This window comes from Schistocerca piceifrons, chromosome X (assembly GCF_021461385.2).
Source record: "Schistocerca piceifrons isolate TAMUIC-IGC-003096 chromosome X, iqSchPice1.1, whole genome shotgun sequence".
In the NCBI taxonomy this organism is placed as follows: Eukaryota; Metazoa; Arthropoda; class Insecta; order Orthoptera; family Acrididae; genus Schistocerca; species Schistocerca piceifrons.
Genome location: NC_060149.1, coordinates 680013154 through 680157332, shown reverse-complemented (window position 1 = coordinate 680157332; position 144179 = coordinate 680013154). Strand labels below are relative to the sequence as shown.

Here is a 144179-nt window from a genome sequence, read left to right as displayed (position 1 = left end):
GCCTGCACTCAGGTTGACCCCTCACCCATCGTCGATTGGGATATCATTCCAAAGTCTGGCAGGCAGCGAAAAACGTTCCGTGGGGCAGATCGTAGGGCCTCCCCGGTTCGTTTGACGAACAGGTTTCGGGCGTTATCTGTGGCTGACGATGTCTGAGCCGGATGCAGTCGTCCACCCCGTTCCAGAGGAAGCTTCTCGGTCTGCAAGGTCTGGGCATTCACAGAGGGTGGGTTTGTTGGTAGCTGGGAGCTCCAACAGTAGGTGCGTAATGGGGCCCCTTAGGAACATGGCTGCCAAGGAGGGGAAGGAAGAAAGTGTGCACTCTGTGTGCATTCCTGGGGAGTCATTCTGGATGTGGAAAGGGTACTTCCGGATGCCATGAAAAGTACAGGGTGCAGCCAACTGCAGGTGGTGGCTCATGTCGGTACTAATGGCGTGTGTCACTTTAAAACAGAGCAGATTCTGTCTGGTTTCGGGTGGCTAGCGGAAATGGCAAAGACTACCAGTCTTGCTTCCGAGATTAATTTTTTTTTTGGTGGGGTTTAAGGGCGCTCAACTACTGAGGTCATTAGCGCCCAGTCACTGTTGTTAGAGCACATGGAAACTAGTAAAACTCAAGGGGAGGGGGGGACACCAGAAAGACATGACAAAGATGCAGATAAAATAAGTTAAAAGGTTAGATGTCTTTGGACAAGCCAGACAAAGTTATAAAACGCACAACACGAGCAGCTGCTCGAGCGTCATCGGTTAAAATATCCGGTAAAGTAGATGGCAGGGACAGGACAACACGAGATTGACTAAAGCGAGGACACGACAATAAAACATGGTGCACTGTTAATGCCTGACCACAAGGGCACTGTGGGGCTGGGTCACCGGAGAGCAGGTAGCGGTGGCTAAATCGGCAATGCCCAATCTGCAACCTGGTCAGAAGGACCGCCTCTCGCCGAGATGGTCGGGAGGAGGTTGTCCAAGCAGTTGGGAGCAGTTTTACTGCCCGGAGCTTGTTTCCTTGGAGGGATGACCAAGCATCCCACCACAACGACAAGCCTCTTACAAACATCCCCACGAACGTCAGATGATGGGACACAATGGGAGGCTGGCCAAGGCAGGAGGACTGCAGCCTTGGCTGCAGCATCCGCAGCCTCATTCCCAGGCACTCCTACATGTCCGGGAACCCACAGAAAGCTGACAGAACCACCATTATCAGCGAAAGTTGGTTGGTTGGTTGTTTGAGGTTAAAGGGACCAAACAGCAAGGTCATCAGTCCCTTGTTTCAAATAGACTCCATTCTGCTAACGGGACATCTCAGTATAGTCAGAAAAATAAAACGGATAAAGGGGAAACGTAAAAGGGCAGTCACGTTGTCATTAGTAAAAACAAATGAGGGAAGTTGGCAAGAGAACGAACCCAACACTATGCTGAAACAGCATAGGCAAGACCACCTGTGACTTAAAAGGTACAACTGCTATAATGCAGAAAGTACGTATGGGAATAGAAAAACTAACCAAGCCTTAAAAAGAAGGGGTAAAAACAGAGTAAAAGGGAAAGAAAAGAGGATTCCGGTCAGGGAGGTGAATCGGGAATCTCTGAACACTGCCTACAGTGGGAGACACCCAAACACTCACCGCCCTGCCCCAACACCAGAGGGAGATTAAAAACTTTAAAACTGAGAATAAAAACCACTCTCCCGGAGGAAAGCTAGAACCAGAGAGACCATCCGGGAATCGTCAGCCAACATCAAAGGTAAAGTGTGGGGGAGTCTGTACTTAGCACGCAGAGCCAAAAGAAGGTGGCATTCAACCAAAATGTGGGCCACTGACTGGAAGGCTCCACAACCACATAGCGGGGGTGGCTCATCACGCAAAAGGAAACCATGGGTCAGCCTGGTATGGCCAATGCGGAGACGACACAGCGTGGTCGAGTCCTTGTGGGAGAGGCTAAAGGAAGAACGCCATGGGCCTGTATTCACCTTAATGGCACGAAGTTTATTAGACAGTGGAGTAGCCTCCCAAGAATTGGCCCATGACTGTGCAAAGTGGGATTTAATGTGAAGCCGTAAATCCGCTGCAGGAGGGGTTACAGAAAACGGGGGGTAAGTAACTGCTCCCCCAGCCAAACGATCAGCGAGCTCATTACCCGGGATACCCACATGGCCCGGGACCCATAGGAAGTCAATGGAACAAGCAGCACGGTGAAGATCAGCGAGATGGTCATGGATGGCAGAGACCAAGGGATGGCGCGAAAAACACCGGTCAATAGCAAGAAGGCCACTCATCGAGTCCGTACATAACAAAACGCGGTTGTGTTGGGATTGTTTAATAAAGGTAAGGGCCCGGGAAATTGCCATCAATTCCGCAGTAAACACCCCACATGAGGGTGGCAGTAGATGATTTTCCGTTCCAACAAAGGACGTGAAGGCATACCCAACATGATCAGCAGATTTAGAGCCATCAGTGTAAAAAACAACAGCATCCCGGAACTCCCATAAAATTTGGCGGAAAAAGGAACGGAACACCACCGGGGGGATGGAATATTTCGGACCGCGGCGGAGATCCATCCGAATTCGAGGCCGAGGAACTAACCAAGGAGGGGTGGAGGGGAGGGAGCGAGGAAGACAGGACAAAGAAGGAAGCCGAAAATCACGGGTAAGAGACGCAAGGCGCAGCCCAACCGGTAAACCCGCCCGAGGGCGGGAGTCTGGCGGGCGACGTCCATGGTCTGGGAATAGGATAGAATAGGAAGGATGAGCGGGAGAAGAACGGATAGTAAGGGCATAAGACACCAGAAGCTGGGACCGCCGAACAGAAAGGGGGGGGATCCCAGCTTCAACCAGGAGACTATCAACAGGGCTAGTAGGGAAGGCACCGGTGGCCAAACGGATACCACGATGGTGGACTGGATCCAGCACGTGCAGCGTGGAAGGAGCAGCTGAACCATAAACTTGACAACCATAGTCCAAACGTGACAGAACTAGAGCACGATAAAGACGGAGGAGGAGGGAACGGTCCGCACCCCAGGAGGAGTGGGCAAGGAAGCGAAGGACATTGAGTTTACGGAAACATCCTACCTTCAGGAGTCTGATATGGGGCAGCCAAGTGAGCTTGTTGTCGAAAAGAAGACCTAGGAAACGAAACTGTGGAACCAAAGGCAATCTTTGTGCAGCGAGATAGAGCTCTGGATCAGGGTGGACCGTAGTACGGCGACAGAAGTGGACCACCCGCGATTTTAAAGGAGAGAATTGAAACCCGTGGGAGAGGGTCCATGCAGAGGCACGCCGTATAGCCACCTGGAGCTGCCGTTCTGCAGATGGCATCGAGGAGGAACTAACCCAAATGCAGAAATCATCCACATACAGGGCAGGGGCGACCAAGGGACCGACAGAGGCCACAAGTCCATCGATAGCAATGAGGAAAAGAAGGACACTCAAGACAGAACCCTGTGGGATGCCCGTCTCCTGGGTCCGTGGAGAACTAAAAGCAGTACCAACTCGAACTCTGAATGACCGATGGATCAGGAACTGGCGGATAAAAATCGGGAGGGGGCCCCGAAGACCCCACTGATGAAGGGTTAGTAAGATGTGATAGCGCCAGGCCGTGTCATAGGCCTTGCGAAGGTCAAAAAACACTGCAACCAAATGGCGGCGCTGGGAAAAAGCCTGCCGAACTGCGGATTCCAATCGAAGCAAATGATCGATTGGAGATCGTCCCTCTCGAAAGCCACACTGGTAAGGGGACAATAGATCCCGAGATTCGAGGACCCAAGTGAGCCGACGGGCTACCAGCCGTTCAAGTAACTTACAACCAACATTGGTCAAACTAATTGGCCGATAGCTGTCAACAGATAGGGGGTTCTGACCAGGCTTAAGGACAGGAACCACAATGCTATCCCTCCACTGAGAAGGGAAGTCACCCTGGAGCCAGATACGGTTAAACACCCGAAGAAGATGGTGCCGTTGTGGAGCACTGAGATGTTGAAGCAGCTGGTTATGAACAGAATCTGGGCCAGGAGCCGTATCATGAGAAGCAGATAGAGCAGAAAGAAATTCCCATTCAGTAAAGGTTCGTTGTAAGATTCTGACTCACAAGTGGTGAAACATAAGGTGACAGCTTCAGCCTGCTGTTTTTGATGAAGGAAAGCAGCTGGATAGGAGGCCGACGCTGATGCCACTGCAAAATGGGTCGCAAGATGTTCTGCGAGAACTAATGGGTCCGTACAAATGCCATCTGGAAGGTGAAGGCCTGGGAGGGGGGACTGCCGATGGCAACCTTGGAGAGAGCGAAGTGTAGCCCATACCCGTGACAGAGGGACAGTGGAACCAAGGGAAGAAACGAATCGTTCCCAACATATCCGCTTGCTCTGTTTGATTAAATAACGGGCTTTAGCGCGAAGGCGCTTAAAGGTAGAAAGGCTGGCTACAGATGGGTGCCTCTTAAAGTGTTGCAAAGCTCGACGGCGATCACGGATGGCAATGGCAATGGCCGTACTCCACCACGGGACTTGCCGACGACGAAATTGTCCAGATGAGCGCGGGACAGCAAGGTTAGCAGCGCGAACAATCGCGTCAGACACGTCACGTAGGACGTCATCAATACAACCCGACAAAGAGGGAGAAAACTCGACCTGTGCAGTATATAGAGGCCAATCGGCACGGTGGAAAGACCAACGAGGTAACCTCTCCATCGGGGAGCGGGAAGGGAGCGTGATAATCAACGGGAAATGGTCACTATCACAAAGGTCGTCGTGTGGCGACCAGTGTAATGAAGGGAGGAGAGAGGGAGAAGAAAGAGAAAGATCAATGGCAGAAAAGGTACCATGACCAGCACTGAAATGAGTAGGGGAGCCATCATTAAGAAGGCACAGGTCGTGGTCTGCAATAAATTGGTCGATAAGAAGACCTCGTCTAGATGGAAAGGCACTGCCCCACAAAGGATGATGAGCATTAAAATCCCCAAGGAGGAGGAAGGGAGGAGGAAGTTGCTGAAGAAGGGTGGTTAAGGCAGCAGGTGTAAGAGTCCTGTCAGGAGGGAGATAAAGATTGCATACTGTGACTGCAGAGTCTAAGTGGACCCTAACAGCAACTGCTTCCAATGTAGTTTGGAGAGGAATCCACGTGTTAGCAATGTCTGTACGGACCAACGTACAAACGCCACCAGAAGCCCGCAAGGGTCCGACCCGATTTCGACAGAAAACACGGAACCCACGGAGGGTCGGTGAGTGAGCATCAGTAAAATGAGATTCCTGGAGAACCACACAAGCTGCTGAGTAGGACGAAAGAAGGGATTTCAATTCCGGAAGGTGACGATAGTAGCCATTACAATTCCATTGGAGAACCACAGAACGATGGTTTAAATGAGGGCTGAACACGCTAAATCCAGTCATACCGCCGGGTCCCCACCCGTCACCGACAAGGAGGGGGCGACATCCATAAACGACAGGTCAGAATCCGGTTGTGAAGCCGGGGAAGGGACCTCCGGTGACACCAGAGGCTCTTTGTCCCGGGACTTATGTTTCTTCTTCTTTTCAGGCTGAGATCGAGGAGGGCTGTGTGGCATAATGGAGCCAGCTGCAGCAAGATCAGGAACAGAAAGAGACCGGGCGACCTGGGGGCCGATAGACCGCGGCTCTCGCGGTCGCCGCGCTGCAGCAGACCTTTGACCTGGAAGGTGCCGGGAAGGGGCATCCCGGGAGAGGCGCCCTTGACCGGCAGACGCCGAAGGAGTGGGACACTTCTCCGGCTGGGGAGGGGGAGCGGCGCCCAGAGGAGAAGGTGTGGGAGCCGCAGGGGAGGGGGGAAGGAGAGGGGTCCGGGACGGGGGTAAGGAAGGGGGAGGAAGGGATGAAGATGTAACCAAGGCGTAACTAGATGTCATGGACACAGGGTGCAATCGTGCATATTTCTTACGGGCCTCTGTGTAGCTTAAACGATCAAGAGACTTATACTCCTGTATCTTTTTTTCTTTCTTATAGACTGGGCAATCTGCTGAACGTGGAGAATGACTACCATGACAATTTACACCTACAGGAGGGGGAACACAGGGACTCCCCTCATGGAGTGGACGTCCACAGTCACCACAGAGAGGGTCCTGGGTACAGCGAGAAGACATGTGGCCAAAACGCAAGCACTTAAAACACCGCATAGGAGGTGGGATGTACGGCTTCACATCACAGCGATAGACCATAATCTTAACTTTCTCAGGAAGGGTATCCCCTTCAAAGGCCAGGATAAAGGCACCAGTATCAATACGATTATCTTTAGGACCCTTCTGAACACGCCGAACAAAGTGAACACCCCGCCGTCCGAGATTGTCCCGAAGTTCCTCATCAGTTTGAAGGATGAGGTCTCTGTGAAAAATCACACCTTGTACCATATTTAGAGACTGGTGAGGGGTAATGGACACGGGAATTGTGCCAAGATGGGTACAGGCACGAAGGGCCACAGATTGGGCAGCCGAAGCAGTTTTTATCAGTAACGAACCCGACCGCATCTTGCTCAGGGAGTCCACTTCGCCGAACTTGTCTTCAATGTGTTCCACAAAGAATAAAGGTTTGACACTGGTGAAAGTATCTCCATCAGTCCTGGTGCAAACTAGATAACGGGGGAAAGGTTTTGCCCCTAGACGACGGGCCTGACCCTCCTCCCAGGGGGTAGCCACGGAAGGGAAGGCCGAAGGGGCAAGAGAAGCAGCACTTGAGGAATCAGTACCACGCAGAGAGACGGCCGCAGAAGAGCGGCCAGAGGTTTGGACCCTTATGCGTTTCATCTGCATAGCGTCCGCCCTGATACCACCCACTCCGATCAGGGGCTCTCCTCACGGGCGCCACCCAGCCACAGCAAGGGCCGTCTGGCACGGCGGCCATTGCCGGGAGTTCCGATGCTCCAGGATGACGAGCAACCACTCCAAGGCATGCATGAGGAGGTCGCAGCTCAGGTATCAGAAGTGTGATCCCTGTGTGTTCAGGGGGCTCAACCAAAAGGGTACATAGCGACCCCACCACACGGGCTGGCTACCGTGCTGGCTATGCACCCTAGCATCAGACAACGACGTAGAAGAAAAGGTGGAATATACTAGGAGGGCACACGTCGGAGACACTAGGTAAGGTGCTCTTCCCCAAATGGCTCACACTACGGAAGAGAAATTTTGGAATGGAGGTCAAACCCCAGAGGGGGACCAAGGAATGCCAAAAGGAGGAGATGATTACGCAACAAAGCCAGAGTGTAAAACCAACAGAACCAGGAGGATAGCGGGGGCCAACATAAGCAAGGACACCAATAGAGGGAGAGGAGAGGGCGAGGGGAAAGGGGTATGGAGGGGAAAGGAGGGGAAGGGAAAGGAAATGCAGCCCGGGAGAGAAAGAAGGCTGCAATGGCTCGGGGCCCCGTGCTCGCCACGCACGTATCCACGAAAGAGTTGTGGACCCCCTGGGGGGATCAGCGAAAGAATGGAGGGACTGCTGTATCCGTTGAACCAAGGGATGGACCAGATAGGGAGCTCCAAGGCTCTGAAGAGCACTGAGCGAGTCAGAGCAGAGTACATACGATGAATGGCGGTGGCGGCTGGCATACTGAACGGCCTGATGGAGAGCAAAAAGCTCGGCCGTAAAGCTGGAACATTGGTCGAGAAGCCAGTATTTAAAGGTGGCGGCCCCGACGACAAAGACACAGCCGACACCATCGTCAGTTTTGGAGCCATCGGTGTAAATAAAGGTGTGACCGGCAAGTCGAGCACGAAGTTCGACAAACCGTGAGCAATACACTGCAGCCGGAGTACCCTCCTTCAGGAGTGAGCTGAGGTCAAGATAAATATGAACTGGAGCCTGGAGCCAAGGTGGTGTCGGGCTCTCACCCTCTCTGAAGGTGGTAGGGAGGGCAAAATCCAATTGTCGAAGCAGGCGACGGAAGCGGACTCCGGGGGGCAGCAGGGCAGACACATACAACCCGTACTGACGGTCGAGAGAATCGGCGAAGAAGGACTGGTAAGAGGGGTGGTCGGGCATAGACAACAGCCGGCAGGCATACCGACACAGCACTACGTCACGCCGGTAGGTCAATGGTAATTCGGCAGCTTCAGCATAAAGACTCTCGTCAGGACTAGTGTAGAAGGCTCCAGTCACAAGACGTAACCCCCCGATTGTGGATGGAGTTGAGACGGCATAAGAGGGATGGCCAAGCAGACGAGTAGACAAAGCTCCCATAATCCAGCTTAGATCGGACTATGGACCGATACAAGCGAAGCAGGACAGTGCGATCCGCTCCCCAAGATGAACCACTAAGAACTCTGAGGACATTAAGGGAACGTGTACAACGGGCCACCAAATAAGAGACATGCGGAGACCAACACAGTTTCCTGTCCAACGTGAACCCTAGAAACTTAGTTGTTTCCACGAATGGGAGAACAACGGGACCGAGATGTAAGGAGGGCGGAAGAAACGCTTTATATCGCCAGAAGTTGATACAAACCGTTTTCTCTTCAGAGAACCGGAAGCCATTCGCCACGCTCCATGAGTATGGGCTGTCGAGACAACGCTGAAGGCAGCGCTCCAGGAGGCATGTTCTCTGGGCACTGCAGTAGATCGCGAAGTCATCGACAAAGAGAGAGCCTGAGACATTAGGTGGAATGCAATCCATAATTGGATTGATCGCGATGGCAAAAAGGGCTACGCTCAAGATGGAGCCCTGAGGCACTCCGTTCTCCTGGAGGAAGACGTCGGACAATACGGAACCCACACATACCCTAAACTTTCGATCCGTTAGAAAGGAATCAATAAAAAGGGGCAGGTGAACGCGTAGGCCCCACCTGTGCATAGTGCGGAGGATACCTCCTCTTCAACAGGTATCATAAGCCTTCTCCAAATCGAAGAACACGGCTACCGTTTGGTGCCATCGCAAAAAGTTGTTCATCATGAATGTCGACAAGGTCACAAGGTGGTCAACAGCGGAGCGGCGGCGATGAAAGCCGCATTGGACATTGGTAAGTAGCCGTCGAGATTCAAAATCCAAACTAACTGAGCATGAACCATGCGCTCCATCACCTTACAGACACAGCTTGTAAGAGAAATGGGGCGGTAACTAGAAGGAAGGTGTCTATCCTTCCCAGGTTTGGGTATAGGAACAACGACGGCGTCACGCCAACGCATGGGGACCTGACCTTCGGTCCAGACGCGATTGTAGGTACGAAGAAGGAAGCTTTTGCCCGCTGGAGAAAGGTGTGCCAGCATCTGAACGTGAATGGTATTTGGCCCCGGAGCAGAGGACCGGGACAGGGCAAGCGCACGTTCGAGTTCCCGCATAGTAAAGGGGGCATTATAAGCTTCCGGATTCAGCGAGTGGAAGGAAGGTCGCCGAGCCTCTTCTGCCTCTTTCCTGGGAAGGAAGGCAGGGTGGTAATGGGCGGAGCTTGAAACCTCCGCGAAAAACCGGCCGAAGGCGTTGGAGACAGCCACAGGATCAACGAGGACCTCATTACCTGAGGGCAGGCCAGGTACCGAGGAGTGTGCCTTAATGCCCGACAGACAGCGCAGGCCACCCCATACGACAGAAGAGGGAGTAAAACTGTTGAAGGAGCTGGTGAAAGAGGCCCAACAAGCTTTTCTGCTGCTTTGATGACTCTACGGCATTGCGCTCGGAGTCGTTTGTATCCAATACAATTCGCCAACGTAGGATGGCGGCGAAAGGTGCGTAAAGCACGTCGTCGAGCACGGATAGCGTCTCTACAAGCCTCGTTCCACCAGGGGACGGAAACGCGACGTGAAGAAGAGGTAGTACGAGGAATGGAACGTTCGGTAGCATTGATGGTAACAGCCGTGAGGTATTCGACCTGACTGTCACAACTGAGAAAATCGTGGTCCGGAAAGGTCGCCAGGGAGGAGTAAAGTCCCCAGTCAGCTTTCGGTATGTTCCAGCTCGAAGGACGTGGGGATGGGGTGTGGTGCAGGACACGAACGACACAGGGGAAGTTGTCGCTCGAATAGGTGTCAGAAAGGACATACCACTCGAACCAATGGGCAAGAGTGGTAGAACAGATCGAGAGGTCCAAGTGGGAGTAGGTACGAGTAGAGTCCGAGAGGAAAGTCGGGGCGCCGGTATTGAGGCAGACAAGATTGAGATGGTTGAAGACATCCGCCAAGAGTGAGCCTCTTTGACAGGATGCAGTAGAGCCCCAAAGGGGATGATGGGCATTGAAGTCGCCAAACAAGAAAAACGGCGGGGGAAGCTGAACAATCAGGTGCATCATGTCAGCCCGACTAACAGCGGATGACAATGGAGTGTAGATGGTACAAACTGAAAATGTAAAAGCAGAAAGAGTAATACGGACAGCTATTGCTTGAAGTGGGGTGGTCAATGGGATGGGATGGTAATAGACATCGTCCCGAACGAGCAACATGACCCCACCATGAGCTGAGATACCGTCCACAGGGGTGAGGTCATACCGCTCCGAGGTATAGTGGGTAAAGGCAATACGGTCAGTCGGGCACAACTCGGTTTCCTGGAGACCAAGGACGAGCGGACAGTGCAGGCGGAGGAGCAGTTGTAATTCCTCCTGATTAGATCTAATACCTCTTATGTTCCAATGTAACAAGGCCATCGCTAATCAAAAAAGAGGGGGAACGAGACGGGGGAAGAGCTGGTCACCTCGGCGGCCGCGGAGGGCCAAGTTTCGAGGGAACAATGCTACAACCGGCGGGAGGCGGATCCTGTTCCATCGAGTCGTCGCCAGCTGCGGCCGCTGTCCCTGCCGACGAGAGGCCAGCTGAGCGTCCCGGCGAAACTGAGGACGGCCGGGAGCAGCGACTCACGGATGGAGCGTCAGACGAAACGCGCCGGGGTGGAGAGGGGGATAGAGACTACTACTTGGAAGCCTTCTTGGAAGTCCGACGAGGCACAGGGATGGTGGGCTGGACCCGAAAAAGGTCCGTTTTCGAACGCCAGACCTCGGAAGCTGGGGTCCGAAACGTTTCCCTGATGGACACCTGAGAAGAGGATTGCTTCTCAGGCGGCGGGGGGGGGGGGGGGGGGGGGAGGAGGAGGAGGAAGGGTGGCCCCTGGGGCAGAGGGGGCGGGGGCCAAGGGGGAGGAGGATTTGGAAGGGAGGGATTTGGAAGGCGGAGGCAGAGACCCCGGAGCTGGGGGAAGAGGCGGAGGGGGGACAGGATAGGGGTGAGGATACCGCAGAAGGAGTGGACACAACTGAGGCAAACGAAGTGGTCAACGACACGGGATGGAGGCGGTCATACTTCTTCCTGGCCTCAGAATAAGAGAGACGATCGAAAGTTTTGAGTTCTTGTATCTTCTTCTCCTTCTGATATGCGGGGCAGTCTGAGGATCTAGGCGAGTGAATGCCATGACAATTAACGCACCGACGTGGTGGGGTGCATGTATGTTCCTCACGAAGAGGACGTCCACAATGGCCACAAAGGGGTTCAGCCTCACACTGTGACGACATGTGCACAAAGCGCAAACACCGAAAACAGCGCATAGGAGGCGGGACGTAAGGTTGCACGTTGCACCGGTAGCACATCATCTTTACCTTCTCTGGGAGAACGTCCCCCTTGAAGGCGAGGATAAAGGCCCCCGTGTCGATGCAACGGTATTTGGGGCCGCGCTGGACTCGCCAGACGAAATGCACGCCTCGGCGCTCCAGGTTGGCCCTGAGCTCCTCATCAGATTGCAGCAGGAGGTCCCGATGAAAAATAACCCCCTGCATCCTATTTAGTGGCAGATGCCGGACAATGGACACTGGGATGTCCCCTAGGCGATCGCACGCCTGGAGCGCCGCAGACTGTGTGGTGGAGGTGGTCTTTATAAGCACGGACCCCGAACGCATCTTACTGAGAGCCTCGATTTCCCCGAAGATGTCCTCAATGTGCTGAACAAAGAACATGGGCTTTGAGGTGGCGAACGTCCCCCCATCGGTTCGAGAACAGACCAAATAGCGGGGTAAGTACTTCGCCCCAAGCCGGCGGGCCTGTCCCTCCTCCCAGGAAGTGGCCAAGGGGGAAAGGGCAGGAGAACCAGAACTAGAGACAGTACCTTTCCTTTCGAAAAACTCGGCTGCAGAGCGACCTGATACATGTTGACGCTTCATCTGCGAAACGTCCGCCCCGATACCACCCACTCCGACCAGGGGCTCTCCCCACGGGCGCCACCCAGCCTCACCAAGGGCCACCTGGCAGGATGAGCGTTGCCGGGAGTCCTGATGCCCCAAGGAGACGGGCATCTACTCCTTGGCCGACGTGGGGAGGGTGCAAGCTCAGGTATCGGCAGTACGATCCCTGTGTTGTCAGGGGGCTACAACCTAGAGGGTACATGACGACCCCACCACAACGGGCTGGCTACCGTGCTGGATTTCTGGTGCCATGTAAAGTCCATCATGATCGTAGGTGCAGATGGGGACGCACTATGGGCGTAACTTTTACAACCCATCAGGCATTCAGGCCCAATTTGAGGAATAGTGGGTATGGTTACAACGCCGGTACAATGCTGAGTGCCAAGGTCCTAGTGCACTGAGGACCAGTGGTACACCACATAAGGCGTCCTTCCCCAAAAGGCTCGTTCTTCTGTAGAATTTTGAAAAATGGAGGTCAAACCCCAAGGGGGACCATCACATGGAAGGCTGATACGGTTGAAACTCCTTTTAGTCGCCTCTTACGACAGGCAGGAATACCTCGGGCCTATTCTTACCCCGGACCCGCAGGGGGGCTTCCGAGATTAAGGCAGGGCTCACCATCTGCAGCATCGTTGATAGAACCGATTGTGGTCCTTTGTGCAGAGCCGAGTGGGGGGTCTGAAGCAGAGGCTCAGGCGGTTCTGTGACCGTGTAGGCTGCAGATTCCTTGACTTGCGCTATCGGGGGTTGGATTTCCGGGTTCCGCTTAATAGGTCAGGAGTCCACTACACACAGGAGGTGGCTACACGGGTAGCGGGGGCTGTGTGGAAGGGACTGGGCGGTTTTTTAGGTTAGAGGGTCTCAGGGAACCACAGAAGGGGCGTCCGTCAAAGTGGGCAGGTAAAACACAGTAAGGTAGTTGTAGAAACGATTGGTACTGTAGTTTTGAATTGTCGTTGCTGTTTTGGGAAAAAAACCAGAGCTCCAAGACCTAATAGAAAGCACTGAAGCTCAAATAGTTGTAGGTACAGAGAGCTGGCTAAAGCCGGAAATAAGTTCAGCAGAAATTTTTTCAGACGATCTAACAGTGTTCAGAAAGGATAGATCAAATACAGTTTGTGGTGGAGTATTTATTGCTGTCAGAGGTAGTTTGCCTTGTAACGAAATTGAAGTAGGTAGTTCATGTGAAATAGTATGGGTAGAGGTTATACCCGACAATCTGACTGAACTATTAATTGGATCGTTTTACCGACCCCCGACTCAGAAGTCATAGTTGCTGAACAGTTCAAAGAAAACTTTAGTCATTTCAATTAAGTACCCCGCTCATACAATTATAGTTGGTGGCGACTTCAATCTACCCTCGATAGGCTGGAAAAATTATACGTTTAAAGCCAGCGGCAGGCATGAAACGTCATCCGAAATTGTACTGAATTCTTTCTCAGAAAATTATTTTGAACAATTAGTTCATGAGCCCTCTCCAAGCGTAAATGGTTGCGAAAGCATACTTTACCTCTTAGCAACAAATAATCCTGGTCAAATAGCGAGTATCGTGACGAATACAGGGATTAGCGACCACAACGCAGTTGCTGCTAGGCTGAATACCGTAACACTTACAACTATCAAAAAGAAACGCAAAGTATATCTATTTAAAAAAAGCTGATAAAATGCTCTTAACGCCTTTTTAAGAGAGTCTTCACTCCTTCCGATCTGATCATGTTAAGTGTAGAAAAGTTGTGGAATGTTTTCAAAGAGAGAGTATCAACAGCAATTGAGAGATATATACCACATAAATTAATAAGTGATGGTACTGATCCCTAGGGTACACAAAACGGGTCAGATCGTTGTTGCAGAAGCAACGAAAAAAGCATGCCAAATTTCAAAGAGCGCAAAATCCCCAAGGCCGGCAAAGTTTTACAGAAGTTCGAAATATGGCGCGTACTTCAATGCGAGATGCTTTTAATAATTTACACAACGAAATTGTCTTGAAATCCGGCAGAAAACCCAAAGAGATTCTGGTCATACATAAAGCACACCAGTGGCAAGACACAATCAATACCTTCACTGCGCGATAACAATGGTGAAGCCACTGATGACAGTGCCACTAAAGCAGAGTTATTAAACAAGGTTTTCCGAAACTCCTTCACCAAAGAAGACGAAGTAAATATTCCTGAATTGCAATCAAGAACTGCCAAGATGAGAAACATAGAAGTAGATATCCTAGGTGTAACAAAGCAGCTTAAATCACTTAATAAAGGCAAGGCCTCCGATCCAGATTGTATACCAGTCAGGTTCCTCTCCGAGTATGCTGATAAAATAGCTCCATATTTAGCAATTACTTACAGCCACTCGCTCACAGTAAGATACGTACCTGAAGACTGGAAAATTGCTCAAGTCACACCAATACCCAAAAAGGGAAGTAAGAGTAATCCGCTGAATTACAGGCCTATATCACTAACGTCCATTTGCACTAGGGTTTTAGAACATATACTGTATTCGAAGATTATGAAGTACCTCGAAGGAAACGATTTAGTGACACACAGTCAGCACGGATTCAGAAAATATCGTTCTTGTGAAACAACTAGCTCTTTATACTCATGAAGTAGTAAGTGCTATCGACAGGGGATGTCAAATTGATTCCATATTTTTAGATTTCCAGAAGGCTTTCGACACCGTTCCTCACAAGCGTCTTCTAATCAAACTGCATGCCTAAGGAGTATCGCCACAGTTGTTCGACTGGATTCGTGATTTCCTGTCACAAAGGTCATAGTTTGTAGTAATGGACGGAAAGTCGTCGAGTAAAACAAGTAATATCCGGCGTTCCCAACGGAAGTGTTATAGGCCCTCTATTGTTCCTGTTCTATATTAACGACATAGGAGACAATCTGAGTAGCCGTCTTAGATTGTTTGCAGATGATGCTGTCATTTACCGTCTTGTAAAGTCATCAGATGATCAAAACTACTTGCAAAATGATTTAGGTAAGGTATCTGTATGGTGCGAAAAGTGGTAGTTGACCCTGAATAAAGAAAAGTGCGAAGTTATTCACATGAGTACTAAAAGAAATCAGCTAAATTTCGATTATGCGATAAGTCACACAAATCTTAGGGCTGTAAATTCAACTAAATACTTAGGGATTACAATTACAAATAACCTAAATTGTAACGATCACATAGATAATTATGTGCGTAGAGCAAACCAAAGACTGCGATTCATTGGCAGAACACTTAGACGGTGCAACAGGTCTACAAAAGAGACTGCTTATATTACGCTTGTCCGCCCTACTCTGGAGTACTGCTGTGCAGTGTGGGATCCGCATCAGGTGGGACTGACGGATGACATCGATAAAGTACAAAGAAGGGCAGTGTATTATCGCGAAATAGAGGAGATAGTGTCACAGACATCATACGTAAATTGGAATGGCAATCATTAAAACAAAGGCGTTTTTCGTTGCGACGGGATCTTCTCATGAAATTTGAATCACCAGTTTTCTCCTCCGATTGCGAAAAGATATTATTGCCACCCATCTACATAGGGAGAAATGATCATCACGATATAATAAATCAGGGCTCGCACCGAAAAATTTAATTGCTGGTTTTTCCCGCGTGCCGTTCAGGAGTGGAACGGTAGAGAGACAGCATTGAAGGTAGTTCATTGAACCCTCTGCCAGGCACTTTATTGTGCATAGCAGAGTAATCACGTAGATGTAGATGAATGGCGCCTTGGCAAAAACAATACTTGAAGAGATTCTTTCATTAGGTATAGTGTGTGATTAACTTCGGACTTTTTACATATGAGCATGGCGCGCACCATGCCTACAAATAGCCACGTGGACATGAATCTGCTGCCAGTGGAGCTTAGATGGAAGATAAAGCTACAACACTATTGACTAGGGTACTCGCATCAAGAAATCTCTTATAAAAACTCACGTTTAAGTTTTAATCAGAGCAGCATCGCTGTCATCCTCTGAACTCTAACGAAAGTTGGTAAAAATGACTCTTCGAAGGTCCTTCAAGAATACGTGTGTCCTGGACTACGTTCTCATCAAGGCATAGAACTCTAAACCACTACTATGGATGTTACGCTTGCAAGAGCTAATTTAGTCAGTGTTTCAACCTTGATGGGAGTCGAGATATAATTTTCCTAGCGTATTATATCTCTTTTAAACCCTATTTATTTTCAGTCTATGTAAAATAGATGAGGTATGTATGAAAACCAAATTCTATATAGCGTGGGATTTTTTGGCTTGAACATAGCTGCAAATTCCGTAATCCCGTCGTACTGAAGCGAGATCTGATCTTCGTCTCAGACATTTTCCTCTGTTCAGAGCGAAATATCTGCTTCATTTATGTAAGAATGGTTGGTTGGCTTCAAAGAGGGGGGAAGGAACCAAACTGCGAGGTCATCAGTCCCTTGTTCCAAATAAAGTAATTCCATAAGGATGAGAATAAAACAAGCGCAACTGGCAACGCAAAACAGAGAGAAAGGAAAACCACAAGAACGACAGAAGTGCAACAAACACTAAAATGGACAAAAGGGGAGAAGCAAACCACAGAAACACAAGAAAAAAGTAGAAGAGATTAAAACGACGAAACATTACCATTCTTGGCTGACCACGAGAATAAACAGGAGAAGCCAGCCACTCTGCAACACATTAAAACCTCCACCCTAAAAGTACTAGGGTGGACGACACAGAGGGACAAAGGACATGCGCTAAAACTTAGATCAAATGATAAAACCCACCCTCACGAATAAAACTTAAAATTAAATCAGCCGATGAGGCGTTGTCAGATAAAATTAGCGGCAACGAGTCTGGTAACCGAAGATTTCGCCGCAGGGCGTTCACAGTGGGACAGGACGATGGTCACCGGACTCGTCCTAAAACCTCCCATCACTAATCTAACGCCACAGTGGAGCGCTGGGTCGAGTAAACTCAACGCTGAGGGCGCCGTCGAACCATAAACCACACTCCCATAGTCAAGATGGGATTGAACAAGGACTTTAGAGCTGGATCAGCGTAGAGCGATCCGCACCCCAGTTGGTGTTGCTCAGACAGCGGAGGGCACTGAGCCACTACCAGCAATTCCGCTAAAGCTGACGAAGCTGAGGAAGCCAAGTCAATCAGGCGTCGAAAACCAGTCCTAAAAATCGATATGTCTCCACTACAGTGAGGGGATCGTCAGTAAGGTAAAGTTCTGGTTCCGGATAAACGGTACAACGCCGACAGAAGTGCATGACACACGACTTTGCGGCTGAAAACTGGAAGCCGTGTGCTAGAGCCCATGACTGCGTCTTGTGGATGGCTCCCTGGAGGCGCCACTCAGCAACAACAGTACTGGAGCAGCAGCACGAAATGCAGAAGTCGTCTGCATAAAGAGAGGGTAAGGCAAACAGCCCTACAGCTGCTGCTAGACCGTTAATGGCCACTAAAAAGAGAGATACACTCAATACAGAGCCCTGCAGGACCCATTCTCCTGGATATGGGGAAAATATGCGAGGCACTAACTTGTACACGGAAAGTACGAAGCAACCGGGAATTCTGGATAAAAATCGGGATCGCACCTCGGAGACCCCACTCGTATAATGTGGCAAGGACATGATGTCGCCAGGTGGTATCATACACTTTTCGTAAATCAAGAAAGACGGCAACAAGGTGTTTGCGTCTCGAAAAGGGTGTTCGGATGGCAGACTCAAGGGGCAAGATTATCAGTGGTAGATCGACACAGTCGGAAACCACACTGGCACAGAGCCAACCGCCAACACACCATACGTTCTAGCAGCTTACAAAGGGACCCTTTCCTCACGAGAGGAGCCGGAGGAGGCTATTACTTCTCCGGCACGGGGAGGGGAATGACGTCCCCTGCATTTGGGGGAGGGCGGCCTTGCTTCCAAAGTATGTGCTTTCGGAGCAATGGAGGAAGATTTGCCCCCCTAACAATAAGGGAGCAGATGTATTCTGATATCCCAGAAGTCCCACTATTGGTAACACAGAGTGAGAAACCATTGGCACTTGGAACGGCAATGGTGACGTAGCTGCAGCACACGTCGACGTCAACCGAGTGGGGTGTATTTTTTCAAATTTATGTTTAGCCTCTGTGTAAGTGAACTGGTCCAGGGTCTTGTACTGCGTGATTTTCTGCTCCTTTTGTAGTACTGGGCAGTCTGGCGAGCAGGGGGAGTGGTTCTCCCCACAGTTGATGCAAGTGGGAGGTGGCACACATGGAGTATCTGGGTGCAGTGGACATCCTCAGTCGCGACATGTGGTCCTGGAAGTGCAGCAGGAAGACATGTGCCCGAACTTCCAGCACTTAAAGCACCGCATAGGGGGAGGAATGTATGGTATAATGTCACAGCAGTAAACCATAACCTTGACCTTTTCAGGCAATAAATCACTCAAAGGCCAAGATGAAGGCACCAGTAGCATCCCAGTTGCCTTTGTCCCCCCTCTAAACGCGACGGATGAAATTAACACCCCGCCGTTCTAAATTGGCATGAAGCTCGTCATCAAAATGCAAGAGGATATCGTGATGGAAAATGATCCCCTGGATCACGCTGAGGCTTTTATGGGGAGTGACAAACAGGAATATCACCCAACTTGTCACAGATGCGTAACACTCGAGACTGGGCTGGGGATGATGTCTGAATCAAGACTGTGCCGTTTCACATCTTTGACATCGCTGTCACTTCTCCAAACGTATCCTCAAGGTGTTCAACGAAAAACTGAGACTTCGTAGGTAGAAAGGAGTAATCAATTCTGCTACAGACTAAGAACCGAGGTGGATATGGCTCTCTCCATTCTGTAGCCCTTCATTCCTTCCATTGTGTAGCGAGGGAGAGAAACCATTTACAATCATACATGTCGCCATTGTATTCTATATTGCCCTTCTTAGAGACTGCTGGTGCCATACTGTCACCAGCAAGATATAACTTAGTCAGCTTCATTGTGGGTCATCTGCCCTGATGCCACCCACTCCCACCAGGGGCTCTCCTCATGGGCGCCACCCAGCCACAGCAAACGCCAACTGGCATGATGCCCATTGCTGGGAGTCCTGATGCCCCAGGAAGACAGACATCTACTCCTTGGCATATGTAGGGAATTTGCAGCTCAAGCATCAGCAGTGTGATTCCTGTGTTGTAAGGGGGCTACCACCAGATGGGTACATGACAGCCACACCCAACAGACTGGCTACCATGTTGGATACTGGACGCAGACAAAGCCAATATTGTCACGAGGGCGAAAGAGGACAGGAAATTGGTTGTTTGGGGTTTTAGGGAACCATACAGCAAGGTCATCAGTCCCTTGTTTCAAATGTGGTCCATTCCGCTAGTGTGACATCTCAGGAAAGTCAGAAGAATAAAAGGGAAAAGGCGAAAAATGTAAAAGAGCAGTAATGTTGTCATTGGTAAAAACAAAATGAGGGAAGTCAGCAAGAGAACGAACCCAACACTATGCTGAAGCAGCAAAGGCAAGACCACCTGCGACTGAAAAGGTGCAACCGCTAGAATGTAGAAGTACATATGGGAAAAGGATACTAACCAATCCTTAAAAAAAGGGTACAAACAGAGTAAAAGGGGAAGAAAAGAGGATCTTGGTCAGGGAGGTGAGTCGGGAATCTCCAAACACGGCCTACAGTGCGAGATACCCGAACACTCACCGCCCTGCCCCAACACCAGAGAGAGTTTGAAAACCTTAAAACTGAGAATAAAAACCACTTTCCTGGAGGAAACCGAGAACCAGAGAAACCATCTGGGAATCGTCAGCCAATATCAAAGGTAAAGTGCGGGAGAGAGTGTACTTAACACACAGAGCCAAAAGAAGGGGGCATTCACCCAAAATGTGGGCTACTGACTGGAAGGCTCCACAACCACAAAGTGGGGGTGGCTCATCACGCAAAAGAAAACCATGGGTCAGCCGGGTACGGCCAATACAGAGACAGCACAATGTGGTCAAGTCCTTTCAGGAGAGGCGAAAGGAAGAACGCCATGGGCCTGGTGTCATCCTAACTGCACGAAGTTTATTAGACAGGGGAGTAGCCTCCCAAGAGTTGGCCCATGACTGTGCGAAGTGGGATTTGATGTGAAGCCGTAAATTCGCTGCAGGAGGGGCTACAGAAAATGGGGGGGGGGGGAGGGGGGGAGTGACTGCTCCCCCAGCCAAACGATCAGCGAGCTCATTACCCAGGATATCCACATGGCCAGGGACCTAAAGGAAGTCGATGGAACAAGCAGCATGGTGAATATCAGCGAGATGGTCATGGATGGCAGAGACCAAGGGATGGCGCGAAAAACATCGGTCAGTAGCCAGAAGGCCACTCATTGAGTCCGTACATAACAAAACGCGGTTGTGTTGGGACTGTTTTATAAAGGTAAGGGCCTGGGAAATTGCCATCAATTCCACAGTAAACACACCACATGTAGGTGGCAGCAGATCATTTTCTGTTCCAACCAAGGATGTGAAGGCATACCCCACATGATCAGCAGATTTAGAGCCACCAGCGTAAAAAACAACAGCATCCCGAAACTCCCATACAATTTGGCGGAAAAAGGAACGGAACACCATCGGAGGGATGGAATCTTTCGGACCTCGGCGGAGATCCATCCGAATTAGAGGACGAGGAACTAACCAAAGGAAGGGGGGGGGGTAGAGGGGAGGGAGCGAGGAAGACAGGACAAAGAAGGAAGCTGAAAATCATGGCAAAGAGACGCAAGGCGGAGCCCAACCGGTAAACCTGCCCAAGGGCGGGAATCGGGTGGGCGACGTCCATGGCCTGGGAACAGGATAGAATAGGGAGGATGAGTGGGAGAGGAACGGATAGCGGGGGGGGGGGGGGGGGTCCCACCTTCAACCAGGAGACCATCAACAGGGCTAGTAGGGAAGGCATCAGTGGCCAAACTGATACCACGATGGTGCACTGGATCCAGTACGTGCAGTGGGGAAGGAGCAGCTGAATCAAACTTGACGACCATAGTCCAAGCGAGACACAACTAGAGCACGATGAAGACATAGGAGGAGGGAACGGTCTGCACCCCAAGAGGAGTGGGCAAGGAAGTGAAGGACATTGAGTTGACGGAAACATCCTACCTTCAGAAGTCTGATATGGGGCAGCCAAGTGAGCTTGTTGTCGAAAAGAAGACCCAGGAAACGAAACTGTGGGACCACAGGCAATCGTTGTGCATCGAGAGATAGAGCTCTGGATCAGGGTGGATCGTAGTACAGCGACGGAAGTGGACCACCCGCGATTTTGGAGGAGAGAATTGAAACCTGTGTGAGAGGGTCCATGCAGAGGCACGCCGTATAGCTCCCTGGAGCCGTCGCTTTGCAGAGGCCATCGAAGAGGAACTAACCCAAATGCAGAAATCATCCACATACAGGGCAGGGGCGACCAAAGGACCGACAGAGGCCACAAGTCCATCGATAGCAATGAGGAAAAGAAGGACACTCAATACAGAACCCTGTGGGATGCTCGTCTCCTGAGTCCATGGAGAACTAAAAACAGTACCAACCCGAACCCTGAATGAACGATGGAACAGGAACTGGCAGATAAAAATCGGGAGTGGGCCCTGAAGACCCCACTGATGAAGGGTAAGTAAGATGTTATGACGCCAGGCCTTGCGAAAGTCAAAAAATACTGCACCCAAATGGCGGCGCTGGGAAAAAGCCTGCCAAACTGTGAAGTAAATGATTGATTGGAGACCATCCCTCTGGGAAGCCACACTGGTAAGGGGACAATAGATCCCGAGATTCGAGGACCCAACTGAGCCAACGGGCTACCATCCATTCAAGTAACTTACAAACAACATTGGTCAGACTAATTGGCCGATAGCTGTCAACAAATAAGGGGTTCTTACGAGGCTTATGGACAGGAACCACGATGCTATCCCTCCACTGAGAAGGATGTCACCCTGGAGCCAGATACGGTTAAACACCCGAAGAAGATTTTGCCATTGTAGAGCACTGAGATGTTGAAGCAGTTGGTTATGAATGGAGTCTTGGCCAGGGGCCGTATCAGGAGGAGGAGGAGGAGGAGGAGGAGGAGGAGGAGGAGGAGGAGGAGGAGGAGGAGGAGGAGGAGAAAGTGCAGAAAGAAATTCCCATTCAGTAAAAGGTTCGTTGTAAGATTCTGACTCACAAGGCGTAAAATATAAGGTGGAAGCTTCGGCCTGCTGTTTCCAGTGAAGGAAAGCAGCCGGATAGGAGGCTGATGCTGATGGCATTGCAAAATGGGTCACAAGACGTTCCGCAAGAACTAATGGGTCAGTACAAAGGCAATCTGGGAGGTGAAGACCTGGGAGGGTGGACTGCCAATGGCAACCTCGGAGAGAGCGAAATGTAGCCCATCCCTGTGATATGGGGACAGTAGAACCGAGGGAACAAACAAATCGCTCCCAACATATCCGCTTCCTCTGTTTCATTAAATAACGGGCTTTAGCGCGAAGGCGTTTAAAGGTAGTAAGGCTGGTTACAGATGGGTGCCTCTTAAAGTGTTGCAAAGCTCGATGGCGATCATGGATGGCTATGGCAATGGCCGTACTCCACCATGGGACTGGCCGGCGACGAAATGGTCCAGATGAGCGCGGGACAGCAAGTCTAGCAGCGTGAACAATCGCGTCAGACACGTCACATAGGACGTCATCAATACAACCCTACAAAGAGGGGAAAACACGACCTGTGCAGTGTATAGAGCCCAATCGGCGTGTTGGAAAGACCAGCGAGGTAACTTGTCCATCGCGGAGTGGGAGGGGAGAGAGAGAGACAGAATCAACGGGAAATGGTCACTATCACAAAGGTGGCCGCGTGGCGACCAGTGTAATGAAGGGAGGAGAGAGGGAGAAGAAAGAGAAAGATCAATGGCAGAAAAGGTACCATGACCAGCACTGAAATGAGTAGGGGAGCCATCATTAAGAAGGCACAAGTCGTGGTCTGCAATAAACTGGTCTATGAAAAGACCTCGTCTAGATGGAAATGCACTGCCCCACAAGGAATGATGAGCATTAAAATCCCCAAGGAGGAGGAAGGCAGGAGAAAGTTTCTGAAGAAGGGCAGTTAAGGCAGCAGGTGTAAGTGTCCTGTCAGGAGGGAGATAAAGATTGCAAACCGTGACCTCAGAGTCCTGGTGGACCCTAACAGCAACCCCTTCCAATGTAGTTTGAAGGGGAATACACATGCTAGCAATGTCTGTACAGACCAACTTACAAACGCCACCAGAAGCCCACAGCGGTCCGACCTGAATTCGACAGAAAACATGGAACACACAGAGGGTCGGTGAGTGAGCATCAGTAGAATGAGCTAACTGTAGAACCACACAAGCTGCAGAGTAAGACGAAATAAAGGATTTCAATTCCGAAAGGTGACGATAGTATCCATTAGAATTCCATTGTATAACCACAGAACGATGATTTAAACGGCGTCTGAACGGGCTAAAGCCGGTCATACCACTGGGTCACCACCCATCACCGACAAGGAGGGGGCGACATCCATGAACGACAGGTCAGAATCTGGTTGTGAAGCCGGGGAAGGGACCTCTGGCGACACCAGAGGCTCTTTGTCCCGGGACTTATGTTTCTTCTTCTTTTCAGGCTGAGATCGAGGAGGGCTGTGTGGCATAAAGGAGCCAGCTGCAGCAAGGTCGGGAACAGAAAGAGACTGGGCGACCTGGGGGCCGACAGACCGCGGCTCTCGCAGTCGTTTTGTGTCAGCGGACCTTTGACCTGGAAGGTGCCGGGAAGGGGCATCCCTGGAGGGGCGCCCTTGACCGGCAGACGCAGAAGGAGTGGGAGTGGGACACTTCTCTGGCTGGGGAGGGGGAGCTGTGCCCAGAGGAGAAGGTGTGGGAGCCGCAGGGGAGGGGGGGGGGAGGAGAGGGGTCCGGGATTGGGGTAAGGAAGGGGGAGGAAGGGGTGAAGATGTAACTAAAGCGTAACAAGATATCATTGACACAGGGTGAAGAGCCTCTGTGTAGGTCAAGGGACTTATACTCCTGTATCTTCTTTTCCTTCTTATATACTGGGCAATCTGGTGAATGTGGAGAATAATTGCCATGACAATTAACACACACAGGAGGGGAACACAGGTACTCCCCTCATGGAGTGGATGTCCACGGTCACCACAGAGAGGGACCTGCGAACAGTGGGAAGACGTGTCCAAAATGCAAGCACTTAAAACACCTCATAGGAGGTGGGATGTACGGCTTCACATCACATCGATAAACCATTATCTTAACTTTCTCAGGAAGGGTATCCCCTTCAAAGGACAGGATAAAGGCACCAGTATCAAGGCGATTGACCTTAGGACCCTTCTGAACGCGCTGAACAAAGTGAACACCCCGCCGTCCGAGATTGTCCCAAAGGTCCTCATCAATTTGAAAGATGAGGTCCCTGTGAAAAATCACACCTTGAACCATATCTAGAGACTGGTGGGGGGTAATGGATACAGGAATTGTGCCAAGATGGGTACAGGCACAAAGGGCCGCAGATTGGGCAGCTGAAGCAGTTTTGATCAGCAACAAACCCGACCGCATGGGGGTTGAGCTGGGCAACCGAAACATGGCGACGTTTATGCCAAAATGCCGCCGTTCCTGAAGAGCTGGCAGCAGGGGGGGGGGCATTGATATTTTTCTGAACGTAGCGTGTCGCACGTGCCGCCCTGGGGGTATTGTTTTCCTGCTGTGGACAGGAGGAAGGCGCCGATCTGGATTCCAAGCCTGTACTCAGAAACACCAGCAGTTGGTGGTCAATGGGTACCTCTGTAAGCGGGAGTGGTTGTTTTTAATAGCATGTCCGATCGAATGGGAGGTTTTGCTTTTGCGCGTCGGGTATCTGACGCTTCAGTATATTGCTCTCCTGGAAGTCGGGATAAATAGGGACTAACATTTTCGGCGACGCGAAAAGTGAGGCACGGTTAGCTCATGGCGTTTTTATTTCCACCTGTCACTTCCTTCCTCTTTCAGTTGTTCACGAAGCTCGCCTCCGGCTAAGGGTTAGATATGGTACATGGGATAAGCCAAGCTTTTTTTTAAATAGATGCTGACAGAGTTCCATTGAGCCAAAGCAGATGTATTATCAGATGTATTATGTTAGTATCTGTCAGTTTTAGCCATATAAGGAATGGTCTTACCAACCACATACTGTACTTGTTAATTACATATAAGTTCATGTGTAATTTTCGATATCCGTGTTGATATTGCGTTCATCACTTTAGTGATGACCTTTTAATCCTTGTCAGTGAATGTCCTATTAATAAATTGGTAATGTCTGCTGGGCCTTTAATGATTTTGTATTTGGAGAACCCTTTCCATAGCTTACGGGGAGGTTTCATATGCTTATCCCAACACCGTAACCAGTTACTTGGGTCCCTCTTTGGTATCATTTTAATATCAGATTCATTCAGAGTTTAACAGCAATCCGATGCGTCGAAGTTTGATAGGTAACTGTTCACGGGAGCCGTCCGTCACACACAGGTCCAGCCAGGCTGGACACTTTCCAAACTCAGGTTCAAGAATGATTCGGTTGGCACCTTGCCATCTTAACATGATAAACGTTAGCCACGACACTAAAACTCTTCACAGTTTAATTTTAGCTCAATTTACGTAGTAAAAAACTGCGGTTTATACTATAAACATTTTAATGCCAGTCTATGTCATGTGCTGCTTCCTACCGAGAAAATTATTAACACGCTAAGGTGGTTATGTAGTAACTTATCGTGAGTTATCAGATAGTGGACTGTCTATTATATTCTGAGGCCAAGATCGTGCGGAGAAGGTTACACTGGTCACCCTAATTGTAGTTTAGTATTGAGGCACAACACTATACCACAGTGGTAACGCGCCGAATATTTATATGGATGTGAATGCTTAACAATGAATTATGTAAGCTGGACAGAATCGAGGTAAAACCGACTATCAGAAAAATAAGGGGTGCAGTACAGATAGTTGAAAAACGAGAAGTTATGAGGAGATCTACAAAAATAGGGAAAATATCAGAAGTAATGGCTAAGACAAGATTAATTTTTTTTAGACAGTCCGCCAAATGAATGAGAATTGGCTAACGAAGCAAATATTCCTGTATTTCTGTACGAAGAAATCTATCATAGCATTACAAAAGTAAGGAAAGAATAAGAAAGCAACAACATCAAATAATCGGAAATAACAGAACCTTTTGAAGAATAAAATACTAAATTTAGAAGGCTTTAAAAGCAGAAGAAATAAAATCGGGAGCAACAGACAGAAAAAGGTAAAACAATATGGAGAGAAAGTTGAGGGAGTATTGGTAAAATAAGAAATTAAGAGGAACTGAGGTGGTTACATAATCCTAGTTGAGCAATACGACAATAAAATAAGTAAGTGTTCACTTCAGTTTTATAATAATGACGACGGTGCCCACTTAGAGTGTTGGTATTATACCGTTGGTTCTTAAATCAGTAGCATGGACATGTGGAAATTTCAATTTTACATACGAATTGTTTTCTAACCATGTATTTCTCTAACTTGCGATTTTTTTATAAGTCACGTTGAACCGATGTAATAAGCAGTGATCCAAACACTGCCAACAATAATCAAATGCGGTCACGCAAGTAGTACATGGAGAGGGAAAGGGTAATCAGGAGCAGCATCTAGTTTACATAAACAAAAAGAATAGGAAACAACACGTCTCCATTACAGCACACACAAGAAGGCATTTGGCGCTCATGCATCCACCTGTGGATTTAAGCATTAGTATCCTGTGAGCAGGAACGTTTATCCACAAGTTTTACAGGAACCATACTGCAGTTCTATGACTAAGGACATGAAATGAAAGCAGTAAATGAGACACACGGGTGTTAATAGAAAAATAGTTCATTGTGCCTTGACGAAGGCAGAGTTTAAAAACCCCAAATATTTTACACACTGTCTTGAAATTGGTAATAAATTACTACAGGTCATGTTAAAAAGTACACTGAAATATTATAAACAACGTTTCAACCTTCAGACACAGCGAAATTTCACTTAACACCAAAGAATTATTGCATAGTAAAACATCGCGACATATCGATTGGGAAAGTGATCTACATTAGGCTTAGCGGTGGAAGTTAGAAACTATCTGAATGTCATGTGTGCATGAAACTGAACGTAAATGCGTTGAAACATGGTGAATAATGTAAAGGCACACTAGGGGTGAAAAGTTAGTGGAAGTAACGTAAAATACGAGAGCAGAAACAGTACTGAGTTAATATTTCTAACCACATCTCAGATGAATGCGTTAGTCGCTGGGAGTATTCTAGTTAAACTGTTTCTCTTAGCGGGCTGCGTCGTTTACTGTAACAACAATCGAATTTTAGGAAAACTTTGTTAACAATTTGAAACAAACGTTAAGTAGACAAACACGTAATAACGCACAGAAGACCATTGTGGATAGAACATGTAAATACTACTCTTGCGCTGTTTGTAATAAATAAAATTTGCTTTAAAGAAGTCTAATTACAGCTAATTTATTCAAACTTTACGAAATACAATATTTCGTGTCAATAAGATGTATCTAGTGCTTTTAAAATCCCGCACAATCCTAAATCGAATCATCAGTACATAAGTATTTTAATGGTTCATCGTCCAGTCCGCCTGACAGCGAAGGGTCGTGCAGCACATGTTGCTATAGAGAAACGTCCTCTGTAGATAGTAGCGGTCAATTAACTACAAATAATGTAGGACTACAAGAATTTGAAAAGGCGTTACCATGCGTGGAATTCTGCTCTACATCGTCTAGTTTTATAGGCGAGTATTAGTATTCAGTTTTCACGTGTTCGCTAGGAAGAGGCCACATCAGAGCGAGCAGCCACTAACTAGCTGTAGATCATTAACGAAGCTATAGACGTGGCGAGGTCAAATTTAAGCCAGTAAATTAGACTTTTTTTCGCGAAAACTAAGTCTGGTGTTGGCTTTGAAATATTGTTTTTATGATTTTCGTTAAAAGTTGTTAGAAGCCAATTGGGGTGGAGAATTACCTGTTAGCGGAGTACTCCTTCCTGTCCAGTGGCCGGACGTGGAATCTTTTCTGCGTGCAATCCGCCACAGGAAATGACCAATTAGTTTTGAGAGCAGTGACAAGTTTAATCTTGCCTCGCTGTTCAAAGAAAGGATAGCGATCTTTATTAAGACACTTTCCTGAGGTTCAGCAGTGATGAGAATCGAGTCTGCTGACAAACGCTTCTTACAAGAAGAGGACGCCTACTCGTCATCGCAGAGTTCGGCCAAATTCATGGTACATGGTGAGACAAGAAAGTGCCCCAAGTGGAAACTCCAGACGGCCAAGCGTTAAAGAAATAAAAGTTTTTTGATAAGCATCTATCACCATGTGCACCTTATCAATTGTCCCTATTACTGTGTTTAGCAAGCGGTGTTTCGCTTAGCCGTAAGAGATCGGATTCTCAATGAACAGGTCGCAGGTTCGACTCCGCCCGGGGGCAAATATTTTGTGCTCCTTGGCAATGCGTTCACTACTGACATCACAATTAACCGCATCATCATGTAGGTTAATTTATATAAGCACAAAAGTATAGGCATAGGATGAAATGCGGGTTTGCAAACATTTAAAACGGGATTGTAGTTAACGCGTACACGGGAACGGTAAATCGACGTTCCCGTGTACGCGTTAACTACAACCCCCTTTTAAATGTTTGCAGAACCGCATTTCATCCTATGCCTATACTTTTTGTGCTTATATAAATTAATAAAATAACCTATATGATGATGCGGTTAATTGTGATGTCTGTAGTGTACGCATTGCCAAGGAGCACAAAAATATTTGCCACCAGGCGTAGTCGAACTTGCCACCTTTTGAATGTGAATCCCATTTCTTACCGCTTTTTTAAATCTCATTTTGTTCGAAATTGATCTTTGTATTTGTTCGGGACGGACGTCCTATGACACTTAGTGAAGTTCATCGTTGGTACAGTAACTCAGTTTTCTCTATTACAGAGGGCAGCTAGCCCTCTGACCGAACACGCTGAGCTACCTTGCCGGAGTTACCGCTGAGCCAAACACCGCTTCCTAAACGCACTGTCAAAGGGGCAACTGATAATGTGCACATGGTGATAGATCCGTATCAAAATTCATTTTATTTCCTAAATGCTTTGTGATCTGGAGTTCCCAGTTAGGGCCGTTTCTTGTCCCATCACACCCTAAATGTGGCATAAATTTGGACGAATTCGGCGATGGCGAGTAGGCGTCCTCTCCTTGTTACTGAATACTACACAGTTAACGATGTTAGAGAACTCAGACTGTGAGTTAACGAAAGTGGACATCACCACCTTGTCGTATTACGGTAACATTTTTACAAAAAATCCTGTGCCGGTAAATATAGTGAATGATACTAATGTTTTGTCATTTCCCTGAGCTCAACGTATCGCTCATCATGGGGATGCTGACAGTTTCCCAGGCGGACTGAAAGGAGGACATTGAGACTTGCATCGGACACAGTAGCATGATTATGAGCCTGGAATGTTATCCAAACAGACTGAAGGGCATAGCAACACATTCGTCGTACTGGAGTCACCATTGTTAAGTCCGCTGAATGAGTGGGGACGGGGGCAAACAGTACACAACTATAAATTCCTCCAATATTTTTCACTTAAGCTCATGCACGTATCTAACAGAACATTTCTGCACACAGGAAACTACCTTTCTACTTTACAAGAACTGACAAGGGTATAGGTAATTTCGGAAAATGCAGGAGCCAAAATTATTAGTGTTCATTGTTTTCCGGGCGGTATAGAATTCGGTCTCTGTGCTTTGTTACCGACAGTGGAAAGTGTTGCCTTGTCGACCGACTTTTAATACAAACTCCGGAAACAATTAGTTAAGTGCTGCATTTTTGCCGTATTTTACGCCAGCTCTACCGAACAACGTCCTGCTCACAACTCCTTAAACGGTTCACTTCTAAAATGGTAACTGGTATACTATCAGTAAATTTCATATTGCGCTAACATCAGAGGAGACTACGGGGAATGGGTAAGGATGGGTGAGAGAAGCGATGCGAAGGGAAATATTTTTTACAGTCCTGGCGACGTACCTTTCGTGCCCCATAGATCAAGTACAATAAATAACACCATAGCTCACAATAATTCGTACCATTCACCGCAGTTATCAAGGATTGGCAGCAGCGAAAGAAGCACGAAGTGTACTGACTTCCACCAACGTCTACCGAGCAGAACTAATGTGCTTGAGTTCACTATCAAAATTAGCGAAATTTCTCGTATTCCGCACTTTCGGCATAACTTATATTAAAAACATCAGTGAAACGGGCTATCATAAAAGTCATTGTAGTATATACACAGAAACCTGAGAAATATTATATGCTTTATAAATGTTTAAATTCATGCTATCATATCGAACAAATCTTGCAAGTGTGGATTTACTCCCCAAATGGCGGCTCTAATTATTAGTTATCTTGCGCAAATTTCGTATAATCAGAAGATGGTTGCACAGCTGGGACTAACCGAATGAGGCAGTGCAATTAGAACTTGCATCATATTCGAAGGGATGGCGTTTACTCCGGTCAGTCATCGTGATTTAGATTTTCCATGGTCTTTCTAAATCATTTTAGGTAAATGCTGCGAGACAAATTCTTCACCAAGGCCGCAGGCGCCCACCTCTCCCATCCTCGCAAAAACATCGGTTTGTGTGGCGGCGGCGAGCTCGCTCGTGCGTGCGTGCGCCATTTTATTACAACGAAATCTGTATCATTGAGAAATGATCCCTGCATTAACTAATAAAAAATGTATTCAACTAAGCGTTCAGTCAAGTAATTCGTCTCTGACGCGCCAAAGTGGTCGTGGATTACAGCCGGGCAGAGGTTTACTTGGTGCTATTCGGCCACATGACGTGACGAAGCAACGTTTCAGTGGCAGGAAAGAAAAGTTTTTGGATAAGATCTTATATGGACAAGAGAATTTCTAACCAAACACCTTTCTGCCGTCTAAATTCCAAAAATTTCATTGGGCTACCAGGGCGGCGATTATTATGCCATCTTCAGCCTCTTTACCGACGTGTAGGAAGATTCCAACTTCGACTCCGGTCGAAATAGTGGCCAGCGTTCAAAGACTGGTATCCGTAGATATCTGCCGGCAGATGTTTGAAGTGATCAAACATAACTAATACAACAGTTTTGAAATTAAACGGCTGAAAGGTGTTTGACATTCTGTACTTAACGGCCGAGTCCCACAACCATCACTGAAAAGCTGGACATACAGATATTTGTGTGATTAAGGCTGTGGGATAGGTATGGTGGAACTAATGGATAGATGCGATGTACGAAAAGGAGAAGATTAGGTGAGCAATTAGGAAAACGGTGTGATAGGTTATTTGGGATGGTTTAAGTTTAGTATGTTCCATTTCATAAGATAGGTATATCTCAGGTAATTTCATAGTCTCACATGAGTACAGTTAAAATTTCCCTATATAAGTATGTGGAAAGTTTTGAGTAGAACAGACTGTGGGATGTTTTTGTATAGCGGCGGTAGGAATCAATTCTGAAGGATGGTGGATACAGAATTCTAGGTATCTAAAGAGGTGTGTGAAGCTTGTGAGCCCATGTAGAGTGCAGATCGGACAAGGTAATCGGATATTGAAAGCGAGGAAGCTTTCTTACCATTAACATGTTAAAGCTGTTGAGACACCAGTCACCGCTATATTTGCAAAAACAATTATTTTATAAAAGTTTCGTATATATTTTTGTTTTACTGGTTACAGCCACATCATGTGGCTATCAAATGTGCAGAACAGCAGTAAGCGCCGTTGAGGATCATACAAAAATCTAAATGTTAATGCATCAGCAATAATAAGAGTGGGTGACGTTCAAGGATTTAGAGTGAGTGGCAGAACTCGGGAGGAGCGAAAGTCCGTGATACATTTGAGTGTGCGAGTATGGGGTGGGGTGATGGCCGTGGAATTTCGACTATTAGCTTTAGTATATTGTAGGTATTTTACGTGATTAGTACGTAGGTTGCAAGATAGTTATTTAATCGCGTTTTGCTCCTAAGCATTTTAAGTGTTTTATGTAAGTGGACAGGACAGTCTTGGATTGCTAGATAGGCGATAGCGTTCTCCGACAGCCTCCCTTGCGGCCAAACGGGTTCCAGACGAGTCTTAAGTTACAAATTCAACAATAAAACATAGCACTAGTTCACAAAAGCTAACGTAGAACGCTCTAGTTTGAGAACACTTTCACAACTGGGACTGCAGTTGCTCAATAATACGTGCTACCGTGTATTCACGCACGCAACGTGGTGTGTTGAATCTGCTCATTTGTTAGTAGAGTGAGACAGCAAGCACCCATGACACTGATGTTACCAGAGCAACGACATCTTGTCTCCTCTTGCGAGTTGGACGTCTAAAGTCGCTAATTATTCCATCCACACTATACACAGACCAAGATTTTTGAACGATTTTAGCCACATTAATTCTTCCGTCATTTCTCGGTAGAGCAATTTTATATTGAAGATTAAAAGCAAACTAACTGCGTTTTGTTACACAAATATAGTAAAACAAAACTTTTGCCGTTCAACCTTAAATTTTAGTAGAACGCGTGCTAAGATTATTCGCTCTACGAAACGAGACCCACAGGGTAAAGATTTCATTGTTCTTCCAGCAAGGGCAAACCAAATGCAGCTCTTTGTCTAACGCGTTACAGGTCACTTATAATCTTTTCAGCACCCAGCTTCTATGTATTATCTCCAAAGACATGCATTTTCGATTTAGTAGAAGAACTGTACCGTCTCTAACGAATTCACTGATTTTGTATCAATTTTATTCGGAACTATAAGGATAATATTCAGGTCAAGAACTATTAATTTGAAAAACCACAGCGGTAACCAAAGGATCGGTTTTAGAAGCAGATAAGTTAGATGAGTATTTCTAATAGGACGAAAACTGCGGAAAAAAGGCCAACCCTCGAGACTGCTCTGCACTACTCTTCCGTCCACTGCTTTAACACTAAAACTTTTAGCAACACACATTTTTGTTTATTTCACTACCTCCACGCTCTTCAGGTAAGTTTAACGGAACGATTTTAAAGCTAATTCAATCCTATCACTTTTTTTTGCTACTGAAGTAAATCTTGTTTCCATTTTCTCCCCTCGGTAGGTTTCATATGTGGTGGACGTAGATTTTTTAAGACTGATGAGGGGGCACATCCGATGGTTATGTATCGGAAACGTGGTACTTCGTATTTGTATGGTACATGACTTAAGTATCCTCTTTCATGTCTACTTTTTTTTCACTCTGGACGCTGGGTCCAGAGCGAAACAAAAACATGTCAATGCAGCGTCACTGAAATACCAAAATCAAGACCACCTTCCTTCACTATTGTACAGACCCTACCCCTACACCCCGCTCTCATCCGCCCTCTTAACAGTTCAAACAATTTCAGATTAAAATCCGAGGGTTAAACTTTTCGCCGCTTATGGAACGCTCCTTGTGGAACTAGAACCATTATCCACAGCGCTGAAATGGAAATCTATCCAGGGTCACTATTAGAGTTTAAAAGGATCTCAAATGTCAGCTGTTATAACACTAGAAGAAAAAACCATCACTAAATCGAGGTACAGTAATCTGATCCTACTTCCAGCATAAAATATCTGCTGACCGGTAGACCATATTTTAAATCTAAACGGAAGTTATTCTGTAAAAAAACTAATAACAATAGTAGTAATGAAAATATTTTTACTTTTGTCGTTAAATTTATTACTCCGGGAGCTTGAGTCGCGTGAAACTCTTTCATCTGTTAACATTAAGGCCTCTGCGTTCTTTAACTATCGCTAAAGGATCAGTATATGGCTACAAGCACAAATAATACATACGAAGGCTAAACTGGGAACATGGAACCGACATTTAATGAAATTTGGCATTTGATGGACATCTTCCTATGACAAACACGTATAGCAGTTAAGCAGGACTTAGTGAAGTATTCAAAACGTTAATACTGACTCCCATAAACTAGGAAATTACCTGCCGGCTGCCAAGACGAACATTATTAAGAACCAGCACTCAATTTTCCAAACAACTACTGACACAAACTAAGGAAGAGTTTTCTGGTTGGGCTACATGGGCTACTTACGTAATGCGTTTCTTACTGTTGCATTGAAATCACGAAATTTTCTGTTTACTATTCCCATCGCATGGATACGTATACCGCATATCAGTAAATTACAGCACTGGTAGAGCATAGCGTTGGTGCATGACCTATCCAGGGGCTTTATGAACACTCAGTTCAGTGGTATGCAAATAGAATTAGACTTAAAGCCTCACACAGATACTTATAATCAAACACTCTTTCCACGCTTCATCTGTGAAAGTGAGAACATATAAACCCTACTCGATGATACAATAAAAATTACCCTCTGCCACTCACTTTTTAACATTTAGAACTATTTAGTAAAAATTGTAGGATAATTTAACATATCAATGCAGCAAGCATATTACCTCAGAATGTTATTTCGGTATCAAAACAAACAAGAAGCCTGGACCTTAAGGGTAAGAGATAATAGCCAGATATTCAAACGCATCTGCACTAACGTATCGAGACTGGTAGTAACTCTTGTCTACGCTCACTCACCAACACCAGCAACAGGGCTACAAATAAACAACCCTTCTTACTCGGACCGTTGGGCCTCTCCAGGAAAGTAAATACGGGGTGAATAATACTTCCACTCCTCATGTTCGACGAGTGTCTTTCTCCAGCCTCGCTAGAAAAAGGTGTGGCCAGAGAGTAGGCTTCTAGTGGTCATAAACTTTGTGTTGTATATAATCTGGTTTCTGAAAAATAATTTAATATTGCGTGAAGTCTTTGGATCGAGATGTGTCGTCCACGGTTAAAAGCCTTTCTTCACGACGAAGTAAAAATTCGGTAATTTGAAAGTTTCGCTTTGAAATATGGCACAGCAAAACGGCATCTGTAGTTTGTTTTGCTCTATCTCACTGTCAAAGTACTGAGGCTCGTATTACTGTGTAGAAAGTCTTTGACAAATCTCTTTTATGAAAGTCATTTTAAGAACGGTGTACTGAGGTACTTTTACCACAATTTTTTTTATAAAAGTTAGAATATGGTCCTAGCTTTTATAAAAGATTTGTCAAAGGACATTGACTGCAAAAGGTCAAGTTGCTTCAACTCGTAATAATATGACTGCCTAATGTAAATCCATTCGAAACGGCAAATTTCATATCATTAACAGCATTTTTTTAAAATTCTGTACGTGATAGACGATCCAGTACTGTGGCGTTAGCTTCAAGTACATATTTAACTTCCAGTGAGTTATAAAACCAACGAGCACGGCACTTGCATCGGCATACAATTGAAAAAACTCGAATTGTTTGTCATATTTACCTCACTACTGTTACATGATGTGTGGACATCCTTTCTTTACCTCTTACACTGTCAAAGCAGTGTACTTAAGGTATTTGTGATCCGCCGCGTGGGATTAGCCGAGCGGTCTTAGGCGCTGCAGTCATGGACTGTGCTGCTGGTCCCGGCGGAGGTTCCAGTCCTCCCTCGGGCATGAGTGTGTGTGTGTTTGTCCTTAGGATAATTTAAGTAGCGTGTAAGCTTAGCGACTGATGACCTTAGCAGTTAAGTCACATAAGATTTCACACATATTTGAACTTTTTTGTGGTCCAGGTGTCAGATACGATGCTCGTAGTAGGAGTGCACAACCTGTTTGTAAATCCTTTGAGACTTCAATATCACGATGGCAAAAAAGGTTTGAGTAGGAACGCAAGTGTTACCAAAACAATCATAGCTTGGGGAAGTATTGTTAAAAAGGCAGAATGCTTCGACTCAAAACGAGATATTGGCTTTATGATCATATCAACTAAATCCACTGAAATGGAGTTAGTGGGGATTTTATCACTGTATCATAACGACATGACATGACATGGTTGGGAACTGATTAGAAATGCTGAATCTGCAACCTAGTGATTACGTTGTGTTAAATGAAAATTTGTGCCAGACTGATATTCGTATCTGGATGACCTGTCATCCTAACAATTGTGGTCTTTTTCCCCTTGAACTCGCCAAAGAATATTGTCTTCGGTATGACCTATTGTTCGTTACGTCGAGTGCCTTGTCAGGTAGAGGGCGCGGAGGTAATGTACAACAAACGCTGATTGTTCCTTTGATGTTACGCTGTCCTACATAAAATTTCACATTTAATTAAAAAGCTTTCTGCTTAACATAAATTCTTTAGTTATTCTACATCTTTCTTAAAAAACTAAAATCTTCGCTCATCGGAAAATTCTTCTTGTCAAGATAAAAACTCTGATATAGATCCTGAGTTTTTGAGTGTTCGCTGTTCTTTCTCTCTCACCTATTGAGTGGATGAGGTCTTTAAATGGATGCTTTAGCTAAATAAATGAATTTGGCTCTGCAGTAATTGATACAAGTAAATTTACACTCATCAAATCGGTCATTAAAGAATGCATCTAACTATTAAATCAAATAATGATCACAATGAATCAGTTTATTATTCTTAAGTAATCAAATGTCACAAGAAATTAAAATCAATAAACTAATGCCTTGGCAAGTTTGTATAAAGGAACTGTGATGGTAATACAAGGATAACGCGTATCTGGGAAAAAAATTATGTCCGCAGAGGTCGTACCACGATTTCCACAGGTTAGTAAATATTATTCGAAAACACTGCAGAAGGATATGGACGTGTGTACATCAATTGCAGGAGTTGAAAGAATGTTGATATTCTAACTACAAATAAGTCTTCTAAATGAGGACTGGAATTACCCAACATCTTTAAGTAAACTTCCAGTCATGAAAACTATCAGCGGCAGAGAGAGTGGTGTGCTGACCACATGACTCTGATTATCTTCATTCAGTGATGCCTACGTCTTGAGGATGACACGGCGGTCGGTCGGTACGCTTCGGCCTTCAAGGCCTGTTCAGACGGAGTTTTATTACACGAACTTCACCTTTCCCTACAGTTTGATTCGCTGTTGCTACTGTGTCTCACCATAATTAGAATCTGAAAGTGGCTACTGCAGTGGCTGCTAAACCAGTCATTGGCTCTATAGCGACATCTCTTCTATGCCTGCCTCGAAGATCAACTCGGACGATTGAGTGCCTCTCTTCCTGGATGTGGAGAAGTTTCGAAGAACCCTAGAGATGGAGGTGAAGTCTGGAAGTGCAGGTCTGGAAAAGAAGCTGTGTTTTTTACGATATTGCAGTGCCTGTGTTATTCTGATTACGATGCAAAGTTCCTTTGGACATGCATGCATGTCCAAAGGGACAGGCACTGTTTTTTGGCATTGCATAATTTTGATTGGCGGAATACTGATTCTTGTGAGTGCCTACCAGCAAGATGTTGGCTTACAAGAGGTTAGCCTCCGTTCCTTCCTGTTTTTTCGGGTGGGGTTAACCAATTAAAAGAGTTGTTAGTCTTTGGGCTCCAAAGGGTGTACGATTTACTACCTCTCTCTGCCTTCCTTCGTGCAATGGCCAGTACCGTTTGATCGCTGTACACACAGCTGTAGTCTCGCCCCTCTCTCCTAGATCATTTATATGAACCAATAGAAGCTGTGTTTAAGTTTCTTTGAACATTCATGCAGTTTAGCGTCACCTGATCGAGTGCCAGCGACTCATTTACTACAAAGAAGCCCCAAACCATTGTTACCATTCCACTTTCTACGATGTTATCTTAACAGCCTGTGTATTTCGGAGAAGTTTGACTTCCCAATGCTTCCTCTTACAAAGGCAGTTCTTCCACGACTTTGGCCGTTAGGTGGTGCTCATCCCATGGACACGACTTGTTAAAAACAAACTCGTCCTGCACATTCTTGAGATGTACTCTGCATTGCCTGACAGCAAGCACTGCGCTACCTGTGCCGGTGTGGCATTTCTTTTTCTCCCGCTCAGCAGAAACACTGCTCTGCTCGATTTCATTTGCCTCGTGTTTCCCTTCACACAAGGAGGCGAGCGGCAGTTCTACGACTATTGTTTTGCGTGGACTCCCTGGATTTTTATGGTCTGCACCATGTCCCTCGCCCTCATCAGCGCTCAACTTGTTTTCACAGTGGCCTCTCATTTATTTATGCACGTAATTTAAAACAGGAATTTGAAATATCTACGTAGTTGCGTGTAGGCAGTCATTAGTACTAATTCATATTTCATTATCCGGTGGGGATTAATTTATTCCATTTTAATTTGACTACCTCTTGCAGGTTTTACACAAGTTACAGGACAGCTTGGTTAGAACAGTCCTGTAACAAGTTCTTCTCTTTTAAGGAAAAAAGCATTCTTCTTTATACATGTGCTTGTTGATCCATCTTGGACTCATCCAAAGCCAACCTCAGTTGTTATTGTCACTGATGTTTCCCTGCTATTGTGTTCAAACAGTTCAGTGAGTGGAATATTTGGGAATCGAATCACGGAGAAAACGAACCTGTTGAAGGGGTCGTCCTTTACATGGGAGAACTTGTGATTGTATGCTTCAGAAGGAATAAGAGAGAAACATCAGTAACAAATAAAAAATTTAGTCAGTCTTAGAGACAGGCTCAAACAACCGCAATAGATAAGATGACTGCCCAAAATAAGCCGGAGAGTTAGGTTTGTATAGTGGTTTGGCAAAAATTTTCCTTTATCATTGTACATGAATTACATTATAGGTTCGGCATTTCTGTGCAGTTTTTACTGATGTCATTCCATGCCATTATGTTTAACTGACTTCATCGCTATTAATTTCATTCATTACTTTTTAGTGAATTTAAGGCAGAGTAAAATAGACCCATACACCAAATCCGTTACTATAGAAGTGGGGAGAGCCGTCACGACAGTTGTACAGCATCTGAGAGAATGAATAGTAGGATATAACAAGGACAAAACCTCGAAACAAACTGACAAATTTATTAAAACGAAGAAAAATATATGCAACTGCATATCTAATATGCCCTTTACTCGGTTTTGAATACAACACCATAAAGATGGTCGCCATCACTGTCCGTGCATTCTCCCATGCGGAGAATGACAATTTCCATAATGTTCGGTGGGATCTCCTCCACAGCTGTAGATATTCTTTCCTTGAGTTCAGCCACGATATGAAGATGCATGGCGTGCACGTGATCCTTCAACAAGCCCACAAGAAGAAATCACGGAGTATTCAGGAGGCAAAAGGCTACGTTTCGTCGGGCAACCTTATCCTGTTCGTTCAGTTTCTGTATGACCTGCGTTTTGTGTGGGTGGAAGCACAGGTTATCACGGATGATGGACCCAGGGAACGATCTATCACTGTTTGTGCCAAGACAAGTATGGAAGCAACATTTGACATTTGGTAAGGACGTCGGTTGAGTGCTTGACACGCCGCCTTCACTCGTTCCGTGGACCGCTGCGTCCATTTTCGCCCTGGACTTTCTTATTCGCACAAGATTCAGTATTCGTGAACTGTCGCACCCATCGTACAATCGTTCTATGATTCGAAACGTTATTATGTCGTTTCAGTTCTAAACGGCGACAAAAAAAAGTCAGTGTGCTGTGATGAGAAACTTGTTATTTTTTAAATCCGCCTCGCCGACGAATGCTCGATGCTCTGAACTCCAAAAGGCCTCATGCAGGACGTGTATAAATATTTCTAGCAGGTGCAACAGCGACACTGTTCTAGATTATTCAAATCCTGCTATTCATTTTGCCGGCCCCTGTACAAGGGGTAGTGCTAAAGCTTTAATTATTACTTCGAAAATATCTAGCTACTACCAAGAAACTAGATGATGAAGTTAGATCATCTCTAGACATTCACCCTTCAGTGCGACACATTTTCCCAGCGATTGATGACCTGAAGGAGGCCTAAGTTGTAGAAGTCTGCATTTCGGTTGTGCAGGAATCGCTCTACCACGAAAATCACCTCGTCGTTATTCTGGAAATGCCTGCCACGCAGTGGTTTCTTCATCTGATGAAAGAGGAAGAAATCAGTTTGTGCCACGTCAGGAGAGTGAAGGGGTGAGGCAGAACTTGATAGCCCAAGGAAGCGGTATGTGTGACTGTGTCCTCAGCAGAAGGAGCTGTGCTTTTCTCATGGAGCACGGCATCTCACTGGAAAGCTTCCAACGACAAATCGTCTTGATATCCTACCATAACCTCGTCAGGTGATTTCGGTAGCACGCTTCTGTGACTGTTTGCCCCTTACGAGAATAATCTGTAAGCTCCACACCATGGCAACCCCAGAAACACTCATCACTTGCCTATCTAAGCCGTTTTCGGCAATGTTGAATTAAAGCGTTTCCACTGCTTGCTTTGGTTAAGAAATCGTCTTGGCTACTTTAACACAGCTGCAACATTCCGCTACTACCTCGGTTGGACAGGCTTTTTGAATGCGTGTGAATAGCTGTGAAAAGCAGCAGGCAACGACCTTTGTCCTTGTCAAAACATAATGCAAAATGTTAAAAACTGATCCATCACTGATTTTCACTTTTTCTACTATCACCTCGATTTTGATAAGATTGTCTTCGAGCACCACGTCCTCCGCTTCTCGTGCGACACCCAGTTCCCCATAGAGAGATGGTCTGCCACTTCGTTCTTCGTTCCGCATACTTCTTTCTAAACCTACATACATACTCCGTAAGCCACCGTACGGTGCGTGGCGGAGGGTACCCTGTACCATTACTAGTCATTTACTTTCCTGTTCCACTGGCAAATGGAGCGAGGGAAAAACGACTATCTACATGCCTCCGTATGAGCCGTAATTTCTCGTATCTTATCTTCGTGGTCCTTACGCGCATTGTATGTTCGTGACAGTAGGATCTCCAGGCAATCAGCCTCAAATGCCGGTTCTTTAAATTTTCTCAACAGTGTGTCTCGAAAAGATCGTCGCCTTCCCTCCAGGGATTCCCATTTGAGTTCCCGAAACATCTCCGCAACACTTACGTGTTGTTCAAACCTACCGGTAACAAATCTAGCAGCCCGCCTCTGATTTGCTTTGATGTCCTCCTTCAATCCGATCTGGTACGGATCCCAAGCACTCGAGCAGAATCAAGGACAAGTCGCACCAGCGTCCTACATGCCGTCTCCTTTAAGGTGAACCACTCTTTACTAAAATTCTCCCAGTAAACCGAAGTCGACCATTCGTCTTCCCTATCATAGTTCTCACATCAGTTCCATCTCATATCACTTTGCAGTGTTACGCCCAGATATTTGAACGACTTGACTATGTCAAGCAGGACACTAATAAAACTGTATCCAAGCATTACAGGTTTGTTCTTCCTACCGACCCTCACTAACTTTCATTTTTCCACATTCAGGGCTAGCTGCTATACATCGCGCCAACTGGAAATTTTGTCTACGTCGTCTTTTATCTTTCTAGAGTCACTCAAGTTCGACGCCTTACCGTACACCGCGGCATCGTCAGCAAACAGCCACAGATTGCTATCTACCCCGCCCACCAAATCATTCATGTATACAGAAAACAAAAGAGGTCGTTTCACCCTTCCCGGGACACTCCTGACGATGTCCTTGTCTCCTATGAACACTCACGGTCGAGGAAAACATACTGGGTTCTATTATTTAAGAAGTCTTCGAGACACTCACATATCTGTGAACTTATTCCACACGCTCGCACCTTCGTTAACAGCTTGCAATGGGGCACTGTGTCAAATGCTTTCCGGAAATCTAGAAATATGGAATCTACTTGTTGCCCTTCGCCCATAGTTCGCAGTACATCATGTGAGAAAAATGCTAGTTGGGTCTCGTACGAGCGATGTCTTCTGAAACCATGCTGATTCGTGGACATAAGCTTCTCTGTCTCAGGAAAGTTTATTGAACTGAGAATATGTCCAAGGATTCTGCAGCAAACAGAAGTTACTGATACTGGTCTGTAATTTTGCGAGTCTGTTCGTTTAACCCATCTTGTATACTGAAGTCACCTGCCGCCTTTTTCCAGATGCTTGGCAGTTTATGCTGGGCGAGAGATTCGCAATAAATGCAAGCTAGGTGAGGAGCCTACTCCGTAGAGTACTCTTTGTAAAATCGAACTGGGATTCGATCTGGACCTGGTGATTTATTTACTTTCAAATCTTTCAGTTGTTTCCCTATACCAGGGATGCTTATTACTATGTCATCCATATGGAAGTCTGTGAGATGGTCAAATGAGGGTATGTTTGTACCATTCTACTGTGTGAACGATTTCTTGAACGTGACATTTAAAACCTCAGCTTTCAGTTTGCTATCTTCAACTGCCAACCCAGACTGGTCAACAAGGGATTGAATGGAAGCCCTACGCCCGCTTAGCGGTTTTACATGAGACCAAAATTTCCTCGTGTTCTCTGCCAGATCTTTTGTTTAAGTGTGACGGTTGTAGTTGTATACTTCGCGCATAGATCTTTTCACAGACACACGAATCCCTACTAACCTTCTTTGCCGTCATTTATGCGTTCTCTTTTGAACCGCGAGTGTGACAGCCTCTGCTTCCTCAGTATCCTGTGAATTTCGTTATTAAGCCATGTTGGGTCTTTTCCAGCCCTTATCCGCTTACTAGGCACCTAACTCTCCAGACCACGATTAAAATCTGCGTAAACTTTGTCCATAATTCCACTACAACCATCTTACTGGAACTAAGTGATGCCTGTTTACTGTCTAAGTGAGATGCTAATAACTGCTTATCTGCTCTTCTGACGGCCGGTGCGGCCGAGCGGTTCTAGGCGCTTCAGTCTGGAACCGCACGACCGATACGATCGCAGGTTCGAATCCTGCCTCGGGCATGGATGTGTGTAATGTCCTTAGGTTAGTTAGGTTAAAGTAGTTCTAAGTTCTAGGGGACTGATGACCTCAGACGTTAAGTTCCATAGTGATCAGTGCCATTTTTTTATCTGCTGTCCTAGCAGAAACACTCTCCTAGCCTTCTTTACGGATTTATTAACTTTCGTAACCATTGCTGCTATAGTGACATCATAATCGATAATCCTCTTTTCTATACTGACATTGTCGATACGGTCCAGCCTATTTGTAACAACAAGGATTAAGATGTTTCCATTGCGCGTAGGTTGCCCAGCTAGCTGCTCAAGACAGTTTTCAGAAAACGTACTCAAAAGCATTTCGCATGAGTGTCTGTCTGTACTCACCGCAATGAAACCATATATATCCCAGTATACTCTCGGTAGGTTAAAACCGCCTTCAACTAGTATTGAATGATGCGGGTTTTTAATCGCTATTGACCGCAGACTTTCTTTGAATGACTCTAGAACTGTCACAGCAGAATCGGGTGGCCGGTAAAAACATCTAACAGTTTCCAAGCCCTAGCTTTGACCAAAGTGCAAGCGTCTTCACCGCCTAACTACTGCCATATGATAGTGCATTCCTTCCACCAACTCAGCATAAACTGTAGCAGTGTTTTTCTCCTTCAACTGCGAGAAACAAATTACCGCACAATATTTTACTTTATCATTCGGTTATGCCGTTTTGTTTTAGGTCCTCTAGCAGCGTGCTACTGTTCATAGCGCAGGGATTCCAGTGTATACCATGACTGCAGACATATACCTGCAAAGAAACAAAAATGTCGTTCAGGATGGCATTGCATTCTGGGGAAGGGTAAGGAAGTGTTTGCGCAGGGGGTCGATTCCTCGAGGTCGATAAGGTCATTATCCATATCACCGGTAACGCATTTAACAAGGTTCAGTAAGATTCCATACTTCACAAAATGGCAGAAGACTTATCAGAGAAGACGTTCGTGCTCTTCCGGTGAAGATGACACCATTACACGTCGTCAATACAGGCAAAACACGATTGACATTAACAATAATCCTTGGGAAACTCGTTACAGCATTGTCCACTCCATGCAACATATAGCGGAATTCAAACACTCCAAATGGTGTTGTAACAGCTGTTTATTGTATATTTTTAGGGACCAGTAGGTTCTGGTTGTAGATCGTGGCGAGATTCAGGACGGAAAAAAATACGAAAATACGTAGAAATCTCCAGTGTGTCACTGTTGGCTGCGGTCGGGGATTGTCCAATTTGCCCCCCCCCCCCCCTCCGAATCCCTCTCCTGTGCCAACCTCATCATCCCAGAGTAGCTCTAGCACCCATCGTCCTCAATTATTTGTTGAACCTATTCCAATCTCTGCCTTCCTCTATAGTTTTTACCCTGAAAGTTATTCTCTGGTGTCTTAACGCATGTCCTATCATCCTGTCCCTTCTTCTTGTCAGTGTTTTCCATGCATTCCTCTCTTCACAGTTTCTGCAGAGAACCTCTTTATGCAGTATCTTATCAGTCTACCTAATTTTCAACATTCTTCTGTAGCACCACATCTCAATCTCTTCTATTCTGCTCCGTTCCGGTTTTGCCCCTATTCACGATTTACTACCATACACTGTTCATCTACATCTACATTGATACTCCGCAAGCCACCCAACGGTGTGTGGCGGAGGGTGCTACAAACGTACATTCTCAGCAATTTCTTCTTCAAACTGAGCTCTATCTTTGATATTAATAGACTTATTTTGAAACGTGTTTAGTCTCTATAATCGCGACACAATCGCTAACCACCTTGCAATGTCAATAACTTTTGTGACGGTAGTGCTGTGCCTGCCTGTACCACGGCATTGATTTCCACCTTGGCAATACGAAGCTTATAGGAAACAAGGGATTGCCGGCAATTCCCTTATGGTGCAATGTTCTACGTCTTTGACAGATACGCTGGACGTGAAATGAGCGAGAATTCAATTAAAATGTGTTTCAGCAATGGTACCTAAAAGGAAGGAAGATTAGAGTTTAACGTCATGTCGACGAAGCAGTCATTACAGATCGCGTACATGCTTTCTCATGGGAAGTGTGAGGAAGGAAGTCGGCACTGTCTTTCCGAAAGGAATCTTTCTGGTATTTACTTGAAACGATTTAAGGAAACAAATGAGAACTTAAATCCGGATAGCATCTTTTCGAATGCAAATCCAGTGTCTTACCAATGTGGCACCTTGCTTAATGGTGGGAGCACTTTGCAAAAAAATTGTAGTCTGGGCAACCACATCTATAATATACCATGTTGAGAAAAAAAATGATTTGACTTTGAATCACAAAACTATTTTAAGTAAATTATCATTTATTGGAATTAATGCTGCAAAATACTCCAAATGAAATCGTTCTAGGATGTTTGGTGTCCATAATGGTTCCATCTCAGTCCAGTTGCTTTTCTAGTGTATATTAATGACCTACCATCACTTGCACTGTGAGATGCTAAATTTGTTTTATTTTAAATTACACAAATAATGCAATAAATAGCAAATACGTTTTCGGAAATGATACTGGTATAATTTCAATGCTTTTTAGCCATTGTCATCATACTTCGGAAGGATAATATATATATATATATATATATATATATATATATATATATATATTTCAATAGATTTCCACCAAGGATATGCATAAATATAAGTACGTGGAGACAGAACAGGTCAACTGCGTCACATTGTTTTTTCTACAGTTTTATAGTCGATTCAGGTGAGAGGAGGCTACAATAGTACACACTGAAACTTCAAAACAATTAATTACATACACTTGCCAGATGTAAGATAAATAAAAATTTAAGAAACTGACAGATCTTTTTATTTCACAAAGTCGCATGTTATCATGATTCGGAGAAGCTCTTCAAATCAAGGCAATACTTTCCGAGCCCAAAAAGTTCTCCAGAAACCAATTCAAACTACTGATTATCAGCTACAGACTACTCTTTCTCTGTATATTTATTTCTCAGTCATAAATGATATATTCTTTTCTCGACTAACAGCTCACTTAAATGGGAACATGAACAGTCTACACAAGTCACATAGTCTAGGCGCTTGCTTTGCCCCAGAAATGTGTGTTTTATTCAGCAACACATATTTTCAATAACTTTTCAACAGCTATAAGAATCATGTTTCTTCTGATTTGTTCAATATCCGTCAATATCTGCTGACTATAGATAACATGAATGAACAAAAACATCTAATCTCATACACTTTTAATTCTATTAGATGGGGTATTGCTTAAACAACTTTCCTTAGAGTATCACGTCTTCCGTGTTTCCTGAAGATAGTGCACGATAAAATTGTTAATTTCTATTGGTCTTGCACGTAAACAAGGCTTTTCTGTGTGCTCTTAACGTAATAACTCCCTGGTACATGCCATTTCTTGCAGTTAGTTGCTAATTTGATTTGTCACTGAAGCTACATCTCTGATGAGTCTTAGTATCTTTGATTTAAAGTTTTTCCTTGTTAGGTTTGTTGCAGTTGTTGTCAAACGTGTTTATTTTTATTGCTCGTATGGAGCTATGTGATAGAATTGTGATATTATATTTATAGGAACTTTTAATAGAAAACAGACTGAAAGTTTGTTTGACTGCCGAGACGTAAGTTCGAAACATTGTGACACTGTAATTATAATGAAAAGCTTTACTGCCGGTTTTATGAGAACGAAATTATTAGACACTCGTGTATTTCGAGAAGATTTCCAAAAGTCAACGCTTTTAACTTGTAGCCCCTGTCTGTGCCAATGACAGCACTGTCTCGTATGGAAATGACGTGCATTTTTACGTCTGAATCATGTGTTGACGTTGCCGGATATTACTTGCAGTTATTGATGGTTCACCTTATTTTTTGGTGCAGGTGATCCAAAATGTATGTTTAAACAAAGAAGTCACCCTGGCATTACTTCATGACGTCTTACGGTTTTAACAATGCCTCATAATGAATTATCTGTTCAATGATATTTCTTGGATGAGGAAGTTCTCTATGAGTCAATTTATTATGTTTACAGTGTTTGGTGTACAAATGGCGTTTGAACGACTGGATGTTTTGCCTTTGGCCGTCTTCATTCTTTTCCCAGCAACTTTTTTAGCGACGTATGTATTTGCTCCTTGCTTCTGATGATACACGTCGACTGATATTAGCAAATAAATATCGGCATGTTTTTCTCAATTCTTTACAGTTATATTATAGCCGTTCTTCTTGGACATGTAGAGCCAGACTTTCCGTACATTAGTGATACAGGGACATATTCTCCAGAGAGCTGCATATTTGGCCAGCTGCTTAACGTTGGGACACTTCTATGTGAGTATGATAAGTTGTCACGGACTACTTCTCTAGATCATTGATAAATGCCAGTAACCGATTTCCTTGCTTTGTCTAAATTACACAACTCTGATTCTAATACTATCTAACTATCCACGTTAAAATCACCGATTAAAAGTTTTTGTGCTTTTCAAAGTAACTGTCATAAAATGGTGTTATCAGGATAAAAAGATATCGTCTTATTTTGAAATTGCCAACTTCTGTTCCATTCGTCAGTTTCATCACACTGCCATCTGTTTGTTAGTAAGCCTCATTTCCATCAGCACCATCTCTGGACATGAACATGTCCTGTGGATGGCATAAATCAGCTGCTGTGGCAACAAGTGAGCATGGTTGAAGGAACAGATTAGCCGAAGGGTAATTCCATGTCAGTTCAAGGCAGTAAAGTAAGGTTTTCAAAATAACCATCACAGATTTCTTTAAAATTTGGTGTAAAGAGCGAGCCAGACCAGACAGACTACTAATTTTCGTTGGTCTATGACAATTGTGAAGAAAGTTACAGGTCTGAACTGTTTGGTAATTGTGCAAAATTTACACGCATCTGTCTCTACTATCTGGTTCTAATCCAGATACTGCAATGAAGCCATATCACTGAAAAGCTAACGAGCAGAGCTTTAGTTTGATATGCAACGTGGAAGGTTTCTGAGATTTTCACATTCAAGGTCAATAATCTTAACCTTTGATGTTGATTATCTCAAACACCCCCCCTTCAGTTTTTTTAAGTTTAATATATTGCTCCAGTATGCGCTATAAATATGGTAAATATCAAGATGACACACCAAAGTTGTCTTGCCTAAAAATTAATTTCTTCGGCATCAGTACACTATCAAAATGGAGAAGGTAGCACATAAATATGAACTACAAATTATTAAAAGATACATTTCATAAAAAATGTAGGACACATATGTTGTTTATATTATTGTAATTGTATTATGAATCATTTACCATGTAGTTTCTACGAAAAGACAATAAAAAATGGTAACATCTTGTTTCACAAGTCTCCTATAATTAAATTGTTAATGTTCACCAGATCTGATGGGGGGGGGGGGGGGGAGAGTATATCCTTCCAGTTTGTACCACTGGATCCAGTCTTGCAAGACGGTCACATCTTTTGATAACACAAGTGTCTGGTATGGTAGGAATTAAAAATGATGGAGATGGTCCATGTGGATGCAAGAGGCTGATCTGTACTTCACTTGTTTCCTCATAAGATTGTAAGAGGTATGCAACCCCCTGTGACTACCACACAGAACAGCAACAAATCCCTGTACGTCTGTTGACAGCATTTCTTTTCGGACAGTGATCACTCACCCTTCGCTGGCCACTAACGTATTCAGTATTTATATATGGGTTCTATATGTTTGAAATATCTATACAATTCCTTAATATTGTGCAACTCTAGCTGCTTCTGCTTATGTACTCTACTTTCATTTTCTTTCACATACACATAGTCTTTCTTTGTGGCATCACACTGCTCCTCACATTATGATTATTCGAAAGTCATGTAGTTCAACAGTTTTTTCACAATACGTCTTAGTGGGATTTGGATGTGGTGTCACTGTTGTACCATGTTCTGCTACTAACTGTTTTGTGTCTCACACCTTGTAACCTGAAGCAGAAGAGTCTTCCATTGTTTTTCTTATACTCCATCTCATTGTAAGTACTGTCAAAATTTGTATTTTGTCACAAATACATACTGTCTTGTGAAACTTATCTTTCAGCTGGGCTATGATTTCTCTTTCTTCAATTTTTTCACACTCTTCTTTTTTCAGTTCTCCCACATATGTATGCTCCAATACTAAGGCAGACTTTCTCAGTTTTTGCTTAGAAGTATTTAAAAGATCCAGTGCCAGATACAATGATATTTCACCTACACTTAACATCTTCTGTGGAAGTACCTAGCACAGCTGATGTAACACCTGCGGGACACCATCTGACAATATATTAAGACACTTGTTTACCACCCACTCCTGAACACATTTCAAATTTTTCTGTAGTCTTGCATGACCTACTTCTTTAAATGGATGGCAACAGTTTTGACTTGAAATACATTTTTTTTACAAAGTATTTCTAAACACTACTTCACAGTTCTGCAGTTTATGTAAATAATCTACACCTATGAAAAAAGCTAATGATGACTGGTTTAAAATAGCGGCTGCTATTGTCTTCTGTTCTGAAATACCAAAGCGAAATAAATTTTTGTTCATGATGGCTTTGGTGCGCTGACTTGATATTTACCATGTTTATAGTAACATACTGGGGCAGCACTTTTTTTTCTTTTTTTTTTTTCAAAAAAAAATTTATAAGACTAGTTGTTTTTCGATATTTGAGGTCAAGGCCAATGACCCTGAATGTGAAAATTCTTAGAAACCCACCAAGTCACATATCAGAGTAAAGCACTGCTCATTAGCTTTTCAGTAGTACGAGCTTTATACCTATAAATATCGTACAATTGCCAAACTTTGCAGAGATGTGACTTCATTCACAATTTGTCACATACCTCTGCAGATTGGTGTTTTCTCACTTATCTGCATCACTGAGTGCAATACATCTGAAATAAATCTGATTGGGTCAGGTTGAATGCTATATTGAATTGGCATGGAAGTACTTTAAGTGTTCAATACTGCTTTGTCAACTCACAACTAAGCTGTCACCTTTCAGCGAAATAGACCTCAAGCTTCTCTAAAGATCAATATGTCACCACTTCTAAGATTTCATATTAACATTCGATGGCTTTGCCAACTTGCAACTTAAAACACCTCATATGGACCCAAAAGAAATGTTGTCAGTGTTGTGTTCTCTCTTTGTTCGTGCATCACGTGCCCATTTCATGTAATCATTACATTAAAAGGTGAAACCAGCATCCTGTGTTGATAGGTTCAGTTTACTCGGGAAACAGCTGAAGAAAATGAGGTTCACTGATGAATGAGCAGTAGTATGATGAGACAGAACAGTAAAATTCACACTGGAAAGGAGTACTTTTTAAACAGATACCTTATCTTATGGTTGCTAGTGTGAAGAATTCAGTTGCGTCTCATTGCTGTCTTAAACATGACAGCCAGATGATGAGTGTGTGTTTGTTTTCACATTGCTTTACTATGTGTTGTAAGCTGAGAAAATATAACTTAAATTTTAATATTTTATGAAAATAACATGTGACTTTTAATACTTGGGTCATAGTATGGGCAACAGCAGTATTGTTCTGGTAGTGCCCATGTTCAGTAAGCTTCCCCTCCAGCACGACCACCAGTTTCATTGGTATGCTACACCCTGATGTGTCACCACCATTAAATATTAGTGTGTGCAATCAAGCCTCTGTTGCTTCTTTGCAGCCCTCCGTGTGTTCTGGCAACAATGCCCATCTCCACATTCTTTGTGCCAAGCTGCCAAAAATTGCAAGTCATTTAAACATACAACAGCAACCAACATGGACTTTCAGACTATATAAAAAAAAAATTATAAACCAGAAAGTAGAAAGTTATGGGAAAGGGAAATGTACCAACACCAGTACTGTAGTCTGTGGGCATTTTCAGGATTTAAAAAATTAAATTTGCCCTATTTCATTTGTCATTTCTACCACAGGTTACAGTGTCTGTCTGATTAATATTATCTGATATTTGCTGATTTCAGAGACAGTAATCATTATTGTAGCCTGAAGTCATTGACTGTATTACTAGAGTCATTAGACAACATTTTAGATCACCACGTCAGTCCTCATAGCTATACAGATTTAGGCATTACAGTGATTTGCGTAAATTAGTGAAGGACACGACTGACTTCCTGCCCCTAATAATCTGATTATCAATAGCACATTATGCCCTGTTCTCTTCCTTCCAAAATCTGTTTACTGCTTCCTAATATCTCACAAATTTCTGGTTATTCATGCAATTCTTGCAGTAATTGGGTTATTCGATATGTTTAGTGTAGTCATGTAAAAAATGCTGTATTATGTTTCAGATTTCTTGTGGATGAACAGTACAAAACAATTCACATGCTGTCTTTCCACTGATGACTCTTCAGTTACATAAAATTTCATTTGTTTGCATTGCAGTGTTCACTGGATCTTGCAAGTTTCTGTCCTCTTGGGTAATGCACTCCTTTGAACAGGATTCTGTGCAGTTCCAGTGGGAAATTTCAAGCAGTTTATGTTTTTAAAAAGAAATGTTTGCGGAACTAGCTAAATGTAGTTCTCCTATTTGTATTTCCTTTATGACAGCAAAACTGTTTTATTTAGCCATTTGCATATCATCTTCCATTGCAATATTACCATTCTGCTTTGATCAGTGATGTCACCGTAAGCACAGATTAGGTTGTAAGGCTGAAGTTTGGTTGTAGCTTTGGGAGGGCAACAAATGTGTCATTACAATAGCACATCCCATGGTTACATTTACAGTCTCAATAAAAACCTCTATTGTCCCACTGTTCTCTAATTTTTCTAGTGGTTAATTTATTTGGAGGTGTTAATAACAAAAGCAGCCTTGCCCAAAACCCTCTATTCCTGTGGAGGTCTCATCAGTCATGTGGCTTCTGTGTAGGTAATTCGTACAGGTTGTTAGTGACGTCATCCATTGGTCACTTCTTGAATCTCATATCTCCATGTTGTTGATCCCAAATTTCTGTTTTGTTTCACAGCAGATTTTGATCTGTAGTCATAGCTGATTGGAAAAGAGCACAGATAGTCCCAGTCTTCATGAAGGGTCGTCGAGCAGATGCGCAAAACTATAGACCTATATCTCTTACGTCGATCTCTTGTAGAATTTTAGAACATGTTTTTTGCTCGCGTATCATGTCATTTCTGGAAACCCAGAATCTACTATGTAGGAATCAACATGGATTCCGGAAACAGCGATCGTGTGAGACCCAACTCGCCTTATTTGTTCATGAGACCCAGAAAATATCAGATACAGGCTCCCAGGTAGATGCTATTTTTCTTGACTTCCAGAAGGCGTTCGATACAGTTCCGCACTGTCGCCTGATAAACAAAGTAAGAGCCTACGGAATATCAGACCAGCTGTGTGGCTGGATTGAAGAGTTTTTAGCAAACAGAACACAGCATGTTGTTATCAATGGAGAGACGTCTACAGACGTTAAAGTAACCTCTGGCGTGCCACAGGGGAGTGTTATGGGACCATTGCTTTTCACAATATATATAAATGACTTAGTAGATAGCGTCGGAAGTTCCATGCGGCTTTTCGCGGATGATGCTGTAGTATACAGAGAAGTTGCAGCATTAGAAAATTGTAGCGAAATGCAGGAAGATCTGCAGCTGATAGGCACTTGGTGCAGGGAGTGGCAACTGACCCTTAACATAGACAAATGTAATGTATTGCGAATACATAGAAAGAAGGATCCTTTATTGTATGATTATATGATAGCGGAACAAACACTGGTAGCAGTTACTTCTGTAAAATATCTGGGAGTATGCATGCGGAACGATTTGAAGTGGAATGATCATATAAAATTAATTGTTGGTAAGGCGGGTACCAGGTTGAGATTCATTGGAAGAGTGCTTAGAAAATGTAGTCCATCAACAAAGGAGGTGGCTTACAAAACACTCGTTCGACCTATACTTGAGTATTGCTCATCAGTGTGGGATCCGTACCAGATCGGTTTGACGGAGGAGATAGAGAAGATCCAAAGAAGAGCGGCGCGTTTCGTCACAGGGTTATTTGGTAACCGTGATAGCGTTACGGAGATGTTTAATAAACTCAAGTGGCAGACTCTGCAAGAGAGGCGCTCTGCATCGCGGTGTAGCTTGCTCGCCAGGTTTCGAGAGGGTGCGTTTCTGGATGAGGTATCGAATATATTGCTTCCCCCTACTTATACTTCCCGAGGAGATCACGAATGTAAAATTAGAGAGATTAGAGCGCGCATGGAGGCTTTCAGACAGTCGTTCTTCCCGCGAACCATACGCGACTGGAACAGGAAAGGGAGGTAATGACAGTGGCACGTAAAGTGCCCTCCGCCACACACCGTTGGGTGGCTTGCGGAGTATCAATGTAGATGTAGATGTAGAAAGTTCCTGTATTGGTGTTTCGTGGTGTTAGCCTGGTGTAATGCTAACTATGAGTGCATTTTTTCTGGAATGTACTGTATGTCTGAAAATATGGAAGTGTCCAATTCCACCCGTCTGCTTTGACCCATGACGTCACAAATATAGCGGAAACGACCATCCACTACGACTCTAATATGGCACCTGTGACGTCATTACGTAAACATGACAAGAAACATGAAAATACATCGAAAAATTGACACGCACACACCTTCCACAAAAAACCTAATCAAACAAACGAGACAAGCATGGGATATTGGGGGGTTTTGGCTGGGGACAAACTAAATATAAACAAATTTAGACACACACCACCATACCAAAAAACACAAAATGACAAAAAAAAAAAAACTGACAACACAAAACTCCCCAAATTCTACTAAACACAATGTCCTCTGGAATCAGACACTTCCCTTGACCTATATAGCTCAACAGCAGCTCCCAGTACCACAACACCCACAGCTACAACCACCCATTGGAATCGAACACTTCCCGTCACCTATATAGGTCAGCAGCAGCTCCCGATACCAAACCACCCACAACAACGACCACACCTTTGAATTGAACAGTTCGCTTCACCTACATACGTCAACAGTGGCTCCCGAAACCAAAACACCCACAGATACGACCACACATTGGAATCGAAAACTTCCCTTCAACTACATACCTACGAACCAACACATGATGCCAAATCAGCAATACCACAAACCACACAACTCGGAACCACCCCACCAGCCACAACAACACACAACAAATACACTAAAAATAAAAACTTACCACAACAAATTTCCAGCGCTGCTACCTAGGTCAGCCACCACACACACACACACACACACACACACACACACACACACACACACAACCCACCCTGAACCTAACCTCAGCCCGAAATAAAATACCCACCCTCAATTACACACAACTACTCAACAAAAACTGCAACAAAATAGATCCTCCACAACTAAACCACAAATCGACATCCCCCCCTCCTCACACACACAAACACTCTCACCTCCCCCCCTGTCCCCCTCCCCCCCTCCTCGCGAGCCGCAGCCACCCATCCACACAAACCACCCTAACCAACCACCTTCGGCCTGTATATCTTACTGATAGGCCTTAAAAAAAAAAAAAAAAAAAAAAAAAAAACAATGGCCCTCAGGAATGCTCTTCCGCCAACAGTACTCATCTAAATGGGGCTGAAGAACTGACTTAACAGCCCTCCACATCCCCCCCCCCTTATGGCATTTGTACAACCCCCTGTCTCATAATTTTTAAACTCTAAAACCATGGTTCACTACTAAATGATTGTATGCCCTCTCACCGAACCCCATACAATAAGAAAAATCATCAGAAACTAAAATAGAAACCGGTTATATAAACTCCTCAATTAACCCCACTAATTCCTTCTTAGTCCGCCCCTCCAAAACCCTAAAAACACATTCCCAACACCCATCCCCCTATACAACGGCCCACCACACCCAGATGCCAACCACAAACTTACCCCTCCCACACTTCCTTTTCCCAAACTGCAACTCGTCCACCTCCACCACAACCCCAGGCCCACCCAACTTACCCCTGTACTTAATAAACTCCAAACACACTTCACGACAAAATGAAAACCATTCAAGCACACTCCTCTCACTCACACCAGTCTCATGTGCACAAAAACTGTGAGAGGATTTATAACAAAAGTAGTACATCAACAACACGATTTCGCGCATGCGCAACAGAGACTTCTGGAACTAGGAACCGCGACGTATGGAGTGCCGTAGGTTATCCCTACGACACCGCTACATATAGCGTCCCTGGTCCAAGATGCCGGAACTTTTGCTAATTTCACGTCATGACCACAAACAGCACACTTCACGACCTCCGCCAACAAGCCAAACAGCTGCAGAAACTTAATCAACTCCATCAGACTCGCCCCCATCTCAGCATGCAAACCCACACTGTTAATTTTGTCAGTCATATCCATACCTAACAACAGCATCAACAAATTAATTTACTTAAATTAACACATGACCTACAGCGAACAGCACTACAATAACTTTTACACAACGAACACTAAATCGTTAACTCACTGAAAACAATTCCTCTCTATACACAGCCAAAACCAGAACCACCCAGAACATGTGGTAACACCAAACTGAACCCAATACACCACACAACACGAAACCCCTATACATACCGCCAGAGGGCACTATGAACAGCAACACAACAACATCTACAAACATGCCACACTCACAAACCAAACTCTGCGCTGTCATGACGTCACACACCTCAACAGCCTTACGCCAATGGGTCAAAGTCGATAGGTGGGATCGGACACTTCTGTTGACCCGTACGTCTTACATTCTGTAATAGTTGAATGTGTGATTCATTGATAACATGCTGTAAAATCCAATCGAAATAAGTATTATATTTCTCTGAGTCTTCTGCTGTGAATGCCAACTGAATACTAATTGAACATACTGTACTATATGTAAATATTGTCTTCTGAGTATGAAGTTTCATTGTATATTAATGTCTTTTAATCAGTTCCATGCTCCTTGTGACTGTTTTGGGATTCAGATTTGCCTGCCCTCTTATCATGTCATCAGTTAGACAGGTGATAATAGTTTTACTATACTGTATGTCATTCCAAGTTTGGGATCTTAGGATAAAATTATTCTAGATATACTAAAGCATTCATAAAATGAAACATAAGTGATATTTTGACTCACTTATACTGAAACAGACATTCAGTGGAAAGTCATGTAAGATGATAGTATGTTTCAATTAAAACTTCCAGCCTGAGAGACTGTGGGTGATACTTAAAACCATTCCCTGATGTTTTGTCAGCGACACTGGGAGACAAAATTTCATGGAATACTTTCAGGTATCAGCCACAGACTCTTAGCCCAGAAGTTTTAACTAAAATAAATACTAATTGTGAAAGTCCACATTGTAAGACAGCAATTTTGTTGTTTGGCTTTGGATTAATTTCATTACACAAATGATATAGTGAAGTAGTAAGTGAATGGTTTACAGTCTTATTACACATGTTAAGAAATCTAGCATTCACAAGAAATGACATAATGTGACCCACACATAGTTCCTCAGATGAAAACCAGACACCAATAAACAGAATACAGTGTGTAAATACCATCTAAAATACAAGAATAATAAAGCTGACAACCAGAAATCATAGATAAGACTTGAAAAATAATTTGAAAAAAAAATTCTTTTATTTTTTAATTACGAAATGTTCTACAAGTTAGTGTGAAAATGTGTTCTGTTGCCAGTGATACCCAGGAAATTTTTTACCTACACATAATAAGAAGCGTGTAATGTAAAAGCTGGTTGCTATTCATCTTTGGTTCCTGCACAGTATTAAAGATATTTAATCTTGAACAGGGCACAGAGACTTGGACATTGCACTCAGTTTCCAAAATTGTGCCCATTGCCAATAACACGAACAGTGGAGTACTAGATGTATTCAGATGTGATTAATCTAATGTGGATTCAGAGAACATAGTTTTGGAGGAACAAATTCTCCACATCTAATAAAAACATTTATATTCATTCAGAGGAAGTTACTTACCAGCCAGTGCATGGTAACTGGGGGAAAACTGGATAAGATGAGGTGACTGTTATATATGTTTCTGTTATCCAGATTGTTCTTGGTACTGACACTGTGTAAATACAGTAATTTGCATGTTAACATGTATTCATTGTATATCCATAGGGGATTTTTTGTCTGTTGTACACAGTGTAATGATCTCCTTGGAGACAGACCACTGCCCTGCCAAACACTGGTTTTGATCAGAAATGGTTTTGACATCTCACCCACTTTGGAGGTTGTGTTGGTGACTGTTTGTTTGATGAGATTTAGAGCTTTGGGCTGGAGTCCCTGTTCTTCAAGGATAATGGAAAGGGATTTCTGATCAACTGAGTCATACACATTCGGGAAGTCTACAAAGGAGCATAAAATCAGGTTTTTCCTGAGTGCTTTGTATTTTAATGTTGTTTTTAAATTGAAGATGTGCTCTGTATGATTTCGATCAGTGTGGAAGCTAGCTAAATATTCACCAGTTTTGTGGTTGAGTTGCTTGTGAACTCTTTGGAGGAGGCATCCTGACAGTGTTTTGTATGTAACTTGTGGAAACGAGGTTTGTTAATACTTATTTAAATCTGTTGTGTTGCCTTTTTGCATAGCAGGTGAATTAGGATGCATTTCCAATCTTTGGAAAGTTTTTCTGTCTGTCTAATCTCTGTCATGATTTGTGCAGATCTTTGAGATTTTTCAATGGTTCTGCACTGTTACCATCTTCTCCGAGAGCTCTGTTATTTTTTTGTTTTAGGATATGCCCATGAATCTTTTCTTGTAAGGAAGAGAGGGATTCAGTGTCGGTGTAAGTGGAGATTTCGTCACAGAATCTTACAGGTTTTTGGGGCAAAAGTCCTACAGAAATCTCGTGTGTTGTATTTGCAAAAATCATCTTTGATGGCATCCAGTTGTTCCATGATTTATTTTCTCTTGGTTTGTTTAATGGTTTTTGTCACATTCATGATTTCATAGATGTGTTCTGTTTTTTCTGGTGTTTTCTTACTCTTATACTTAAGAGAAGCTTGTCTGTGTTCTTCCACTGCTTTTTTTATGTTCTGAACTTCACCAGGGGTATCTGGAGTCCATCTTAAGTGGGATTAATTCTTTTGCCTTTTATGTGATGTTGGTGTGGTACTTTTGCCAGGTGTTTGCGTGTTCTTTTTTCATAATTTATTAATAAAGTTGGTTTATCCAATTTTGCTTGTATTGAATTTTTGTAGCTATGCTTTTCTGTAACACATTTTCTTTGAGGCAAATTCCAATTTGATTCTCGTTAAATAGTGGCCTGAGTCGATGTTCACCGCCCTGCAGACTTTGATCGTTGTCAATTTTGTTGTGTAGAAAATAGGAAAAGTTTTCCTGTAGAAGGTAGGAAATGGTTACATGATTGATCTTACATCTTACATTCACCAATTCCTTGTATGGAGGGTCTCAAATTCTTTGTTTTTGCAGAACTTTTCTCAAAGGTGTTGACATGATATTTAAGCCTTTGTTGGCATAGTTTGACAAATCTTGTGCCATTTTTGTCCATGAATCTGTGAGCTGGATATTGGCCTACAGTTTCCTGTTATTCTGTTTCATTGCCGATTTGGGTATGTAAGTCACCCAGCAGAATCTTCACATCTTTTGTAGTGATTTTTGCTGTGAGTTTCTTAAATTTGGCCCAGAAAATTTTCAATGTCATGTGGGTTTTTTCTGTAGTTTGTTAGTGGATGCAGGGATATTGATTAATATGTAATTTTGTTGGCACATTGTACGCACATGTTCTTGAGGCAATTGTTCATGGGAGGGACTTCTTTAATTCAGTTGATTATAATTTTGTGTATCACAAAGGCAATGCTCAGAAGCAGAGTGCCATTAGTCATTTTTCTGTTTTATTCTTGAAGATCTAGTAGTTACCATAGTCTGTTGTGTCTTCATCGGTGAATAATGTTTCTTCGAGAGTTTGTATCAGGATTTTTTGTCGATCTGGCTCTGAGACTAGGGTGTGTAATTTCCCACGTGGAGTTAATGTGGTGATGTTGAAGGTACCTATGTATGTTTGAATTCTAGGTGACAGATTGTTAGAGAATTCTGACTTTCTCTGTATTTCAATTACCCGGGTCCCCCTGAATCTGAGTGCACAGTTGCCGTCTGTCGATGTGAGGAAGTGATCTAAATGATATCATTAAAAAGAAAAATACTTGGTGTGTAGTTGGTAGAAAACAGGATCTGCTGCCAGTCAGCAACCTCACATGCATTTCCCAACTTCCTCCAAATCACTTTCAGACTAGCTTGAGGTCTCAAAGTTTGTTACTTGTATATTTATGAGAACACCCAAAATCATAAAGAAATTTTGACACAAAGTATGTTGTATAAAAACATTAAAAATTTTGATTACTGAATCATTAGTAACTCCAAAATGTAAATCTATTTCAAGTAACTGGATGTAATTATATTCAGAAGTAATGTGTAAGAAAGACTTCTGCTTGTTCTCATTAGAAAGAGAGTGTTTAGAAAATGAGTGAGTTCCAGTGGGGTACGATTGTAGAGGTCAATAAGCTTGCACATTCAATCATAGAATTTTACTCAGGTCTGTTGTGATTGATGTTTCTGTGAAGTTGATATCATTAAAGCATTTGTAAGTTAAATGTTCCCGTGGTAGGCCAAATGCAGGAACTGCCAAGGACTCTGAACTTGGAAGTATTCTCTACTAACAAAATATCTGGGAACCTCATCATCTGTTGCAAAGGAAAATGCAAAATATCTTTCCCAGTAGTAGTAGACAATGAGTCATAACTCAAAGCCTAAGTTGTGGTGAAAATGAATAAATATGGAAACAATTGCCAAAAGAGTTTTTTTCCCCTTCTATGACATAGTTTAAGAGCATAAAATCCATTTTAGTCTGAGCTACAACTTCAAGAGACAGCAAAGACCCTTGTGATGTAGCCTTGTGATTCCTAGGTTTCTGCAACTACTAGACAGCTGGCAATGTCTGAAAATCTGATAGGCGATCTTCACACAGTTTCCCTCTGTGCTTAAAAACTTGTGTATGCCACAGTGCTATTTCATACACATCCTTCAGAAACAAATTATATGCCAGTTTATTTCCCATGTTCAAATTCCTTTTTCTAATGCTTCATGTGAGCATTCCATGCACGAAAATTTACCTGTGTTACACTTTGGTCAGATTGTGCCTTAGTGACATCATTTCTTCCAAACCTATTGCATGCCCCCTGGTTGCTTCTCTTTTCTCAATAATGTCTGCAGAGAGACTCATTCATCCTAAAATGTTGAGTCCCTAGATTTGGCATTTTACTTTCACCAATTCACAATTACTTTTTTTATATAACAAATATGTGATGTTATTTGGTGATTTTTAGCAATAATTACACTTGCATTGTCAGGTCACGGGCAAACGGTATAGTCCTCATGACATACTTTCAATGTGATGTGATTTCTAAGTTTCTTCATAGCTTGATTGATTGATGGCATGCTTTAGGGTTAGAATATTTTGATAACTGACTGAACAGTTTGACTCCCAGTCCCCTGTGTCCTTTGATGCACATTTTTCCTTTAGTGGTGCCTTTATCCATACAATGCATATCTTCTTGGCGTTTTCCGCCTCTGACAGATGCAGTGACTGGAAAGATCTTAATACACTGGGTGCTGGGTCATAACCCTTACTTAAATTGAAAGCTATATCCATGTGTATAAGCTTTTCTGACTTTCATTTCAATAGATACCATAACTGCATTGCACCAGAAACTTGTAACTTTCACCATGGTACTGGTTTTGGTGTATCTCATGTCATGGTAACATTGCCATCATTGTTCAACAGCAGCAGATGTGCTTGACTGTTTCAGTAGATTGTGTCCTTATCATACACTATTCTGATGGTCTGTCCTGCAAGTGAAATGTTACATTTGCACAAAATGCTGATGTACACTGTTTTCAGGGATCTAAATTGTCTTCAACACTGCAGAGCAAACATTTTACCTTTATTTGTGGTAGTGAACTGTGCTTTGCATGCCATGTTTTCAAAGGAATCTACCAATTTTTCCAGTGAAGTGGCCAGTACAATGCAGGAAAGTGCTCCTTGGGTTTTCATTACGAATTTTCATGCTCTTCCACAAGTATTGTTGATTTTTTTCTGCAATAATTTGAGGCACAGTCACTAGACACCTCTAAATACAAGCCACTGTATTTCTGTTGATACTTTGATAATACTATTGTGTATGGCGGGGTTGCAAAGAACCAATTCTGTGCAGCAGGTACCAAGTTTCTGGGACATATAATTAAGGAGTCTGTTGAAATACGGATGTCTGAAACATTATTAATGGGAGTGGGGGTTTCAGTCTAAGCAAGTCTTGGGTTCAGGCCATCAGTTTATTAAAATTTTGCTGCTCATCCCATCCATCAGAGCTGGAAAACACCAAAGAGTACAGTAAAACATCTATTAAAGGATATAACATACCCCAATTGTCAGACGGCTATAACTAGGTTCAGTAGTTCAGTTTTGTTGGAGGTCAGGCAATGAGCACATGTAGGATCACTTGAATTAGAGGGCTATATTGCTCATTTGAAAGTGTTAGGAATGAGTGATACTGGTTAGAAAAAATTCACAGGTTTGTATTTTTGGAGATCGAAATACTCTGTGTTTGTTTTACAATTTCTAATTTCTGTGTGAACGTGTTGTAGCCAACATTTACTCCATATTTAAAGTACTTTTCACATCTTAAGCTTCAGGGTAATTATTGCATGATCCACCTTCCAATGTGTATTTTGGTTCATACTATGTATGTACAGTGTACAGAAACTATGGAAAATTCAGAGGGGGTGGGGGTGTCAGCATTCTATAACCGTTACCAACTGTTGTGTTCGTATTACTGTGTTTATATGTCAATGTTATGAAGCCGATACAGCTAAGGAGCTTGTGAAAATACTCAGTTAGATGATAAAAGACTGAAACTATGTACTTTTATTACTGATTGCTGGGAACCTGAGCCTCATTTAGTTTTTTTTTTTTTTTAAAGCATTATTGTTCCACTGACTCATTTCTCCTTCTGTGTGCATGTATGTAGAAGTGCATCTGCATGGCAGGAGTATTACTTACAATGCTCTCCTTATCTTTTGTTGGCTCTTTATCTTCTCTTTCCTGCATTTTCATTTCGGTTGTCCGTACTTCGCTCGCAGAAATGACACTGATCCTGGTGCTAACAGATGTCAGAATAACAAAGATGGAATATGCCTTATACATCTACTCCATGTGACTCATGATCTAGCTGTGCTACACATTAGTTGCATTCAGTTGCTGTTCTCCCATACATTAAATTACTCCCGTGTGTTTTTGAGGTGTTTTATTGAAAATTGCGCTTAATAGTACTTGACAGATTTTGTAGAAAATTCTGCACGTAATCATGATTTTTTTTTAAAGAACATGTATTGTCACCATTTTCAGTTTTCGTAGAATCATTTTTGATCCTCAGGTTGTAAGTTTACTCCTTAAAAGTTTGTCATTAATGAGCCATGTACTAAAAATATTTCTCCAAGCTAGATTATTTTTTTAAGTTTGTATGTTTTCGGGTACTTACTAATTATATACTTCTTTCACATCATGTGTAGTATTGTTGAAGATTAAACCACATATGTCTTGTATTATACCTTTCAAGTAGATCAGAATATTTTTAAAGAAAGATATTGTTGCCATGTGCAAACTGTATTTTAGAAAGTCTTCAAATGATATTCCAAGTTGAAATAAACACTTTAGTTATTTTGTGATAAAACAAATGTAACTTGTTATTACTCTAGGCAACATTCCCTTACAGTTTAATTACATTCACAAATTTATTTCTGTTATACTATAATTTGATGTGTGTAAAGTGCATCTGATACTTGCCTGTTTGCTTGTTTCAGATTTACATTTCCAAAAGTCACATTAAAGCTGTGTTTAAAGGTCATGTCAATGTTGTATCGATTGTGCATGAACTGCAGTTTGTAAGACAGTGTGTTAAGTTATTTGGTTGAGTGTTGTGCATGAATTTTGTGAGCTGACATGGAGTCCTTGTTTTGTTGTTTATGTACTATACTCTACAATAAAACATACTTCTTGAAGTGCAGTACTTTATGAAGTTTTGTCCACAACACAGCTTTTGGAGTATTGCCTCTTATTTTATTTTATTATTTTTTCTTGAATTCTGAGTGGTACATAATTTGCATGTCATGTTATTTCAAATGATCTGCATTGTAGACTGGTTGTGAAGTAAATAACGATTTGTGGAGACTTGTGTTGCAATTAAATACGGAATGGGTGGGATATTGTCTTTACTGTTGTTGGCTGAGAGAACAGCTTAATTACCAGTGTTAAGTGTTACTACTGCAATTCAGCGTCATCTAATTTATGTGCCCCCAAAGTAGACATCATATATCCATTTTCATATAAATTATTCTGACAGTTTCTAAGAACTTCTTTTTACCACATGGGAGCTATGATCTGATGTTATTTTTTAGTTTGTCAGTAATGTAGAGGTCAGTCTTCACCAGTCTTGAGTTTCCTCCCTTAATTGCAAGTAACAGCCTTATATGCCTGACTGTCGGTGTGCACCCTTTAGTGATGAATTTACCATACAAATAATGTGAAATGTACCTACAGTTTTATATTTACTACACACATCAAAAAAAGTTTTGCATCACCTCGGTTCTAAGAGTTCTGGAGCCTGTACAGAAAACTGGAATAGAGATCAACATAAACATCATTTCCGCCCTTTTTATTGCTCATGAAAACCACACATTGCATGTTGTACCATCATACAGCTAGACCTTCAGAGGTGGTGGTCCAGATTGCTGTACACACTAGTACCTCTAATACCCAGTAGCACGTCCTCTTTCATTGATGCATGCCTGTATTCATTGTGGCATACTATCCACAAGTCTATCAAGGCACTGGTGGCCCATATTGTCCCACTCCTCAATGGCAATTCGGTGTAGATCCCTCAGTGGTTGGTGGGTCACGTCGTCCATGAACAGCCCTTCTATCCCAGGCATGTTCGATAGGGTTCGTGTCTGGAGAACATGCTGGCCACTCTAGTGTAGCAATGTCATTGTCCTGAAGGAAGCACATTCACAAGATGTGCACGATGGGGGCGCAGATTGTCATCCACGAAGATGAATACCTCGCCAATATGCTGCCGATACGGTTGAACTATCAGTCGGAGGATGGCATTCACGTATCGTACAGCCGTTACAGCGCCTTCCATGGCCACCAGCAGCATACATTGGCCGCACATAATGCCACCCAAAAACAGCAGGGAACCTCCACCTTGCTGGACAGTGTGTGTAAGGCATTCAGCCTGACCAGGTTGCCTCCAAACATGTCTTCGATGATTGTCTGGTTGAAGGCATTTGCAACACTCATCGGTGAAGAGAACATGTTGCCAAACCTGAGCGGTCCATTCGGCATGTTGTTGGGCCTATGTGTACCGCACTGCATGGTGTCGTGGTTGCAAAGATGGACCTCGCCATGGACGTTGGGAGTGAAGTTGCGCATCATGCCGCCTATTGTGCACAGTTTGAGTCATAACACGATGTCCTGTGGCTGCACGAAAAGCATTATTCAACATGGTGGCATTGCTGTCAGGGTTCCTCCGAGCCATAATCCATAGGTAGCGGTCATCCACTGCAGTATTAGCCCTTAGGTGGCCTGAGCGAGGCATGTCATTGACAGTTCTTGTCTCTCTGTACCTCCTCCATGTCTGAAAAACATCGCTTTGGTTCATTCCGAGACTCCTAGACACGTGCCTTGTTGAGAGCCCTTCCTGGCACAAAGTAACAATGTGGACACGATCGAACCGTGGTATTGACCATCAAGGCACAGTTGAACTACAGACAACATGAGCTGTGTACCTCCTTCCTGGTGGAATTACTAGAACTGATGGGCTGTCGGACCCCCTTCGTCTAATAGGTGCTGCTCATGCATGGTTGTTTACATCTTTGGGTATGTTTTGGTGACATCTCTGAACAGTCAAAGGGACTGTGTCTGTGATACAGTACCCACAGTCAATGTCTGTCTTCAGGAGTTCTGGGAACCAGGATGATGCAAAACTTTTTTTGATGTGTGTATAAGTGGCCTTACTTCATATCGAAATTAAGGTGTTATGTTAGGCAGTTCCTTAATTTTTGTTGTTGTTAAATATACAGATGTGAGTCAGTAATTCCTACCCACCATCTTTTACACATTTCAATAATAGAAATTCTTTTATGGAATAAAAGCAACTTTAATGTGGACTAATGAATGTCATTTCTCTTTCTGGCATTAAAATTATGTGCAGTTATCTGCAACAAACTTCATGACGGAATAAATAAACTTTGAAGTCAGAATGTCCAACTCCTTAAACAGATGTCTACAAGATGGTTGTGGGTGGGCACCACATATAATTCTCACAGTACGTTTTTACACAATGAAGACTTTCTTTCTTAAAGATGAGTTACCCCAGAACATTTATCCATATGGCATTACTGAATGAAAGTACACTACGTGATCAAAAGTATCCGAACACCCCCAAAACACGTTTTTCATATTAGGTACATTGTGCTGCCACCTACTGCCAGGCACTTCATATCAGTGACCTCAGTAGTCGTTAGACATTGTGAGAGAGCAGAATGGGGTGCTCCGCGGAACTCACGAACTTCCAAAGTAGTCGGGTGAATGGGTGTCACTTCTGTCTTACGTCTGTATGTGAGATTTCAACACTCCTAAACATCCCAATGTCCACTGTTTCTGATGTGATATTGAATGGAAACATGAAGGGACACATACAGCACAAAAGTGTACAGCCCAACCTCGTCTGTTCACTGACAGAGACCGCCAGCAATTGAATAGGGTTTTCATGTGTAATAGGCAGATGTCTATCCAGACCAACACACAGGTATTCCAAACTGCATCAGGATCCACTGCAAGTACTATGACAGTTAGGCAGGAGGTGAGAAAACTTGGATTTCATGGTTGAGCGGCTGCTTATAAGCCACATATCATGCCAGTAAATGCCAACCGACATGTCTCTTGGTGTAAGGAGTGTAAACATTGGATGATTGAACAGTGGAAAAACATTGTATGGAGTGATGAATCACGATACACAATGTGGCGATCCGATGACAGGGTGTGGGTATGGCTAATGCCCGGTGAGTGTCATTTGCCAGCGTGTGTAGTGCCAACAGTAAAATTCGGGGGTGGTGGTGTTGTATGGTGTGGATGTGTTTTTCATGGAGGGGGGTTGCACCCCTTGTTTTTTTGTGCGGCACAGGCCTACATTGATGTTTTAAGCACCTTTTTGCTTCCCACTGTTGAAGAGCAATTCAGGGATGGCAGTTGCATCTTTCAACATGATTGAGCACTTGTTCATAATGCATGGCCTGTGGCAGAGTGGCTGATTGACAATAACATCCCTGTAATAAAGTGGTCTGCACAGAGTTCTGACCTGAATCATATAGAACACCTTTGGGATGTTTTGGAATGCCAGATTCGTGCCAGGCCTTACCGACCGACATCGATACCTCTCCTCAGTGCAGCACTCCGTGAAGAATGGGGTACCATTCCCGAAGAAACCTTGCAGCACCTGATTGAATGTATGCCTGTGAGAGTGGAAGCTGTCATCAAAGCTAAGGGTGGGCTAACACCATACTGAATTCCAGCATTACCGATGGAGGGCGCCACGAACTTGTAAGTCATTTTCAGTCAGGTGTCCAGATACTTTTGATCACATAGTGTATGTCAGATGACTGATTTCTCACTCCCCAAGATTTACGATGATTCTAAGTACAAATATGGCTGCACTAAGTTGTTTCAGGAGTTCCAGAATGTGATATCTCCAGGCTAAATTCTCATCAGTATCGACACCTAAGAATTTGGAAGTTTCCACTCTAATTATTACTTCATCAACATTGGTGCAGTTATTATTTGTGTAGTACTTCTGCATTGCTTGACAATTGCGAAGGAGCAACTGCCAGTTGCTACAGAACATTCGACCAATGATAGCAAAAGGGAATGCAGAGGGTGGGATGTCTTGATTCCAGCAAATCATGTGCATGAATGCTCTGTATACACTCAACAGTTCATGCAGTACACTGTTTCACAAAGGTTATTGTGGAACTGATTAGTGCGACATTCCATGTGGTATGGCAGCATGTCTGCAAGGCATCATTTGAGTGCTTGTGATAGTGGATGAGAAGTTGGACAGCTTGTAGTCCATCAGTGTCACTGCTATGGCCACATTAATGGATGTGTCAAAGTGTCATCTTGTGATTTTAAAAAAGGCCAATCAAGGTGGAAATGCTATGCATAAGCGTGCTGGTGCACACCGCAAAAGGATTGATATGTAGCCCTAGTGGTGAAAAGAAACAGTCATATCACTCCGCGGCAGATCACTGCAGATATTACAGCTACTATCAACACATGTGTCTGCCAAAACCATTTTACTCCAATTAAATCAGGCTGGTTTGTATACTCGGTAGCCTGTGAAATGCATCGCACTACAACCTTGCCATCATTGAGAAAGAGTTAATTGGTTTAGGGAGCATGTTGGTTGGGGTCAGCAATAGTGGTCTAGAGTGACGTTCTCCAGCAAATCCCGCTTCACTGTGGAAAGTGGTTCTGGCCTCCAGTTAGTGTGAAGAGAGAGAGGCGAACATGTTACACGCCCTAGAACATTCATGTATATTATTGATATGGCTTAAGCATTATGTTGTGGGCAGGCATTGTGCACAATGGCCAAACACCGCTTCATATCATTACAGCACAGTGGTAATGCGGGGAGATTGTTCTGGATCACATCCATTTGTTTAGACGTGTGATAGATCCCGAATTTCTGTTTATGGATGACAGTGCCTGCCGACACAAGCCTGCTGTGACATCAGACACACTGGAAAGTGAAGATATTGAATGTATGGAATGGCCTGTGTACTTCCCAGACCTAAACCTATTGTTTCTCAATGAACACCCCCTCCCCAAACTGTACAAGAACTGAAAACCGCCTTCTGTATGTATGGTTGGAGTGTTTACAATGCTAGTGTCATCTGCGAAAAGAACTAATTCTGCTCATTGTATGTTAGACAAAAGATGGTTTATGTACAATAGGAACAACACCAGACCTAAAATTAATCCTTAGGAAGTCTTTATTTCTCCCCAGTCAGAATAATTTCCCAGGACTATGTTGGTTGAATTACTAAGTACAACTTTCTGCATTTGTTTGCTAAGATAAGACATTGCACATTGTTCGCCTATATCATCAGTCCCATAAAACTTTAGGTTATCTAGGAGAAATTGTGATTCACAGAGCTAAATGCCTCAGTGTCAGCTGATATTTTCTGTGACCTTTTTATTATGTTATTTAATGCTTGTAAAATTTGGTGAGTGAACATGTACATGGCATTCTCAATAGAGCAACTCTTCTGAAATCCAAACTATGATTTCCTGAGGATATTATTGTTGCTCGGGTGAGATACTAGTTTAGAATACATATCTTTATCAAAAATTATGGAAAATGGTGTCAGCAGTGAAACAAGTCAGTAGCTACTGACATATCTCCTATCAACTTTCTTAACAGGGGATGTAACAGTGGCATATTACAGTCTTTCTGAAAAAATGTCGTGGGTTAGTCTTGCGTTACACATTTTAGATAAGACGGGGATTATTAGAGGGGAACAAATTTTTAGTAATGTATTGGAAACACTATCAAAACGAGATGAGCTTTTATTTTTAAGAGAATATATAATTTTCTTAATTTCAGAAGGAGAAGTAGGTGATACATTCATGTGATTGAATTTTATGGGAGTTACTTTTTAAACGTACTGCTATGAGTTTGCTCTTGAATTGTTTGTCCTTATATTTTATACTTTATATAAGGAATGATTATTAAATATATTTGCTACCTGTGGCTCATCATTTGTAACTCTTCTATTCAGTTCAGTAGTGATCTTATCTCATTCTGAAATGTTCTGAGATTGAGTGAATGATATGGATGGACATCACTTCAGATAAAAATGTGGACTTTAATATTCACTATTCAATTAAAGTATAATTTAATTAAGGATGTTTGTGTGAATATTAATACAAAAAGAATAATGCTTCAGTTTTCAGTGTAGTCATGCACATTATTTACCATTCATTACTGCATTTGCTGGCATTTATTGTGCACTGCACTTTGGACTGTCTGTCAGAATAAAGTAAAATTCAAAGACCTGTCATTCCATTGCTGTGTTGGTCTCAGATTGTATGTGAATACAGCTGTATACTCAAAAGTACAATTAAAACATACACTTAACATGTTAGTATACAGGAAACCTTATATACACTGCCTAGTGTGTTAAAACTTGTATTTTTTAATTATGCAGCATAGAATACAAGTTATCAGAACTCAGAAAAAGACCTGTAGTTGGCCATATCTTTTCATTACTCCAGTCTAATGCTGATATGTTTTTGTATTGACAACTAATTCCTGTTCTTGTCTGCAGTGGGCTTGGTGATATATGTTCGTTACCGGCAAGTTGCAGAATATTACAGTAGCTACTCATTGTCCCCTGCTGTACTCAGTCTGAACAAAATGGGGGTATGGTTTGGCCTGCTGTCATGTCTTGGCCTCAGCTTTGTAGCTAACTTCCAAGAAACTAATGTTATAACTGTTCACCTTACTGGAGCTTTCTTATGTTTTGGGTTTGGAACCGTGTACTTCTGGATTCATGTAAGTTCATTGTGAAATTCATTGCTGTGTGTAGTGATTCACGTCTATGGGTTTTAATTTTAGTTATTTGTATTGGATGGTGTACTTCTACGTAGACATTAGTGTATTGTGAAAGTCCTGCTTGTGTGTAGAGGTTGCACATGTTGGGTTTTAATTTTTTGTCTGCAATAAATTGTATTTTATTGACCATTGCCACATGCTAGAATAATGGGTGAATGCAAAAGATTTATGGGCTCTCATATTTCAAGGAAAAAGCGAACCATTTTAATTGGCCTGTTAAGGTATGGTAAATCCTATGAAGTTAATTCAGCTTGCTATTTCAGATTTTAACACTATTGCAGTGGCACTTCTGATCCTTTTGAATATAGTGAATATTCTAGATTATTATTTTTATGTATATACATGTACATTACTTCAATTAATTCTTCAGTTAATGACTTAGGTTGTTGAAGTTATTTGCTGGTCACATGCGATTTTCTTCAGACATCACAAATTATCATTTCTTTAATGTAAGTTGTACCTTTGTGTCTCACCTTATCATTTAAATAGCTCTGTTTACTATTTAAAATTAACCTCTGCGGCAGAGAGTAGAAAGAAATTCCCCACCTCTCATATATGTATCTGCATATAAGAAGCTCTCTTTCCGCTCTGATCAGAGTTATTGAAATTCTATGGACATTGCATATTCTCATTATGAGTTACATGTAAACAGTTAGATCTCAATATATCCTCATGCTGTGCTATTACCATATTAACCAGGAAAATGTGAAGTCTTTATGTTGCTATCAGTTGTTGGCAGAATTGCATTTATGTTTGTTTCAGAACTTTGAAAACAGCTGAAATACCTCTTAATTATCTGACTGTATCTGCAATCCATCACCAAATTATTAGAATCAATGGCTTTCAGGAAATGAAATTCTTTTTTTTATGTAGATGTCATTTTGAAATGACTTTTCAAACCAAAAACTCTTCAGTAAATTACCGGACCAGAACATTTCAAGTTCTCCGTAACATTTCACAAGCTTTAGTTTTATAAACTGAACTGTATATGCAATACAATATAACTGTTTGTTGGATAGCAACAGTTGTTTGGCATATAGTTGGTAGTATAATAGTGCACTTGCATGACGATAGAAGAGTCAGCTGCATGATCAATAGTTTGAAACCAGTTCGCACATATGTGCTTTTGAATGGTATGGTTGAGGGTTGTTATTCTTATTTCAGATATTGAGAGGCTCATGTAGTTATTTGTCACTTCGACATTTTACTTTTGTATGCTGAAATACTTGATCTGATACCAGTGCAACATAGTGTTTGATGTTTATAGTATGCCTTCTTACTTTTGTCTATGTCTGTAAGTGGTATCTCTCGATATTGTAACATTTTCTGTAGATTTCATCTCTCTTGCATCTTATTTAGAATCCACTGATGCAAAATAACTCTTAATTTCTGTATTTCATGAGGTATTTAGGATGCAGAAATTCATGTAATACTGACTTGATGTTTTATGTCAGCAGCCTAGTCCCCATGTGAACTCTCTTAATATTCATATCTACACTGCTTCATCAGATGTCTACAGAAATATCTCGCTGCTGACTCCAAATACTTGAGATAATCAGGTAGTAGTGTATAGGATCTTTTGCTGCAGTTACTGCATCTGAATTTCAGGGAAGCCTTTCCAGTAACTTCCAAAGCTGAATGGGTTTCCTGGCAAACTGCGCTGACATACAAGTGATGATCCTGTTCATCGGAAAGAAGTTCAGCCTAATATGCATCTAATCATGATGCAGTGGTCTTTGCATTTTCGGTGGAAATATTATCATCCCAATTCAGAATTAACTATATTCCAAACTGTTGCCACCGTGTGGGAAGCATACTGTTGTCGAAAATGTTTTAATAAACATCTATATTCATTTTGCCCTCACCAAAGCTAATGGCTTACACCCAAAGCAAGAACAACCACCTCTGCTAAATTTCACTGTCACAAAACACACTAAGATAAATACAATTTGCCAAACATCTGCCATTTATCGACAAATCTATCTCGGTGCCATACCGTGTACGATGTTTGATCACTAGAGACCTGAAAATGTAACATTTATATTTAGCAAAATTAGAATCTGTTTTGTTAATGATTAGATGTATAAATTTAAGGTTGCCATGCTATGTGCCTGTAGGCAACATTGATAGGAAAAAAAGAAAAAACCCTTTGATTGGAAATAATAAAAGATAAAAAAATATTTTTTATTCATTTTCATGAGAGCTTTTTTAGGGGAGTGTTTTCTTTTGCAAAAATTTCATCTTTTTTTCTGAATTGGTCTTCACTAATTTTTTCTTTTGGTTCTGTTTAAACTTTCAATTATTTTTTTTTTAATTTTTTTTTTTTTTTTTTTTTTTTCCTGTTACGGAAAAGTAGAATTTTCTCATTAGGGAAAAGAAGGCTTCTTTGATTAAAGTTGTTTCTTGGCACTACCATTTCTTTCCCACCCAATATGATTACAAAATCTGCAAAACACTGATTTTGAATTTTTAACATACAAGCACTGATTAGTACATCATAGAAGCCTTTCATGGGCAACCATTCTTGACAACACTACAGACAGAATTGGCAAGCTACTTAGACTGGAAGGAACCAAAGGTAATTGTACTCACACCTTACAGGAATACTCAGCAGGGTTGAAGTACCATACATTAACTGTTCCTTCACCCCCCCCCCCTCCTCCTCCTCTCCAGTGGCTATATTGCAGACACTATAAGAGTAAATGTGGCATTTGGCCATTGACCTCTGCCTGTACCGTATGAAGCCATAGTTCAAAACACCTCTCACTTAAATCGTATCACACTAAAGTGTCTGCATAATATTAACTTTAGCTAATGGACAAACATGTATGTTTCTTTGATCTGAGATAATAGGGCCTGTGGCTGTGTCCTGCATTTCCATATGTGGCTATGGTCATTCAACTGCTTACAGTTGACACGGAAGAGAGTGTAACTTACAAACACACCGATATTCGATTGTGTATAGGTGTGCTCTTTGTTTTGCAAACATGGTCTTAGGCATGTTTTCTTTCATAACTGGGCTTCACCAGATGTGAAATGCCAGTAATGGAAAATCAGTTAATTTTTCAGTATTTATATGAAGAAAATAAAGCTATTTCGAACTATCTCTGGTAAAATATTTCACCTGGATACATTTCCCTACAAAATAGTAATTATAAAGTATATTTGCATCTTCACACTTTTAGACAGAATTGACATTTCTATTTCAGGCTGTTTCCACATTTCTAAGTGATGTATCACATCCATTCTTGTGGTCAATGTCTTTTAGGCAACAAACTTGCTATTTGAGTCTTATGTCTACCAGAGCACTGATTGAGCTTAGGGCTTCCCTGGTGTGTATCTAATTCATTATAATGTCACTGAAAGAAGACCTCAGTAGATGTAAATCCTGTGAAATACCAGATGAAGTGCTTAAATGCATGACCCCTAAGATAATTTCCCATTTGAACTCGCACAATTCTTTGTTGTCTCACTTGACAAAAAATAGGTTATTGATGTCAGTGCATTGTGCCAGCATTTATAAACCTGTTGATACATAAGTTATGTCTTGAGATCTTCTATTGCATACTGCATGGTTATATTTTATGAAGAACAAAATTTATTTGTATTTTATACTTCAATTCCTCGCTGTGTCCACATTTACTCAGTTACTATTTTAATTTTTATATTTTGATTTTTCTAATAATTATCCTTGTATCCCAAAAATATGTCATTAACTCATTTTAATTTTGTTGTAAGTCTCCCAAGTGCTTTAACTGCATGGTCAATCTAGAGTACAGACAAGAGTTGTTAACTTGCAGTATCATCCCAATTATTTTTTAAAAGCTTCATTATTCTTTTTTTTAGATGTGGCTAATTTATTATCTGCAGTCTCTAAAGGATTCATGATATCCAATCTTACTTCACAATATGACTGTCAACTCCTTAATATTTAACTTTATATTATTTTGAATGCTTGTTTATTTCACTGTGGAAATGCATGAAATGTGAACTGTTCTTTTGGCAGTATAAAGGTAATGCTTTTGTGGAAGTCTTGTCTTGCTATTCCTGTCTGTCAGATTTTGCTAATCAGATTTAATTGACTTCTAGTTTCAGAATTCCTAAATAATTTGGATATGCTCATATCTCAGCTGGTTATTGTATCTCGTTTGACCTTATATTTTGGGAGTAGTTGTCAAACTGTGTTTAGAACTAGATACCTTTCCTCCCACATATCAATGTCTTCCCTTACTGCTACAGATTGAGCTAGACCATGGGTATCCTCTTTGACATTTGCTCAATACAGTTACAGTACATATCCCAGCCAATTTATCTTAATTGTGTGTCCTGTTACTTCCCATAATCAGAACACTCAAATGATGACATGTATATGTATATTCTGAAAAACACTAAAATTAGAATGGGAAATTGTATATTTCATTTGTACTATATATTATTGTTTCTTTCCATTCCATTCATGCTTGGGGAGTACGGAAAATGTTTCTACATCATGTATATACTCTGTAAGCCAACATGTGCTGGATAATAGAGAGTACCTTGTTCCACTAATAGTAATTAACTTCTTGTTCTGCTCGCAAGTGGTTGAAGGGAAAAGCAAAACACCCTGTACAAACCTTCGCAGTTTGTCACAATGCAACAGCAATGCGATTTGCATTATGGTTTCCCAGACCTGTAGCATGGCCTGCACTGTAATAGTATAACTGCTTGATAATGTCAAGCAAACATTGTATCGGCAATGTCACTTTGGCTTGATCACATCAGGATAATGTAAGGATTTTTCTGTTTTATTCAGGGGTATGCTTCATACATTTTTAAACTTGCACTTTTCTGTGAATATAAAATTAGTACCTTTTCATTATTTTACAATTTATTGTTTAAAAGATGTATATTGTCCAGCCTTTTCCTGACAGATCTGAAGATGTTCCTTATGAAACAAAATCTGTAGTGTGATAACAATTTGTTTGTGATCATTAACTGAAGTCAGAGAAATTCTATTCTTCCTAGATCACTGTCTTTATTTGTGACTATTTCGTAACTTGTAAGACTGAAAACATTCTTAAGCTTTTAGACAATGTCCTTCACAATTAACTCAGAGATTACTAGAAGTGAAAACACAGGCACGAGCGCGCGCGCGCGCGCGCACACACACACACACACACACACACACACACACACACACACACACACACACACACTCTCTCTCTCTGCATTGCTAGCAATGCAAGTCAAGTGGAGTAAGAGGTTGAATTTAGTGGAGTGGTGGAGGGGTGAAAGATGAGGGAGAGGGAGGAGGAGGAAATGGTGGCTGATGGCTCAAATAGAGATAGCAAAGTACAGGGAAGGAATGACACACCTGTGAGCCAAAACTGGCACAGACAATGTGAGTTTTGTGTGTTGCACAAAGGCATGGAGGAGTGGACTGAGAGGTAGAGATAGAACAGAGAAAGAGGGAAACTACAGAGAAGAGAGTGTGAGTAGAATGAATATAGTGGAGTCATAGGGACAAGGATGAAGATAGGTGTGGAGCAGAGGCTAGTGGAGATTGAAACCAATAGGATTGTGAGATCATGGAATGTGTTGTAAAGAAACTTTCTGTTTGTGTGCTTCAGAGAAGCAAGTATGGGGCACTCTGAGGGAGGAAGGGGGGAATCTACATACTTAAGCAGTCATTGAGGTTCTGAAGTTGAGCGTTTTGTGCTCAGGAACGTGTTCCACATTTAGTGATGAACTCTACTATTCTCAACAGTTTGGTGGTGGCCATACATTAGGGTGTACAACTTGTTGGTGGCCATTCTCACATAATAGATGGGTTCAGAAACAACAGCTGCTGGTATGCAATACGAATGTTTTCTCAGGTGGTCCTGCTTGTGGTAGTACAGGAGATGCTGTGATGAAGCTGGAATAGGGTGTTCTGGCTGGGTGCATAAGCTAGAAATTGCACCTAGGTGGGCAGGCGCATGTAGAGGACATGTGGCTCAAGTTTAGAAAAATTATTGACTGAGCACTGTGTATGTAGTACAATGGGAGGGACCCTCCATAGTGGATGTAGTTCAGTAAAACTTTTCCCAGTATGTGTCATGTTGTCTTGTAAACAAATGTTTCAGCCATTGCTACTAGTGGCCCTCATAATGGTGGTGTATTATGCATGAAATTTGTAGGACGTGGCTATCGCAAACTTTAAATGGTTGCAGTGGATATTGATCAGAAATATTAGAATATGACAACACTATCAATGTCATCATGACTGGCAGATGAACTCTTTATAGTGCCAGTAGTTGCCACAATGTAACAGTCCATCACTTGACAAAGACAGGGAAGAACACTGTCAGAAACTTGCACATTGTAAATGATCTTCAGTTTGAAACTTCAGAATGCTTTATTGTTTGATGATTCATATATGTTTCAAAAGTTATTAGCTATAGTATGTATAGTTTAGTTAGTTTTTTCTATTCATTTAGTCCGTAATTGCCTCAAAATCAAATTTCAGGAACGTGTCAGTTACACTTGCTACACAGTTAAAATGCGTAAAAGTCACATATGGCAATATCAGCTGACATAATGTGAGCCCTGTGGAGGGAGTAAACCACCAGGTGGTAAAACTCAGGTGTACCTGGTTATAGGCTTGGTAAAATTCAGGATCATCAGGGGTAACCATGTCAGAAATTGCTCATGTGACCATTGTACTCCAACAGGCTGGAAATTATCAACATATAAATTAAAATAAACCATGAGACACTATTGTTTCCAGAATAATGTACAAAAGGGAAACCAACAAAATTGCACATTTCAGTTAAGCTTCTGTGACTAAAATTAATTTATGTATTAGTAAAGGTCTTGTGACAGCCAGAGCGAGAGCACCAGCAGCAGCGAGTACTGTTTGTATAAAGCGTTTATTTTGCATTTTGTTTACGACCTTCCACTAAGGAAGGGATTCTATTTGTGTTTATCTGCTCTGCATAGTAACTAACAGTTCTTGATAAAACTTTACGTAGTTTTTGTGTTAGATTTCTTAGTGTTTTCTTGATCGTTTAGAACAGAAAGCGCCCTAAAACCGTCTTTTGTTTGTTTCGCGGCCGTTAGCCACTAGTCACTTGAATCAGCAGTTGTCTTGTGACAGCCAGAGCGAGAGCACCAGCAGCAGCGAGTACTGTTTGTATAAAGCGTTTTTGTACTTATTTGCTGCGCTTAGCTTTTAAATAGTTTTTCTGGGAAAACCTAGCGTAGTTTTCGCGTCTCGTATTTCAGTGAGTGTTTCTTGATTATCAGAGTAGCTCATCAGAAGATTATCTTGGGAATTTGTCACCATATAGAGTAGGGTAAACATAGTCATGTGTAGGGACTGTGGTTGTTGTGAGCGGACGCAAGGAGAATTGGCCACTCTTCGGGGGCAGGTGGAGGCTCTGTCTGTTAGGCTCAACGAGCTCGAGGCGCAGGCGTTGGCTAGTAGTGGCGTTGGGGCAACTGTGGTGAGACCTATGCCTACTTCGGTGGCCTTGGAATCACATGGAACCCCTGATGTCGCTGCGTCTTCCGGCAGTGAGCATCTTACCGGTCAGCCATCACTCCAGGGTGAACGGCGGACAGTGGTGGGCTCGCGCGTGCCTGGCCGAAAGGCGAAGGTGGGATCTGGCCGCATGGCAGCTGCCTTACCCCTTTCCAACAGGTACGGGGTGCTTCCTAGTGGTGATGACATCGTTTCCGAGCCACCACAGGATGCCTCACCTGTTGGGCCAGTGGCCGATTCTCCGGCAAGGTCCCGACAGTCACAGAGGGCGGGCCTATTAGTTATAGGGAGCTCCAACGTTAGGCGGGTTATGGAGCCCCTCAGGAAAATAGCGGGTAGGTCGGGGAAGAATGCCAGTGTGCACTCGGTGTGCTTGCCGGGGGGTCTCGTCCGTAATGTGGAGGAGGCCCTTCCGGCAGCTATTGAACGCACTGGGTGTGACCGGCTGCAGATAGTAGCACATGTCGGAACGAATGACGCCTGCCGCTTGGGTTCTGAGGCCATCCTTGGTTCCTTCCGGTGGCTGGCTGATTTGGTGAAGACAACCAGCATCGCACGCGGAGTGCAAGCTGAGCTTAATATCTGCAGCATAGTGCCCAGAGTCGATCGCGGCCCTCTGGTTTGGAGCCGTGTGGAGGGTCTAAACCAGAAGCTCAGACGACTCTGCGACTATAATGGTTGCAAATTCATCGACCTCCGTTATTGGGTGGAGAACTGTAGGGCCCCCCTAGACAGGTCAGGCGTGCACTACACACCGGAAGCAGCTACTAGGGTAGCAGAGTACGTGTGGCGTGCACACGGGGGTTTTTTAGGTTAGAGGGACCCCCCCTTGGGCGAAACGATAAAATACCTGACGGCTTACCAGAGAGGACATTATCATCGTTGATAAAGAACGTCCGTCCTCAGAGACCAAAAACAGGAAAAGTTAACGTAATATTGGTAAACTGCAGGAGTATCCAGGGCAAGGTTCCTGAATTAGTATCTCTTATTGAAGGAAATAGTGTGCATGTAGTATTAGGAACGGAAAGTTGGTTAAAACCGGAAGTGAACAGTAACGAAATCCTAGACACAGAATGGAATATATACCGCAAGGATAGGATAAACGCCAATGGTGGAGGAGTATTTATAGCAGTAAAGAATTCAATAATATCCAGTGAAGTTATTAGCGAATGCGAATGTGAAATAATCTGGGTTAAGTTAAGTATCAAAGGTGGGTCAGATATGATAGTCGGATGCTTCTATAGACCACCTGCATCAGCAACCGTAGTAGTTGAGCGCCTCAGAGAGAACCTGCAGAACGTCGTGAAGAAGTTTCGTGATCATACTATTGTAATAGGGGGAGACTTCAATCTACCAGGTATAGAATGGGATAGTCACACAATCAGAACTGGAGCCAGGGACAGAGACTCTTGTGACATTATCCTGACTGCCTTGTCCGAGAATTACTTCGAGCAGATAGTTAGAGAACCAACTCGTGAAGCTAACGTTTTAGACCTCATAGCAACAAATAGACCGGAACTTTTCGACTCCGTGAATGTAGAAGAGGGTATCAGTGATCATAAGTCAGTGGTTGCATCAATGACTACAAGTGTAATAAGAAATGCCAAGAAAGGAAGGAAAATATATTTGCTTAACAAGAGTGATAGGGCACAAATCGCAGAATATCTGAGTGACCACCATCAAACGTTCATTTCTGAGGAAGAGGATGTGGAACAAAAATGGAAAAAATTCAGAAACATCGTCCAGTACGCCTTAGATAAGTTCATACCGAGTAAGGTCCAAAGCGAGGGGAAAGATCCACCGTGGTATAACAATCATGTACGAAAGGTACTACGGAAACAAAGAAAGCTTCATCATAGGTTTAAGAGTAGTCGAATCATAGCTGATAAGGAAAAGCTGAACGAAGTGAAAAAGAGCGTAAAGAGAGCAATGAGAGAAGCATTCAACGAATTCGAACATAAAACATTGGCAAACAATCTAAACAAGAACCCTAAAAAGTTTTGGTCATATGTAAAATCGGTAAGCGGACCTAAATCCCCTATTCAGTCACTCGTTGACCACGATGGCACCGAAACAGAGGACGGCCGAAGAAAGGCAGAAATACTGAATTCAGTGTTCCGAAACTGTTTCACTGCGGAAAATCGTAACACGGTCCCTGACTTCAGCCGTCGCACGGACGCCAAAATGGAAAATATTGAAATAAACGATATCGGAATTGAAAAACAACTGCTATCACTTAGTAGCGGAAAAGCATCCGGACCAGACGAGATACCCTTAAGATTCTACAGTGATTATGCTAATGAACTTGCCCCCTTTCTATCAGCAATTTATCGTAGATCGCTGGAAGAACGTAAAGTACCTAGCGACTGGAAGAAAGCGCAGGTCGTTCCCATTTTCAAGAAGGGTCATAAATCAGATGCGAATAATTATAGGCCTATTTCGCTTACGTCAATCTGTTGTAGAATAATGGAACATGTTTTGTGTTCTCGTATTATAACGTTCTTAGATAATACAAATCTCCTTCATCATAACCAACATGGATTCCGCAAACAGAGATCATGTGAAACTCAGCTCGCCCTATTTGCCCAAGAAATTCACAGTGCCATAGACAATGGCGAGCAGATTGATGCCGTATTCCTGGACTTCAGGAAGGCATTTGATACGGTTCCGCACTTACGTTTAGTGAAAAAAATACGAGCTTACGGAATATCGGACCAGGTTTGTGATTGGATTCAGGATTTCCTAGAAGAAAGAACACAACATGTCATTCTTAACGGTTCAAAATCTGCAGATGTAGAGGTAATTTCGGGAGTACCGCAAGGAAGCGTGATAGGACCTTTATTGTTTACAATATACATAAATGACTTAGTTGACAACATCGGTAGCTCCGTGAGGCTATTTGCAGACGACACGGTTGTCTACAAGAAAGTAGCAACATCAGAAGACTCGTACGTACTCCAGGAAGACCTGCAGAGGATTAATGCATGGTGCAACAGCTGGCAGCTTTCCCTAAACGTAGATAAATGTAGTATAATGCGCATACATAGGGGCAGAAATCCATTCCAGTACGATTATGCCATAGGTGGTAAATCATTGGAAGCGGTAACAACCGTAAAATACTTAGGAGTTACTATCCGGAGAGATCTGAAGTGGAATGATCACATAAAACAAATAGTGGGAAAAGCAGGTGCCAGGTTGAGATTCATAGGAAGAATTCTAAGAAAATGTGACTCATCGACGAAAGAAGTAGCTTACAAAACGCTTGTTCGTCCGATTCTTGAGTATTGCTCATCAGTATGGGACCCTTACCAGGTTGGATTAATAGAAGAGATAGACATGATCCAGCGAAAAGCAGCGCGATTCGTCATGGGGACATTTAGTCAGCGCGAGAGCGTTACGGAGATGCTGAACAAGCTCCAGTGGCGGACACTTCAAGAAAGGCGTTATTGCAATACGGAGAGGTTTATTATCGAAATTACGAGAGAGCACATTCCGGGAAGAGATGGGAAACATATTACTACCGCCCACATATATCTCGCGTAATGATCACAACGAAAAGATCCGAGAAATTAGAGCAAATACGGAGACTTACAAGCAGTCGTTCTTCCCACGCACAATTCGTGAATGGAACAGGGAAGGGGGGATCAGATAGTGGTACAATAAGTACCCTCCGCCACACACCGTAAGGTGGCTCGTGGAGTATAGATGTAGATGTAGATGTAGATGTAGATGTAAAATAAGTGACACTGGCTCATAAACTGCATGTATCATTGTCAAGTGTAGCTGGGTGATGTGCAACTATATTTTGTATTCAGAAATGAATGAGGTGGCAAGTTTGCTGTATTTTGTATTTGGGAGAAGCTGTGTCTTAAGTCTGGACCAAACATTCTGATGTAAGTTTCCCCAAGTTATACTTAATTAACATCAGATGATTGACATGACACCTTTTAGTGTCCCCATCAGTGGACATGACGATGGGGGCAGATGAACTGGCCGGGGGGGGGGGGGGGGGGGGGGGGAGCGCCACTGAATAGTATGCAAACCTGCCATGGAGGGTGCACAAAGTGCTTTGGGACTTCCCAGTTTAATCACTTGCCTTTTGGAATCTCATCTGCACCTGGAATTTATCAACAGTATTAAGAACAGTTGATGCGGGATATTCCCTGTTGCATCAATTACCCTATGACTATAGTTAACAGGCCCTACCAGAGAGGAGCACTCACAAAATCTTCAGTTAGTCTTCCAGTGCATCCTGGAGAATAGCCTTTGTTGCAAGCTGAAAAAGTGCAGTTTTTTCTCCCCAAAAGTGCAATTTTTGTGACGTGCTTAACAAAGATGGCCTTGTCATGACAGACAATCACATCAAATTTATTGTCAGCCTGCCCCCACCCAAAACTTGAAGGGTAAGATTTTGTATTATGCTCAATTCATCCACTGGGCCATGCACATCAGCCATCCTTTTAACCAGCTTCGCCAGAAGGGTGTTAATTTTGTCTGGTATGCAGTTGTCAATGGACTTTTCAATCGCTCAAGCAGTGTTTATGCTCTGCTCCCAATCTGGCTTCTTTTACGCTAGGTAAACCTTTAAACCTGGCCTCTGACACATTCCAGTGTGCTATTGGTGCAGTCGTATCCTATCAGAATGTAGATGGCACCAAACAGCCCATCGTTGCCTATGGATTGAAGATGCCTTGTGCTGCACAGTGTAGTTATTAACAAGTGGGAAAGGAAGCGTAGTTTTTATTTTTAGAGTAAAGTTTCATGTTTTCGGGTCTGGGGCTTCGTTTCTCCTCATCACCAACCACAAGCTGCTGGTTTCCCTATTTGGCCCTCGTTCCAAGCTGCCTGATAGGACTGCCCACTGCTTGCAAAGGTGGATCCTCTTTCTCAGTAACTGTTGCTATGACATTTGTTACTGCCCAGCATATGAGTTTGATTGGCAGGAGGCTCTTGTGTTGGAAGATGCCTTGCAACAATCCCTGTCAGAATTTTCATTGACAACACAAGAGGTTGCAACAACCACAACTGTTGACCTGCTTTTCCATAAAATTGTTTCAGCATTCCAGATGGGTTGGCTGGGATGAATCTCTTCAGGTGCATATCCAGCATGGTACGGTCCTCGCTCTTGCCACAGAGGAGCAATGCTGTCAAGTAGTCGTCCTCTTGGCGTTGTGCCCTCACGTACCCTAGTTGGTGCATGCATCATACTGGGGTATGACTCATATGAAGGTGTTGGCATGAGGTCATTTCAGTTGGTGTGCAACCAACCATGGGGATAGTGTGGACATTAGTTTGGCAGGTCCACTTTTAGGCAGCATGTGCTTTTTGGTGGTTGATGCATTGTCCATTTTCCCAAATGTAGCCAAGATAACCTCCGTATCATCGACTGCCACTTTTCATGCATTGTTGGGTATTGTTGCCATTAAGGGATGCCCTGGGGCTCTTGTATCCAATAATGGTAGACAATTTTTGTCGAAGGAGTTTGAAGACTTTTGCATTCATATCAATATTCAGCATCTGACAATTGCCCCATTTCACACAGCCTCTAACTCAAAGGCGGAGCACTTTGTGCATCCATTTAAGAGCGAAATGAAGAAGTCTGTGTCTACCTCTTTCATTGACAATGTGTTGTTGAGTTTTCCTGGCTATGTACCAAATGACGCTTGTCCATAGGTGCAGTCTAGTGGAACATTTTACATGGATGGCAGCCGCAGCATCTCCTAGGTTTGATGCACTCTTAGTCGCGTGCCACAGACAACCATGGCCCATCACATTTTCCTCCAGGGGCTGCCAGTTGGGCCCAGTCCTTCAGCAAGGAGCAGGGGTGGCTGCCGCGTGCTGGGATAGGTGACAAAGGTTGGCAGTTGTTTCTGGTGGATGTCAGTAGGTAGCAGCTGACCATTGTGCAGATCTTTTGCACATACATTCTTATGGGGCATCACCATCTTGGTCTTCTGGTCTTCTAGATGACAAGGTTGACCACAACATTGTTCGAAGTGTGCGCTCCCCCTTTCACCGGCTTGCTCCCCAGTTGCCAAGTCCTCTGCTGGTCTCCCGTTTCCTGCAGCCTTGGGCTGCAGTGAGGCTCACGCCTGTATCTGTCGATATGGAGCTGATTGACTTTGACCTATCCTCCTCCCTCTCCCCTTCTGCCCCTCCTCTTCCCCCTCCTTCCCCCCAACTGCCCAATCACTAACCACTCGTGTTGGAACTGGCGGTGTTAGTGTCACCTTATTTGGTGGTGGATCTGCCGCCGAGTTCTCAGGCAGACACTCTGATTTTGCACCGAAGGTCGCAGCCCAAGCCTGGCCATTTTTGGTCATACGTGGCCTTTCTCAGAGGGGAGGAATTTAATGTCCCCACCAGTGAACATCATGATTGAGGCAGATGAGCTGGTGCGGGTAGTGCTGCTGAATAGTGTGGGACCCTGCCATGGAGGACCCATGCGGTGTGTATTATGGGTAGACCTGTTGATTGATATGTTTGCCTGCGGTTGGCTGTAAGCTGAGCAGGCCAGTGCTTGCAGTGAGTTCAGCTACTGCAAACCTCACCTTACACAGTGTGCTGAGTGTTGTCTAATGTTCAGTTGACAGCGACCCGCACCAGCCACATGCTGAGTTTTCCTCATGCACATCTCTACAAGGGTTTTGACTTTCTGCTGCCCATAGATTGACTCTCATGGCAGGTATTCGTATCCTCTCACGAACTGTTTTTCCCCAGTCATTACTGAATCACTGTCAGTCCTTGAAGGACCTGTACTGACAGTGTAGTGTGGCAGTATTGTCACACCAATGAAGATACAGAATCCTTCCTCAACCCTGAACCAACTGAACTAGTTATATAATCACATTATCTCACTGTAAACAAGATATTAAAATCTAATATTCCTTCTAATATCTGAAGTATTACGAGGGCAATTCAGATATAAATTATAATTGTACCAGTTTGACACATAACCAGTTCAGAGTGAAATGATGGAGTGGGATTGGGGGGGGGGGGGGTTGAAGGTCAGTGTATTAGGGAGGGGGAACCAGCTTGGTTTGATGCTGCATCCTGTTCTGACCTCAGTATAGTCACGAGTTAACAAGAAGTTCCTTCATCTGCTGTGCAGTGCATTATCATAAAGTTTTCAACTGATGAAAGGGTTAAACCCACACAAATTTTATCTCCATTTCAAACACAGTTTGTGAGGACATTTCACCCCCAGAACGGAGTGTTTACTTGGACCATACAATTTAAGAATGGCTGAGAAAGTGTAGAGTCACGCTCAATGCCCAAGGTCAAGTCTAAAAGACATCTGTGCTGTTTGAGAGCTTATTGGAGATGATTGCCTGTTCACTGTTGAATTAATCAGGAGTGTTCATACCATTAATGTTGAACAGCTTTGCTTTCAAAAAGTTACATTCCAAAATCCAAAATGGCAAGTAAAGAGTGGTAAAGAAAGGATGAAGCCTATCTAGTTAAGGCCAAAACCTGCCTCTCAGCTGGAAGAGTTATTGTGATTGTATTTTTTGACTACAGAAGAGTGTTACTCATTGACTTTCTTCATAATCAAATGCATGGGTAACGCAGTTGTTAATGTCACCAAAAGCTATCTACAAAAACAAAACACAAGGAATGCACATTAGAGATGGAATCCTTCTCCATGACAATTTTAAACTCCGCACTGCAAATTCAACATTGGAGAAATGGGAGGACATTAACTGGGAAACCCTTGACCACCCTCCCTACATTCCAGATGTGCCCCCCCCCCCCCCAAATATTTTTTATTTGCATTCATGAAAGGATCACTTGCTGGGGAACAGTTCAAAAACAATGAAGATGTCGAGGAGCATGTGAAATTGGTTGATGACACACCCTCAAACTTTTCATGAACAAGTAATGTTCAAGTTTCCAGATCACTGGTAAAAGTGTATAGAGCGTGTAGAAGGTTATGGAAAGAAAAACTGGAGGTTTTAATTGTGTAAATGATCAATCAATAAATGTATAAATACTGTTACCATTTAAATTTGAATCGCCCTTGTAATTTTCTTAACCAGATGCCGATGTACTCCCTGTGATAGCTTCCAGTACACCAGTGCTGATGAACGCACTGTCAGCATAGTTTTGTTACATCTTAAAACTGCATGCCTCATGACTTCAATCATTCCTGTCGTGTTTTTAATTCACTTGAACTGTTCACATTGTATCAGTGTGCTACTGTATCTTACATCTGAGTTGAAACTTGCACATCATGCGTACTGAGAGGTGACAAAGAAGGAGCACTTTGGGCTGTAAGTTTTGAGAACTGTCTCATTTATGAGAATTTGAGGCATATAAATCTCTTTTTTGCAGTGCATACAAAAATCTTTGCGAAATGTGTGGCTTATATAATGTTGGAGTTACAGGCCATCAGGTACCAACAAAGGTTTACTAAATAACATCTGTTCCACTCTGATGTACCACCAAGATCTGTTAATTAATTAAATGCATAGTGTCCTTTCTTAATTAATTTTTTGTGGAAGGAAGATTAGGGTTTAATGTTCTGTTAACATCAAGGCCATTAGAGACGGAGTATGAGCTCGTATTATTTCAAAGATAGAGCAGAAAATTGACAGTGCCCTTTCAAAGGAACAATCCCATCATTTTTCTGGAACAATGTATGGAAATAAAAAAAAAAAAAAAAAAAATATCAGAATGGACGGATGCAGATTTGAACTGTTGTCCTCCTGAATGCGAGTCAGTGTGCAATACACTGTGTCACCTCTCACCTTTTTTTAAGCAACTGCTTATTTCAGTTCTGTTATTTCTGTTCTCACAGTTTACATCAGAAATCAGTTTGGCATATTTTACAGGATGCTACATGTGATACTGTAGGTATAAACTGAGGAGGTGCTGCAGTGGTCAGTACTATTTTCTCATTCAGAAGGAGTAGCATTTAAACCTGTGTGCAGGCACCCAGACTTACATTGTTGGTGGTTACCTTAACTCAATTAAAGCGAATGCCTGGATGTTTCCTTTGAAAAGATCACCACACATTTCTTTCTCTACACCTGTCCTATCCAAGCTTGTGTATCATTTCGAAGGACATTGACTTCAACAAGACATTAAACTCTAGCTTTCTTTCCTTCCTTGCTCGTGAAGACATGGACCAATTACGTAACTGCTATGCAACACTGTGTTACATTAAAAGGTAGGATGATTTTGTAGTTAGGTTGTATGCCTGAGTAGAATAATTATGTATGTGACTGGCAGTGTAATTTTGGGAGCATGTAGAACTGACAGCTTGCTGAGGGCACTGCAGTCAGACTGTAGCCAGTTTTTATAGTGGATGTTGTTTGTCATTCAGTAAACATTTGACTCCAACCAAATTCTATACTGTTTTTGTAATGAATGGCACAGTTATTTTGATTAAAATTTGAGGAAAGCCACTGTGGAATGAATGCTGTTTGCTTCGTGTTAAAAGAGCAAGTTTGCAATAAACATTTTTTAGTGTCATAAATATGTAGGCTAATGAATAACAAGCATTACAATATAAATCTTTTGCTTTAATATGCAGTATTTATTAAAAAGAATCAAAGGCCTATAAACTGAAAATTAATTTCTTATAAATTCGTTAGTTCCTAAATACTTATGTAACAGTGAAGCATGATGAAAAATGCTGACAATTTACATTTTCATTATCAAAATACATGATGGATGTGACTAACAATGATAAAAAATTGCCTCTTGAGTGAAAAAGGGAAAGGGTGCTATTGACAGTAGAGAGCAGTCAGCATATTCTGTTTGTAGGTGATTATCAGTGTAAGCAAAAGGAGCTGTGCTGTATCAAATAATTTATTAACACCTGAGGATTTTGGAACTTTGTTACCCATTAAAAGACACTACCTAGTTACATACAGTTGTCAGTAAATTATAGACAAACAGCATGTTTTTAAACTGCAGGGTGAAGAGGCTATGTGAGTGGGAACATGGAACCTGGGAACAGAGTTAATTATACATGAAACTTCACCAGAGGTAAGTAGAAGCAGCAGAATGTACGTACAGTGGGTTGAGAAGAGGACAAGGTCATGTTGGTAGATAGGAAAGACCAGTGTAACAAGATTAGGAAAAAAGGAGTGGTGCAAGTAGCAAAGGCTTATTTAGGTTTGCTCACACGATGTAGCAAACATGTATGATCTGAGATGACTTTTGTGTAAACTAGATTCCACAGAAAATATTGAGGACACTAAAATTACAAGAGTGCATTAATGAATAAGTCACAAAATTGAATAGTGACATCAGTGCCACAATTAACACTGTGAAATGCAATTTTGCAGTTTCATGTACTCGCACTGCAAATTTAAACTCTTGTCCCATCATTCGACAAGGTCTTGAATTCCTGTTCTTATTCCAGCCATTGCATCCAGTGAGTAACCTCTTAAGCTATGGCCTTATTGTCCTCAAAGTGCTACCTTTCTAGATGACTTTTAAACGGCCCAGTTGAGGTTAAGTCCGGGCTGAATGGTGAATGTTACATGCATTCTCAATTAACTTCACTGTAACTCCTGTGTATGTCTTGTTGTGTGAGGATGGGTATTGTCATCCAAAAAAATTGCTCCTACTACCAGGAGTCCAGTTTACTAACTGTTCAATACGTAATACAGTGTATCAGCTATATGAGGCATATGGTCTATCGCAGTTCTCACTGGATAGGAGAGTCACCATTACCTTGCATGCTGATTCTATCTCTTAAAAATAACCTTGTACATATTTTCATGAGAACAACCCTTGAGAAAGTACAATGATTCTCATAAATCACATAGCAATGTGGCATCAGTGGGCATCTCCATGAGACAACCTGGACGCTCCTTGTTAGTGATTCTTCCATCCTTTGTTGTATGTGTGTACCAGTTGAACAGAGTTTCCTGTGCGGTACAGTTTTTGCAATGTATGGGATGCATTTCAGGGTAACCCTCCTGACTGCACAGTCCCTTGACCCACAAACATACATCACACATTGCACTAGCAGCTGTTCACTAACAGTTAAATGTGTAATACTGTGTACCAGCTATCTTCTGCCTGGCTTGTACTGCCACCGTCTGGAAACATTCAGGCAGAAAATCTAGAATTTTATGCAGTATTCTAACATCTGTGGCTTATTTATTCGCTCACCCCATAAAAAGATTGAAATATTAGATGGTGTAATGAGAGTACCATAGAATTTAAATCTGTAGCTACCTTTGGCGGTTTCTCGTTATCTACCATAAATATATCATCTGATTTCTGAATTATTGTCAGTTCTAAAAATACATTGGAAACACAGTTTGTGCTGATAGCTTCATAGGTGCTCTATAAATACCTGAAATTTCTGTCCCCAGGAAGTACTTAGTTCTGTACCACAAATGTGCTTATTATAGAGGGAAAATACACTGAATATGTGGATTTTTGTGCTATTGTGGCCATTTGAGTGGTGTGTTGCCTAGAAGTTCACTCCACTCTCTACGGGAATTAAGATCACTGAGTCAAGCAATACACAATGTTCACATCACTGTACATTGTTGTGTAAAAGACCTTTTTTGGTTAGATAACTTTTTTTACTTTATCTGATTAAAGCTTTGTAAAGATACCTTTGTATCTTAGCCTGGGAATGCAGATTTTCATTGAGAGTAGTGTAAATACTGCATATTGCCTGCATCACCAAATCTTGTCACTATTCATGTAGGTGAAAAGAGATTCATTACAAATATCCTTTATGAATGAAATGGTATTTGACACAAAAAAGTTGGGTGCCTCATCCTGTATATGCCTCAACATGCAGTCCCATTCAAATGTCAAGTGTTCTCACTTTCTACCTTAAGAATGAGCATTGTTGGCATAAAACGCCATGTGCCTGACTCACTGCCTTACTGACTGAGCTGGTCCAGTGGTATATCTTAGCACTTTTGTTGCATGGTAAATCACTTCAACATCAAGTGCCCAACTACTACTTTCTGACGGGCCACGTCTTTCCAGCGAAGTGTGAAAAACTTTGCTTTTAATGGAAAACAAAGGGCTCAGGCCATCACTTACTGTGGAGCCCATATCATGCACAACTACAATATTTATCACTATACAGTTTTGGCCGTCACTATACCCCCTGTAAGTGTAATTGCACAAATTTAGACTTTTAATTCATATGTCTCACAGTACAGAATGCAGGCTACAGTCTCCAGTAAAGTAACTGGAATGTTGATAGCAAGTATATTAAACATGATGGTCAGATTATTGACTCTCCCATATTCTACTTTGGTGGCGTAGTGGTTAGCACGCTGGACTCATATTCAGGTAGCACAGAGTTCAAATGTGCATTGCACCACCCTGATTTAAATTTCCCTTGGTTTTGACTAAATCACTTAGGGTGAGGAAATGATTCCTTACAGGTGCACCATGGCCATTTTCCTTGCCTAGCCTCATCAACTCTCTGCTTGTGCTCTTTGTCTAACAACCTCATTGTTAATGAGATGTTCAACACTAGTCGTCCTCCCTTCCTTCCTTCCTCCCTTCCTTCCTTCCTTCCTTCATTTTCCTCATGCCCTACATCATTAGTAGATGTCACATAATATCTCTGTGTGGTAAATACAATTTCTGAATGCTGTGATTTTTTTTTTTCATTAGTGTAATACTCCTTTGTCTTTTAATGCAATCTAGAGAATAACTGCTACACTCTTCGACCGGCCATACAAATTTAAGTTTTCCCTACATCACTTACGGCGGAAGCCAGAATAGTTCAATTTTTTTGTATCCGACAGTGATCGGATTCCCCGCCCAGCCCAAGTATTGATGTGGAGAATAGGTCAGACATACTCGAGCTACATACTCCAGTCACAGTTTGCTCCTGCAAGAGGTACCACTACAGCTGCAAGCATGTCAATGGAGCCATCTGTGCTAGTCAGTGAAGCCTTAAGTACACACCATTGATTATTAGAGTTTTAACCTGAACTGTATTATGTTTTTGGATTCAGATTGCTTCATAAGCTGTTTGTATATGCTTCAGATGACATGCTATGCTCTGGACTTGTTTTTAGTTAACCATTCACTTCATTAGCACTGCCATCGTCAACCTCAGGAACCGCCTGTTTGTTCCAATGGTCTCTCACCAGTATGAGCATTAATAAAGTGTGTTCTATGTGTGCAGAGTAGAACAGAAAGCATTTGAAAAGGGTGTGGCTGACTTTCTTCCCCAATCCAAGTTTGTGCTTGATCTCTAATGAACACTTCATCGATGAGACATAGAAAAAAGAAAAATAGTAAAAATGTATCCACAAAGGTGGCTGACGTAAACAGGTTATGAAGGCTGATAAGTATCTTCAGATACATTCATGGTGAAACACTTATGAAATCATAACAATCTCTTTTATAATTAAAGAACTCAAATACTGTTATTGCAACTAAGACTGTCACAGTATCTTGAATTGTAAAAACTTTTTGTGCAGGGGCTTCAAGTAAGAAAATCACACTACCACAGTCAGTAACTAAGAAACGTACCCTTTGTTGAAGACCTGACAGGGCGAGCAACAGTCAGTGTTCAGTAGGCATGGCAAATGTCCAAGTCTAGCATAACATCACTAGTTAGCAAGAGGAAATATTATGGAATCTGATGGCCGGTCACAGTTGTAGTGCCCATGTCTTCTACCGGAAGGCCACATCAGAGGTTCCAAGTTGCGGAGACTGGTACAGGCAGCAGTGACAGCATAGTGCTGACTCTGAATGAGTTCCTGATAGATGAAATGTGAGTGCATTCGATGCCTAGTCAAGGAAGCTCACTCGGAGTGAATTGGCCTCCCAGTCCAAAATACAGCCCTGGGTGCGAGAGTACAGTTGGTCCTACTTTCTGTCACATGGCCAGCATAAGAAAGAGGTCACTTAGGTTGGTGACCTCTGACGGTGCTTAGGTTACAGTGTGGTGGCCATGTATAGCATGGCAGCCCTTGTGGTTCATCTGCAAGGAAGCCGGTTGTTTTTGTAACTTGGGTGTAATGTGTGTTGGTGCAGATTAGACATAAGCCTATGATACAACAAATAATCTTCCATTGTTCTGCCTGCTTGAACTTAAATATTTCTTGCTCTGGCGTAACATTCAGTGAAATTCTTGACAACTGTACGAGTATGAGTGTGATGGCAGCTGTTGCTATGCTGTCTGTGCAGTCTCACCATCTGTGATCTGCAGTCAAACTTTTGAAATGTCCAAGAGGTCATTTAAGCCCTTCTCTCTGTTCATTGAAGTCTTCCTCCCTAAGACACGATAATGAGAAGTTGGAGGACTGAAGCAGTCACCAGGTCATTGACAAAATAAGATGAGGAAGGGAAATGTGCTGTCCTCCAAAATGAGTTTCAAAGGTTGTTGAATATATTTACAATACTTACAATCATAATGATGAACTTTTTAAAGAACATGTATGTCCTGTCATTCATGATCATAGGTGTCTGCTGCAAGAGGGGGCACTTACTTACTCCTTCATGGAACCTGGACTGCAGACATTTTATTCATTACAGAATTCTCATGCATTTCTATAACTGATTACCTATGGTTTCAGTAAGCAGCAGATTTAACATTGCTGAGTGCAAGGGAAAATGCTGTATTTAATGACATTTTTGGTTGTCAGGCTGTTCATAGGAAACTATACTATTTTTTTTGTGATGGCAGTTTTGGCATTGTTACGCATTCTGGACACTTGTGGATCTTTACAAAACATTGGTGAAGTAGGGTATCTGATCTTTTCTCTGCCACTGTCTTGTACATAAACGAGCAGTTCCAACACCTAGCACAGTACGGACATGGACGCGGTATACCTGCTCGACACCTATCACCAGTTTTCCAAGACTAACCTCTTCATCTGCTTCACAACTTAATCTCAACAGTAAGCTAGCATTTGTCTTAAGAAAAGTTTTACAAGATTGAGCAATAGTAGTAGAGTTTGGACAACACAGTAATGCTATACTGTGGGTGTATTTATTTATTTATTGTTCCGTGGGACCAAATTAAGGAGAAGTCTCCATGGTCATGGAACGAGTCAATACATGAAATTATAACACGATATTAGAAACAGATAAAATGAAATATAAAAAAACATATTCAGGTGACAAGTCGTAAGTTTAAATGAAGAAAATCAACAATGTAACACTGGAATTTGTTAAATTTTTTAGCTCTTCCAGGAGCTCCTCGACAGAATAGGAGGAGTGAGCCATGAGGAAACTCTTCAGTTTAGACTTAAAAGAGTTTGGGCTACTGCTAAGATTTTTGAGTTCTTGTGGTAGCTTATTGAAAATGGATGCAGCAGAATACTGCACTCCTTTCTGCACAAGAGTCAAGGAAGTGCATTCTACATGCAGATTTGATTTCTGCCTAGTATTAACTGAGTGAGAGCTGCTAACTCTTGGGAATAGGCTAATATTGCTAACAACAAACGACGTTAAAGAAAATATATACTGTGAGGGCAATGTCAGAATTCCCAGATTTTTGAATAAGGGTCGACAAGAGGTTCTCAAACTTACACCACATATAGCTCGAACAGCCCGTTTTTGAGCCAAAAATACCCTTTTTGAATCAGAAGAATTACCCCAAAAAATAATACCATACGTCATAAGTGTATGAAAATATGCGAAGTAGACTACTTTTCGTGTTGAAGTGTCACTTATTTCAGATACTGTTCTAATGGTAAATAAAGCAGCATTTAGCATCTGAACAAGAGCCTGGACATGGACTTTCCACAACAGCTTACTATCTATCCGAACGCCTAGGAACTTGAACTGTTCTGTCTCGCTTATAATATGCCTATTCTGTCTGATCAAAATATCGGTTCTTGTTGAATTGTGAGTTAGAAACTGTAAAAACTGAGTCTTACTGTGATTTAGCATCAAATTATTTTCCACAAGCCACGAACTTATTTCATGAACTACATTATTTGTTACTGTTTCAATATTACACACAAGATCCTTCACTATCAAGCTGGTGTCATCAGCAAACAGAAATATTTTTGAATCACCTGTAATACTAGAAGGCATATCATTTATATAAATAAGAAACAGCAGTGGCCCCAGCACCGACCCTTGGGGAACGCCCCATTTAACAGTGCCCCATTGGGACTGAACATCACTATCACTCTCAATATTGCGGAGAATTACCCTCTGCTTTCTGTTCTTAAAGTAAGAGGCGAACCAATTGTAAGCTACTCCCCTTACTCCATAATGGCCCAACTTCTGCAGTAATATTTTGTGGTCAACACAGTCAAAAGCCTTCGTTAAATCAAAGAAAACACCTAGCGTTCGCAACCTTTTATTTAATCCATCCAAAACCTCACAGAGAAAAGAGAATATAGCATTTTCAGTTGTTAAACCATTTCTAAAACCAAACTGAACATTTGACAGCAAATTATGTGAATTTAAATGCTCCAGTAACCTTGTATATACAACCTTCTTGATAACTTTAGCAAACACCGATGGCATAGAAATAGGTCTAAAATTGTCAACATTATCAATGTCTCCATTTTTATAAAGTGGCTTCACTACCGAGTACTTTAATCGGTCAGGAAACTGACCACTCCTAAAGGAAAAGTTACAGATATGGCTGAGAACTGGTCTAACATACATAGAACAATACTTCAGTATTCTGCTAGATACCCCGTCATATCCATGAGAGTTCTTGGTCTTTAGTGATTTAATTATTAACTCAATCTCCCTCTTGTCAGTATCATGGAGGAGCATTTCAGGTAACAGTCTCGGAACACTTTTTTCTAAGAGCGCTATATGATTCCCTGTTGGGGCTAGGTTTCTATTTAGTTCACCTGCTATATTCAGAAAGTGATTATTAAATACTGTACATATATGCGACTTATCAGTAACACGGACATTCCCACTACGCACTGATTCTATATCCTCGACCTGACTCTGCAGACCAGCAACTTCGTTTACGACTGACCATATGGTTTTAATTTTATCCTGAGACTTAGCCTTTCCTTGGATAAATTTCTGCAGATACCCATGTCTGCATACCACATACTTTTTGCCTTCCTAATAACATTTTTAAGCACCTTACAATACTGTTTGTAATGGGCTGCTGCATTTAGATTTTGACTGTTTCTATCGTTTTGATATAATTGCCACTTTGTTCTACAAGATATTTTTATCCCTCTAGTCAGCCACCTAGGCTGCCTGTTTGTGCTAGTACCCTGTTTTAAACATTCTAACGGAAAGCAACTTTCAAAGAGCGTGAGAAAAGTCTTGAGAAAAACATTATATTTATTGTCTACTGTATCAGCGCTATAAACATCTTGCCACTCTTGTTCCTTTATAAGGTTTACAATGGTCTCTACAGCAAATGGATCAGCTTTCCTGAACAGCTGATGACTATATTTAACACGTGTTGCAGCGCAAAAATCTTTTAAAGTTAAAATTTGTGCATCATGATCTGAAAGGCCATTCACATTTTTGCTAATTCGCCTGTATTTCATCTGAGGACCCAAATGGAGAAGAAATGTTGTATTGTATGTGAGAAGAGAGGAAAAAATTATGAAATTTCAGGATTGAAAAGGTGTTGGGACATTCTTACACCATACTGGGCACAACACAGAGTAACGTGCAGCCATAGAGGTATGAGTTACTAATGAAATATGCTTCCCTTTACTGTGTAACTGGAATATATCTTCAAAAAATATTGACTGTATAACCTTCAAACATTTCAGATACAGTAACATTTCTGCTTGACACATTGTCAAATTCAATAGAACTAAAGGTATATAAAAAAAGGCACTTTTTGTATCTTCCCCCCCCCCCCCCCCCACCCCCCTTTCCTTGGATAAATTTCTGCAGATACCCATGTCTGCGAGGAGTCACATTATAGAAAATACTGTATGGTGAATGCCTTTAAATGTCACAACTACCTAGCTGGTGCTTTACTTCTGGTTATTTACATCTCTGTATGGTCAAAAAGTTACTCTGTGTTTGTTGGCCATGCAGAATGAAAGTTGATGCAAGGTGGCACAGGAACACTGGATTTGTATTTGGGAGGAGGCATTTCAGATCCATGTGTTACTATCCAGATTTAGGTTTTCCATGATTACTGTAAATTGCTTAAGGTGAATCCCAGGATTATGACAGATTGTCTTCCTCATTAGAATAATCATTTGTAAATGCACCTTAATTAAATTGATTTTGTGTCACATTGCCCAAGATTTCTGCTATGTACTATTCAAATACATATATCTTTCATTCTGAACCAATTTGCATTTTCTCCCAATGGTGCTAGGCTTTGAAAGCTAGTAAGAGAGCCATTAAAAATTGAGATGTTGGGATAAATGTAAATACCTAGTCAAACATAGCAACACTAGGTATTGCCATGTTTTGAGTGCCCAATTGGCATAGAAATGCTTACAAAAGGCTAATATCCTGCCTCAGGACACAGCTTTTATCTCTAGAGCAATTCCTTTTTGGTGCACATTGATGCAAAACGAGAAGTTTCTTACAGGCTAGATTGGTGCCTGTTGGATCCAGTTGATAAGGTTCAAACTTTGAAACATTCGAGCAACTGAAGTGTAGTTTTGACATTCTTTCCTTGAAATTGTGCCTAAATATTAGTCAGTGGTAACCACCCCAGCTCTACAGTTAGCACAAGTACCATTTTTTTTAAATATGTAATTTGTGTTAATTGTGTGAGTAATATATGAAATGTGTAAAGAGCTTAATAAGCTGGTACAGATCTTTGAACTTGTCTGACAAAAGTTAAATTCATTGTAATATATTTTTGCAATTTCAAAACAATCTAATGAATGTGCTCTCTGATTTTGGTTTTTCATTGTTTTGCAGGCAGTGTGTTCTTACCATATGCAGCCATTAGCAAATAGTCTTCAGCTGGCCCATCTTAGACTAGCACTGGCTGTCATATGCACTGTATTTTTTATTTTACTTAGCATAACTGGAGTTCTGTCACACATCCAATTCAGAGGTAAGTTAAAAAAAGTGCATGTTGCTTGGCTGTTTGAATACTTTTCTTTTGTGGAACATCTAGAATTTTTGGCTTGTTGTCACATAATGTTATTTTTGTCCATTGACTTCCTGGTTACAGTAGTTTTCGTATTTGTTTAATAGGTAATATTTAATTTTTCTTTCTTGTGGGTCACACTCACTGCTCCAATTCATAAATATTTTGTAATACATATGGAATCACTAACACTGTTAAGAACATAATGCTCCTAAGTCTCTGTGCACTTTACCAACTCCACTAATCACTACTAGTGCCCTATGTTGACTCGAAATGATTCCTCCCTTCTGTTAAGTGAGCATACAAACAGTGCTTATCAGAAAGTTAGTGACACTACAACACATTTTCTAAATCGTACTCATGAGGGCCATATGGAATCTTCTCATCAACACTGGGTACTACAGTGTTCTTACTCCTTCTAGAATTTAATCTTGCTCACCCTCCCCACTCCCCCTTCCGAACCCCACCCTATCAAGTCACCTTTACAACCCTTCATACTGTGAGTGTTCTCTTACTGGACTTCAAAATACTGTGTCCAGGACTTAAAAATACTGTGTCCACATTAAGTGGGTAACCACTTGAACAATCAACCTTAGTATGAATCTAACTTTAGTAGCATTCAGTATGTGCACCTCATGTGTTTGTATGCTTATAGGTTTTGTATGAAAGTTTCGACAATCATCTGCAGTGAGCCATGTATCCACAATTAAGGTTATTCATGTATCATTAAATGATCTGAAGTAGACAGGATTCTGATTTGGCGCTGTTCAAAACAGAAATCAGTATAATGCTCAGGAATGCTTAAGACCAAAGATTGAAAATTATGTGGTTGCATCAGACAGAAAATAAAATAAATTATGATCATTTGCAATCATAAAGATTTTGGCATTATAGCTTTTGTTTGAACATCTCCAGTGCTCTTCTTCAGTAGTTATTACAAAGTAAAACACCATCTAAGAGCCCTCAGCTCCTCTACATTCCAGGAGTTTGGACAGGGGGATTAGTGGATCTTCCTTAACATTTTCTGCCCATAAATTTCATATCTATAAAATGCTAATATTACTAGAGCTTGCTTGACTGACACCAAAATGAGGATGCTTATGTTTTATCTTTTTTTGTATCACAAACATTCGCTAATTTTTTTCTTACTTGTGAGGTAAACATGTTGATCACAGAGCACAAAATATGTTCATCCCATTTCCCTTGAGCCTTAGATGTGTGTTTACGTATCTGTGATGTAGCAATCAGTTTTCCTTTCAACTACACCATGTGAACACACACACACACACACACACACACACACACACACACACTTGCACTTTTTTCCCTCCATTACAAACAAATTGAAAATTCCATTATGCTTCCCAAGATACATCCTGTCAACCAATCGCTTCATTCAGCCAAGTTGTGCAATAAATATATTTTCCTCCCATCTGATCTACTGCATTCTTATGTAGCAACACAATTAAAAAGCTTTTGTTCTTTTCTATGCCTATAAATGTTCATTTGGTTTCCAATCAGAACTCTGAACATGCCATTCTGTGTGCAGCCTATCTTTTGTCAGAAATAATTGTTGTACAAGCCATGCATTATGGATGAGTAAGCTACTGTGTTTGACATACAAGTATATTCTTCAATGGTAAACAACAACAAAATTATTAGATTGTCCTTGTGAACCTCTACTGTGGCATTGGTACACAGAATGGTGAGGAGGATGAACCTTTTGCTTGAGATAGAAAGGTACCCCGAGTTTCACCCTATTGTGAATTTCACCATAGACACTGTGCAAGGTATTGTGTTTACCAGGCACCTGCAGTCTTCCGTTGGAGTAGCATATCATATATTGTGTTCCACCACTGTGCAAAATGAATTTCATCCTTACATGGATTTTTTCCCATTATTCCACTGCAAAATTTGCAGTGCCTTGCATATTTAACAGTCTCAGTTTATTCAAAAGTGTACTATTGTGTTGCCAGTTTATTATGAAATTGCGAACAGTTGATCTGGATACATTTAACAGGACTGAAAACTTCTGTATTGATTCGTTGCATTAGTGGCTCCCAATTATTTAATTATGTTGGAGGCCCATAAGAACTGATGAATGACCCATTCAGTTTGTTAGCAATCACCTACCAAATGACATAAGTCACTTAGATCACTTGTCCCAAGCATAGCATCAGTTTCATCTCATTGCCCAAAGTGGATTTTTGAAAGCTTCCTGAGAGTTGTACTGACCACAATAATATTGTGAAAGGCTCTTATTTGGGCAGACCAATGCAATTTTTCTGTGCGCTATCACATGTTTATTCATTATCGTATAATACAGTGTTTGATTTACATTCTTAAAAACAATTACTAAACCTGCTATATGCAGACATTTTCTGCCATTAACTACAACTATTATAGAATTTGCTTTATATTATTCCGATATGTTAGACATTTGTGTAGCACCTCCCTTGAAAATCCTATATCATTGGTGATGGTGTTTTCATAATTTAGATTTGAATTTCAAAGGTTTTTTCCTATACTGTTAATCTAGAAGTAATTTGTTCATTTTTAACAGATGTTTCATCAGTCACAACTTGAAAATCCTAGTCCAATGTGTGTTACTTCATGGCAGACTTCTCAGAATAGATTTCTCAGAAACACCCTTTATGTTCCCTATAACGCACTCTGTCTTCTGAAGCTTGAAGCTCTCCTGGCATATGAAATTTTCAAATAACTTTGGGGAATGCAGCCAAATAGTGGTCTCAGCAACTGGTTGCTGGGAAAGTTACCTGATTGCATTGCCATTAAGTTACTTCAACACACTTTCTTATCAATATAGTTGTGTTCAATTTAAATGCTGAGCATTTAAAGCTCTGTATCATTCGTAAACAAGTAATATTTGCCAGAAGTGCTCAGAATGTAGTGTGTAGTAGAAGAGTTAGACTGTTTCCTACACACTGTATTCTTAACCATCTTCGAGAGTATTAAAATTTACACAGAGGCCTGAAGACTGGTTAAGATGTGTGTCTCTTAAAATGCATGGCAGTCACTTGCTCTTGGATCCACAAAGGAAAAGAAATATGAGCGCGACCTGTCTTCAGGCACATTTTCATGCATATTACTTCTACAGTGACTTGAGGTGACTGTAGATGGTTATTTCTTCTGAATGTTTTGTATAGGTGGACCACTTCGTGTTAGAGATTTATGGCTCAGATATACCTCTTGTACAATGTGCTACAGTTCTCTGAATAACGAAATTTTTCTGCTGGAATTTAGTACCTGTTTGGCAACAGGTACTCCTTATGGAGGTTCTGTATGTGATGAAGTTCTTTTTTTGGTTTTGGCAAAGAGCATGGTGCAGTCCTTGACCACTTGATAAACTTGTTTAGGTGTTCATTTGTTTTTTAATTTCTCTCTTCAGTTTTATTTTCCCACATAATATAAATACTTCTGTAACACAGGAATTATCAGCTGTCAGATGATCAGTTCCTTACTTTATGCCGCAAAAATTGGTCTTTTATGAAATACTACAGCCGGCCAAGACACTGCGGCCGGCCAAGACACAAGCAGCAACAGAGAAGTAACCAATTTTGTGACATTTTACGAGTTTCTAACCAGGAGCAAATTATATTGTTTCATCTGTATTCTTTGGTAGTTTAGTTTTTGGATTTGTGTGTGTTCTTGCATTTTTGTTTGTGTTGGAAAGTAAATTGATTCTGTGACTTTTACGAGTTCCTAACCAGTGTGCTAACCTGTGTGCTTTCGAAACTTAGGTTTTAAATCTCTGCGTGTTAATCTAATGTACTAGACACAGTTCTTGCATTTTTGTCAGTTATTACCATAGAGCTTTGTAGCATGTGTCGATACTCGTTTCTTTGTCTGTGCAGTGTAGTTTACCACAGTCTTTAGCGTAGAAAGGGACTGTGATTGCTTTGTGCAAATGTGAGCTGAATTGGTGACGCTTTTCTCTCAGCTCCAGACTGTGTTGGCTTTGGTTACACAGCTTGAGGCTACAGTGGGTAGGTATCACTGTTGTGGACTGACCTTGGGGACCCAATGGATGTCCAGCATGACCTATGAATCGACCAATAGGTCTGCACCAGTAGCCAGTCCAGTTGGTTGGTGGTGACTTCAATTTACCCTCGATATGTTGGTGACAATACACGTTTAGATCCGGAGGTACACATAAAACATCATCTGAAACTGTGCTAAATGCATTCTCTGAAAATTATGTCGAGCAATTAGTTCATGAGCCCAATCAGATAGGGAATGGTCATGACAACACAGTTGATCTTGTAGCAACAAATAATCCTGAGCTAATAACGAGCATCAAAACAGACACAGGGTTGTCATAGCAAGACTGAATATCGTAACTCCCAAATACTCTAAAACTGACCCCCATGGTACACAAAACAGGTCAGGACACTGCTGCAAAAGCAATGAAAATGCATGTCAAATTTAAACTAATCCAAAATCCCCAAGATCAGTGGTCTTTTACAGAAGCTCAAAATTTAGCACAAACTTCAAAGCAAAATGCTTATGATAATTTCCACTACAGAACTTTGTCTCGAAACCTGGCAGAAAGAGTGGTTGTTGTAAAGTATGCTAGCGGTAAGACACAATCAGTGTATTCTCTGTGTGATAGCAAAGAAAATACTATCAATGACAGTGCTGATAAAGCAGAGTTGCTAAACACAGCCTTCCAAAATTCTTTGACCAAAGACGACGAGGTAAATATTCAGAATTCAAACTGACAACTGTTGCCAATATGAGCAACTTAGAAGTAGATATCCTCAGAGTAGTGAAGCAACTTAAATCACTTAATAAAAGCACATCTTCCAGTCCAGATTAATAAAAGAAAGTCTTCCGGTCCAGATTGTATACTAGTTAGGTTCCTTTCAGAATATGTTGATACAATAGCTCCATACTTAACAATAATATACAATCACTCACTCAATGAAAGGTCAATACCCAAAGACTGCCCAGGTGAAATCAGTATTCAAAAAAAGCAGTAGGAGTAATCCACTAAATTACAGGCCCATATCATTAATGTCAATATGCAGCAGGATTTTGGAACACGTATTGCATTGCAACATTATAAATTACCTTGATCAGAACACACAGTCAACATGGATTTGCAAAACATAGTTCTTGTGAAACACAACTGGTTCTTTATGTACATGAAGTGTTGAGTGCTATTGACAAGGTATTCAAATTGATTCCGTATTTCTATATTTCCAGAAGGCTTTCGACAGTGTACCTCATATGCAGCTTGTAATCAAATTGCATGCTTATGGAATATCATCTCAGTGGTGCAACTGGACTTCTGATCCATGTCAGAGAGGTCATGGTTCGTAGTAATTGACAGGAAGTCATCGAATGAAACAGAAGCGATTTCTAGCATTCCCCAAGATAGTGATATAGACCTTTTGCTGTTCCTTATCTAGATAAATGATTAAAGAGACAATCTGAGCAGCAGTCTAAGGTTGTTTGTAGGTGATGGTGTCATTCACCACCTAGTAAAGCCACAAGAAGATCAAAACAAGTTGCAAAATGATTTAGAAAAGATATCTGTGTGGTGTGAATATTGGCAATTGACCCTAAATAATGAAAAGTGTGAGGTCAGCCACATGGATGCTAAAAGGAGTCTGTTTAACGTCACTTACATGATGAATCAGTCAAATACAAAGGCCATAAATTCAGCTGAATACCTAGGAATTACAGTTGCCAACAACTTAAATTGGAAAGAACACAGAGAGAATGTTGTGGGGAAGGCAAACCAAAGACTACATTTTTTTTGGCAGAACTCTTAGAAGATTCAGCAGATCTAATAAACAGACTGTCTACACTATGCTTGTTCGTCCTCTTTTGGAGTAGTGCTGTGTGGTGTGCGACCCTCATTAGATAGGGTTAACAGAGTACATTAAGAAAGTTCAAAGAAGAGCGGCACCTTTTGTGTTATGAGGAAATAGAGGAGATAGTGTCACGGACAGGATACAGGATTTGGGGTTGACGTTATTAAAACAAAGACATTTCTCTTTTTGGTGGGATCTTCTCACAATATTTCATTCACCAGCTTTCTCCTCTGAATGCAAAAACATTTTGTTGACACAAACCTACCTAGGGAGAAATAATCATCATAATAAGATGGGGAAATCGGAGCTCGCACAGAAAAAATATAGGTGTTTGTTTTTTCCGTGTGCTGTTTGAGAGTGGAATAATGGAGAATTGTTGTGAAGGTGATTCATAGAACCCTCTGCCAGCCATTAAGTGTGATTTGCAGAGTATACATGTAGAAATAAATGTTGGTTTAGATTGCAATAATAGAAATTCTTCTACAGAATAAGGAGTTGTCAAGGTGAAACATTTTCATTTTCCTTTCAAATTTTACTTTGCTGGCTGTCAGACATTTTATATCACTGGGTTAGTGATCAGAAATTTTGGTTGCAGCGTTGTTTACCCCTTTTTGTGCTAAAGACACCCTCAATGTGCAGTAATGAATGTCATTTTTCCTTGTGGTATTGTAACTAAGTGCCTCATTGTTCCTCTTGAACTGTTGTGGATTATTTACAACAAACTTCGTGAAAGAATAAACATACTGTGAAGCAGTAATCAGAATGCCCAACTCCTTAAACAGATGTCTACAAGGTGATCGTGGGTGAGCAGCACCACTGATTGTTCTAACAGCACATTTTTGCGCAATGAATACTTTCTTTCTTAAAGGTGAATTACTCCAGAATGTTATTCCTTATGACATTATTGAATGGAAATATGCGAAATTTCACAGTCAAAAATCTTTGAAAAGTCGCAGAAAATACCAAATGGCACCATTTTGTTATTTACTGTTTGTAAAATTTGGCAAGTGAATGTGTAAATGGTGTTCTCAGTAGAGCAGCTCTTCTGAAATGAAACCTGTGATTCACCGAGGATATTATTGTTGTTACTCAAATCACTTTCTCAAAAATTTTCGAAAATTGTGTCAGTGGTGAAACAGTTCAGTAGTTATTGACATCTCTACTATCACCTTTCTTATGATGGGGTTTACATTGCATATTTCAATCTGTCTAGATAGATGCATTGAGTTAGTGGTACATTATGTATTTTAGATAAAATTGAGCTTATTATAAGGGAACAAATCTTCAGTACTGTACTGGAAACACCATCAAATACATATGAGCTTTTATTGTTGAGAGGATATATATCTTTCTTAATTTCAGATGGAGAAGTTGGTACTTTTGGAACAAGTTCATGGTGAAATAACCCATTCATGTCAGAAAAAAATGACATTGTTTTCTAGTTTGTTCTCACATGTTAGATTTTCAATTTTTTTAAATTATGTTTATTGATGCTGCAGAAGTCACACCATGTTTTGTACCATTAGTAGTCACTGCAGACAGTCAGTCCACATGGAGATAAATGTAAATTTATAGGTAAAAATCAGTAAAGTAATTGTGAATACATAATTTACTGTGTTTAAATTTTCTTTTTACTAATTTACAATGTTTACATTTTTTCTTTGCCTGTCTCTTCATCAACACTGTTATCATGGTGGCAACTGGATATAAGTACAACACTTTTGCCTTTCCTAGGAATAAATGGTGCTAAAGTACAAGATTTTGGAAGGCAAATTTAATCCTCTTGGCTTTGCAAATCCAAGTGCAATTCCATTCCACAAACATCTATTAATAGAACAGTTAACTGGCTTGTACTTAGCAAAAAAATGTAACTAAGGAAAAGTAACACCACAACAATAAGAAACATCTTGAGAATAAAGTATAACATGGCTATAATAGCTTCCCTTTTACTGTGTCTCCTCAAGGCAACAGTGCAAATTGTACCAAACACCGCTGCTCACATGGGGCTGTCAGTCCACAGTTCTTGACAGTTCCACCACTGCTCCTTTAGTCAAAATGAAACAAAGGAGTAACATACTACCGCTGATAAGTGAAAGGTACTCGGGTCATGTGATTTCTGGGTCTGAAGAGATGAAAAGGAAAGGAATTTTTATACATCGGTGTGGAATGTCAGTCGGCGTGCAACTGTTGCAGGGTTTATGTCACATGGATATTAAGTGCGTGATACAGCAAGAGTTTTTCATAGAATCCACATGCAGGAGAACATGAACATGTTTTTACAGAACTTTATGTCAACATGTTGCTCTGCAATGTCTCCCAGTGCAAAATCACGTATCACACAAAACAGTCATTATGAAAACAAGTACATCTGTACAGCTGATATCTCCCCATAGATTATGGTTGTTCATGTGCTTTGAAGGCTAATGATTAAAAACAGAATGTTGTAGAGTCACCTTGCAGGGTAAACTCTCACAGTCACTATCTCCCAGCAGGAAAGGAATTCTAGTTATGTGTGCGTCCACAATCATATATGTATGATCTTACACCTTATGTGTATGATCTAAGTGTGAGAGAACAATAGTGGAAAGAACAAGATAAAAAAGCCTATTTAAAAGTTGTGAGGAAAGAGAAAAGAAGGAGAAGCAAAGCAGAGATTTAGTGGTAGTTAGTAGGTTATCAGTAGGCGTTCTAGATGTAGTGGATGTCACTGATATGATAAGGACTTCTGGTGATGTCGAGTTACACACTTAGACGACTTTTATTCAAATCACCCTCCCCCTTCCCGGGATAAGCGCCAGTAATTGATCGAGGCCATCCAGGGGAACTGCATCCTCTACTCCTCCTCCAATTTCTCCCTCCCCTCCACTCCCCTGCCCCTCTCCCCTGCCCCTCGCCCCTGCCCGTGCCCCTTCTTCTCCTTCTCCTCTCTCCTAGACGAATGAATTTGAAACATACCCTCCCCTTCTTCACCTTTTACAACTGAGGCACTTCATTGGGTGGTTTCACTCTGGAGGAGGGGGGCGTAGGTAGAGAATCAGGCTGTGTCTATTTGTTAATAACAAATTACATTAAGCCATGTAATTCAAGTTCTATATGTTAATAACAATTTAATATTACATCATTCAAAGTACCAGCAGAGACCTCACAGTGGCAAATATATAAGCCCACTCATTCTTCCCCAATTATCCATATTTGTCAGTGTGTTACGTATGTTTCCAGATCTTTTTTTTTATATTTTTCTAAAATTTTATGTATTTTATCCACTTAATGCGAGTTCCATCTCATTGTCACGTCAACATCACATTGCGTCATATTGACATCAAGTAATAGCAAAACTCTGATGCTTCCAACCAAAGATATTGTGTGTATAACAATCAGCACAGCACTACAAAAGACACATGTAGAGAGCATGACTTTGTTTCTATTTCAATTCTTGCTAGTTACCGGATGTTTTGCAAAATGTTAGTCTATCTGTGCAGCTAGGAAAATTGCATGTGTCCATCACCTCAGTGAGGTTAGCCTGGGGGGGAACACCTAGCAGAAATTTCATAACTTGATGTATGAGCTCTTGCAAAGCTTTCAGTGAGACAATTCCTTGTGTTCCTGCAACAGATATGGCGAATACACTATTCGTTTGTGAATATTTGTATGAGCTTCAAACAGGAGCAACATATCTTCAATTATCTATGTGGCTACTGTCTAGAGTGTACTTCCATCGACTTTTTATGGATATGAACTGCAATTGCTGTGTTCAGATCTGAGCTGAGTTTGTGGTCATTCGTGCACAGCTCCAGAAAGTGTTGGCTTTGATCATACAGCTTGAAGCTGTTGCCAGTGGACATCACCGTGTGCGGGAGGGGGGGGGGGGGGGGGTGTTAGGATCTGAGGTATGCCAAGTACTTCCCATGTGTCCCCTGATCTCTCCACTACTATGGCTGCGCTGGGTACCAATTTGCACTGAGGTTGACCCTTCACCCGTAGTCAAGTGGAAGGTCGTTCCGAGGTGTGGCAGGCAGCAAAAGACTTAGATGACTTTTATTCAAGGTCACCACATGATTTCCAGAAGAAGCCTTTTGGCTCACAAGGCCCGAGCATTCACAGAGGGTGGAATTACTGTTAGTTGGAAACTCCAATATTTGGCAGGTAATGGGGCCCATTAGGGATATGACCGCTTAAGAGGGGAAGGAATCCAGTGTGCACTCTGTGTACATATCGGGAGGGTCATTCCAGATGTGGAAAGGCTGCTTCTAAATACCATGATGAGCAAAGGGTGCAGCCAACTGCAGGTGGTGGCTAATGTAGATACTAAACATGTGCATTGCTTGGGACCTGAAGAGATTTTCTCTGGTTTTGGGCAGCTGGATGAAGTGGTAAAGAAGGCTAGTCTTGCTTGCAAGATGAAGGTGGAACTCACCATCTGTAGCATAGTCGACAGAACTGACTGTGGTCCTTTGGTACAGAGCAAAGTGGAGATTCTGAATCAGAGGTCCAGACAGTTCTGCAGCCATGTAGGCTGCAGATTCCTCAATTTGCACCATAGATTGCCGAGTTTCTGGGTTCTATTTAATAGGTCAGGTGTCCGATAGACTCAGGAACTGTTTATACAGGTAGTGAGGGCTGTGTTAAGGGGGCTACGAAGTTTCTTAGGGTAGAGGGGTATTGGAAAACAACAGAAAAGGGGTCAGTCTGAGAAGGTGCTGGGCAAACACAGTAAGGTATACCTAGCAACAATCAGTACCTTAATAGTAAATTGTCCTAGCTGTGTCGGAAAACAAACCAGAGCTCCAAGCACTAATAGGTAGTACTGAAGCTCAGACCATTAAAGATATGGAAAGCTGGCTATAACCAGACAAAAGTTGACTCTAAATTTTTGCAAAGGACTTAACTGTGGTCAGAAGAAGCCTTTTGGCCCACAAGGTCTGAGCGTTCATGGAGGGTGGAATTACTGTTAGTTGGAAACTCCAATATTAGTCAGTGTCAGAATTATTGTACCTTGTAGTGAAACTGAAGCAGATAGTTCCCATGAGTTAGTATGGGTAGAGGCTATACTTGGCAACTGGAATAAATTAATAACTTGTTCCTTTCACCAACTCCCTCAGTTGCTGAACAGTTCAAAAAAAACTTGAGTCTCATTTCAGGTAGGTACTCTACTCATACAATTACAGTTGGTGCTGACTTCAGTCTCCCCACAATACATTAGCAAAAATACATGTTTAAAATCAGTGGTAGGCATAAAATGTCATTGGAAATCATATTGCATATGTTGTCAGAAAATTATTTTGAGCAATTAGTTCAGGAGCCCCCTCACAGTGTAAACAGTTGCGAAAACATACTTGACCTCTTAGGAACAAATAATCCTGAGCAAATTGAGAGCATTATGACAGATAAAGGGTTAGTGACCACAAGATTGTCGTGGCGAGACTGAATACTATAACATCCATACCCACCAAAAATAAACACAAAATACATCCATTTTTTGAAAAAGCAGATAAAAATTTGCTTGATGCTTTTTGAACATACAGTCTCCACTCCTTCTAGTCCAACAATGTAAGCATAGACCAGATGTGGTTTAAAGTCAAAGAAATAGTACTGACAGAAGTCTAGAGATATGTGCCAAATAAGTTAATAAGAGATCATACTGATCCACCACGTTACACAGAATAGGTCAAAACACTGTTGCAGAAGCTACGATAAAAAGTATGCCAAATTTAAAAGAGCACATAACCCCCAAGATTGGCAAAGTTTTAGAGAAGCTTGAAATTTAGCACAAAATTCAATGCGAGATGCTTTTAATAGTTTTCACGATGATATCCTATCTTGAAATCTGACAGAAGACCCAAAGATATTCTGATCGTGTGTAAAGTACACAAGCAACAAGACACAATCAATACCTTCACTGCACAATATCAGTGGTGATGTTACTCATAACATTACCATTAAAGCAGAATTAATTAACACAGTTTTCCCAGTTCCTTCACCAGAGAAGACAAAGTAAATATTTCAGAATTGTAGCCGGCCCCGGTGGCCGAGTGGTTCTAGGCGCTACAGTCCGGAACTGCATGACTGCTACGGTTGCAGGTTTGAATCTTGCCTTAGGCATGGATGTGTGTGATATCCGTAGGTTAGTTAGGTTTAAGTAGTTCTAAGTTCTAGGGGACTGATGACTTCAGATGTTAAGTCCCATAGTGCTCAGAGCCATTTGAACCATCAGAATTGTAATCAACAACTACTGGCAACATAAGTAACTTAGAAGTAGATATCTTCATTACAGCAAAGCAGCTTAAATCACTTGATAAAGGCAAGGCCTCTGTACCAGACTGTGTATCCACCAGGTCCCTTTTGGAGTATATTGATGCCATAGCTCCATACTTAACATTCATATACAGTTGGCTTACACGTCACTGTCTGCTACTCTAGTGGCACCCTGGCTGCAACAATGTTCGCTGTTGTGAGTGACGTAAGACAGATGTGTGTGGTGGATAACTTTGTATGTAATAGGTTTAATTTTGATGTGACAATGCATCATTCATCTAGCCCATTATTTACCTGCCAGTTCATGAGAAAGAGTACCTTTACTGTTATTTTGAGAAATATGTGATAACCTGTCTGTTGAGGTACTGTGTATTTCTGGTTTTTTTTTATTGTACCTGATACTGTATATTACAATTGTTTTGTACATACGCTGTATAAATGTTCTCCAGATCTGAAAATGATAACACTGATTACCGAAACCTGTTATCAAGAATAAAGGTTATTATTAGCGATCTTGGCAAAGAAGTTTATATTCTCTAATTTATTAATTTAGATTACCCTAGTGGCTCCAACAAATGGGTAAACTAACATATTGAATTACTTTGAAGAGAATAATTTATTGACAAACAACCAACACGGATTCAGAAAATACATTCTTGTGAGACCCAAATAGCTTTTTATGCTCATTAAATAATGAGTGCTATTGACAAGGTATGTCAAATTGATTCCATATTTTGAGATTTCAAAAGACTTTTGACGTCATTCCTCACAAGCAAATTTTAATCAAATTGCGTGCCTGTGGAGTATCATCTCAGCTGTGTGACTGTTCTCATGATTTCCTGTCAGAAAGGCCACAGTTCATACTGACAGAAAATTATGGAGTAAAACAGAAGTAATATCTGTCATTCCTCAATGAAGTGGCATATGCACTCTGCTGTTCCTGATCCACACAAACAATTTAGGGGACCATCTGAGCAGCCCTCTAATATTGTTTGCAGGTGATACTGTCATTTACTTACTTGTAAAGTAATCATGTGATTGCAGAATTATTTTGACACAGTAAATGTATGGTGCAAAAAGTGCCAGTTGACTCTAAATAATGAAAAGTATGAAGTCATCCACATGAGTACTAAAATGAAAATATTAAATTTTGGTTACACAATAAATCACACAAATCTAAAGACTGTAAATTCAACTAAATACTTAGAGATTACTGATAGGAATAAATTAAATTGGAAGAATCACATAGATAATGTTGTGGGGAAAACAAACCAGAGACTGCGTTTCAGTGACAGAAGACTTAAAAAATGAGACAGGTTTAGTAAAGAGACTGCTTACCCTATGCTTGTCTGCCCTCTTCTGGTGTATTGCTGTTTGTTGTGGGTTTCGCATCAGGTAGGGGTGATGGAGGGTAACGAAAAAGTTCAAAGGAGGGCAGCTTGTTCTGTATTATCATGAAATATGGAGTGTGTCCCATGGATATGATATGCAAATTGAGGTGGGAATCATTAAAACAAAGGCATTTTTTGTTGTGGCTGGATCTTCTCATGAAATTTCAATCACCATCTTCCTCCTCAGAGTGTGAAAATATTTGATTGGTGCCTAATTACATAGGGAAAAGAGATTGTCATAATAAAATAAAAGAAATCAGAGCTCGCATAGAAAGATTTAAGTGTTTGTTTTTCATACACACTGTTCGAGGGTGGGAGGTTAGAAAAACAGCTTGAAGGTGATTCAGTGAACCTTCTTCCAGGCACTTAATTCACAATTGCAGAGTAATCATGTAGATGTAGGTGTTAAAATGAGCTTTTCTCATATTGGTGGAAATAATCTTGTCATACCAAAGTTCTGATGCTTCCGACCAAACACATTTTGCGTATAAGAATTGGCACAGTGCTACAAAATAAGCAGCCTAGAGAGATGAACAGTATGTGGCATCACTGTGCGTCATTTGAGGCAGGTATATCTAAGCAATAGAAGGACATTGTGATGGGTGCAGGGTAGTCCTCCTCTCTAACGCTGATGTGTGGGGTATAGCTGCGAACACAGCACTAGCAGTAGCTAAGAAGGTTCCATTATGTCAGGTGTAATCTTCTCCGACCTGGTTGCTGGAGCAAAAGACACTGCTGATGTGTCAAGTGAGGGGCCTTACAACAATGGTAATAATGGCAAAATAGGTACCATCACATCGGTGGAAATAAGTGGGCATGCTGATAATTTTTATTTTGGCTGGAGCCACAGTCATGTTAAATTTTTTGAATAATGCTACCCCCACTTGACTGTAATCATTTTTGTTTTGTTGTTACACAACACAGATTTCTGCCTTAAACCATTTTCAAGTACAAAAACTTGTTTATCTATCAAAATACATCAGACTAGTATGAAATACAAGTCTGTCTCAGAAAAGAGCATATCTGGTCATATGGGCCAGATCTGTCATAAGTAAAAGTGAGAGCATCTCCAAAATTCTGAAATATATTGCAGACTTTCATTTCTGGACCCTACAGCACAGCTGTTATATGAAACTGCTAACCAGTAAACAAGTATGTGCCACACTGTTGTTCAGACAGAATAGTGTGGCGTATACCTGGTTAGCAGTTTCATATAACAGCTGTGCTGTAGGGTCAAGAAATGAAAGTCTGCAATATATTTTGGCATTTCAGAGAGATTATCACTTTTACTAATGACAGATCTGGCCTATATGACCAGATATGCTTTTTCATCAATGACTTGTATTTCATACCAGTCTGATGTCTTTTGATATATAAATAAGTTTTTGTACTAGAAAATGGCCTAAGGCTGAAATGTGGATCTTATAACAGTAAAATAAAAATTGCTCCATTCAAATTGCAGTAGCAGCATAAAAAAGAAGAAGAAGTGGGCCTGAACTTCAAATAAACAGATGTAAATGTCATGTGACTAGGGCCTCCTGTCTGGTAGACCGTTCGCCAGGTGCAAGTCTTTCGATTTGACGCCACTTTGGTGACTTGCACACTGATGGGGGTGAAATGAAATAAACAGATAAATGCAAGGCACACCCCTTCTTCCTTTCTATTTCTCTGGACCAGTCATAGTCCAGCTTTCAGAACTAGTGCTTCTGTGCAGTTGATGTCTTGTTCTGCTCACCATAGGGTGGATCATCAGGAAACAAAAGCAACAGCAGGGATCGGCCCGGCCAGACTAGAGCTCTCAGGCAGAATAAACAACCATGTAACACGAGATATTTTATTGAGAGAGAGAGAGAGAGAGAGAGAGAGAGAGAGAGAGAGAGAGAGAAAATGTCCCCGTCACCCGAAATGTTACCAAGCACGGCCACAGTGCAGCAAAAATAAATTATATCTATGTACATCATCATCAACTCATAGAGGTCATGACAGCTCTCTCGCTATACAATAAAATGTGAACTTTGAGAGAGAGCTGTTGACAGGTTGATTCTCCAAAGACACATCACTAATGTTATTCAGTTTAACAAACACAATAACTGCTGGAAAACACATTGCACATACCTGCTAACAGTAGAATCACTGCCATTTCTTCTCGATTCCCATAAATGCCTTAAGTAAGCACTGTGTCCACCACCGCAAGACTTCAGGTAGCTCAGAGCAATACATTTCTCATTGCAATGGCATTCATCATGGGGGATGGGGTGGGGAGATTATCCCTGACCTTTGTGTCCATCTAGCTAATGCTCCAGAATTCTTTTCAGTGGCTCATAACATGTGCAACTGCTTTTGCCAGATAACTCGCACCACCTCTTAAGACGGATGCCAGACAGAGGGGCCCAGACACTTTAGAGGCACTTGCGGTCTCTGTGAACACACTATGAAGACCACATTAAAATGTTCTAAATTTATTTTTATAGCATGGCTCATGTATGTTGTTGAACACATCTGTGAGCTGATGGATTTTCCTGTACAGTCTTATTAACAAAAATATATCGATATCCTGTGTTAAACAAAAATGCATTACTTAGTAGCGAAAACACACCTATGTATACTCAATACAATAAACTCATCAGCTGTGAAGTGTTGGACATTAAGATTTTACCACGAATCCTTCTTCCTGATTCTCATATATCATTAGAGCTCCGACAACACCCCATCTATGACATTGTAACTGATGACAAAACACAAACCAGCTGATATTGGAATCAAGTTCAAAGCTGGATGCAGCTGAGAGGAGAAGGCTGTAGAAGTGATATTACTATTTTTTTATGTTTTTTATGCTCTTAGAAGGTGGTAAATGCAACAGTCCATTTCTAAAATTTCTGTAATCCCTGCATGTTATGATTTCTTCTTGTAGCACTCTACTAGGTAATTTATTTAGGGAACATTCATTTAAGATAGGTTGCATGATAATTATATTCCACATCTAATCGTCCAACCTGGTGTGGGTCTCAGAATGATGAGCAAATCCTCTATATTTTCATAACGTACCACAAAAATCCTAAATTTGTTATGGATGTAATAAATATGTACAGGTTCGATGGGTAATCACAGGTTTTTATTTACAATACCCTACTGACTTTAGTGCTGTGAGGTGGAACCATAACACATCTGGGAAGGCAACGTTTCTGCCAGCCATAGATGTGAATGCATAATAAAACATCTTTCCTCATTGTGATTCTGTAGGAAGTAACGGACTCCAGTAATATGGAAATAGAGTTGATTTCAGTGATCCAGCACAGTAACTATGAATTCCAACATTAGCTCATCTATGAAACAGCTGACAATATTGCTGTTTTGTGTAATTGATTTCCATGTTAAAAAACCAAAGGCACACAGCACACGGTTTTATAAACCATGATAGGTCCTGACAGTTCTTTTTTTTTAAAGTAGAGTATCGACGTATGGTATTGCATCCTGCAATTACCAAATAATCCATTAAAACTACAATCTTCCACAACATGTACACATCCAGCTAAAATATAACACTTGTGTATTCTAATTTTAGAAGTCATAACAGTAAAAACATGTCATGTCATGTGATCAACATATAAGCTAGTATTAAATCTCAGTAGACTAAATTGCCGAACAACCTTAGAACTACATATACAAAAATTTTGATAGGTAGTGGTCTAAGTCCACTCAACACGAGTTGCCTCTGTTATGTATGAGGAAGGCTTAATTTGTTCTATATCTCTGCCAGAAAGACTTTCAGGCCTTATAGAGATATAAAGTTGTTCTTTGCATTCTCTGATTTACTGTTACTAGAATTTTCTATATTCTTTGTACTAGCAAAACACCTCTGGGAAGGTATTGTATCCCACACTGATTTGCTTATGATGAATAGATGCCATCCACCTATAGACAGTCCACAGTAAAGCTGTCAGAATCACTGTTTTGTAGCTCATGTTATCGATTTACATTTAAATAATTAAAACTATAGTCATATGGTGCATAGTTTTATAACCAGTTCTCAGTCCTGATTACCTGGATTGTAAAAAGTGCCATCAAAAAGTTTCCATTTGAGGGTGTTGCTGCAGCATATATACAACATAGTGCAACTCCACTGTGGCTATATAACCACCAACATGTTGGCAGCGTATTAGTGAGTTGTCCATGTCTTTCTTGCTTGTGTGTGGTAAATGGAGAAACATGAACTATGGTGACGCTATTATCAAATGCATCCAGAAAGGACCGACGAGCTGTTACTCTTTTCTCGACTGCTGAGGGACAAACACTGGTAGACATCAATTGGACAGTGAAGAACATGTAAGGGGCAGCATGACTGTCGAAAACCACCGTTGTGGAATGGTGCTCCAAGGAGTGCTGCTCCCTCATAGTAACACACGTCCCCATATTGCAAATGTCATAATGCAGAAGGTACCCCAACTCCAGTGGAAGACAGTCAAGCACCCGCCCTATAGTCCTCATCTCTCCCGATACAATTATTACCCCTTCAGTTCCTTAAAAAAGGCCTTTAAGAGTCAACGATTCCTGTAAGACGAGGATGTGGCAGGCAGTTATGGACTTCTTCATGCAGCAGGACACACTGTTCTACCAAACGGATATTTTCAACCAGGTACAGTGGTGGGATGATTGTCTCAGTGCTCACACTAATTTTGCCTGATTGGCATACTGATTCTGGACTGTACAGCCATCGAACGGAAACTTTTTAATCACCCCTTATATGTACATCCATACAAGTCAGCAGTATTTATTCCAGAAGATGTTGGTTTTTCCCCTGTCAGTTGGTCATAGTAAACGTAAATGTTTAGGACAAAAACTGGAGTGTGTCTTAGCATAGCAATAGGATCACAATGACCACCAACACCAAATGCTTTTTTTACTGATGTTAATTGTTCATACTAGTAGCAAACCCTTTGCATTAAGGTCACGGTGAAACCAAGTTCAGTCATGGGATCTTCTAGTCATACTTTCTAAATGTGATTGGATATGCAATTCAATTACACCAATTTGTGTGTGTTGCAACATGGATATCCCAGGACCATGGGGTTTAATTTCAGGTCCAGCAGTGACAAGCAACATGCATTGTGCTACTGTGAACACTAAAAACACATATTTAGTTGTGTATATTTGTAAGTGTAAGCCCTGACGTCTATAAAAAAATACAAAAAAGCTCGACAACCAAATGTTAGAATGCAATAATGGTACCCTAGCATTGAGGTCATCATAATGTATGGATGACTTTGATGTCATTTTAAGTAGAATTAAGACATGTATTTTGATAATATAAGATGCACTGTCTAGAGTTTGGTCCACAGTCCAGCACTTAAGAACCCTCTGTTGTTGTAGTAGTAGTATATGTCTTATAGTACATTATTTTATATGAGCACAAACCAACAGCATGAGTTTGTGTAATTGTTATCCTCATTAAATAATTAAAATTGTAAACAGATAGATAATATTTTGCATTAGAGCCACACAGGTCAAACCCAGTATAGTCGATCATTTGTATTAGTAGCAAAAAAAAAACTGGGTCAAAGCTCAAGATGACGACACTTTTAGTCGCACCCCTTAAATGTGGATGTAGTTACATTCTTTTATGTGTGTGCTGTGACATGAATACTCCATGGCCAGGGGAGGGTGGATGTGTATTTTTTCTAAATGCATAGTGTTACCCAAAATGCATACTAATGGAGGAAATTGAAGTCCTCTGGGCTAATTTACAGCAAAATGATAATTGCTTATTTAAATAATAATAATGTGTGATTGTCAAATGTTAAACAGGGAATGAGCGACAGGAAGTCACAGGCTGGCCAATAGCACTATCACACAATCCTGACAATTCAGCTATGAAAGAGATTTAATAAACCACACCATTCCAAAATGATATGGACACACTCTGCAATGACCACATCTTCGACCATCTCCCTGTAACATATGTTCACTCACATCCAAAACACTCAGTTTTATATGTGTTGAAAGCAGTAAATTTCCCACAAATAGTACTGCCAGAGAGAACAATCAAAAAATGGTTTAATTCAAGATAAATGATTTTAAAAATTAGACAAATTCCTAGCTGTAGTATCTGTCATGTAGACAGAATGTATGCTATCGATGTTAGGCAGAGAGCTCCATTCATCCTCCATCAACAAAATTATTCTTGTTTCATCTGTACTGACATCAATATATGATGCCTTTATACCTTTTTTTTCAGTTTTAGAATCATACCACTTTACATTGCATCCAAATATTTTACTATTCCATATACTGTGCATATGATGTGCAGCTCACATATAGTGGAAGAGAATACCACAGCATTCATAATAGCATAACATAATTGTTTCCTCGCATGCGTGGCACACACATATGTGCGCGCACACACACACACACACACACACACACACACACACACACACACACACACACACACACACACCACAGCTCCTTTTTTTTTTTTGCAGTTTCCTGGGGGGGGGGGGGATGTCGCATTCTCTCCCCCGCTAGAGGCACGAACAGTTGTGCTGCTGGACCTACCGCAGATGGATCTATTTCTGTACGCTACTCTGAATCATATGTGGGTGGATTCATACTAGACATTATCCCAGAATTCTTGCTCAGACAGAGCCACTCCAAACATTATCCCAGACTCTCTGCAGATAGATCTACCCTGAACAATATTCTAAGGCTTAGTGCATGGTGGATCTACGACAAATAATAGACCTAATGTGCTGTGGATACAACATGAAGAATATCTCATACCTAATGCAAGTGGAGTAACATCTCAGACACTCCCCCCCCCCCCCCCCCCCCCCCTCAATCCCTTTGGGATGCTGCTGCTCCCACCCATAACACTGCCTTCAGCATTGGCAATTTTATGCTTGGAAAATATATTTATTACCTGTGTGCCATGCATTTTGATAATTTTGGACTTACCTACATGCTTGAACACCCAGTTCAGTCGACCTTGATGGTGGCTTCATTTAACATTCTAATTATATCCAACATTGTTGTACTTGATAATGGCTTAAGATCAAAGTTATATAAAATGAGGAAATATGTACAGTCAAATGGTGAAAATATCATTCAAACTTTATTACCTGATTGTAGCCCTAAAATATGATGAGATTACCATAGAAGTTACTCTTCGAAGTCTTAAGACGTATCCTCTCATCCTATCCCCTCTTGTTGCCAGTATTTTCCACACATTCCTCTTCTCACTGATTCTGTGTAGCACCTGTCATTTCTTATCTGATATCACTCCACCTAATTTCAAATGGTGTCCTACAAAAAGAAAAGAAAGCTGAGAGGGAGGAGACTCTGAGAGTAAATGTGCAGTAGTAGGCCAGAAAAAGAACATTATATTCTCATATTTAACTATTGCAGATGTCTTCTTTACCTTTTCCCTCTCAGATTCAATTTTGTAAATTGGGGATCCTATACTGTCCTAGTATTAAGCATGCTGTGGAAAGTTTATGGATAATTTCTTCAAATTATATTCATTAGGTTTCACATATATCTTAAGGTCTCTGGGATTTGTGTTTATTAACATGTTGAGTCTTGTACATTATTTTCACTTTCAAAACCAAATTGAATTTGAAACATTTTCTGTGAAATGTATGATGAGCTGACCTTGCTACATTTTCTACAGTTATAGCAGTATACTAATGTGTATTTGTAATTCAATAGAAAGATAAATGTTGAATAGTAATAAGTAGGAACTAATATGCCAATAAGAAATTTTTTGCATATCAATAGATATTGTTTAAATTATATTTATTATGTACTAGAATTATCACATTTTCATTGCTATTCCCTAACTGGAGTGCAGTTACATTTACTCTTATTCACAAAACTTGTCAGTTTTACCTTTCAGTTGTGGGTCACAAGTCATAATATCACTAACCCATAGGAGGTCATGTCATTTATCTTGTATCAGAACAAAAACTCATTAACTTCACATGCAAGAGAAAATGCTGAAGCACTGCACTGTTAGGTATCAAATTAAGTTCTGTAACCCACTGTGTGTGAGAAGAGTACAGTTCTAAAAATTGCTACAGGTACAGTTCTATAAATTACTTCATACATAGTGGAGGAAACAGAAAGTCATGATACACTGCTGAAAGCCAAGAAAATTTTATTGCCTGCAAAATAAGTACTGCAGTAAATACCACAGATAGAATGAATTCTGGAAGTGTATTCATAAATATGACTGTTGTTTGCCAATATTCAGCTGGGTAAACTGCAGTGAAATGACCACTTTTTAAAAATATATTAAACTCCCAATTTTCAGTGAATTATCATGCATTAGCTAGAAATCAAAGACTTACTTCAACAGCTTAGGCTTATTTTCAAGCAGCCATTGGAAGAAGAGTGCTGAGGAGATCTTACATAATTGTATGAGGATGTAGATCAATGTTCTAAGACCTCCTCAAGACCCTTAACCATTTGGTGCACATTAATTTGCAATTTCCGTGTAGTTAAATGCACTTACTTGTGATTAGTCATATCTGGCACCAAAATTGGTCATGTTGATTAACAGATAGGTACGATAATCTTCATATTTTGAACTTCATTGTGGAAGAACCATTGCTCCATATTAAACTGCTGGATTATAGTTCTTAAGTGGCAGGCAACTGTTTTTCCTTTCACCGTAAGACTTTTTTGTGTAGTTTAGATAATTCAGATGCAGTTGTATTCTCAATGTGAGAACATCTATCAAATCAAAATTTCATCAAGAATGACATTAAAGTCACATGTCATAGGATAATGCACTGTTCACTGTTCTTATTTAATTCCTAGTTCTTTGAACTAAGCAGAATGTTTTTTTCCTTCTTTATATTCTATTGGGAACCACTGTACCACCTGATATGTGGCTTTTTGCTCTTTGATGCAAATGCAGTATTAGAACTAATGTTTCACTACCTTGCTTTCACTATTCAGGAAGGCACATAACCCCTCAGCATTTCTTATAGTTATTCCATTATTTTTCTCTGATAATTTGAAATAGAACAAGTAAGAAGTAAATATGATATTTCAGATAATTTTCAGTGCACTAGTTTTACAGTTTTATTAAACTTGTAGGGATAGAAGAAGAGGGTTTTAAAAATGGATTGTGAAGATTGAAAGATTTTAGTAGCTAGGATTCAGAAGTAGCTGGTTACTGTATGTTCAATCTTTGTAAAAGTTATCTCTTTCTTAATTTTTAAAGGAAGCAATCCACGTAAGTGGTATCCTAACGATGGCGGCTGGCAGCTACATGTGATAAGTACGGCATCTGAATGGGTTGTTGCAGTGGCCTTCTGTATATATATCTTGTCATTCGCAAGAGAATTCCGTAACATTAGCCTAGAATCAAGGGTAAGTTTAATTCCTATAGTATTCTTGCTTAAAACGTAGAGAAATGTGTAACTTTATGTCCAAAACAAGAATTTTGAATGTCCTACAATTTGATTGTCCCATTCCATGTTATTTTACAGCAGTATAAGTTGTTTGTAAATGTTATTTATAAAATAATGCAGCTAACATCATGAACAAACACACAGTTATAATCATGGCCCTTCAAGAAATTGGGAGCTGTCATCAAGTCCCTATGGAATGACAAGGATACTGTCTATAAAGGAATACCGGGAAAGCAGGTCACGAAAACTTGCCAATAATTTCGTAATGTATTTCTAATAAATCTCAAAATTATTGACTGAATAATAGAAACACTAAGGGACAGGGAAGTAACACAAAAATTCTGGGATCACCTAGACAAAACCTTAATCAGCATTCCTCTATCAAATATTTAAATTCTACCTGGTAATTTCTATGCACAAACTGGGACAAGATGAAAAATTCCAAGGTATCATTGGAAAATGGCGAGTTCATAAAGAACCAACGAAAACATCCAACAAATGATTGAAATTTGCAGGAACCACAAACTTATCTCAGAATCAACATACTTTAATGGGGAACCTCAGTAATTAAAAACTTGCAAACATCCCTACTTCAGAAAAAGAAAACTGCAACTAGACCATGTCTGCATGGATAAATTTCTTCATTGTGAACTCCTTTAGTGTGAAAGTCCTATGGCCAATAGATACATAGTCTAACCACTACACTGTAAAGATCAAAATAAAATTAACCAGTACAGTAAAGATGAAACCTACAAATAAAAATAAGAGAAATTTCAACCAAATCAAATTAATAGAAAAAAGAAAGATTACTACAGGAAATCATAAATCTCAATAATAAACATGATTGGTGGAATGAAGATTTCAACCAATTCAAAACTTCAATAAACCATCAAGCCCAAGAGACCAGAACTCCATCTATAACATCATCACACAAACAAAATGTAAGTATCATGAAAAGACCCTAGAAGTAATGGAAGAAACTGTCAAGAAAAAGCAGCCGTGAGATTATTATAAAACTTTTGGCAGATGTCTTAAAAAATATGAACCCGCGACATTACATGTGAACTGATAAATCATAAAAATAAAAGAACATACAACCAAGAAAATGCAGAGATCCTCCCAGAGACATTCAACAAATTATTAAATTGTGATGACCCACTGGAAACAATAAAAGTAAATATGGACACATCCATTTTAACAACCCCTGATCCTAATCATCGTCAAGGTAGAACTTGCAATCAGTGAACTAAAAAGTTACAAGACATGCAGCAAAGATCTAATCTGAGCAGAAATAAAGAAAAGGGTGGGAAATACCTGTAATCATAAATTTCTGCCAACTTTTAGTCGAAATGTGAATCACAGAAAAAATTGCACAGTAGTGATCCACAGGAATAATACATGCATTATTTGAAAAAGGAGATGAAACCAACTCAGATAATTACAGAGGGGCAACCCTTCTAAACTGCAAATACAAAATGTTTTCTTCTATAACATAAACAAGATCAAAAACACTATGTAACTAAAACATGGGGAAGACCAAGGAGGACTTTACCCATACAGGAGCTGCCCAGATCAAATTCTCAGCCAGAACTAATAATAGAATATTACACGTACAGGATTAAACAGCTGTTCAATTCATTCATAGACACCAAAAAAGCATATGATAAATATCAATAGATCTACACTTTTCAAAATCCTCGGGTCATGTGGTATTCATCAACCAACATTAATCAACACAAATTGCAAGATAAAGTTCAGGGAAGAAATGTCAAAAGTATTCACAGTAAAACCAGTCATAGGCAAGATGAGGGATTAGCATCACTGATTTTCAATGGAGCCCTGGATTACATCAGAAGACTTGGCAAAAGGAAAACCGACCTAAAATAAAAATTGTAGCAAAACTCTTAACAGGGAAAAACTGCCTGGGGGTTGTGGATTATTTAGCTCTCTTAGGTCCTGAAATAGACAAAGTTTGTGCCCAGATAACCAATCTCCAAAAAAGAAATCATGTTAAAAATAGGATTTCAAGTACTGCTATCCTCCGAAAAAAAAAACCATCTGTAAGTAAAGTTTTCATATACAATCAAAAAATTATCATAGTTCTGTAGTTTAAATATCTTGGAGAAATCCTTGAACATGGTGTAATTGAGAAAGAAACTTGGATAAATAGAACCAACAACATGAAAAAGTCTCAATTTCTAACCTTGTTGATGTATACAATATTATGAAAAGGATAGTTGCTACTCACCATATAGCAGAGTTGCTGATTTGTAGATAGGCACAAGAAGAAGACTGTCAGCATGTGAGCTTCCAGTCAACAAAGCCTTCATGGTCACGTGAGAGTGAGTTGCATTTCCGTGTGTGTGCTCATGTGTGTGTGTGTGTCGTCTATTTTCGACGAAGGCCTTGTTGACTGTAAGCATACTTTCTGACAGTCTTTTCGTTGCGCCTATCTGTGACTCAGCATCTCTGCTATATGTTGGGTAGCGACTATCCTTCTTATAATATTGTCACATTCCATCCTGGATATTCCCTTGTTGATGTATAATAAGAAATACTTGTCAATAGACACTAACGTCCAACTTTAACCCTCATGGAAGCCACTTACGCTTGCAGAACTGTATTCCAAATTAAAAATGAATAAAGAATCATCAGAACTTGCATAAATAAAAAAATATCAGGACAAAGGAGTCTGAAGAATCCTCCCCAAAGAAACTGTCTATCAAGAAAGTCACCCAATCGCCAGTATAATGAAGAAGAAAAGAAATTCAGCAAGATCTTGAAGCAGCTGGATTCCAGATAACACATCCAGAAAATAAAGATCAAATTAATATTCAGTAGAAATGACATGTAAAAGGGCTACAGAAATTTTAGATTAGTTGAAAAAATTATGATTGGAAAGAGTGAAATGGTATAGGGTGGATCGCATGAACCAAACAGAACAACCTTCAAATAAAAATTGAACGTAGAATGACTCAGTTGATCCATTTGGCCAACAAATTTTATAATAATACAGCTGATAAGCCCAATTGCAACTTATGCAACACTAGACATAATATAATTTACCTGCAATCTTAACCACATATTGAATAAAACATTCTTAGCTTTCGAGCCATGTCAACTGCTTAAAATGCTACAAGCTTTCCACCAGGCACACTCTGGCCATTGTCCTTTGGAATGACTGCTGATGGGCTATTCAAAAGCTCATGGCATTTTAACAACTCAACATGACTGGAAACCCGAGAAAGTTTTATTCAGTGTTGGGACTGCTAGATTCTGCATTCTTACAGTAATCACTTATTGATGGTACACTATGCTTTACATATTCAGAATTTGAATTTCTTTAATGTCAGTCTTTCTGGATGTTGCAATTTTCATAATCATTTATTTATACCACTGGGAACTCGTAGAAACCTGAACAGTGGCTGTTTCACATAATGGGGTGAGCCAATCATTTGTTCATTTTCTCTGCCTGTTGGTGTGGTTAAATCATTGACTGCTATTATGCAGAATTTCTTTGTTGATGAGTAAACTCAAATGTTTGCTTTGTCCATTGTAGTATTAATCTTGCTTGTATGCAGTAGTGCTAGCTGCTGAGATACAGGTTAAGTCCTGCAGAATGAGTCAGTATTATAGTGTATAGCCGAATGTACTCTTAACATCATACAAATAAATGATCATTTTGGATAATAGTGACAGATCAGCTGTTTTGTAGTGAGTTACAGTAAGAACCTGCTGCAGGCAATTAAAATGATAGCATGTTAAGTAGTACTAAGGGAAATGATTCTCTTCACAAAGATTTAAAATAACTTACTTTGGTTCAGAAAAGTGTCCACTATTCAGCAATACACATTTTCAATAACATGCCAGCATCCTAAAAAGCTTAACTAATAATAAAGTTCAGTTTGAGAAGAGTCTAAAGGATTTTATTTGTGGCCAACCCCTCCTACTGATTGATGAATTTATTAGCAGAACTGATTGATGTGTGTATGTTGTTATTAATATCACATAATGTGAATATTGTGTCAAGTCTGACTTCTGTACAAATTAATTTTGTGCAGTAATGTGATCTTTGTAAATAAGTGCTGTAATTTTATTTTATTATTTATTTGTTTGTTTGTTTATTTTTTAATGATGTGTGGCTACAATAGCCTAAGAATTACAATATGTACCTAAGTGTATTGAACATTTAACATTTGGTGACAAGTATTACATACTTTTAAGTGTAAATATGCTTAAGCTTTCTTTTTTTTCTTTTCTTTTTTGCCCCCTGATTCTACATCCATAAGGGTAATTTCTTTTGGGATCAGTGGAAGGTATATCAGCATATCTGTTTTTATTTTGTAAATATTTATTGTGTATTCTTGTTTTCTGACATGTTCCACATCCCAGAGGATCTCATCACTATGGATCAATTGGAATGAAAAGTACAATTAATGTAATCTCTAATCTGTGATGAATAATGTGGAAAGGAAATAGACAAATTTTTCAGCTTGCACTGGCATTACATAATTGATTCATATTTTGCAGATCTGGATTGAGGTCAATTGTTTGTGACAGATGAAAATTTGTATTGGACCAGGACTCAAAACCCATGTTTCCCACTTACGCTGAGCAGTCACATTAACAACTTTGGCTATCCAAGCATGCCTCCAGGTTTGACCCAAACTTCCACATGTCAAGAAGTCCACAACCCGTATACTCATACATTTCATGATTCCTGCAGAGGGAAAGACAAATACAGTAGAGTCCCGTTAATCCGAACTAACTGGGACCAGACCTTGTTCGGATTACCGATTTGTTCAGATTAGCCAGAATTACAGTGATGAGTTTCTAGAATGAAGTATAGCAAACAGATAAGTAGGTACACCATGTTAACAACTGGGAACAAGTGTGGGAACAATGGCTCACTCTCACTCCCTGCCCTTGTTGTTGGGCGTTGTTGAGACCTTTGTAGTGTCTGGGTCAGTGCACTGCCAGTTGGCTCACATAGCACTTGGTCATGTTAGTTATCGATCGCTGGCATGCGTAACAGTTGTATTGTATTTGTTCAGGTGTAATGGTGCACATATTTTCGTCATGAGTAAACAGAAACATACAACGTTAACTCTCAAAGAGAAACTGAATGCTTTGAAGCAGATAGAGAATTGTGAGAATGTATCTAAACTGGCAACAGAACTGGGTGTTGGTAAAGCAACCATTTGTGATTGGAAGAAGAACTGAGTGAAGCATGAACAGTCCTGTGCAACATCTACGGGAAAAACACTCAAAATTCGGCAGACTTTGAAACGGTCCCAGTACAATAAAGTGGATGAAGCTCTTTTCCTTTGGTTTATGCAGGAAAGAGAAAGGGGAGCTCCTTTGAGTGGAGCACTGGTTGAGGAGCATCTGAACAAGTTAATGAATGGCGATGAGTCTTTTAGTGTGAGTATGGGTTGGTTGGACAGATTCAAAACACTTTATGGAATCCATCAGCTAACAATTACTGGAGAGGAGCTTTCTTCTGAAGGTGATGCAGTGAAGGAATATTTGGGTGAGTTTGAAGATAATGATAAGAGAGAGAAAGTATCTTCCCCAACAAATTTATAATGCTGACAAGACTGGCCTTAATTTTAGAGCATTGCAAACAAAAAGCCTGGCATCAAAAGCAAAAGACCGTGCTCCTGGTTTTAAAATGTGCAAAGATTGTGTGACTTTATTAGTGTGCAGCAATGCTGCTGGTAATCACAAGCTACCTTTAATGCTGATGAGCAAATCTGCTAGGCCAAGAGGTTTTAAAAACTGCAACATGAAGTCCCTGCCCGTATATTATAGCAACCAGAAAAAAAGCATACATGGATGGTAAGCTGTTCAAAGAATGGTTTCATGGCCAGTTTGTTCCCTCTGACAGTTTTCTAAGGAAAATCATTGTCTCCCCATGCAATCCTTTTGACTGATAACTCGCCATCTCACCCCAGCACTGAGGAATTAGTGATGGAGAAATTGTGGCAAAGTTTTTGCCGCCAAATGTTACACCACTTCTACAGCCGATGGACCTGGCATACTGCAAACATTAAAACTGATTTACAGAAAACAGTTTTTAAGAATGCTGATTCAAGATGGTAGCATTCCTTTAGTGGACAAAATAAAAAAGACCAGTGTGAGGGATGTTGTTTATTGGGCCGCTGAGGCTTGGCAGAATATTTCAGAAAATACTCTGTGAAAATCATGGAGAAAACTGTGGACATCTCTTGAATTTCAGGACAACCTAGTTAAAAATGAAGAGGAAAATCTACTACAAATGATACAGACAATACCTGGATGTGAAGAAGCTAGTGAAGGATGGCAGCAGATGGGGCATGTGTGGAGAACCTTACTGACGCTGATTAAGTTGCTGCTGTGACTCAAGACCAGGAAGAAATGGACTGCTGTGACGGAAGTGACAACGAGCCTAAAAGTGACAAAGGAGAGCTGGTGCCACACAGTGACGCAGCAGAAGCCCTTGAACTCGCACTATGTTATTTGGAGCAAAAACCCACTGTTACACCTGCTGATTTGATGTTTATGAGATGATGACACAACTATTCGTCATATAACAGACTGTCTTCATTACGCCGAAAAAAGTAGGGATAAAATGTCCACTGTATTTTAGTAAGATTGACAGCTTTTCTTTCATTGTTAGGCATTGTTTAAACATAATGTTATCTTGCCAATTTTTCTAATACTGTACTGTGTAAATTAAAATAGTGTGTATGTACAGCAGTTTACCGCACAGTTTTCCATACATAGACTAACATTTTTCATGTTCGGATTACCGGGGTTCGGATTAGCGGGACTCTGCTGTACTGTATTGTAATTTTAGTCCATCAAGGCATGGGTACATCATTGATGATTACATCATCTTTGTTTATAACTTGTATGTGCGGGAATCATGAAATGTGCAAACATAAAGGTTGTGAACTCCGGGACGTAAGGAAGTTTGAGTCAGTCCTGGAGGTGTGCTAGAATAGCTGAAATTGTTAAGGTGACTGCTCATGATAAGCAGGAAATCTGAGTTTGAGTCCCAGTCCAACATAAATTTTCATCTGTCTCAAACAGCTGATGTCAATCTGGATTCACAAAATGTGAATCAATTTCATAATACTTACCACAGCTCTAATCGTCAGAACAGTGACTGTTCCTTCAAATGTGCATGCATTTCTGAAGGACATTGTGATGTGAAGGTACAGATACTTTATAAAGACAGACATTGTAACTAGCAATTATGTTTCCACACACATGGCATTGCTTGCAGAAGTCCATGTTACAGTGGGTTGAAGAATCTGAGAAGTCAAAAAAAAAAGTTCCACACAGTAGATGTGTTCAATCTACTCGAAAAGGTTTCATTAATGTTCAGTAGTTTTAAATGGCATGTACATAATTCATTGATGCCAAAGAAATGAATTCCTCAATGAGAATACAATGACCTTTTTGCTTCCAAATGGATACATTTTCCAGTCTGCTTTTGTTCCTAACCAGGCAGCATGTCTCTACTGGGTTTGATACCTGGTACTGCTCAGTATTTTTTTCTTTTCTTGGGTGGAAGGTCTGCATTAGGGTGCAGTCCATCCTGTAAGGCCAGTTGGAGAGGTACTTGAATGAACAGTAGTGGCTGCAAGGTTCAGAAAGCTGACAACAGCTCTGTCGACATTATACTAACCATGTGCTCCTCCATATTGCATCCAGTGATGCTGTAAGGCAAAGGGTAGTACAACAGACAGTCAGGATTTCATGGTCCTCATGACTAGTTAATTTTAGGTAGATAAGTAAATTTTATATGACAACAAAAGAAGAGATAAGAGACACCTGAAGACAAGGAGGGAAGATATTATTATCTTGTTCCATCCTTCGAAAAGAGTCAGAGGGTGGTTGGTAACATACTGGAGCAAGCACACAGTGGGAGAACAACCTTCCATTGGTACTATACTTTCCTTCTTGATTGAAGGCAGCAGTGCTGCTGAGACTATATTATCATACTGTATTTTTTTCATTTCAAGACGATAGTCAATATTTCCAACATATTTGAGTATTCTCATAATAGAGCACTTACCTTCAGTGACTGAACTATCAGTCACATGTTACAACTAACAAAAAAAGAAATTGAATTGAGAAGTACAACCAAACACAATGGCAGAGTGATTAAGACACTGCCTGTAAATTTGACGGCACAAAATCTAGCTTGTGGAAATCACAGCTAGAGTTAGTCAGGTGCAGCACTGAAGTGCATGAAATTCAATGTGCCATATTTTACTGTTTAACTTGGGAACATGCAGACAAGGAAATATTAGTTCAAAAATTACAGGAAACTGATCATGTCAGTATTCCAGTTCTCAGTATTCCATTTCTGTTCGAAGAAGGCACAAAATCTTTTGTGCAAATATAATATGCTGCTGTTATCTATAGATATAGTGCATGTTAACTGGAAAGGTGTAAGTTCATAAATGGACACGGCAGATGAATAAAAAGCATGCATACTTATGTTTAAAGTGTCTCTTGTTCAAATCAGTGTAATTATTATTATTATTATTATTATTATTATTATTATTCCATTGTACACTACTTTGAAGTATGTTAAATCAGTTAATTTTTAATGTTCTGTGCCTTTTATTAGCTCAGTATTGTTTCATTCTTTCTGATCTTGTTTCCCTTTCTTCTTCATAGATTTGAATTGTGTGTTTGGTTTTCATTTTGGCTTGAAACCTCTCTCTCTCTCTCTCTCTCTCTCTCTCTCTCTCTCTCTATGATCTGGAGTTCTTTTAAGTCCTTCTCCATTTCCTTAAACCAGTCTGGCTGCTTAGCTGAGTGGTTACATGTTTGCCTACCATGCAGTGGGACCAGGTTTGATTCCCGGCTGGGTTGGAGATTTTCTCTGCTTGTGGACTGGGTGTTGAGTTGTCCTCCTCATCACCGACATGCAAGTCAGCCAATGTGGTGTCGCCTGAAATAAGACTAGCAACCCGGCGGCTGAACTTCTCCGAATGGGGCCTCTCAGCCAACAATGCCACATGATCATTTCATTTCCTTACACTGATTTGGTTGTTTTTTTTGTTGCAGAAGTAGTCAACAACCTTTTTTTGTTAATCTGTTTGGGTTCGTTCTGAGGCTGTCTGTAAAAATTGGTTCTTCTTTTCCTTTTTATGTCTGAGAGTTTTTCAGTAGCTTTGTAAAGGGTTTCATTTCTTATGTGAATTAGGTTGTTGTTGTGGACTCTGAGACCAAGGATTTTTCTTGATATCTTCCTTTCTTTGATCTCCAGCCTTTCAACCAGACCATGGTTGGTGATGAACAATGTTTTGGTTGCCTACAGGGCTTCTGGTTTGATAACTGCATGGTAATGTCTTACTTTTGCATTCCACAAGAGGAACGTTTTGTTATGTGTGTTTTTGGTGAGTTGGAAAGCCAGTTCAACTTTACTTCCTCTAGATTCCATTGCCTTTTTCTTGAGGGCATTCCAACTTATCCATTCTCCAACATATTTGTATTCTTTGACTATCTCTCTTTTTTTGTTCTCCCACTTTAAAACATTTTGGTTGGTTATCTTAGACTTTCCAAAGAAGATTTTGAGATTTATTTATTTATTTATATTCAGCTTGTTTTTGTAGTTCAATGGCCCGTTCTTTGGCCTCTTTCCAGGTCTCGGCTAATAGGGCCATATCATCTGCAAAGGCTATACAATTTAATTTGTTGCCATTGTTTTTTATTTCTAGTCAAATTCCATTATGAATCTTCATGTTCCACACTCTGACTACTTTTTCTTTGGTGCAATTAAGTAGTAATGGGAAGAGTTCCCCTCTTTGCCGTATTCCAGTTTTTATCTCGAAAGGGTCAGAGAATTGTCCCATGAATTAGACTTTGTAGTATCTGTTCATAATGGTTTGTCTGATTAGATTTGTGATTTTGTTGTCTATGTTTAATTCTTTTAGTATGGTGATGCTTTCTGAAAGTCCATGAAAGTGATAATGTATGATTTTACTCTTGGTTTTTGATAGACCATGAGGTTTTTGAGGTTTAGGGTCTGGTATTTTCTAAGTTGATGATCAATAGGTGTTCTGTCCTGTTTAGTAGGACTTGTATGTTACATCTGGGAGTGAAATACCTCTGTAGTTGTTGGGGTTGTTTTGAATGCTTCCTCATGGAGTGAGTGGATAAGAGCCATCTTCCATTCATCTGGGATTTTTCATTTGTCGAGATTTCTTCAAAGATGTTTTGGAGAGAGTCTATAGCATTTTTGTTGATATCTTTCCAAAGTTCAGCTGTGATTTGGTTTTCTCTCGAGGCTTTATAGTTTTTGAAAATTGAAATGACTATCTTAAAGTCCATTTTTTCTATGGGTTCTTCACATTTGAGAAGGTTTCTGAAATAGTCTACCAATATTTTGCAGTTACCTCTTTTTGTTCAAAAGTCTTATAAAATTTCCTTGTGTTGATTCAAAGTTGGTAATGGAGTCTGAAATATTTTTGTCTATTATGAAGCTAGTTCCAAGATGCAGGGTGTTTTTCATATTTTTTTGCCTGCTTTTCCTTTGTGTACTTTGAAGGGTCCAGAATCAAAATGGTTTTCGTCCATGAATCTAGTTTCTTTTAAGGCTGCTATGAGAATTTTGTGGTTCTTGAGGATGTCTGTTAGAGGTCTTAATTTTCCAGTTTTTAGAAGAAAATTTACGTTGAAAGTAGCTATGTAACTTGATTTTCTGTATTTCATCTTGCGTGAAGTTCCAGGATGCTCCAACTCGTCTCTGTGGAATGCTGCAGACTGACCCAGAATCCAATTGTCTGCTTGTTCACTTTGGTGCAGTTGGTTGTCCACGTGGAATTTGTTTCACAACACACTCTTTCACGACTGATAATACTGTGTATGGGGTGGCTCTTATTGTTAGAACCAGTGGTTTATAACCACGGTTGTTAGCCTTGGAGGTTTTTCTCAGCTGCTCCTAACGTGGGGAACAGATGCTGACCAAAGGCTGCCCAGTCTGGTGACACCCGCCTTTGGAATTTAATTCCTGTGTTGGTCCATGGGCGGTAGTTTATTTACCACCTACCCTGCATATCTGCAGAGTCTTCCCTATCCGCCACCTGGGGTCACACCCAATAGGGTAAGATAAATCCCCATTATTATTATTAATTATTGTTATTATTATTAATTATTGTTATTATTATTATTGTATAATTCTTTCTTCCCATAAGAGATGCATTCTTTTAGTTCAACAATTTGTTGTTCAAGAAGCCCTACAGTGTATTATGTGAAACACATTTTGATGATATGCAGCTAATTTCCCACAGAACACTCAACAGACTTTTGGCTATAAATCAGTGAGAGTCACTTCTGCTGGATAATGACCTCCCTGGAGTCAAAAACTTAAAATTCACTACTTCTGTTTGACATAGTATGTGAGAGTTATTCACACAGTTTCATGATATTACACTGTAACAGACAGACAGTCAGTTGCAACGAGTTGGTCTGCAAGTGCACTATATGTTCTATAATAGCCAATGACAGAAAATGAGCAAGGTCAAATACCTACACCATATCACCTTCAGATGAGTCGCATATTCATGCACCATGCCTAATCATCAACAGGCTAGTTCTGACTGCATCATTGCTCTAGTGAAATAAGGAAATTTTATGATATCAGAGACCAGGGCACACAGTGTGGCATTCCTGAACACAGTGCATGACACTGAATTAAACATTATTGATGCACTGGGAATCCAGTAGGCATGTGGTAACTGGATTTTGATGTGTAACAACACCTGTCCAGCATAATGAACCTGTCAATATGTCATGGAAAAATCCTTTTCCAAAGACAGAGCAGTTTAAATGTATTACTGCATTTTCCAAGTAAGTGGCTATGTTTTTATTTATGGATTCTTCCGTCGCTTCTTGATAGAACAATTTTTGTTCTACTGATTTTTATTTGTATGAACTAGTTTTCGACTTATTAGGCCATCGTCAGATAACTATTGGCTGTTATTTACAACACAAGCTCCTTGTAAACAATAGCCAGTAGTTATCTGAAGATGGCTTAATAAACTGAAAACTAGTTCACACAAGTAAAAATCAGTAGAACAAAAAACCATGTAAGTGGTATTCAGCCCTCAATAAGTGGATATGGTTCAGCCCTGGCTTTGAGAGGCTTGACTACTTAGCAAATGTACAGCCATCAAGTAGAGGCTCCATGGTGATCATAGACTCTACCATTTAACATTTGTCGAGGACAGTGTCAGTTCAGACTGATGTAATGTGATATTTTGTGATGAATCAGTGTTTGTCCTCACAATTGATGGTGCAGTATGATTGTACAGGCAGGTAGGTGCATGTTCCGACCCCAGATACATCCATGAGTCATCTCACAGTGGCCGTGTGTCTGGCTGTGCGGGGCTGGATGCATTTCTGTGGCCTCAAAATACTTCACAGGAACTTCAACATTGCAGCACGTCAGCAATCGTTGGTTGGTATATTAAAAAACTAAAAACCCGCCTCGATTGCGAAAAAAGCACCTAGTGTTAAGTGTTAACTCAGGTTTCAGCATAGATAATGACACCTTCTTCAGTACAACAGTAAAACCCACAAGTGCCTAAGAAGACCTTTGTCAATGATTAAAAGAACACCATAGCTATACATTTATAAATGAAAAGGAAAGGAAAATGCAAAGAGTACATATGTAGAAACTCAAAACCACTACTTTACTTAATGGTGTACGCTCCACCTCACACCGGCCTATGTTCGATAGGCCATGACCCGCCATAAACTGCAGCTACAAACGGTCACTCACTTACAAGCCCCCCCCTGCGGGTTCGGGGGTAAGAATAGGCCCGTGGTATTCCTGCCTGTCGTAAGAGGCGACTAAAAGGAGTCTCACATGTTTCGGCCTTATGTGATGGTCCCCTGTCGGGTTTGACCTCCATACATCAAAATTTTTCCGAAGAGCGAGCCGATTGGGGAAAGGTGCCTTACTTGGTGCATTGTGTCCATCTTGCGTTGAGAACTTTCGCAATCTTGTTCGTCGTTGCATTGCAGTCCTGCCCGCTCTCCATCGCTTGGGCATGGATACGCTCCTGCGTGCACTTTCTGCCAAGCCCTGTGCTGGGCCATTTTCTGCACTGACGACGACCATGGACCACATGTCGCCTAACATCCAGCACGGTAGCCAGTCCGTTGTGGTGGGCCCGCCATGTACCCTCTTGGTTGTAGCCCCCTGACAACACAGGGATCGCTCTACTGATGCCTGCGCCGTTAACTCCCCATGTATGCCGAGGAGTGGATGCCCATCTCCCTGGGGCATCGGGACTCCCGGCAATGGCCATCCTGCCAGGTGGCCTTTGCTGAGGCTGAGTGGCGCCCGTGGGGAGGGCCCTTGGTCGGAGTAGGTGGCATCAGGGCGGATGACCCGCAATGAAGCTTGGTACATCATCTCTCGCTGGCGGCCAGCCGTCAGCAGTCTCTGAGCGTTCCAAAGCTCCTTTTAAGGCTAATGTGTATGACCCAAATCGTTCCCCTCCCTGGCCACACCATGGGAGGAACAAAAGGCTTTGACTGAGAGCGAAAGATATTCGCCCCAGTATCTCGTCTGTACCAGAGCTGACGGGGAATCGTTTGTGTCTGTGAAGCCTCAGTTCTTTGTCGAACATTTAGAGGACAAGTTCGGGGAGGTGGAGGGCTTGTCCAAGATGCGGTCCAGATCGGTGTTGATAAAAACGGCATCCTCCGCCCAGTCGCGGGCCTTGCTCACTTGTACTAAGCTGGGGGATGTCTCCGTCACTATCACGCCCCATAAAAGTCTGAATATGGTCCAGGGCATTATCTTCCACAGGGATCTCCTTTTACAGTCCGATGACGAGCTGCGCGCCAACTTGGAGCGCCGAGGGGTCCATTTCGTCCGGCGCGTCCACCGGGGTCCGAGGGATCGTCAAGTTGCCACCGGTGCCTTCATCTTGGCCTTCGAGGGTGACACGTTACCTGAGAAGGTCAAGGTGATGGTGTACCGTTGTGATGTCAAGCCTTATATCCCTCCCCCGATGCGGTGCTTCAAGTGTTGGAAGTTCGGCCATATGTCTTCACGCTGTGCTTCCGACCTCGTCTGTCGCGATTGCGGTCGACCATCCCATCCTGATCATCCCTGTGCCCCGCCTCCAATCTGTGTGAACTGTGGTGCGCACCATCCGCCTTGCTCGCCTGACGTACACTGAGGCGAAGCGGAAATATGATCGGCTTCATCCAGTGCACATGACAGCTTCTTATGCCGCAACTGTCACTCCTGCTCCAGTTCCATCCGCTCCAGTCAGCTCTCAGAATCGAAGTCCCACACCTGCCCCCTTGATGGTGGGGGGGCACTAAACCCACTGTTGCTCCTGCTCCATCTACTTCAGGAGCAACACCCCCCCAACCATCGGGGACATCAGTTCCCCCTTCCCAACCGGAGAAGCGTAAGACTTCTTCGGCTACTCTCGTAAGGAAGGGGTCCCTTGGGGACCTCCCTTCCCAAGTTCTGACCGGTACCAAGGCCGAAAGCCGCAAGTGGCTTAAACAACCGCCGGTCCCTGGTCGTCGGGACACACGGTCGTCGTCTGTCCCTGAGACTGACCCAGTGACGCCCTCCCAGCCTGAACCACCAAAGGCACAGCGCGAGAAGCGGAAGAAGAAGAAACTCCCCAAGGCTACCGACATTGCGGTGGCACCCATTCCACCGCTTCCTACAAGCTCTGCGTCTGAGGATGAGGTGGAGATTCTGGCGTCCGCTGAGGACATGGATCTCGCCAGCTCCTCGGACGCAACAGTTGGCTGTTGTACAGTTGGTGACTCAGTAGCAGCAGGGGCCCCGGAGGCGTAATCTGCCTCCCCAGTCCCTTCATGCCTTTCCCATCCATGGCCACTACCATCCTCCAGTGGAACTGCAGCGGTTTCTTCCACCATCTAGCTGAGCTCCGCCAACTTATCAGCCTTCATCCTTTCCTTTGCATTGCTCTGCAGGAAACTTGGTTTCCAGCAATGCGGACCCCCGCCCTCCGTGGCTATCGGGGTTATTTTAAGAACCGGGCAGCTTATGAAAGGGTGTCTGGTGGCGTCTGCATATATGTCCTTAACTCTCTTCACAGTGAGTTTGTACCTCTACAAACAGCTTTAGAGGCTGTCGCTGTTCGGGTGTGGACGCCACAGGCTATTACCGTCTGCAGTCTTTACCTTCCGCCGAATGGTGCTGTCACACAGCATGTCCTGGCTGCTCTGATAGCCCAACTGCCGCCACCTTTCTTGTTGCTGGGCGATTTCAATGCCCACAACCCTCTATGGGGTGGGACTGTCTCCGATGACCGCGGTCATGCCGTGGAGCATTTGTTGGCTCAGCTCGACCTTAGCCTCTTGAACACCGGTGCTCCCACGCATTTCAGTGTGGCCCATGACTCGTTCTCGGCCATCGATCTCTCTCTTTGCAGCCCCGGACTTGTCCCATCCCTCCACTGGAGAGTGCATCCTGACCTGTGTGGTAGTGACCATTTTCCCATCTATTTGTCACTGCCCCAGTGTCATTCTTCTGGGCGCCTGCCCCGCTGGGCTCTCCACAGGGCTGACTGGCAGAGTTTTACTTCCGCGGCAACTGTTGAGTCTCCCCCACAGGGTGACATTGACGAGGTGGTCCGTGTCTTAACCACGTCAATCATTTCGGCGGCCGAGGCTGCCATCCCCCGCTCTTCAGGACTCCCTCGGAGGAAGGCTGTACCCTGGTGGTCGCCAGAGATTGCTGAGGCTATTCGCGACCGTAGGCGGGCCCTCCAGCGTCATAGGCGGCACCCGTCTCTCGAGACCCTCATCGCCTTTAAGAGGCTCCGTGCCTTCGCCCGTCGTCTTATTACACGGCGTAAGCAGGAATGCTGGGAGCGGTATGTCTCATCCTTGGGCTCCCGTGTCTCCCCCTCGCTCGTGTGGTCCCGGATACGGCGGATTTATGGCCACCAGCCCCCTATGGGTGTCCCTGGGATCTCCTTGGACGGTGCTGTCTGCATGGACGCTGCCGCCATTGCTGAACACCTTGCTGCGCACTTTGCTAAGAGCTCTGCGACTGCAACTTTTCCCCCCGCCTTTCGCTCTCTCAAGGAGCGAGCTGAGCAGATGCCGTTATCGTTCCGCACGCGTCATTCTGAAAAATACAATGCTTCTTTCAGCGAGAGGGAATTCCTCGCTGCCCTCACCGATTGCCCTGATACAGCACCAGGCCCAGACTGCATCCACGCACAGATGCTGAAGCATCTCTCCAGGGACTGCCAGAGACACATCCTCACCATCTTTAACCGCATCTGGAGCGAGGGCGTGTTCCCGTCGCAATGGCGAGAGGGTCTTATTGTCCCCATCTTGAAGCCCGGTGCGGACCCACTGGCGGTGGACAGCTATTGTCCCATTACCCTCACCATTGTTTTGTGCAAATTGCTCGAACGTATGGTGGGGCGGCGTTTGTGTTGGGTCCTTGAGTCGCGCGGTCTCCTCGCTCCATCCCAGGGTGGCTTCCGTCGGGGCCGGTCTGCCACAGACAATTTGGTGCGGCTGGAATCTGCTATCCGCCTGGCCTTTGCCCGACGTCAGCATCTCGTTGCTGTATTTTTCAATCTGCGGAAGGCGTATGACACCACATGCAGGCATCACATCCTCGCCACGTTGTATGAGTGGGGTCTTCGTGGTCGGCTCCCAGCTTTTCTTCAAACCTTTTTATTGCGCCGCCCTTTCCTGGTGCAAGTCGGTGCCGCCTCTAGTTCATCCTATATACAGGAAAATGGGGTCCCGCAGGGCTCGGTGTTGAGCATCTCCTTATTTCTAGTGGCCATTAATGGTCTGGCTGCAGCCGTGGGGTCGTCGGTGTCTCCTTCTTTGTATGCCGACGACTTCTGCATCTCATTTAGCTCCACGACTACGGGAGTCGCCGAACGCAGGCTGCAAGTCGCCGTTTGCAAGGCAGCATCATGGGCTCTGACTCTTGGTTTTCAGTTCTCTGCAGCCAAGACTCGAGTTATGCACTTCTGCAGGCGTCGGACGGTCCACCCTCATCCTGAACTTTACCTCGACGGCCACCTGCTTGAAGTGGTGGACAGTTGCCGCTTCTTGGGACTCGTGCTTGATGCCTGGCTCACATGGGTTCCTCATATTACTCAGCTGAAGCGAAAATGCTGGCGGCACCTCAACGCCCTCCGCTGCCTTAGCCACACGTCTTGGGGTGCAGATCGCTGCACGCTGCTGCGATTGTACAGAGCCCTTGTGCAGTCCCGGCTTGATTATGGGAGCCTGGCCTATGGGTCTGCGTCACCCTCAGTGTTGAAGTTGTTAGACCCCATACACCACTGTGGGGTTCAGCTTGCAACTGGCGCTTTTCGCACTAGCCCCGTGGATAGTCTACTGGCGGAGGCCGGGGTTCCCCCGCTGCGGATTCGCCGCCATCGTTTGCTCGCCGACTCTGCTGTCCACGTGCATTGCTCGCCAGGCCATCCCAATCGTCGCCTGCTTTTCCCCATCATGGTCCTCCATCTGCCCGAACGGCGACCTAGGTCTGGGCTTTCCGTAGCTGTCCGCGTCCGGTCCCTGCTGTCGGAACTGGGGTCATTCCCTCTTCTGCCTCCCTTCCAGGTCCGTGCACCTACGCCTCCCTGGTGTTTGCCCCGGCCGTCCGTCCGTCTGGTCTTGGCACAGGGACCCAAGGACTCGGTTTTGCCTGTGGCCCTCCGTCGCCGTTTTCGTGCGCTCCTCGCCTCATTTCTGGGCTGTGAGCCTGTCTACACTGATGGTTCCCTGGTTGATGGTCGCACTGCCTACGCTTTTGCTCATGCTGCCCATGTTGAGCAACGCTCCTTGCCGGCTGGCTGCAGTATTTTTACTGCAGAGCTGGTGGCCATATTGCGCGCTCTTGAGCATATGCGTTTCTGCTCAGATAGGTCCATCGTCATCTGCAGTGACTCCCTGAGCAGCCTTCAGGCCATCGACCACTGCTATCCCTCTTCTCCTCTGGTGTCCTCTATTCAGGAGTCTGTTTCCGCCATTGCCCATTCTGGTCGTTCGGTGGTCTTGGTTTGGATGCCAGGTCATGTTGGCATCCCGGGGAACGAATGTGTTGACAGGCTGGCCAAAGGGGCGATCGACGCCCCAGTTTTGGAGATCGGCCTCACAGCTCGCAAACAGCAGCTGGTGTTGCGCCGTAAGGTGCTTGGGGTGTGGTCTGCTGCATGGCGAGGCATGACAGTGCCTAATAAACTGCGGGCTGTCAAGGAGACGACTGATGTGTGGCGCTCCTCCCTGCGGTCTTCTCGCAGGGACTCTGTTATCCTGTGTCGGCTGCGCATCGGCCATACATACCTGACGCACGGCTATCTTGTGCATCAGGAGGATCCCCCCGTGTCAGTGTGGGTCCCGGATGACGGTCGCCCACATTTTATTGGAGTGTCCCCGACTGCGCACCCTCCGGCAATCCTTTAATCTGCCGGGCACTTTGCCTTTGATTTTATGCGACGATGCCTCCATGGCTGACAATGTTTTACATTTTATTCGTGCTAGACCTTTTTATGGTTTTATTTAGGGGGTCCTGCATCTTTCCCTTTCTGTGTCTTTTGTCCTCGCGTCTCCCAATATTTGTTTTGCTTTGGTGTGTCGTCGGATGGTTGACTCTTTCCCTTTTTTTTGTTCTTGTGGTCAGTCAACCAGTCTCCGGCCATCTTCTTTTCTTCTGTTTCTTTCGGTCTGGTGTTCGTCTGTACTCTTCTTTTCTGTAATGTTCGTCGCCTAATTTGTGTTCTTTAGTGCCTGGGGGTGGGGGGGGAGTCTCCTTCCCCTTGGGGTTATATCTGCTCCGTGCTTTTATGTCTCGCCTGTTTTTGGAATGGGGGACTGATGACCTTAGCTGTTTAGTCCCCCTTAAACTTCCCAACAACCACCACCACCACTTACAAGCCTGAACCGCTATGTATGCACATGCGCAAGACCAGGGAAGTTACTTGAACGCGCATGCGCATACGAATCCGAGAAAGTTTATCCATGGGTCAGGGCTAAATAGCCCATATATTCCCAACCGTGGATCAACGTATATCAAAAAATGAAATGGGTAGAACAAGAGACAAGCTAAATAGGAGATGAAACCTAAAAATAACCGCACACGGTTGCTTATGCTAGTAAAGAAACTTATATATGAAGCTACCTATGACAGCAGGAGGACCTCTTAAAAACTATACCTAAAGGCAGTAGTTAGCCTGGGGGGAGGGGAGAGGGGGCTGAAGGGACGTAATCTAAAGACGTCGTGATAATAAAGATGTAGGGATAAAACATGAGGTGTTCAACGGGCTAAGATCACCTTCATCGTAAAAGGAAAATGAGGATAAAAAGAATGAAGATGAACAGCTTGACCAACCGCACTCGTCAATCAGCACGCGCATGTGATAATCCCCAGATCATCAGATTTACAAGTATGAAGAACAAAGTAAAGGCGCGAAATAGAAAATTTTTTGAAGGTTTCACGCCTTTACTTTGTTCTTCATACTTGTAAATCTGATGATCTGGGGATTATCACATGCGCGCGCTAATTGGCGAGCACGGTTGGTCAAGCTGTTCATCTTCTTTCTTTTTATCCTCATTTTCCTTTTACGATGAAGGTGATTTTAGCCCGATGAACACCTCACATTTTATCCCTATATCTTTATTACCGCGACGTCTTTAGATTATGTCCCCTCTGCGCCACACGCTGTCCATTTTGGGGGTCATAAATACCTTAATAAGAACCATGGACCATTTATTAGATTAACTTCATGGTTGCTAAAAATTAAATAAATTAACCAAATAACCACAAAAAGTTGCACTAAGCCAGATAAGAGCAAAACCTTGTCACCAGACCATTGTCTACTTGACCGGCGACTATGCCATTGAACTACAAATGCATTACGCTGCAGCTACCAGCATTTAAATACTTCTCACAGCTCATCTCCACATCATGGAATGAAGTGCCTTTACTGCATCTGTAATGCTGTGAATGATGCGATGCAGTTTTCTTGCATGTTTTTAGATGGTGTGTCCTGATGCTAAGTGTGAAAAAGGTGTCAATCCTTGTACTACATCCATATTTACTTCTACTACACCTATATTTACAAGTTTTCTGTACGTTTATTAGCAAATCTATATACCCCACAATGTGATTGGCTCATGTGAAACATGGTGGGTACTTAAAATTTCACTGGTGGCAGTTTTTTGTGGTGTCAAGTGTTCATTTGTGATAAGTGGGGTCAAATCCTCTATTGATGATGCTGATTTATGGTTTCCTTAAATCATTTCAGGTAAATGCCCAAATGGTTCCCCCAACAAAATCACAATTCTTGGCCAACGAAACACTCTAATTAATCTTAAGGATGCCTTCTTTTGATGAGAAAAACAAGCACAGACTTGTATTAGACATGAGTTGCTGATGACAGAAGCAGAAAAGAAGAAATTCATGAAATGTTCCCCCACCACTGCCCCCTCTTTCCCCACCCCAATACCACCAGTTTCTTCTGGGGTAGAACGGTGACGTTGTTACATGTTTCATGTTTGACATGGGAAAATCTTGAAAACCAGTAGGATTATGTAAATGGCTATGCTGATATGCTACACACAATATGTGAATCCCTGATTGTTAGTAAAAAGAATGTGTACACTGAAATAACTTGTTATTATATCTGTATTTTTCTTTTAGTCACCAAAAAAGGTGAGTAATAAAAAATATACCATCTTCAGTTTTCTGTGAGTATAATAAGAAACTTTTTCTCTTTTTTTTCCAGGTATATTTGAATGTGGAAAGTGGAGGCTTTAGCGTAGTAGACAGTGAGTGTTCACCAGTTCTTCCACATGCTGCTGTTCCTGAAGGTGTTGTTATTGTGCGACAAGGTGGAAACAGTATTATCACTTGATTAGAGATACATGCAAGATGCAATTCTTCAGGTTCACATGCCAGTACTGTTTGGTGTGATGAATCTGGAAGTCAGCATTCTGTTGTGATTATTGCGTCTAGCCAAACAAATTGTGATTCTGTCCAACGAGAGAATGAAGTGTTAGAATTTAATCACCAAAATATACATTTCTCTGAAGATGATGTGTGTGAACATGTGAACAGTGAATCTCAAGAAAACTTTCAGGTCTCTGAAACCAGCAATGAGTGTGCACAGCACTCAGTTGTGATATTCTCATCATCATCTCCAAGATCTCGTTGCAGTGATATTCCCGAAAACAATCCAGTTCTTTCCTCCGAGACTGAAGATGATGGAGAGTTAGTTCCTAGCAAGTTGCTGTCACTTTCTCTCTCCCTATTGGTGGCTGCATTCTTCCAAGCCATTCGCTGCCTTCAGGAACTAATAGAAGACACATTTAGAACACTACACTGTGATTTAGATGTAGAGTAAGTTCATAAAGCCTTACACCTGAAATTATTTTTTAAAATTTCAGATTTAACAGTTTTAATCAATAAAAACTAAATTCAGGAAAGAGAGAACACCTGCAAATATTAAGTATGGTATTTTTACAACGAATAGTCTCTATAATCAATTACACGCTTAATGTAGGCCTATGTAGGCTTTGTTTTGTACTACTGTTTGTGAATTTTACATGACATTATAAACTTTTATATAAGACTCTTAAGAAAATATATATAACACATTGGAGAAATGCCCTTTTGCAAGTCCAAGACATTAAAAACCTTATAACGGTGCTTACATTTGCTTAAAGAGGTGATTGAGACTGAAGAGATTTTTTTTTTCTTTTTTTTAATCTAGGTGAAAGTAATGTAAAATTTTGATATGGAAGAGCCTGGTACACTGTTATTAACTTTCCACTACATTCATTTGTGCAGCCTCCCTATCCTAATTTCAGTCCAATTTCTTCATTATTTCATACAACTTATTGAGTTGTATCAGAGTAATTATTTCTTTTAGGCAATCTGCCTAAAGATTAAACGAAAATTTAGAGTTGATGACAATCTGAGATGCAACTTTGATTTGAAGAAACTTTTTCCAGTATTATCTTTTCATTGATTTTCGTTTGTTTATCTTAGAAATTTCTCATAGAAAATCCTGTATTTTTTCCCAGTATTATATTCTGAATTATTAAATGTTATGTTATTTTAGAGAAATCCCATTAGAGCTATTCATTGAAATCTGAATACACTACTTAAAATGGCTCTGTATGCATAAGACAAGATTGTAACACATGAAACAAAAGATAAATTGTAATATTGTGTTCAAATAAACAATTGAACTTAATTTATAAGAAAATATTGTGTCATTGGTTATGAGCCAGATAATAACTGGTGTATGGAAATTAGTTTGTGCTTATGAAATATTTATTACCTTCAGAGTATGTGCTAACATTGGTTGAAAGTGCACCTGAATCCATCATATTTATCTTGTTAGAAAGTTGCAGAGGAATGTCGTAGTGATGCATGTGCTACATTAGACAGGGTGTTTCGATAATACTTTTACAAACTTTACGGGCGGGTTCCTTACACCAAAACAACAAAATTCCTAGTAAACGTAGTCTCTAAAATGCATTCCATAGGAACTTTGTGGACTTGTTCACTTTCATTACTGTGAAACAAATCTTTTCTATTGAACAAGTGCTCTTAAGGTATGCATTGTAGAGCCCATGTTTACTAGATCTTTTTTCTTTTTCTGTGTGAGGAACTTGTCCCAAAAGCTTGTAAAAGTATTTTTGAAATACACTGCATATGGGGTGATCAAAAGTTCAAGCATTCAGATCACCTCAAGATTCCTCGGAATATTTGGATGCAATAGTGTTTCTATCAGACATTAGCCAAGAGCTCATTGTAATAGAAGATTTTCATAGAGGGGATGATTTGGCAATATTTAATGTAACAACATATGGCTCTTTTAAGTAGGAACATAGTTCTTTGTATGTTGAGAGTTTGTGGTGGATTACCTTTAATTATCAGTGCTATGAAGTAATTTTGATGATGTTAGCAGTGATCCTATTCCATGTTATTACTAAAAGCTTTGTCACATTTTTATCCCCTATCCACTTGAATGTTTTTATCTATTTGACTTTATTTTTTTGTTTATTGGAACTCTGAAGATGCTGTAAGATTTTACTTGATTTCGTAGTAGGTGATAGAGAAACTACAGCATCTTTCAAAAAACTTTGAATAGAATGTATTGTACACATAAGAATAGTACAATCATTAATTACAAACACTCAAGTGCCTAACAATATATTGTCCATAGTCTTATGACATTTGCGTCCATTTTAGCATTTGTGAGATTTATTTTTTCAGTGGCTGTGGCATGCCCTTTACTTCTTTGAAACACAGCAGTATTCATTTTTGGAAGTGCAGCCGGGACTCAAGTTGTCAGCTGTTCTGGATTTGGATGTTGGAATACCAAAAGCTTGCTCTGTCAAAGACACTCAAAGAAGGGCCAGAGGGGGTTGAGGGTGGGAGGTGAGGGGGTTGGGGTTGAAGAGACTTAGATTAAGTTAACATTTGAACCTTAAAGTAGATTAAAGTAGACACTAACATCAACCCAAAGGATGGTTTTGAACACCATAGTGCTTTAGTAGGCATGGTTGTATTGGAAATGGTATTCTTTTCATTCCTCAAACCTTCAAACTTACTTACCCAGCCAGTTTTATGAAGGCCTACAGTTTAAATGTAGACCTCTAACCAAGCTGCGGTTTGACACTTTTCATGTACACAAATCAGTGCTAGAGGTGAAAGAAGCAGTAAGTGACACATAAAATCCTAGAGCTAACTGAAGATTGAACAAGAAGCTTCAGATTTTTTGTCTAACACCTATTTAGCCACTGAGCTACAATGGAATTGGACATTGATTCATTTCTGTGAAAGCCCTTGTTAAATAGTGTGACATGTCTTCCAAAATGTTATGGTGCATCATCTTGTTGAAACAAGAGGCTCTGTCAAACAAAAAGTGGATTGTCTTCCAGAATTTCAAAAAAATTATTGATGAGAAGTACATAATACCAATCTGTACGCAAAAAAATCTGACAAACACAAAGAACCAAAAAGCCAGTTTCTCATGATAGCAACCCCCAATCTGATTTTTAAGTATGCTTTACCTGTGGGTTAGGTCTAACATTGGACCAGTTGTTGCTAACGTGCATATTGAAGACACACTCTTAAGAAAATCATTCATCAGCTTGGGCTATGAAACTTTCTTTGTCTTCCTAGTCAGACTGAAATAAACCACAGATATGTACTTGGTGAAGTCAGTTTTGAGTTAGATATCATTGAATAGTGATTCAGGAAACTATTCAAGCACATTGATCTTTATATAGTCTCTATTGTGTCAATGAATAGTGGTTGAAATGCAATCATTCATAGCAAAATCACTAAGTTGCATGTTTTCATTGGCAATTTTTAAAGTAGTGTCTTTTAGTGTGCTCTTCACTGTCTAGAGTACACTGAATCCACAATTGATGTCCAGTTAAGAAGAATGGAAGAAAAGAATCTATCTCCAGGAGATCAAGTTCAAAATTATGAAGATTGCTGTTACCTGGACGGTATCCATCATCATACCTCCATTATGCTCACAATGTACCATGTTGGTGTGGATAAATGAGTTCTTGCAAAGCCCTGTCATTTGATTGTTTATAGCTTATGGATGAATTGTTAGGAAGCTTTTGTACTAAAGGTTATTCCTATACATGCTTTAATATTATTGCCAAATCCCCCACTGGAAAATAATAAAAATTATGCATATTTTGCCTCTACATTTAGCTTCTCATATGTTCCATGAAATCACTTGTGCTCAGAATACATGAATTTTCAGTTACCCTTTGTATGCTAGATAATGTGTATACAAATTTAGCATTGAAGACAGGTTTTTATTTGAACTAATCTCTCAGTATGTTATTGATATTGGTGATTGTGCGGACTGGGGTATCTTTTTGATCTACCTCACTTTTATTCATGTAAATAGCCAAATTGTCCTCATACTACTTATAGTATATTTGAAATTCAATGTGGAGTGAGTCATAGTTTCTGGTTAAAAGAGAATAGTCATTTCCCACATAACTTGATTGTTACAGAACATCAACTGATCAGTATTTAGAAGCATTATAATTTTGCTTTATACTAAATTTAAGTGCACTGTTCTAGCGGAAGCATTATGTCTCAGATAATAAGACTAGCACATGATATCAGTGGTATGACTGAAAGTTTCCTCTGAAGTCTTTTTAAATGAAATTCCTTGTAAAAATTCTTGTTTGTTTTG

General features: G+C 41.7%; 1 protein-coding gene across 2 annotated transcripts; it reads left to right on the top strand.

Annotated features, from left to right (window-relative positions):
* The first annotated feature begins 46294 nt into the window (after window positions 1–46294).
* LOC124722084 (DNA damage-regulated autophagy modulator protein 2) lies at window positions 46295–142382 on the top strand. 2 transcript variants are annotated; one of them, XM_047247278.1, is made up of 7 exons: window positions 46295–46433; window positions 46841–46925; window positions 47012–47133; window positions 69273–69499; window positions 95862–96000; window positions 118749–118897; window positions 139722–142382. In XM_047247278.1, the coding sequence occupies exons 2-7, from the start codon at window positions 46855–46857 to the stop codon at window positions 139848–139850; spliced, it is 837 nt and encodes a 278-aa protein (XP_047103234.1). In that variant the 5' UTR covers window positions 46295–46433; window positions 46841–46854; the 3' UTR covers window positions 139851–142382. The 2 variants fall into 2 exon arrangements, with proteins under 2 accessions (XP_047103234.1, XP_047103235.1); XM_047247279.1 differs by lacking the exon at window positions 46295–46433 and adding an exon at window positions 46479–46701.
* Window positions 142383–144179: the final 1797 nt, after the last annotated feature.

Coding starts and splice junctions, on each gene's coding strand:
- LOC124722084 (XM_047247278.1), top strand. CDS start 46,855: ATGGCGTTTGAACGACTGGATGTTTTGCCTTTGGCCGTCTTCATTCTT. Junction 69,500..95,861: donor CCGTGTACTTCTGGATTCAT/GTAAGTTCATTG, acceptor ATTGTTTTGCAG/GCAGTGTGTTCTTACCATAT. Junction 96,001..118,748: donor GTCACACATCCAATTCAGAG/GTAAGTTAAAAA, acceptor TAATTTTTAAAG/GAAGCAATCCACGTAAGTGG.